This window comes from Carassius carassius, chromosome 45 (genome assembly GCF_963082965.1).
Source record: "Carassius carassius chromosome 45, fCarCar2.1, whole genome shotgun sequence".
In the NCBI taxonomy this organism is placed as follows: Eukaryota; Metazoa; Chordata; class Actinopteri; order Cypriniformes; family Cyprinidae; genus Carassius; species Carassius carassius.
Window position 1 is genome coordinate 846,523 of NC_081799.1, and position 144,179 is coordinate 990,701.

Below are 144,179 nucleotides of genomic sequence, written 5' to 3' on the forward strand. Positions count from 1 at the left end.
GTCCCAAATATAGCAGGCTTCATTCAGTGATTGAAACAAATATTAATATTAATTGAAGTTTTACAGCATATAGAACTGACATTGAATGCTCCGAGCGAGCTGTGCTGTGGTAAACATGGAACTTTTCCTTGACATGAAACAATAAATAATCAAACCTCGGATCCATTGCTTGACAGAACTCCCCGAAGCGTGCCCCATCCGCGATACTGATCGGTCTCATGTCCTTACAAATGAACGAAATTATTTTATCCGTTATGGCCTCTTGTCGTGTTGCAGACAAAGAGCTTGTGGCGGGCGATGCAAAGTAACGTTAAGTGTCAAGACGTGACTGTTTAGCTGGAGTTCCACACATTATGCCATGCTCATTTGGGTGCACATTTTTGAGATGTGACCTCATGTTGCTAGTGGTCGAATGGTATGCTAACTGTATCTTAAAAAGCTTGCATACAACAATCTCGCGGGTCAACAATTTTACCTCATTTTCTCTGCTGCGGTCGAGTTGGGCTCTGCACTTGCTGTCATCTTCCATGAAGACGCGTCAACTTTCAGCAGTGATGCTGTGCCAGACAGTGCGACTCCTGTGAGGCTGTGACCTGTCCCTAAACCCTCAGGCGCACTAGCGCGCCCACTCGCAAAGCAGACAACCACGCCTCTACTAACGCGGGCCTTTTTTTCCACTTTTTCTTTTTTATTCGAATATTAATTTTCACCTTCGAAATTCATTTTTTAAAAACTATTCGAATACATATTCGAATTTAGAATATTCGTTGACAGCCCTACTGTAGACCTCTCACGACTGTTTTAAAGACAGCTCATTATTTCCATTCACTCCACCCCCTCCCTTCTGGGCTCCTTCCAAAGCCTCTACTATGGCTTGCTAAGTAATGTTATGTTAGCTATATTACGCAGCTACGTGTGCTAATGACACATGCTTCATGAAAAAAATATGTATAATCAAAATACAAAAAGAAAGATTTACCTGTCCAGCAGAAATAAAGCCATCAAGGAGTCACTTTTTAGCCCCTTGAGTTCCCTCAGTTCTCGCCATCGCTGGAAAGCCACTCCGATATTTACTCGCATTTTATTTCTTTGTTTATCCAAAGACTTTTTGTTCATTGCCTTTTCTTGTACTGTTACTGTCTTCCTTTTTTGCCTGGTTTGCCTTCACTAACTGCGTAGGCTGGTACTGTGAATTTTGCTTGCTGTTTCTCTGCCATTGTTTTGGTATTCCTAGGATCCGTGCCTGTTGAATTCCTCCAATCAAACGTGCGCGCGCAAGTGGGCAGGTCATGTGTGGCAAAAGGGTGGTTGCCATGGTTGCGAGAGAGTGACAGTCGCCTAAGCCAATCCTATGTTTCGTCCCGAAATGGAAATAATGAGCTGTGTTTAATACAGATTAAACGGTCTAGAGTCACTCGATTTTTATACTCTTTTTATCAGAGTACTTACATTTTAATTATGCATTGATATATATAGAAAGTTTAAACAAATTTGGAAGAAAGTTGTTTATACATGTATTACCTACCCTGCCTTTAAGCAAAACATGGTCAGGTCCCTAATTATTATTTTTTTTAAATCAATTTCACTGGTAGCTTACAGTATGAAGAATTTTTGGGTATAATATTTCACAGATCACTATTTTGCCATACTCACTTACATAAATGAACTAGTGGCCTGCACCCACTAGTAAAACAAATTGGATTTTTGGATTGACTTTGGATAAATTCTTGTTAAAACTACAAAGTAATTCAATCAAGAGCAGTGAGTGATTTACTTTCATTTTCATACATTAAAGACACTGACAGCAGAGCTAGTAAATTAGGCGCGGTCACTTTAAGAGACAAACGCATCCATTATAATGATACACATCCGATTTTTTTGCAACTCTTTACTTTCACTTAAGACATAACCACATACTTTTTTTTCGAACACACTTTGCAAGACGGGTATTTTGACGTATTTTGTTTGTATTTGTTGTCGGTACAAAAGCAAGAAGACTTTGAGACGCGTCTCTGCTTGCTCGCTCTGAACACCAGAACACAGCGCTGCTGAATTGAGCTTTTTCACTTTTCGCTCTTTTTTCTGTTTATTTAAACTGCGATGTGTATTTGTTTGTTCAGGTGCAGGAGGACGTGAGCGTCCTGAAGGAGAGCTCGGTTCAGTGTTGCTGTTCGTGAGACGCGGCTCTCTCTCTCGTGCAGACCGAACACAGCGCGAGTCACCAGCTGCTCAGTTCAGCTTTCCCGCATCGCGGGGCTGAAGCCAACTTGATGTGTTGAATGCTCGGAGCACGTTATAAAACGTATTCTTAAAATACACATTTCTGTTTTAATAAATGTTCATATTAAATCATAGCATAACACATAAGTAGGTACAAAAATAATCAGTGATGCATATGTGACCATTTTGGTCGCAGTGTAGTTCCCTGCTTTGTTGTGCAGCGCCGATCATTCGCTGTGACGTTCAGCCTGACAGAGAAAATCTCACAAGCACATATAAACACTCATTTTCATGTGTATAATATATTCTTCTAATTGTTTTGTGCCGTTTCGCTGCAGTGTTTTAATGTGAAAGGCTGTAAATTCTCTATGTGGACTTCAAGTGTTCAGAGAAATACATCGTGAGCTCTCGGCCAGTTGGCTGCCGCGAATATATCATGTTATTACTTTAAACAGTTCAGAAACATCTGAATTTAGCTCTTGGTGTGTTCTAAAGGGTAGTAATATATATTCGCCATAATATTTTATTTTTAAAAGGTCTTAAATAAGAATAGATTAGCTCGTTGTGAGCTCAGTGGAGACTGAGCTGCCTGAGCTGACAAGCCGTGATTCTTCTCTCGTCTTTCTGACTGCTCTCTGCCCAGAAATCAATTATTAATGAGCCCTGACCCCTGTAATAATCAGATATGTTGGTTTAGCTTGTCAGTTTGAGGGAAATTGTATTATTTACTTGTATTGACCGATTTAAAAGTGAAATTAAACCTTAGAACGGGTATTGCAACTGTAGGGGCGCAATTTTTCTCAGACAATGTAAGTCTATGGGTAATGTATTTTTACATTAAAAAATTAATAAAAAAAAAAGTTAAGTCTGATCACTCTGAAAAGATATAGCAACAAGCACCGCTCTATCCCGCCGGTGTCTGCCGAGTTTGGGGCTTGTGGCTTTAAAGCCCTAGGAGGAGAAGCGTTTAGAATTTTTAGTCTCAGAAAAATAATAAGAAGGAGAAGTTTAAACAACATAATTAAGTATTTCCACAGGTTCATTACTTGTATATAAACACAATAATTAGTCAATTACAGGCCTAAGCCAATAATGTACTCAGGTTATTGCAACTAGCATACGAAATATTATGACAACAGTCATCCTTCAATTCTTCAAAAATATTAAATGAGTTTAGTTTAAACACAGATATCAGCACCCATGTGATGACGGAATAAATTACTGCTCATATACGGCATTCGCGTTGAACAAGAGTGAATGATTTGTCCAGGGTTTTTTTTCCTCTCATGTTTTTGTAATATCAGGGAAGCCAGAATGCACATGCATCAACAGAAACATTTATTTGCTGAACCCTGTTTTTTTTTACGTGCCATTTATAGCAAGCCATATTACAGATGATATTACAGATGCTTTGTCAGATTTAAGCTGAAGCGCGTGCCGAACCGTGTGTGGTGAACCGAACGGTTCAGTTTTTTTCAGCGAACCGTGCCACCTCTATTACCTCAATAATTAATCAATTACAGGCCTACAACAATCATGCCCAAGCAGACGGATATAAGTACATCTCATCACACCGGCACCCGCGTCTAAATCAGTTGTATAGTCTGGTTTTCAGTCTAAAACAGTTGCGTCAAGTCTAAATGTCTCGTCTGTTTTGGGAGGTGCGCTCGCAGTCAGCGGAGGCTCGCGCTGCAGTGCCAGGCGAAAGTATAAAGAAAGCAGTTGTTTTACAGACATTATATGTAAACTATAGGCTATTTGATTGGACAGATATACCCCTCTTCCTCCGCTAGACACAATTTACTACACACAATAGGCTCACACATGGTGCATTTTAAATTAATAATAATGAATTTAAATTTTTTTTTTTTTTTTTCAGATTTTGAAAAATCTTCGCGATCGACTTAAAATGCTTCCAAGATCGACTTGTCGACCGCCTGTCTTTACCCCTCCATTTCACTTGTTTTGGGTGGATTCGAGGACTGCTCACCTCTCAGGTATGTGTGAACTGTTCTGTGGAAAGCGCATTGATGTGTGAGCACATTGTCCCAGCTTAGTTATGAGCTGAACATTTTAGCAAGTGATGCATATATTTTAGTGGTGTTTTTCTTTGTTTGTATTTGGCTTAGGATTATCCTTTTCATTCGTGGTGATAGTTTTTTCCGCTGGAGCTACCATTATAGCCCTGTTGCTTTTCTGCTGCTATACTGCGAGAACATCATATCTCCCCACTCATAGAGGGGATTGTTGCTGTCTGGTTTCACTGATTTATATAATTTTATTTTTATTTTGGGGTTGACGCTCACTGGTGTTTAGAACAGGAGCGCAAAACTATGTGTTTGCTCTGTGCGAGCCTGTCTCCCCTGTTGTTTGAATTGAGTTAACTTGTTTAATTTTAAATCTGATATTTGTTTTAATTTAATTTAATAATTTTAAATTAAATATTTGTGATTTCTTATTAAGTGTTACTATTTTCTGCTTTAAGGCTATACTGTGATACCATTCAACTGTGTTTGATTGTAATACATTTTTTGAAGTTGTATATATATATATATATATATTTTTTTTTATTATTTCCTTCCAGGTGCTGGGGTCCCACAGGTGAAGGATTTCTTGTGGTGGTGGTGGTGCTGCTCCTCCTCCAAACATTTGCCGTGTGACACTTTTGAAGCATTTTGGTGGTGTGATCTGAGTACACGGTGGTGTGTGTGTGTGTGTGTGTGTGAGTGTGCTTTTGGCTAACTTGCTTAGTGATCACTCCTCCTGTGGTGTACCTCAGCCCTTTATGTCTGTGGTTTTTGTGTCTTTAGCCCCTTTCACACTGCACGTCAGACCCGGCATACTGCCGGAACATTGCCAGGTCGCCTTCTGTGTGAAAGCAAAACTGATTCTGGGATCGATCCCGGGTCGGGGACCTAGTAACATTGCCGGGTTCAGTCCTGGGACGAGCGCTGTGTAAACAAAAGCCAGATATAATGCTGTGTCGTAGTGATGACACACGTTATCGCGCTACTCTTTTACCGGCTGTTTTGAAGGAAGATCAATGTTCGCGACAAAAAAATATGTGCAAACTGTAATGAACCAGAGATCAGTTAGTTCCTCACTTTCCGCGCTGACGCCGAGATCGTTCGCTTGCTTCAGTGAAAGTATAACGTGCCTAATGTTTTCGACTCGTACATTACACATAATCCTGATGTCACGTGTCGTTACGGGATCTTTACGGGTTGTGTGTGAACGCACGCACATATCCCGGGTAATCACTGGCAGTGTGAAACAGCAAAATCTAGTGACCCAGGAACAATTGCCGGAACACTTTACCCGTGTATTTGCCGGAATCGCTGTGTGAAAGGGGCTTTTGTAAGCTGCGTAAGTATTAGTTGGAGTTTTTTTTTGTGTATTTGAAACTTTATTAGCCATACATCTTTTCCAAGCCTTAAGATGCTGCCTTGTACATTGACTGCATTTTAATGTGATATGTCTTCTTGCTTTAAATTCAATTTTGTATTCATACAAATTTTGTACTGTTGATACCCACGTTTCTGCCTACCAGTTTTTTAGAGAGTCGAACCTGGGTGACCTAATCACAATCTTGTAGGTGTCATTTATATGTCCCTGGGTGAAATTCCCATGGGTGGCGTAGTCGAAATTCCTTGTATTTAAATCCTGTTTCGCTTCCCGCCACAATCTGGCGCAGTCGGCAGAAGATGTGGGTATTGTGTTTGTTAGTTTAATATTTTTGATATTCTGTATTTCTTTCTCTTTTGCAGAAACCACATAGCCGCAGTCTTTCTTTCATTATTTTTCATTTTATTTTTTGCATGATTCACAATCATGGACGATGAACTACGTGAGTTAAGAGAATTAGTAGTCCAACTGAAGGCAGACAAAGAAAGATTACGACAGGAGCAAGTGCCGGTTGCACAGCCTGGTCCATCTGGTGCTCCGATACCTGCAGCTGGGGACCCTCCACCCACTGGTTCAAGTGTAACGGAGTGATTAGTTTTTATTCCTCGTGACAGAAAGTGTCCAAAATAGGTAGGTAGGTCCGGCATTTTCATCGATGAATGGGTGGAGGAGGTCCAGGCCTAAAATGTCAATCACCTTATGGCATGCCTAACTGTGGCCTTATGGCTTATGGCATGAAACTTTGCTGCACAATCAATTCATGGAATATGTTAATGATGGTTCTCTCCAATGTGAATTAACACAGCTAGTCCGTCGCCAACCCACTGCTATGTTGTTGGATGTTCGCAGTGAAGCTATTTTCTGGTAATGGGAGGGAGTGCCGGGGGGAACACGCGGTTGAAGTCAGTCCGTTCCTTCTGCTTATGGTATCCAGTATGGAGTACAGGTACATCAGAACACAGGGAGTAATGCCATTTCAACAACATCTGAATTGAGCGAATTACGAGAATTGATGAAAAAAGCAGCAACAACAATTGAATCAATTGACTCAAAGTATAGCTCAATTTCAAAATCTCCAGCTGCAAATGCGATCATCCCACCTAATCAGATTATTTGTAGAAGGTGTCAACAACCTGGTCATTTTGCCAGGGATTGTGATGGAGAGTGGCGACCATCTCGTTTTCCACCAGCACTTGCCGATTCCTTTGAGTGCACAATCATCTAGACAATTGTCGGGATAACTAGTTCCTTGCGCTCAAGTGGGATAGTGACTGAAAGGTTCCGGGAGTACCTACTAGGGCATAAGTGTATAGTGTATACCGATAATAATCCTCTTAGCTACCTGACCTCTGCCAAGTTAGGGGCAATGGAACAGCGTTTGGCTGCCCAGTTGGCTGCCTTTGACTTTGAACTCAAATATAGATCAGGTAAGTGCAACCACAATGCTGATGCCTTGTCGTGTCAAAATTTTCTGTTGATGGGAGGTCAGGATTTGTGCCTGGGTGCCACTGTCCCAGTAGTGTTGCGTCAAGCCACCCAATGTGGTTTGACAACTCGGGTGAATCAAATTTCATAATTTCCTTGTCCCACCAGTGATATGTGTATGCAGCAGGAGGCAGATTCAGTCATCAGGGAGCTGTTGGTGTTCTGGAGGTGGAATTCACCCCCTAGCTCTAAGGAGCGCAAGAAAACTTTCCAGGTCTGCTATGATTCTGTTTCGGCAGTGGGACCATTTGGTGGAGAATGATTGGGTGCTATATCGCCGGGTGTTTTTGCCCAGATGGTGGAGAGGAGGTTCTCCAAGTGCTATTGCCGGTGGCCATGAAGTCTGAAGTAGTGATTGAACTTCACCAACTGCACGGGTACCAGGGGGTGGAGCGCACCACCCAGCTGATACAGCAGCGATGTTATTGGCCACGGATATCCTAGGACATTGCCCGCTGGTGCCAAGAGTGTGAGAGGTGCCAGTGTGCTAAGGGTTATCAGCCCAACCATGCTAGCTTCATGGGACATTTGTTGACCGCACGGCCAAATGAGATTTTAGCTTTATATTTCATGTTGTTGGAGCCCTCAAGTACTGGCCTTGAAAATGTTTTGGTCATTACAGACATTTTCACCAAGTACTCCTTGGCTGTACCTACTAGGGACCAACGAGCTGAGACTGTGGCCCAGGTCCTGGTAGTCTAATTGTTTAGCAAATTTGGGGTGCCTGGTCAGATCCATTCAGACCAAGGCCGTAATTTTGCTTGGTAGGGTTGAAAAACCACTGGCAGGTAGTGTGCATATGTGGGTCCTGGAGCATCAGGATCAGTTGCAGGTTACTTTTGAGGGTGCTTATGAGCGTCGGAAGGCCAGGTCGGAAGGCCAGGCATGATCTGCAGGTACGAGAAACTCCACTGAAGGAGGGTCAGTTGGTCTACCTCTGCGACCAAAGTGTGAGAGGTAAATACAAAACCCACGACCTGTGGAGTTCAGTGGTGTACCAGATCTTGAAAGCACCAAAGGAAGGGGGTGCGCTGTATACAATTGCCCCCGCCACAGATTTAGGTAAAGTAAAGCACATGCACCAATCCTTGCTAAAAACTCTGATTGGTAGAAACCTTTTCCCCGTCTTGCAGGACAATCTGGTAGTTGAATCTGTGCAGTCGCGCAGAGAGGAGGAGTTAGATGAGGGAGATTTGTTTGTTTTTGGTGCCAGAAACTGTCTAATAAAATCTTTCATTGGATAATAAGAATTTAAAATGGGGGGGGGGGGGTATAATTATGAAATAAATGTTTTTCTCTAATACACACTGGCCACAATTAAGGACACCCCTAGAAATTCTTATGAGTAAAATATCTCTGAAATATATTCCAATTCATATTCACAATTTTGAGTACTCCAGGGTGATTATAAACATGAAATTATCCAGCCATTGTTTCCTGTTTAACAGAAATATAAATAGGGAGGAAAACAAAGACCAAATGCCCTTAATCATCCATCAAAATGAAATAAAACAAAGAATATATTTCTAATGTGCAGCAAAAGATAATTGAGCTTCACAAATTGGTGAAGTGGCTTTAAGAAAAGAGCTAGAGCAGTGAAAATACCCATTTCCACCATCAGGGCAATAATTAAGAATTTCCAATCGACAGAAAATGTTACAAAACTGCCTGGAAGAGGACATGTCTATATCGTCCTAATGTGTAGTAAGGAGGAGAGTTTGAGTAGCTATAGACTCTCCAAGGATCACAGATGGAGAACTGCAGAAAATAGTTGAGTCTCAGGGTCAGAAAACCTTTAAGAAAATTGTCAAACAGTACCTTCATCACCACATGTTGTTTAGGAGGGTTTCAAGAAAAATTCTCCTAGCTCATCCAAAAACAAACTCCAGCATATTCATTTATCAGACCTGACAGGAACTTTAAATGGGACTGGCTTCTATGATCAGATGAAACTACAAAATGAGCTTTTTAGCAGCAAACACTCAAGATGGGTTTGATGGGTTAAAAAGTACCCCATGTGTACAATTAAATATACTGCTGTATTTTTAATGTGGTGGGCCTATATTTCTGCTGGAGGTCCTGGACATCTTGTTTAGATACATGGCATCATGGATTATATCAAATACCAACAGATAAAAAATCAGTAAGTGACTGACTGTTAGAAATCTTATAACACACACACCCACACACATACAGTACAGAGCAAAAGTTTGGACACACCTTCTCATTCCAAGAGTTTTCTTTATTTTGATGACTATGAAAATTGTAGAGTCACACTGAAGGCATCAAGGGCTATTTGAGCAAGAAGGAGAGTGATGGGGTGCTGCGCCAGATGACCTGGCCTCCACAGTCACCGGACCTGAACCCAATCCAGATGGTTTAGGGGTGAGCTGGACCGCAGACAGAAGGCAAAAGGGCCAACAAGTGCTAAGCATCTCTCTGGGAACTCCTTCAAGACTGTTGGAAGACCATTTCAGGTGACTACCTCTTGAAGCTCATCAAGAGAAAGCCAAGAGTGTGCAAAGCAGTAATCAAAGCAAAAGATGGCTACTTTGAAGAACCTACAATATGACTTATTTTCAGTTGTTTCACACTTTTTTGTTATGTATATAATTCCATATATAATTCCACATGTGTTAATTCATAGTTTTGATAACCTTCAGTGTGAAACTACAATTTTCATAGTCATGAAAATAAAGAAAACTCTTTGAATGAGAAGGTGTGTCCAAACTTTTGGTCTGTACTGTATAAACACACACACACATATATATATACATATATACACTTTTGTTATTGAGATGTACTCAAAGATCTAAGACTTTTTCTATGTACACAAAAGGCCTATTTTAATTTTGCCAGCCTAAGGCACACCTGTGCAATAATCCTGCTGTCTAATCAGCATCTTGATATGCCACACCTGAGAGGTGGATGGATTATGCTCACTAACACAGATTTAGACAGATTTGTGAACAATTTTTGAGAGAAATAGGCCTTTTGTGTACACAGAAAACATCTTAGATCTTTGAGTTCAGCTCATGAAAAATAGGGGCAAAAACAAAAGTGTTGCGTTTATAATTTATATATATATAAACATAAATTCAGACCAACACAAAATACTATTACAGTTGATGAAGCTACTTTTTCCAAGTCATGAAAAAAAAGTTTTAAATGCATTTTCTACTTTTTATTCCATCTAGTCACATTATATGGATCTATAAAGCATCCAATTTACATTAAGGAATCACTTCTCAACTCTCATTAAAAATGTGATGACAAAACATCCTACATAAGTGATGTTTATAGGAGTGAACCTAACATTTTCAGAATATCATAGCTAAAATTTTGTGTTATTTTGAAAAGCAAATGTACTTTTATCTACCATTTTACCAATCTGAATATTTCTGCATAAGCAAGTATCATTTTAGGCTTGTGTTTTTACAGCTGTGCTTTTTGATACACAAACAAAGTACCCTCATGGTATTTCATTGAAAAAGGGATATTTTCTTGATGTAATGCAGAATATTTACATGTACACAAATGCTTATTCTTCCATAAAGATATTCTAGAGTGTTACCGACAGCACTGGATTTTAAGCATCACATTACATTATCTAGACCTACACACAAAGTATTAGAGTAAAAGGGTCCAAGATAAATCATTCAGATACACAATTCAGATCACACACATATATATATATATATATATATATATATATATATATATATATAATTAACAAAAAAACCCCAAGCACATTCCAAAAATTCCCCTTAACAATAGGTGTAATTAGACATGAATATGGGTCAGAAAAATAAATGAACAATTGAGCTGTCTTGCTCTATTAGTGTATTATATTCAGTATGTACATTAAGTGGAATAATCAAAGAACATGATATTTATGAATTCAACACATTCAATTCAACAGTTAAGACATGGCAATATGTTACAATGTTGTATTTGAAAGAAAAATCTATATACAACGAGACATTCATCGTTGCAAAGCATTTAAGATACATTTCAAAATAATTTTTCCCCCAATGTGTAAATATTTGCAGATAATCAATTCAATATACAATTTAAAGGGGTCATGTGATGCAATTTAAATTTAACCTTTCTCTTTTGAGTATTACAAGCTTTTGGTGCATAAAGATCTGTAAAGTTGCAAAGACTCAAGTTTCAAACCCAGAGAGATATTCTTTATAAAAGTTGACTTGTTCAAGCCCTCCTAAAACACCTCGTTTAAACACGCCCCCACATATCTACATCACTGTGGGAATATTTGCATAACCCCGTCATAACGTTTACGCAAAGAAAGAAGGTGTAACTTTAATTCTTGCTATAGTATTGTTGCCACTCCGCCATGTCGTTGGAGACATTGTGTTTTGTTGTGAAAGCGAAACTACTTCGTTTGGTCATCATGCCTAGAGCTGATCCATGCTGGTCGCTGAGGAAATACATCAACTTCGCACTGTGGATCACCGGATGGGCTTTCACTGTGGACAAAGCAGAGTCTAGCCCGGGGTTGTGCCGTTCTCAAACCCGCCGGCCGTTCCTCACTCAAGCCTGCAGTATGTTTCCTGAACCTGCAGACTAGCCTACAATGGGTCTGTACTCAAAGGCTGTTCTATAAAGTGGGGCAGTTCCAACTTTGCAAAGACAGTCTGGCGCTTCTGACTCACAGTCCGTAAATACATGTTTTATATTTAAAGGATTTGCCACTGATTATACAAACACGAGTTTTAAGCAGTGTAGAATAGAGGTTGTTGTTTGTTGTCTTCCGATCACAAATGCAGACATGGTTTTATTTTTACGCAACATGATACGCAACGCAACTCATAAAGAGACCGTATAATTCTTAATAATCAGAAATTATGTCCACACTGGATGCAACAAATGCCTAATTTGTAATGGGTTTTATTGGTTTTGTCTTGTTGCCGGGAGACGGCATCACAGTATGGCGTAACATTTCCCTCACGCGCAGGCATTCAGCCAATCACAATGCACTGGATAGCTGGCAACTCACTGTACACCTTGCTTTTCAGAACGACACGCTTTTAAACTATTTGACACGTTTCAGAAAGGCGGGGCATAGAAGGGCAACATGTTCTTTTTAACAACGTCATATGACCCATTTAAAAGAGGGACCAAAAACAAAAACACAACAGAGCACCCTCAAGAGAATCTGTGTGCGTCTAATTCTTTGTCAAACATACTATGCTGATATTAAGTTTGTGTTTTTGATCATAAAAATATTTGTTTTGTTTTTGTTTATCATGATAAAGCCATCCAACATATCAAACATGAACAAAAATATTAAAGAAATTAAAATAATAATAATAAAAAAATGTGCTCATTTAAATGAACAAATACACTTTGGAAGACTAGAATATGTTAATTATATTTTACAAATGAATAAAATAGTCTAAGTTCACAAACTGACAGAGTGGGTAAATGTACAGTAATGTATAATATAAGTTAAGTTCATTTTTAACAAACATCGACATCAACTATAATGGAAGGAATTAAAAGGCTTTGTGACTTGTGGTAAGCAAGGCAAGTAGAATATTTGTGGAACTGCATTTCTTTTCATAAAGTCAAAGACAGTGGAGTCAGAAACAGACTTGTATGCAGAATGCAAGTGGTTTTGTGCTTATGTGATTTATCCCTAGTGCAGCTTTAGGTTCCCAGGTAAAGCACGATATTATTGTGTTTCACTGAAATAGTTATATTTCGCTGTGAACCCACTATTTCCTAAGAATGTGTCGATTAATGTAGACTGACGTTGTTCTAATTACACTTAATAATAAATAATGTAGTGTAGCGCACAGACTTTATAATCATTGTGAAAGTGTTGTTTATGTAGTAGAGGGTTGATGCAGGGAGTAAAATACTCTGTAGAGACGAGTTAAGACACGAAGAGTCTTTTGTCTGTCGTTCTTCAGACATTACAGTAGACATTTTGATTTTCAAACTGTATTTTTTCATCAGTTAGTCACGTTAGGACTCGGCTAACGTATCCACCATTATTGTTTTGTAAAGTGTTTACAGTTTAGCAGCTAAACTTTAGCTGTGGGCACAATTTGCTTAAATACGTGTTAAAAAATAATGACAAAAACATTTTAAGAACTGACTGGAGCAATATATTATTGTTTTATGAAACGGTACATTCTAGGGTTGCCAGGTTGTCACAACAAAACCCATCCAATTGCTACTCAAAATTAGCCTGAATGCGTTTCAAGGGTTGTCCTTTTACAAAATCGTGCTCTGGCGTGTACACTTTCAGTCAGGGTTCCCCTGGTAAATTCGCATTCCAGTGCCTAAATATGACGTTCTTGGGGTCTCTACAACCCACAACATCAAAAACAACAGCGGACTTGGCATCACAGATAGTAGCGCTAGCTAACTTGCTCTAGCGCTCCTCTTTGTGCCAATCACCACAGGCTTGGCCAGCTGTCCAATCAGAGCAGAGCAGGCTTATGGAAGGGAGGGGTTTACAGACATGTTGCTCAGAACTGAATTGAACGAACCATTTCGAAATCATGGACAAATGACAGTGTTTTCTGACCTTAGATGCATTTAAACTTGTTGTAGGAGACTCCAAAGCAATATTAGGACACATTAAGAAAACATATAACCTGCTCTTTCAGAAGAAAAGAAAAGAAGTCAAAGCTGGCACAGTATGTGTCAATGCAAAGTGAGAGGAAGAACAACAAATAAAAAATCCTATTGCATAGTATATAAGCTAATTTTAGTGTTTTTTGATAGCATGTGTAATATTTAGTCAGAGCGTGTAGTCCACATAATATCCATTACACTGAACATCCAATCTTGGTAAATCACATTCATACCCAGCAGTGCCAAATCACTTCTCCAGTACTTCTGCTAATGCAAACAAACAGAAAAAGCTATTGAAAATGTGATTGTAATGATGCAATATCTGGCAACGTAACTTGTGTGTCTTCTGGCTCTTATTGCCTGCTAACAGCAGGAGGACAGTAGCAGTGGTGTGAGCGAGCCATAACACACACACACACACACACACACACACACACACACACACACAGAACAAAACATATTTGTAGTGAGCACTGCAGAGGAGGTGTTTTTCTTTTTAGGGTGTCTGAGATCCAGATCTCTTGAAGCTCCCCAGCAGACTCTGAACCCCCTTCTTCACACTGGATCCCACCCTGCGGGCCACAGAGTCAGCAGGCGGCCCGGGCAGACAAGAGCTGCCACCGCTGGGGGGCCGAGCGTCCAAACACTTCTGATACCTCAGCTGTGAATGATGGAACACACAACTCAAAACATTAGAGCAACACATTTCAGCTTGAACTAAGGTTGTCAGATTATACTCTACTCTAATTAAAACTTGAACTGTAAAACTGAACTGTAACTTCTGCATCAAAAAAAAAAAACAAACATTAGCAAAACATGCACACATTTCCCCAGTATTACGCCCTTTTTACTGGCTGCCAATTTGTTATAGAATTGATTTCGAATTTGTTTTTAAAGCTCTGTCATTAAGGTCATCTCAACAAAGTCTGCTGATGCTTCTGAGATTTAGGGCCTCGTTTATAAAGTGTGTGCGCTTAAGGTTCAGCAGAAGTACTTCCATTTTCCTGTCAGAGTACTGCAGATTTCTGGAAATGTAAGCTGTTCTTTGAGCTTGCTTTTCAGAATAAAAAGATTTGGACGATGATTGCTGATCTTTTCTATGTTAATGACATTAATTAGGAGTTTTCTGTGCATAGATTAATTCTATGAATCCACATGTACGCATATTTGAGGGATGATCAAATCAAATTATGGATGGTTTCTAGAGGCCCCTAGACTTACAACTGCTTTTGATTTTTAAAGTTGGATTTTCTGATCGTGTTCTTGATGTAAACTTTTTTGATTGCTTTTTCTGATTTGTATTCTTTGTCTTTTGGCCCTTGTTTCTTTGGTATTCTTGTTGGCCCTTCTTTTTCAGGACCTCTGCAATTCGACTGGGCATGCTCTCAATCAACTTCTGGGCCAAATCCTGACTGATAGCAACCCATTCTTTCATAATCACTTCTTGGAGATTGTCAGAATTAGTGGGTTTTTGTTTGTCCACCCGCCTCTTGAGGATTGACCACAAGTTCACAATGGGATTAAGATCTGGGGAGTTTTCAGGCCATGGACCCAAAATTTCAACATTCTGGTCCCCGAGCCACTTAGTTATCACTTTTGCCTTATGGCATGGCGCTCCATCGTGCTGGAAAATGCATTGTTCTTCTCCAAACTGTTGTTGGATTGTTGGAAGAAGTTGCTGTTGGAGGGTGTTTTGGTCCCATTCTTTATTCATGGCTGTGTTTTTGGGCAGAATTGTGAGTTAGCCCACTCCCTGGGATGAGAAGCAACCCCACACATGAATGGTGTCAGGATGCTTCACTGTTGGCATGACACAGGACTGATGGTAGCGCTCACCTTTTCTTCTCCGGACAAGCCTTTTTCCAGATGCCCCAAACAATCGGAAAGGGGCTTCATCGGAGAATATGACTTTGCCCCAGTCCTCAGCAGTCCATTCACTATACTTTCTGCAGAAGATCAATCTGTCCCTGATGTTTTTTTTGGAGAGAAGTGGCTTCTTTGCTGCCCTTCTTGACACCAGGTCATCTTCCAGAAGTCTTGTCCTCACTGTGCGTGCAGATGCGCTCACACCTGCCTGCTGCCATTCCTGAGCAAGCTCTGCACTGGTGGCACTCCGATCCCGCAGCTCAATCCTCTTTAGGAGACCATCCTGGCGCTTGCTGGACTTTCTTGGACGCCCTGAAGCCTTCTTTACAAGAATTGAACCTCTTTCCTTGAAGTTCTTGATGATCCTATAAATTGTTGATTTAGGTGCAATCTTAGTAACCACAATATCCTTGCCTGTGAAGCCATTTTTATGCAACGCAATGAGGGCTGCACGCGTTTCTTTGCAGGTCACCATGGTTAACAATGGAAGAACAATGATTTCAAGCATCACCCTCCTTTTAACATGTCAAGTCTGCCATTCTAACCCAATCAGCCTGACATAATGATCTCCAGCCTTGTGCTCGTCAACATCCTCACCTGAGTTAACAAGACGATTACTGAAATGATCTCAGCAGGTCCTTTAATGACAGCAATGAAATGCAGTGGAAAGGTTTTTTTGGGATTAAGTTAATTTTCATGGCAAAGAAGGACTATGCAATTCATCTGATCACTCTTCATAACATTCTGGAGTATATGCAAATTGCTATTATAAAAACTTAAGCAGCAACTTTTCCCATTTCCAATATTTATGTAATTCTCAAAACTTTTGGCCACGACTGTAGATCAAACATGTCCAGACTCACCATACAGGCGGCCTGTACGGCCTCACTTAGACTCGCAGCGTTTGGATCGCACCAGAACATGTGACATATGAAGTCTCCAGGTCCCTCTGCCATTATGAATGCAAACGTGTGCACATCCTTCCCAACTCCCATAAATGACAGGAAACGCACACGACATTCAGAAAGAACTTCCTCCGCCTGTGACAATGAGGCAAGAGATTTGAGTGTTGTTATCTAATCAAATTTTTATGATTAAGCATTACATATAATGCTGAAGTACCGCATAATGTCAACAAATAGAAACCTGACCTCAGAAGTCAGAATAGTGAGTGTAGCGGACGCCACGTTCACAGTCACAGGTGTCCAATCCTTGTCTTTGCTGTTAAGAGCAGTCTCCAATGCCACATTTATCACATCCATGCCTTCAAGAGACAGATAACGACAGGACTCAACTTCAGTTTCAGGCAGCTAACTTTCAGTGTAGTATTATAGCAGATAATCAGGACTTCCTACCAGCTGGCTTTGTCACTGGCACACGACCCAAGTAGTGCACCTGGAAGCGCTGGACCAGCTCATTCTTGGGCGCTGGGAACTCTGAAGGAAAGAAAGCACTTATTCAGTCATTATGGTATCATTTCAAAGGTGAGAGAGAAATATCTGATGCACACATTAAAAAACGTTTAGTCAAACCCAGCACTGTCAACAGTTACATACTGTACTGCAGACCGCCCACAAACAACTTGTCATAAGTTACCCTGGAAGGGGATGTCCCCAAGTCTTGAGGGGTCAGTGTTCAGTCTGCTGGATGACTTCCTCTGGGCCATTATCTAGAGAAATACACAGACAAAACTAAATAAAACAAAACACATAATCTGGCTACCTGGTTGTTACAATCTAATCTAAAAGAATAAGACACACTGGATTTAACTACAAATAGAAATACTGACACTTGTGTATACAGAGAGTAAAAATAAATGACTAGTCAAGTCAAGTCACCTTTATTTATATAGCGCTTTAAACAAAATACATTGCGTCAAAGCAACTGAACAACATTCATTAGGAAAACAGTGTCAATAATGCAAAATGATAGCTAAAGGCAGTTCATCATTGGATTCAGTGATGTCATCTCTGTTCAGTTAAATAGTGTCTGTGCATTTATTTGCAATCAAGTCAACGATATCGCTGTAGATGAAGTGTCCCCAACTAAGCAAGCCAGAGGCGACAGCGGCAAGGAACCGAAACTCCATCGGTGACAGAATGGAGAAATAAACCTTGGGAGAAACCAGGCTCAGTTGGCTAAGAATGGCATCTACGCTAATATTTGTCTGTTTCTCTCTTGTTCCGAGGTCACCGTAGCCACCAGATCCAGTCTGTATCCAGATCAGAGGGTCACTGCAGTCACCCGGATCCAGTACATATCTAGACCAGATGGTGGATCAGCACCTAGAAAGGACCTCTACATCCCTGAAAGACAGCGGAGACCAGGACAACTAGAGCCCCAGATACAGATCCCCTGTAAAGACCTTGTCTCAGAGGAGCACCAGGACAAGACCACAGGAAACAGATGATTCTTCTGCACAATCTGACTTTGCTGCAGCCTGGAATTGAACTACTGGTTTCGTCTGGTCAGAGGAGAACTGGCCCCCCAATTGAGCTTGGTTTCTCACAAGGTTTTTTTCTCCATTCTGTCACCGATGGAGTTTCGGTTCCTTGCCGCTGTCGCCTCTGGCTTGCTTAGTTGGGGACACTTCATCTACAGCGATATCGTTGACTTGATTGCAAATAAATGCACAGACACTGTTTAACTGAACTGGATGATGACAACAATAATTTCGATGATAAACTGCCTTAAACTGAAAATTGAGTGTTTACTATTGTCATTTAAGCAATATTGACACTATTTTCCTATTTAACCCTCAAACCGTATTCACTTTATAGCCCTTAATCCTGTAATTGTGGACAAATGTGGGCACAGAGGACTCAGGTGTGATCCTATTTTTTATTTATTATAAATGTTATATCACTGTCTTCGATAAAGTTTTGTCTATCCATTTATGGTGCTTTTTTTTAATTTTTTAATTTTTGAATTTATTTACCTCAAAAAGTACCATATTTTCTATGTAAATTATGCTTATTTTTATGTTTTATTTTTTTAACTACATTAAAACATCATTTCAATAAGTTCTTAGAGCTAAAACCTAAAGATGAAGTGACTTTGCTGTCACCTGGTGTCTCATTTTGGTATTAAATTAACAAAAAACAATAATATCAATAGCCACTAGATGGCTATAGTACTTAATGGCTGCATATATAGGCTGAACTCTATGAACCACTGTATAAAATGAATTTGACCTCTTAAGTTTTTGACTATCACAAGTTAAAATTGTAATTTAAAAATATATATATGTGTTAGGTGAGACTATACAAAGATGCCAAAATATGCTTAGAAAAATATGACCATGCTATAAGGAAAAGACAAAGTAGTAGATCATTTATCATTTATTTCAAACACAAAACATCAAATTTAAATAACTAATTGGTACCAAACAGGTAAGAACATACATAAACTAAATAAGAGACAAGAACAAACAATAATAGATATACCATGGTCTGGGTGAATACTCGATTCTGATTGGCTGCAGGGTGTCCATTAAAAAGTGATAATGTACACCTAGGAACTGATGACGGTTTTAAATGATGCGCTGGTTCACGCCTCGCCGTCGTCCATTAAAACCTGATAATGGACACCTCGTCGGGCATTAACCCTTACTTATTTACACTATTTACATATTTACATGCACTTGTGGCAGCAGGTAATTGTAACTGAATGTTCTTTGCAGATATATTGTCTGCATTTTCCACATACAGTGCTGGTTTTTTTTCTGTTGGAAGTGCAGACATGGCACCTTTTTCTTTTTGTTGGGGGAGTTGCTGTGGATGTGCTAGGGATGCTTTCTGAGGAGGGTTGTCCTCTGATCTGATTCAGCATCCTCAGAGAGGCCGCTCCATGGGGAACGCTCTTCCGTCTCTCGATTTGTGGGGACACCAGAGCCTTACCAAGCTCTTCCAAAAAGATCCGCCTTCTCCAGGACTTTCCTGCATTCCAGCCAGGATTTATTTCGGACCACAGGACGAAGGCGTTGAGAGCTGACACATCTAGCATGCTGGAAAATACAACCATTGGGCAACGGTTTGATTTTCGCTTACAAGTGTAAGCAGCGACCATCTTGAATAACACGCACAGAAAAAGAATAAAAATCAAACGTTATACTGACAAACGTACATTTACATTTATTCACTTAGCAATTCATACATTTGTTACAAATTATAAACCACAAGCAATTTTTTATAGGAAAATTTGTAAAAAATGCAAAAAACAAAAATAAATAAATAGTAAAATACCTGGTCAAGGCTGTCCACTCCACCCTTGGTCTTGTTGTAATCCAGGATTACATCCGGCTTCCTATCGTCACCTGTGCTGACCATGGCTCCCTTGTGCACTGTGCTCATCAAGAGCACATTTCTGTTTTTTTTGGGACAGTACGACACAAGTGTGTGTGTATTGGTGAAGGCAAACACTGAAGAGAATTTCTCTCTGCCCCTTGTCTTTACCAGCGCAGATGGGAGCTCAGGTTTGTTTTTTCTCACAGTTCCCAGCATGCCCAGTTTCCTCTTCAGGAGCTCCTGGCCAAGGGCATACGACGTCAAATAGTTATCACAGGTGATGGTGTGCCCTTGGAGACCCACGGACATGTCGAGGACAACGCGCATTGCCAGGTTCTTCTCTCGCTGCCCATCAGCTGGCTTGCCAGTATATATTTGCATATTATATGCATAACTGGTCTTAGCGTCACAAGCTGCCCAGATTTTGATGCCATACCTGGCTGGCTTGCTTGGCATATATTGCTTAAAGTTACACCGTCCTGTAAACGGTACCAGACATTCGTCGACTGTAACTGCTTGGCCAGGGTTGTACATTTTCTGTAGAATTTCAACCCATTTGTCCCATATTTCTCCAATCGCTGCCAGTTTATCATCTCTCCATTGGTGAGGTCTTGTTTCTCGGTCGTCGAATCTAATGACCCTTGTCAACACTTCAAAGGCTCGCAGAGACATTGTAGCACAAAAAATGGCTCTCCCCGTTTCTGCGTTCCACAGGCTCATTGTGGCCTCATTGTGGGAACAGTAGACCCCAGCCAGCAATAGAAGGCCAATATAAGCCTGTAAGTCCACCCAATCCACCTCATTCCATGACTCTCCAAAGACTCTTTTTCCCTCTAAATTTGTCATTTCTATCAGTGTCTTTTGAATTTGCTCAGGAAAAAAAAGCTCAAAAGCTGACCTTACGTCCTCAACACGTGAACAGGCATATCTCATTGGCCCAGGAGTCATCTTCATGATGTTCTCTGCAGCTGCTCTCCCTTGTGTCTGGTCAGGTGCAGTAGCAGTCAGACAATTTCCCCATTTTTGGATGCATACGTTGCTACACCAGGATCCTCTACCTCGGAGTCTTCATCTGTGTCGACATAATCTGGGTCAAACTCAGTCTGACTGTCCGTTTCAGATCCTTGATCCTCTGCTGACTCCAAACCACAGTTTGCCTGGTCTCCTTCCTCCCCACTGGATTCCAGGAGAATATCCAGGGTTTCTGCTGCACTAAACCTCCTTCTCATTGTGCTGCTTGCAGTGAACTGAGAAAATAACTGCCACTGCAGGTTTAGGTAGCATATGCTACATAAACGTTTTGTTTGGAAGTAACAACAAACCTTGCAGTAGCAGTTTGATCTGACTTTGAAGGTGTCAGGTGCCAGGTGGTTGATTGGATCATAAAAAAAACATGGTCAGACATTGGCTCATTCAATTCAGTTTTTATTTGAAAAAAAATAAAATAAAAATAGCCCAGCTCTGTCATAGGCTCATTGAATGCATTGTTTGTTTGTGTGTGTGTGTGTGAGAGAGAGAGAGAGAGAGGGTGATGAGGCAGGTGGATGATTGGATCATACCAAAAAACATGGTCAGACATTAGCCCAGCTCTGTCATAGGCTCATTGAATGCATTGTGTGTGTGTGTGTGTGTGTGTGTGTGTGTGTGTGTGTGTGTGTCTGTGTGTGAGTGTGTGTGTGTGTGTGAGTGAGAGAGAGAGAGAGAGAGAGAGAGAGAGAGAGAGAGAGAGAGAGAGAGAGGGTGATGAGGCAGGTGGATGATTGGATCATACCAAAAAACATGGTCAGACATTAGCCCAGCTCTGTCATAGGCTCATTGAATGCATTGTTTGTGTGTGTGTGTGTGTGTATGAGTGTGAGTTTTTGCCATGATGATAATGTTGTACAGATTCAGCCCTTCATTTGTGTGTATGTTAGATATGCATTGTATTGGATCTATTTATTTATTTTTACAAAAAAACAAGAATGCTCTAAATTACAGTTTTTCCCATTCATTTCTATGGGTGGCCATTTTTGACCCAAATACAAGATTAAGGAGTTTTTTTTTTTTCACTTAACATTGTAGAATTGAGTCAAAAAAATGTGTGTGTGTTCAGGAGGCTAACTTAGGAAAAGTAACCAAGTCTTGTACCGCTCAGATCAAGGGAAGTATTTTTTAAAAATAAATCAAAAGTTTTTTTTCATAACCTGTATTGTTAAAAGCACCATATAAATAAAGGTCTTTAAATAGCAATTCAGATTATTGTATTTGCAGTGGTGTTTATCACAGTGGCAAGTACATAGATATTTAAAATTAATAGGCTATTTATTTTCAAATGTTTCAAATTTTTCTGATTTAAATCTGGACTACAACATTGCGCATTTGAACATGCTTTGATTCTTTATTGTTTGGTCACTTTACATTAGGCTCTTTTAGGCATATTAATGTTAATGCATTAACTAAGGTTAGCTAATAAGATCTTATCGTAAAGTGTTTTGTATATTATTTTATTGTATGTAAATGTTCAGTTCTTTCTGTTATTACAGCCATTAAACTTTGACAACACTTTTTTCAGACTAAATTTCAATATTGTGATAATACCGAAAAAAAAAGACTGACTCGTTCACGAGTCAAGAACCGGCTGCATCGGTTTTCGGATCACCAGTAGTTCTTTCGGACAGTTCGATTCAATAAACCGATTGAAGAAAACGGTTCACCGGTTCTTTTGCGCTCTACGTAATGGTGTCATTGGCGATGATTGCCCTTGATTCAAGCCTTCGGTTTACCCGCGCTCATAACATTAGCACAGAATCAGTTCAGAATCAATCACCAAAAGAATCAGTTCAGTTCAGACGCTCTGTGTGTCGGTTTGCTTCACGCTGAATCACACATGCGCAGTATCATCAGCTCCTCGGTTCACGAATTGGACAGAAACGGTTCTTGACCAGAGAACGAGTCATTATCTGGCTCGGCTCGGTGTTCATCTCTCTCTTCACAGCAGTTCAGTCAGTGTACAGTCGTGGCCAAAAGTTTTGAGAATTACATGAATATTACTTTTCAAAAAGTTTGCTGCTAAACTGCTTTTAGATCTTTGTTTCAGTTGTTTCTGTGATGTACTTAAATATAATTACAAGCACTTCATACGTTTCAAAGCCTTTTATCGACAATTACATGACATTTATGCAAAGATTCAGTATTTGCAGTGTTGGCCCTTCTTTTTCAGGACCTCTGCAATTCGACTGGGCATGCTCTCAATCAACTTCTGGGCCAAATCCTGACTGATAGCAACCCATTCTTTCATAATCACTTCTTGGAGATTGTCAGAATTAGTGGGTTTTTGTTTGTCCACCCGCCTCTTGAGGATTGACCACAAGTTCACAATGGGATTAAGATCTGGGGAGTCTCCAGGCCATGAACCCAAAATTTCAACATTCTGGTCCCCGAGCCACTTAGTTATCACTTTTGCCTTATGGCACGGTGCTCCATCGTGCTGGAAAATGCATTGTTCTTCTCCAAACTGTTGTTGGATTGTTGGAAGAAGTTGCTGTTGGAGGGTGTTTTGGTACCATTCTTTATTCATGGCTGTGTTTTTGGGCAGAATTGTGAGTGAGCCCACTCCCTGGGATGAGAAGCAACCCCACACATGAATGGTGTCAGGATGCTTTACTGTTGGCATGACACAGGACTGATGGTAGCGCTCACCTTTTCTTCTCCGGACAAGCCTTTTTCCAGATGCCCCAAACAATCGGAAAGGGGCTTCATCGGAGAATATGACTTTGCCCCAGTCCTCAGCAGTCCATTCACTATACTTTCTGCAGAAGATCAATCTGTCCCTGATGTTTTTTTTGGAGAGAAGTGGCTTCTTTGCTGCCCTTCTTGACACCAGGACATCTTCCAGAAGTCTTGTCCTCACTGTGCGTGCAGATGCGCTCACACCTGCCTGCTGCCATTCCTGAGCAAGCTCTGCACTGGTGGCACTCCGATCCCGCAGCTCAATCCTCTTTAGGAGACCATCCTGGCGCTTGCTGGACTTTCTTGGATGCCCTGAAGCCTTCTTTACAAGAATTTAACCTCTTTCCTTGAAGTTCTTGATGATCCTATAAATTGTTGATTTAGGTGCAATCTTAGTAGCCACAATATCCTTGCCTGTGAAGCCATTTTTATGTAACGCAATGAGGGCTGCACGCGTTTCTTTGCAGGTCACCATGGTTAACAATGGAAGAACAATGATTTCAAGCATCACCCTCCTTTTAACATGTCAAGTCTGCCATTCTAACCCAATCAGCCTGACATAATGATCTCCAGCCTTGTGCTCGTCAACATCCTCACCTGAGTTAACAAGACGATTACTGAAATGATCTCAGCAGGTCCTTTAATAACAGCAATGAAATGCAGTGGAAAGGTTTTTTTGGGATTAAAGGGATAGTTCACTCTCAAATTAAATTTTGGTATGTTTTAGCTTACCTCAAGGACATCCAAGATGTAGGTATCTCTGTTTCCTCAGTATTTCCCATTTTGATATTTTTAGGTCCAACCGTTCTTGTCTGTGACTCACATAATGGATGTCTATGGTCACCACCTCAAAGAGCATGCACAGAGGAGTCAAAATTAAACAATTCCCCATCGTAAGTACACTTTGATGACCTAAGACACGAATTGAGCGGTTTGTGTAAGAAAACAAACAGTATTTATATCGTTTTTACCTCTTGTACACAACCACGTCCAACTGATCTGAGTGCGCGAGTGCTTCCCGATGTGACGTGCGCGCGCTCTGGCTTAGTCTGCACAAGCACGGAAAGCCCCGGAAGTGATGTCTCGCGCATGCACATCACTCATTGTTTACACTTACTGCCTATGGTTTACACAGATTTCGGAAGTGTTACCTTTCACTGTGAAGATTTAAACATATTTAGACGTACAGGAAATTGCAATGGAAGACGATTTCAATATATCCATAGACAACGTTGAATTTTTTTCACAACCATATTTATTTGAACCAGAACACACAGACCAAGTACTCAGGAGCGATCCGCTGCAGCAGCATGTCTTCAAGCCTCAGAGACAGAGATCTCTTCAAAACTGGTGGTGTTTTAGTAGCAAGTGTTGTGAGATGCCAACAGAAGTGGAGAGCATATGTTGTCACGAATGGAACAACTACAAGATGACGACGAGGACATTAACAGTATCACATCACACGCCTGCCTGACTGAAGACCGAGTTTTCTCCGCTGTTGAGACCCAGCGTTTTGCACGTTGTGTTTAGTTTGCCACGTATAAACTGGAGGCGTCGTCCAATGCCAGAGGGACCCAATGGCACGCTGTCAATAGAGTGAGTAATGTGTTGTATTTTTATTATAAACGCAACGATTATAGGGTGCATTCTAAACAAATTAATTTATTACAATTACTGCATTATATTTCAGACAGTGCAGATTGGTGGCGTAGCGTGTGGTAAACAATGAGTGATGTGCATGCGCGAGAGATCGCTTCCGGCGCTTTCCGCGCTTGCGCAGACTAATAAGCCAGAGCGCGCACGCACGTCACATCGGGAAGCACTCGCGAACTCAGATCAGTTGGACGTGGTTGTGTACAAGAGGTAAAAACGATATAAATACTGTTCGTTTTCTTACACAAACCGCTCGTTTCGTGTCTTAGGTCATCAAAGTGTACTTACGATGGGGAATTGTTTAATTTTGACTCCTCTGTGCATGCTCTTTGAAGTGGTGACCATAGACATCCATTATGTGAGTCACAGACAAGAACGGTTAGACCTAAAAATATCAAAATGGGAAATACTGAGGAAACAAAGAAACCTACATCTTGGATGTCCTTGAGGTAAGCTAAAACATATTAAAATTTAATTTGAGAGTGAACTATCCCTTTAAGTTAATTTTCATGGCAAAGAAGCACTATGCAATTCATCTGATCACTCTTCATAACATTCTGGAGTATATGCAAATTGCTATTATAAAAACTTAAGCAGCAACTTTTCCAATTTCCAATATTTATGTAATTCTCAAAACTTTTGGCAACGACTGTACTGTTTGAGTAAATGAATTACTCCGGGATATTGGTTTGTTGGAACTCAGAGAGAGTGTCAGCCACATTAAACAAGTTAACAGCTTGTCATTTGTGGATTAATGCGTATTAGAGATGAGAACCGTTTTAAGGTCCTTTCACACTGGACGCGATTTTGACGAGCGAATAATTCGCGCGATGGTTTTATTTTTTGATCAGCTGTTTGTGTAATGAGTGCTTTCACACCGAACGCGAATGTGCTGAGGCGAAAAAACGACTTTTATTTTTTTCACTTCGATGTCGATTTTTTTTTACTTTTGAGGCGACAAAAAGGCTTCAGCCAATCACATACAAGGAAACAAAGGTGACGTCACAGCAAGAAAGACTGCCAGACGCTGCTCCGGATCAATTGGTTCCCTGAAGTTTGTGGTTTGTCTCGTCAGATGCGGTGCCACTATCTGAAGGAGCTCCTCGAATTGTCCCACAGACATCCGAAAGTAAGTGTGGAACCGGCCATGATAAAGTTTTAGCTCCTGTACAAGATTGGCATACTCCCCTTCAGACTCTCTGTTCTTTAGGACTGGGTGCACCCAAAACCTTCTTTTCTGTCTTTTAAAGAAAATGAAAAGCTCGTCTTCACTGGATGATGATGTTGAAGTGTCCATTTTCTCAACTGTCGGCGCGAAAGTTTTGGAATGTTGAAGCTCTCTGAACGTCACAGACATCGCAAATTCGCGTCGCGGCTGATGTGAATGGTTTTGACGCGAACTATTCGCACGCGAACTATTTGGTTTTTCGTTTCGCTTTTTCGTTGCGCATCCGGTGTGAAAGGGCCTTAAAACGATTCAGTTCGATTTGGTGAACTGGTTCAAAAAGATCCGGTTACATCGAATGATTCGTTCATAAACCGGATATCACAAACTGCTTTGTTTTGAACTCTCTCTCACAACAGACACGGAAGAGAAGACAATGCTGAATAAAGTCATAGTTTTTGCTATTTTTGGACCAAAATGTATTTTCGATGCTTCAAAATATTCTAACTGACCCTCTGATGTCACATGGACTACTTTGATTATGTATTTCTTACCTTTCTGGACATGGACAGTAGACCGTACACACAGCTTCAATGGAGGGACTGAGAGCTCTCGGACTAAATCTAAAATATCTTAAACTGTGTTCAGAAGATAAACGGAGATCTCACGGGTTTGGAACGACATGAGGGTTATTAATAACAATTTTGATTATTGGGTGAACTAACCCTTTAAGATGCATACAAAATGTACTTTTATTAACAACAGTAACAGGTGCAAAACCTATATATTCCACTCTTAATAAATGTACCATTATTTTTCTTGCATATGTGGAACTGACCTATGGAAGCACATGGCTAGCGATATTCAATTTGCAATGTAATATGTAAAATGGCAATGCATTTCTGTATTTACATTTAAATTTTTCAATACATTTGTGCAACGTTTGGTGCAAAATGAAAATGAAAATTAAATTACATAATTTTCATTTGGCATTTCATACACCAGTTTTAATATGTAAAATGAATACTAATCTTAACGCTTTATAAGTTGCAAAATGAAAATGAAAATGTATTACAGAAATGATTAGATTTGTATAACATGTTCAAGCAAAAACTGTGGCAAAATTATAATTTAAATGCTATTTTTCTTAAATGCATTAACACTCACAGTCAAGACACTTACGATTGCATTTTCATTCAGTGTCCCGCAATGAATGTAGCAAAATTCAATGTGCACATTGAAAATGCATTCCGAGCCGATCACGTCTCCGCTACCCCCCCCCCCCCCCATGTCAATCACTGCTTGAACAAGGCGGGGCTTGCAGAAGGTCTGAGACTCAAATCTTAAGATGGATTCAAGTGAGAGAACATGGACAAGACAGTTGGCCCGTGTACGTTTTGATCATTTCGGTTTATGGCTTCAATATTTCATTCGCACTTGTGGGCGGCGCTGAAACGCTGCTTTCATCTGATTGGTCGAATCACTCCACCTTCAACTCGGTCTTTCCATTCTTTCAGACAGAATAAGAGTCAGTGCGAGTGAAGCACTGTAATTTCTGAAACTACACTCACTGTTAATTAGAATAATATTTGAATCAGATGATGCTTGCCACATAATTCGTGCTGCTGCGACTTGCAAGAGACCCCGTTAAATTATTTCTAGGTTATAGTATTGTATAAATATTGTCCCACTGATAAAAACAGTGCAAATAGTTCTGTCTCCTTGGATAAAAGTGAAGTGGAAATAAATATAGTTAAATTTATGAAATAAAATAAAATAGGATTTCTTGGGAAGGTAAGTCTGGCCAGTTATACAGCAACACGAATCAGATGAGTCTGAAGATCTGAGCTGAATTTGGTGAAACATTAAAGTTCTAGTCTGTGTCAGTTACTCTCATAATAAATAATAATAATAATGTTACCCGTATTTTTCGGTATAAGTTGCATCAGTCCAAAAATACGTCATGACGAGGAAAAAAACATATATAAGTCGCATTGGACTATTAATTCGCATTTATTCAGAACCAAGAGAAAACATTACCGTCTATAGCCGCGAGAGGGCGCTCTGTGGTAGGCTACAGGAGCACTGAGCAGCATAGAGCTGATTTTACTATTTTATTTCAGAAATGTAACAATATTAATTTTTACAATTATTTATTAATGTCACACACACATACTTAGTGCCTTATGATTTAAAAGATGAGAGTGGTAAATGTTACAGACATGGAACTGTTCAGTCTATTATTGATTTTTATTTCCACTTCACTTTTTTCCAAAGACACAGAACTATTTGCACTGTATTTATCAGTGGGACAATATTCATACAATACTACAACCTAGAAATAATTTGCAGGTCTCAGCAGCACGAATTATGTGCCCAGCTACATCTGACTCAAATATTATGCTAATTAACAGTGAGTGTAGTTTCAGACATTACAGTGCTTCACTCGCACTGACTCTTATTCTGCCTGAAAGAATGGAAAGAACAAGTTGAAGGTGGAGCGATTCGACCAATCAGATGAAAGCAGCGTTTCAGCCCCACCCACAAGTGCGAATGAAATATTGAAGCCATAAACCGAAATGATCAAAACGTACATGGACCAACTGTCTTGTCCATGTTCTCTCACTTGAATCCTCTTCTTGAGATTTGAGTCTCTGAAGCCCCGCCCTTTTCACGCAGTGATTGACATGGTGCGGGGGGGGGGGGGGGGGAGTTGGGGGTGCAGACGTGATCGGCTCGGAATGCATTTTCAATGTGCACATTGAATTTTGCTACATTCATTGCGGGACACTGAATGAAAATGCAATCGTAAGTGTCTTGACTGTGAGTGTTAATGCATTTAAGAAAAATAGCATTTAAATTATAATTTTGCCACAGTTTTTGCTTGAACATGTTATACATATCTAATAATTTCTGTAATACATTTTCATTTTAATTTTGCAACTTCTAAAGCGTTAAAATTAGTTTTCATTTTACATATTAAAACTGGTGTATGAAATGGCAAATGAAAATTATGTAATTTAATTTTCATTTTCATTTTGCACCAAACATTGCACAAATGTATTGGAAAATGAAAATGTAAATACAGAAATGCATTGCCATTTTACATATTGCATTGCAAATTGAATATCGCTAGCCATGTGCTTCCATACTGACCAGCTTCAGTACTTATGTCTGATTTATTAGCAAATTGAAGAAAAGTTTGAGACTTTTCTTACTTCATAAACAAAAAAGGGACAATAAAATTCTGACAAAATCTGAATCATAATTTCTGATGATTTGATACTTTATAATGATATATGTCAGTGTGGTTTATAACAGATTTCTGTGTAGAATTCGAATGATTCTCACTAGATCTCACAGTAACCTTATCATTGTGTGGTGAATTCAAACACTTCTCACTGGATCTCACAGCACTGATGCTTCTGTGCAGTAACAGTGTGACAAAATCAACTCTGGCTGCCGAGTAAAGCAGTTCTGAGCTCAGACAAGTCTGTTTGTATCGTGGTTCGAGCTGATAAAGGGTCTGCGCTGCACAGCTGAAATGCAGCACGGTTTAGTTTTGCTTTCATTTCATTTGTCATTTGATGTTTCTCAAATGCAACAGAAATTAGAGCTTATGAAAATTTGTTGCACCGGCAGAAAAAAAGGTCTGGTTGAAGTCTGGAGCCATGAAGGAGCACAATGTCTTTGATATTTAATTAAGAATATGAATATTTTTAGCCAGCAGCTATGATGTCCTCACCTTTGAGCAGATGTCATGCAGGCTTGTGGCAATGTTCTTAGCAGGGGTGTCACACCGAAATACATGACACTTGAGCACGTGAGTCAACTTGTCTCGTGCCACATATGCAAAGTCCCTGTTGTAAGAGACAAGAGAAAAACAAACATATGCATGTTGTCATATCAGTTCTATTTATCCACACACCCATAAACTTATGCATGCAGAGTAACAAACGTCTTACATGAGTGTGAAACCTTGGTTCCCTGAATAGGAAACAAGATGCAACATTATGGCTGATGCTATTGGAACACACTCTGGTGTGACGACTGAGCCCATAAAGAGTCAAACCATTTTATCGGCAGATAGAGCTAACTCCGCTCACTGAGGCGTTGCTTCTCTGAAACCTCTTAAGAATATGGACTCTATTTCATTGACTGGTTTCATATGAAGGAATACGAAGCAGATATGGAGTATGGCCAGCTACATAGCATTTTGTTTTCGATTCAGAGAACCAAGTTTACATATGTAACCAAGACATTCCCTTTCAAAGGTATGCTTTGACACTGCATCAGTAGCTGACATTATACCATCATACCATCACACAGATATCTTCCAACGATACTCCTCGGGCCAAAGTAGGGCTGCACAAAATCAAAATTAAACTGGAATAACGATTTAGCAAAGGCAGCATTTTTTTTCAAGCCAAGCTTGTCAGTGAAGCACTGTTCTGTGATCAGTAGTAAATACTGCTCCATCCGAAGGCCATAGGGAACTATAAATAGATCATGCAAGTGAAATCTCTATCACTGTAGCTGAATACACAGAAGACTGAACTGCTTTCACTGATTCAACGGGACTAACAAAACACACAAATATGGCACTATATATTTTTTTTAGTTCTTCAAGCCTTCTTGTGTATTTTCATTACAATAAAGTTTATTTATAATTTTATAATGGATTTATGAACTTTATTAAGCACTTTTTGTGATCCTGGAAGAACGACAGTGGCCCGTGGGGCGAATGTGCACTACGGCTGTAAGAACACACTCATACAAACTGAACTAAGTCTCTGGCTGGACGGACATCATTGCATCCAAATGATTAATGCTTTTAGAGCTTCTGAACTTGGGCACAAATATGGAGCAAGGACCTCTCAGTGTGAACCATTAAATACAAGAAAACTCCAAATATCCATAAGAAATATAATGCTGCATCCACTGACAGATGAATCGTCTTCCTGAAGAGAAATTAGCACAAGCTTGTCCTTATGAGGTGTCAGGGAAGCAGTGCTAGTATTATTCTATACAGGCTACAGACTATCGTCAAATCCAAGGAGGGTGTAAGCGTAACGGTTGATGCAGTGCCGAAGTAAACCTATGATTGGGAACATCTTGTGTTTGCACTAATTCTTGTTTGTAGAATTTTGGGAAATTATTCCAAAAATGTGGAGTAAGACAAATAAAGTGAATTCGACAATCGTATTTTCACTGTAAATATATTGTTATATAAAAATATTGAAATACTCCTGTGATTAATATATTTCAATAATTATTAGCTCATGTCGACTAGGTTTGGACAATTTATACGCATACAATAGAAATGTACAATTTGGCTTAGTGTGATTACCAAATGACAAAAAGTAATTTAATTAAATATATACACTCACCTAAAGGATTATTAGGAACACATACTAATACAGTGTCTGACCCCCTTTCTCCTTCAGAACTGCCTTAATTCTGCATGGCACTGATTCAACAAGGTGCTGAAAGCATTCTTTAGAGATGTTGGGCCATATTGATAGTATAGCATCTTGCAGTTGATGGAGATTTGTGGGATGCACATCCAGGGCACGAAGCTCCCGTTCCACCACATCCCAAAGATGCTCCATTGGGTTGAGATCTGGTGATTGTGGCGGCCATTTTAGTACAGTGAACTCATTGTCATGTTCAAGAAACCAGTCTGAAATGATTCGAGCTTTGTGACATGGTGCATTATCCTGCTGGAAGTAGCCATCACAGGATGGGTACATGGTGGTCATAAAGGGATGGACATGGTCAGAAACAATGCTCAGGTAGGTCGTGGCATTTAAACAATGCCTAATTGGCACTAAGGGGCCTAAAGTGTGCCAAGACAACATCCACCACACCATTACACCACCACCATCAGCCTGCACAGTGGTAAAACGGCATGATGGATCCATGTTCTCATTCTGTTTACGCCAAATTCTGACTCTACCATCTGAATGTCTCAACAGAAATCCAGACTCATCAGACCAGGCAACATTTTTCCAGTCTTCAACTGTCCAATTTTGGTGAGCTTGTGCAAATTGTAGCCTCTTTTTCCTATTTGTAGTGGAGATGAGTGGTACCTGGTGGGGTCTTCTGCTGTTGTAGCCGATCCGCCTCAAGGTTGTGCGTGTTGTGGCTTCACAAATGCTTTGCTGCATACCTCGGTTGTAACGAGTGGTTATTTCAGTCAAAGTTGCTCTTCTATCAGCTAGAATCAGTCGGCCCTTTCTCCTCTGACCTCTAGCATCAACAAGGCATTTTCGCCCACAGGACTGCCACATACTGGATGTTTTTCCCTTTTCGCACCATTCTTTGTAAACCCTAGAAATGGTTGTGCGTGAAAATCCCAGTAACTGAGCAGATTGTGAAATACTCAGACCGGCTCGTCTGGCACCAACAACCATGCCACGCTCAAAATTGCTTAAATCACCTTTCTTTCCCATTCTGACATTCAGTTTGGAGTTCAGATGATGGTCTTGACCAGGACCACACTCCTAAATGCATCGAAGCAACTGCCATGTGATTGGTTGATTAGATAATTGCATTAATGAGAAATTGAACAGGTGTTCCTAATAATCCTTTAGGTGAGAGTATAGTCTGATGTGCTCTGCACTGCTGAGAATTTTTTATTTACCCATATAAGTAAATCACAGCACTACCACGCTCTTTAACGTATCATGTGTATGGTAATTTTGTCAGAAAACACAAGTCTATATTTTAGCAGTACACAGCAGCAACTTGTAAATGACCTGGAAGTGACTGCTGGTTAACATTTAGACTTAATAGACCACAATTGAGTCACTATATTATACTAACAATATATTTTACACAGAGTAGAAAAGAAGCAGAGAGTTGAAAAGGGATGACAGTCGACAGTCCACAGTATGCAAATACAATGCAATGATGTCATGAATATGCTAACGAATTAGCGATGTCATCTTGTGACACTTTAAATATTTAAACAGATCTTTTCTAGACAACAGTAGTTCACAGTCACTACAATTTTCACAACTTTAAAAGTTCCAATAAATAAATAAATAAACAAAATTAAGTACCAATCTAGTCCAAAAGACTATGATATGTTATCCAAATCTGATTTTTTCTGAAGCTCTCAAACTAATTCATTTTAGACAAGCAGAAGAGAAAATAATATTTTAGAGCTGCACTAGAGGGGAAGATTTTCACAAAGCCATCACATGCATTCAGAAGAAAAATAGTATAGTGCATGATACATTAACATTGTTTTTAGAAGCTTAACAACTATGGTATGTTTGTATGAACAGTTGTTGAATGTAAAAGCGAGATAAACATTCCTCCAAATTGTCCTTTTGTGTTAGACAGAAGAAACTCTAATCAACACGTGGGTGTGAAAATTATGCATTTTTAATTTTTATGTGCATTATGCTTAGTATTGTAACAAGTACACAAGCGAACAGACAATTCAATACAGTAACACACTACCTCTCCCTGGGATCCAGGATGCAGCAGGACAGGCAGAGCAAAAACACAACATTATTATTCAACACAATTCTAATTATTTAAAAATAAGCAGCTTCAGACAGTGTTGCAGTTGCTACAAAAGTGATGGAAACATAAAAGCCAATTTATTTCCTGTATAAATGTGGATCTGTCAGTCTGTGGTCATACACATGTTATTAAGCTCTTATTCCAAAGCAAAAATGAGGAAAATGTTTCAGATTCAGTGTCTCTTTAACCTTTAAAGATGACTTATATTACTTATATTGGCAACTCACTGAGCTGCTCACAGACATACCTGCCATCATCACGTCCAACTCCCCACACACGGATGCTGATGATGGGCTGAGAGTGCAGCAGCGTTCGACCGTGAGGCTCGATCAGGTTCAGAGTCTCATTCTCCAGCACCAGAAGCATTTCCTTCCCCTACACAGCCACACAAACAAAGGCATACTAAGTGGTGCGCTTTTGCCTCTCCTTGAAATCCTAAACTTAATGACAAAATCAGTCAAAACACATCATACATTGCATACACACACAGTAGTGAACAAACACGCCCAAAGCAGATGTGACCAATTCATTGTGTTAATTAGTTAATTTTTTTATTTTGTTAATATCTGTCCATTTTGTTTTCTTCATGCACAAAAAGTATTGTTGTCTCTTCATAACATTATTGTTGAACCATGGGTGGGTTTGGTACATAACTGCACTTACAACGGTCTTATGAATTTACTGCAACTACTGCTCTAAAGAATGCTGAAGGTGAACAGAAATTAAATATAAAGCTCTCGGTTTACAGCGCATCAATCACGCTCATCAGGAAAGTGAGTGAAACATATCATATCAAATAATATGTCATTTAAAGGAGTTCACTTCTGCGATTCGGTACGATTGCGTTCACATCAGCAGCGAACCGTACCGGAGTTCACGTGAACCATACTCCAGACCACCCTTTAAGCAGTTTGAGTACAGTTCGGCAGACAGCGTTCACATCATCCAAACGAACTGACATCAATTGAACCCAGGTGCGCACCAAAAGTGCTAGTGTGAAAGCACCCTAACTTGGCAGTGTATGGGACAGTCACAAGCCTCCCGGTTTTCATCCAAAATATCTTAAATTGTGTTCTGAAGACGAGAGAAGCTTTCAAGGGTTTGGAACGACATGAAGGTAAGTGAGAAATGACAACATTTTCATTTTGGGGTGGAGTATCCCTTTAAAGAAGGATAATTAACAGACTATGCCAATACTAGTAAAATGTATATGAGGAGATACCCCCTGACTATGTAAAGCGCTTTGAGTGCCTAGAAAAGCGCTATATAAATGTAATGAATTATTATTATTATTATTATTATGAAAAACAATATGATACAAAATATTAAACTATTTTTTTATTTCATGGTGACTTTACACATCTAGCCAGAGCTGTCACACAAATTATTCACTCTGTTCAGTTTCTAGGGTGTGGGGAGTTTGAAGGCTGTGCACTGCCCTCACAATGGTTGTGACTGCAATGCTCACATTTATTTAATTAGATCACAAGATTTTGAAATGTCTTATTACATCAAGGCCAAATTGTAATTCTTGTTTCTCTTTCATAGGTTAACTCAACACAGCATAGTGATGTCTCAATAGGAATGCCTCTTGGGTGTGCAGATTGCTCTGAAGCCCATACAGAATCAAGATAGTTAAATGGTTGATGGTGTGGGCACTGCCTTGATGATGCAACATCACTTACTCTATTACTAGTGAACATGCCATCCCCTCTGCAGATTTTCTTCTTCTGCTTCAGAAGCAGTTCATTTAGCTCCGAAGCGGTTCATCTGACCAATTTTTTTTTCTGGAAAATTTGACCAATTGGCTTACTTGTACTTCAGTGACACCATTCAGTGGAACTTTGTTCTCATCGTGGTGAAATGTAATGGATCTCCATCGCTGCCGGCCGCCATTCTCTTGCTTTATTGCACGTAGTTCAAAATGCAGCAGCAAGAGTTCTTACTAGAACCAGGAAGTATGACCATATTAGCCCGGTCCTGTCAACACTGCACTGGCTCCCTATCCAACATCGTATAGATTTTAAAATATTGCTTATTACTTATAAAGCCCTGAATGGTTTAGCACAGGGGTTGGCAACCTACGGCACGCGTGCCAACAGTGGCACGCAGAGGGATAATCGCTGGCACGCAAGCAATAAGGAAAACTGTATAATGACGTACAGTTTGATGTAATAACTTCTCATAGTCACACAGCCTGTTAGGAGCTACAAATACTATTAAAGTGTGAGAATTAACTTGCATGGATGCACGTGCAAACACTGCACATACTAGGTGCTTCAGATCAAAGCCTCGGTCTAACAGCACTCGTCAATGTCAAAATGACTGAGATGGCCAATCAGATCAAAGTAGGCGGGGTTTACTGTTCACAGAAGCAGAGCGCGAAGCGTCAGTTTAACGTTAAAGAGAGTGAGGTAAGATGAAGCTGCAAATCAATTAACATTAGTCAACTTTTAATAATACGTTTTACCATAGAAATGTTAAATGACCTAAAGCTATATCCAGTGATGAAAAATTTTCTGAAATATGGCCATTTTGAGAGAAAGAAACTGCGGGCGGCAGATCCTTTTCCTATTTGGCGCCTAAACTCTGGAATAACCTACCTAACATTGTTCGGGAGGCAGACACACTCTTGCAGTTTAAATCTAGATTAAAGACCCATCTCTTTAACCTGGCTTACACATAACATACTAATATGCTTTTAATATCCAAATCCGTTAAAGGATTTTTAGGCTGCATTAATTAGGTAAACCGGAACCGGGAACACTTCCCATAACACCCTATGTACTTGCTACATCATTAGAAGAATGGCATCTACGCTAATATTTGTCTGTTTCTCTCTTATTCCGAGGTCACCGTAGCCACCAGATCCAGTCTGTGTCCAGATCAGAGGGTCACTGCAGTCACCCGGATCCAGTACGTATCCAGACCAGATGGTGGATCAGCACCTAGAAAGGACCTCTACATCCCTGAAAGACAGCGGAGACCAGGACAACTAGAGCCCCTGTAAAGACCTTGTCTCAGAGGAGCACCAGGACAAGACCACAGGAAACAGATGATTCTTCTGCACAATCTGACTTTGCTGCAGCCTGGAATTGAACTACTGGTTTCGTCTGGTCAGAGGAGAACTGGCCCCCCAACTGAGCTTGGTTTCTCCCAAGGTTTTTTTGTCCATTCTGTCTCACACATTTATCAGGTATAACAACTGGGATTTAGATCCGGCCCCTGGTTCCCGGCTTCTTGCTGCTTGAATTAGCCATTTGGTTTTAGCCTGGCCAAATTTCTTTCAGGCTAGAAGTGGCAGTGCTTAGCTTGGTGTGTGTGGTGTATCATTCTCATTGAGTCATCGCTATGCAGAATTGATTGAACCTATGAAAGAGAATGTCTTGGGTTACTTGAGTAACCCATGTTCTCTGAATAAGGAATACATTCAATACAAAACACCTTGTACAGCAGACTGAACTTCTATGGTAGGAGATTGTACTCTGTTAAGTGTAACCATGGTCTGATGAGATATCTGCGTCTTGCTGGATGCATATGGAAAAAAGCTTTTTCTCTTGAACTGAAGACTTTTTTATTCACACAGTGGAACTGCACACCCATTGGTTTGCGTAGTGTATTAAAAACTAACTAATGGCTAGGCAGCGGAGCTGCACGAGCCTATGGCGAAGAAGCCCACCAAGCCTGCCATAGCCCGCCATAATGGTGGGGCATCTGGCTATATAAGCGGGTGATGGCGATGCCTCTAGTCAAGTGGGCCCAAACAAAAAGTTGAGTACCCAAACGAGATGGAGTCTACTATCTATCTAGAGAGTCTTTGCTTTGTGACCAGAAGCCCTTTGGTACGATTAACGAAGCCGACAAAGAACTGTTCCGACCGCCTATAAGGAGCAGAACTCTCAATATATATTCTCAGAGCTCTGACGGGGGGAGGAAGCGTGGAGAGCATAATGACCTGTTCTCACAATGGAGTGGAGTGCACCTTAGGTAAGTAACCAGTATGACCAGGATGACCTTTGTGTCATTAGGCCCAAATTTCAGGCAGGCATGGCTAAAGGAGAGCGCCTGCAGGTCCCCTATTTTGTTTTAAGGATGCCAGTGTCAAAAATCAGGGCAGTCTTCAGTGATAGCAACAGATTGTGGGCAGACTGAAGTGGCTCAAAGGCAGAAGCACAGTGGGCAGATCCCATGAAGGGACAGAAGGGGTACCAGGCAGATTCAGCCTCCTGGCACCCCGTAAGAAGTGGATAACCGCGCTGTTTCTGTCCACTGACTGGCCCACAATAGGGGCATGAGAGGCTGCTATAGCCACTACATAGACCTTGAGCGTGGCTGGGGAACATCCTTTATCCAGCAGCTCCTGCAGAAATAACATCTCCTCTGTCAAATAAGTAGTATGAGGGTCTTTGCCATGATTAAGACACCAAGTGTAGAAAAAAAAAGACCACTTCAAGGTATAGAGGCATCTGGTAGACGGGCCTCTAGCCTCTGAAATTGTGTTTAAGACTCACTCTGAGAGGCTCAAAGGCTGCCGTCGAGCGGCCAGAGGTGCAAGGCCCATAAGTCAGGCTGATGATGCCATGTCACATTTGCTTGAGAGAGGAGATATGGAATGGAGTGGAATGGAAAAGGGGCCGCTATCGACAGCTGAGTTTGTCTGTAATAGCTATGGCTGGTTTGTCCAAAGGGGGGCCACCAAGAGAACCTTGTGTTTTTGTTCCCTTACTCGCCTGATTACCTGTGAGATCAGGGGAAAAGCATAGAGGAGGTGGTTGGGCCAATCATGGGCCAACTTGTCCTTGGTCTTTGAGAAATATATTGGGCAGTGAGAGTTGTCTTCTGAGGCAAAGATGTCCACCTCAGCCTCACCGAAGATCTCCCAAATCCTATGAACCGTCTGCGGAATGAGCATCCACTCCCCTGAGGGGACACTGCTCCTTGATAACATGTCCGGTGGTTCAGTATATGCGCTGCTTTCAGCTTTTGCTCTTGGCTGAGGAGGTGGGTTAGGTGTGATATTAATTCTGTGACCGACTAGGCCAGAATGAGCCAGGTGTAGAGGTAGTTGAGAATGTGGATTCCCATCCGTCTCAAAAGAGAGAATGCCGCCTCCGTAAATGTGCAGGTGGCCAGGGACAGCCTGAAGGGAAGGACTGTGTATTGATAAGCCACACCCTTGAATGCGAATTTCAATAATCGCCTATGAGCGGGGGGTATCTGGATATGAAGGTATGAACCCTTGAAGTCTCCTGAGCAAATCTACGCAAGGATCTGTTTCAGTGTAATCATCCTTGTCGTAGGGTATGCCGTTAGGGCCAAGGGAGTTGATAGGAAGGCATTGGTGTAAACCAGGATTTTTTTTTTTATTAGCACAAGTAAGTAGCAAGATTTATTTTTTCATCAGTGAAAGTTCTGCACCTCGGATTGAAAAGATGGTCATACTCTTACTGTTGGCAAAGGGACAAATATGCAGAATATGCTGGATAACCAGAGAATGTGCAAGACCTGGTGGATTTTTCTGAGAAAAGTGTTAGACCTACATTGCAGTTTCTTTTGCTAAAGATAGTTATTTCATTTATCTTAAGTTTTTGAAATTTAAGCAATGTTAATTATGTTCTTTGTTCTGAAAACAAAAAACAAAACAAAAAAAGAATTGTTGAAGCACATTCATTCATTCAAATTCTAGTGATTTGCAGACATATGCCTAACCTCGCCCCAGAAGCCAGCTGTGTCATCTAGATTGTGTTTCTGGTAGGACAGCTGTCGGATACAGTTATTAACTGCAACACTACTCCTGCCAGGAGCCATCTCCTCTTCTGAGATCTCCACCCAGCCCAGAGAACGCACCGCAAAGCACTGCAAAACAAACGGGAGCAAACACTGAGCAAACAAGCATCCTGATGTAGTGTATGTGGTCAGTCACCTGTGTGCTTACCTTCGCCCCCTCATTACTGCTGAAATAAGTCTGTTCCTCTTCCTCCTCAGACTGAGAAAAACTGCACAACAGGAAGATGACACAGAGAGAAGGATCAATGCTCCTTTTGCTCAAACAATAGAGCCTGACACTTACAATGCCAAGATCATGGCCTCGATTACTCAGAACTTATGTTGAATGCAACCTAAGTGACTTTAGATAATAAGTGTCTGCCCAATTCATAAATTCATTAAAATGTACATGTACATATGACATAGGCCTAACAGTGTAATGCTCAGCTTCAGGAGTCGGTGTTGTTTAACTGATCTTATACCTGAGATTGATGGAGGCATAACGTAGAGTCGCTCCCTCAAACTCCTTCAGACTTTCATCAGAAGCCACGTCCACCTTCTAAACAATAAATATGCATTACAAGGACTTACAAAAACAGAATGAGATGTCTGTGATTCCATTATGAACCTACCTGCCAATGCTCTTCCTCAGTGAATGTGTTTGGATGAGAAACACCACTCCATGAAATCTAAATACAAATGTGTTCATGTTTAAAGACATCAGCACTCACATGGCTACAATGACACTGATGTTGGGAAACTTTATATCTATAATGTTATACTGATGGACTATTGTAAACAGCACACAGGTTTAGCTGGGTTGAAGTGTTTTTGGTGATGTCTAATAGGTGTGTGCACCTGAGGCTGGTCACCAGGTGTGAGCGCAGGTGAGGTGCTGGCTGCTCTCTCCTCTAGGGGTCCAGGTGGCTCCCACTGCGTGGTCCCTGTGGGAATGTGCCAGTAGTAGGTGCCTGATGTGTCCTGCACTCGCATCCAACCAGCGGGCAGATCTGTGTTTGTTTCAAAAGCACTGCCATCCCAGTAGGACTCTATAACCAAAAATAAAAGGAGATATCCTTTATCAACATATCAAAATCACTAAGTCACAAGCAAAATGTTAACCTTTATTTTTGCAGCAGGAATCCTCAAATCTGGCAACATTGATCATACCATCTTGTGATTTTGTTAATGATCCTGAAGACATTCAAACTCTAGCACTTTCTATTCTATTTAAATTTTACTTTATCTTATTTTTTATTAAAGGGGTCCTATTATGCTTTTTCACTTTTTCAACTTTAGTTAGTCTGTAAAGTTGCTGTTAGAGGGGAAAAAACAAGCTCTGCCTGCATTCACAAAGCTCAAAGTCCACCTCAAAAGAAGGTATTTTATTTAACAGAAATCACTTTTCAAAAACTACAATGAATGACTCGTTTGGACTACAATGCATATTTTCCGGGATTTGTAATATCACAAATCTTAAAAGTCTGCGAGCCCTCTTGAAATGATATAATGATATCGAAAATGATATAATGCAGACAGTGCGTGGATGCGGACAGCCCAAGTATATTTTGGCCTTTATCAGTGCCGCACGAGATACGATGACAATGTAAGTTTCATTGCATTATAATTTTCTTGTTTAGCCTATCCAGTTAAAGCCACTAGAGGCAGCACTGCTGTGATGTTCTTTCAAAATATTGCAGGAAAAGAGAACAACGTGGAGAAGACGTTGTTTACATCAAAACTGAAACCAAGCCATTCACACAGAATGCATATTTTGCACATTTTCTAGAGGGACACCATTGGACTCAACAAGAGAGACAGATGTTTAGAAAGCCATGTAAAATTTATGTATGTTCAACTTTTTAAAAACATATCTTGAGAATTTATGGTGGGCCCCCCCCCCCCACTGCATCTCATGTTTTATGGTAACTTTGCCACGTTTTTCATTAATAAAATTAAAAACATCAGTGCACAATTTTTCACACCACAATCAGTCAAGCTCATATTACCAGCAAACATACACTCATTTACATCCTTCTCTTCACTCTCTGAGGCAGAAGTCTCAAAACTCATCCTTTCTAATCACCCTACTACTTGCCCGCTTGATCCTATTCAATCTCATCTCCTTCAAGCCATTTCTCCTGCAGTTGTACCTGCACTCACTCACATCATCAACACTTCCCTCCACACTGTTGTTTTACCCTCATCATTTAGATAGGCTTGTATAACTCCACTACTTAAGAAACCCACCCTCAACCAATCTATTTTAGAGAACTACAGACCAGTTTCCCTTCTTCCTTGCATTGCAAAAACACTTGAACGAGCTGTGTTCAACCAAGACTCTACATTTCTCACACATAACAACCTCCTTGACAGCAACCAATCTGGCTTCAGAAGTGGACATTCAACTGAGACGGGCTTGCTCTCAGTTGTTGAAGCTCTAAGACTGGCAAGAGCGGAATCCAAATCTTCCGTACTTATCCTGCTTGATCTGTCCGCTGGTTTTGACACGGTTAACCACCAGATTCTCCTATCAACCCTACTGACAAAGGGCATCTCAGGAACCACACCTCAATGGTTTGAGTCTTACCTATCAGATAGGTCCTTCAAAGTATCTAGGAGAGGTGAGGTGTCCAAGACCTAACATCTAACTACTGGGGTGCCTCAGGGCTCAGTTCTTGGACCACTTCTCTTCTCTGTCTACATGGCATCATTAGGTTCTGTCATTCAGAAACATGGCTTTTCATACCACTGCTATGCTGATGACACTCAACTCTACCTCTCATTCCATCCTGATGATCCGACAGTAGCTGCTTGCATCTCAGCTTGTCTAACAGACATTTCTTGCTGGATGATGGACCATCACCTTTAACTCAACCTTGCCAAGACAGAACTTGCTTGTGATTCCAGCAAACCCATTGTTTCATCACAATTTCACCATCAAGTTAGGCACATCAACCATAACTCCTTCAAAAACAGCTAGAAGCCTTGGAGTTATGATTGATGATCAGCTGACTTTCTCAGACCACATTACTAAAACGGTCCGATCCTGCAGATTTGCTTTATTCAACAAGAAGATCAAGCCCTTTCTTTCGGAACATGCTGCACAACTCCTTATTCAAGCTCTTGTTCTGTCCAGGCTGGACTATAGCAATGCTCTCTTGGCCTTCCAGCCAGTTCTATCAAACCTTTACAATTAATCCAGAACGTGGCAACAAGATTAATTTTTAATGAGCCAAAAAGAATACACGTCACACCTCTGTTTATCAATTTGCACTGGCTACCAATAGCTGCTCGTATAAAATTCAAGGCATTGGTTTTTGCCTACACAACTACCACTGGCTCTGCACCCATTTACCTAAATTTGTTACTTCAGACTTGTGTGCCCTCTAGAAGCTTGCGTTGTGAAAATATATCTGTGCTAAACTTATACTTAACCTCCAACTCACACACTGGCGATTATTCAACCTGCCAAAGTGGCTAGTTGGAGTCACTGTGTTACCCGCTACGAGCAAAATCAACCCGCATTTGGCGGGTGTTACGGTCAAGCCCTGGTTCTCAGAAACGGGACCATATCCTTCCCATTTTGTAACCTTAACACTGGTTGTCGTTCCGTAATAGAATTGATTTTTAAAATCTTGCTGTTTGTTTTTAAATCATTAAACGGCCATGCACGATTGGTTACAACAGTACTCTCCATCAAGATATTTTAGAGGTGCCATAGAATGCATTGATACAATATTTTAAATAGTGTGTACATGAATTTTTTTTTTTTAATCTCAAAATACCCCACAGATAATTTTTGTGGCTGGTGGTTTTCATACACTGCGGCCACACAACTGTGTTCAAAACCCTTATAAAATGGCACCTTTAGGTCCTCTGACCAAAAACACTTGACTGTTCCTAGGTCAAACACAAACTGTCAGGAGGAGTTGTGCTTTTGCATAATCAGCCCTGAGGCTCTGGAAACAGCTTGTCTTTACACATAAGAACTGCCTCCACTTTGGTGTCCACTTTAAGTCTCTTTTAAAGACTCATCTATTCTCCCAGGCTTTTCTGCAAAATGATGCTCAGTGAAATGTTGTTGGAATGTTGAATGTTATTTTATATTGAATGTATGCTCTGTGCAGTGTAAGTGATGTTTACATGTTATCTGCTTATGTTTTTTAGAATCTGTACAAGACATTGGTCAACTTGTTTTTAATTGTGATTTAGAAATAAAATTAGCACAAAATTAGAGGGGCAGCACAAAAGTCAGCAGGTCATGATCCATCTACGCAACAAGCTTCTTAGCTGTGTAATATTAATGTAGTGAAGCTAATAATGTGAAGGTATCAGTCTAGCTGAATTTCGGATCCGAGTCAATTATCAGACCAACCGAACACTTGATTCCCTAACACCTGAAGGGAATCATTAATATTATAATTGATGTGAATGCACATAATATACCCATGAAAAAATGAAGACACTGTGGCAAGTAGGACTGTGCGATATGGGAAAAAAATCTTATTGCGATTTTTTTGACAGATATTTTGCGATTGCGATTTGATTTGCGATTTTACATTTGCAAAGTCAAGCTTCAGCTCAATATTGTCAATAATATGCAGCACAGTATAAGTATCATTACCTTGCTGAAAAAAAACAAAAAACAAAAAGAAATTCTAACAGCTTCTATGAAACCATAAAAAAAAATTCCTTTTTGTTTTTGGCATTATTCCAATAGTAATTACTGTTGTTCAATTCCCATTATAACCCTGAAATCCTTTCAATTTTCAGTTGTGTATTGGGAGGGGTTCTATATATATATTATTTATTTAGTATTTTTTTTTTTCAGCAGACAAGATTATAATGGTATAAGTAATTTTATAGAATTAACTTAGTTGCTGAATTTCACTGGAAATATTAATTTTTTATATAAATAAAGAACTGCATTTCTTTAGTCAATTATTAAGTACGGTATTACATTTTACACTGTATATGGGATTTTAAGAACAAGTGGAAAATGTGCTAAATGTTTCATTTCATTCAAGTAGTTAGACTGAATTGATATTCGTTTTAAATGGGGAGTCAGGCGCGAATCGACGCAGGTTGCGCATGTGCGTCGAGCCTCATCCATACTGCCAGATGCGCTCATGCAGATCTGCGGTGCAGGGCCACGCGAGAATATAACCGAGCGTTATGAAAAACGCGGGATTCGCGCCGCGTGGGAAGAGAGTATGAGAAGCATTCAGAGACACAGGCTGTGTCTGCGGTCTTCTGAATGGGGAATAGCGAACATGCAATAAGAGATGCTCTTGATATGCATTGTGACGCAGCTCTTGTAAATTATCTTTTTGTTCGTTGTCTGTCTTTTCAAAGCTTAAAGGGGTGATAAAACACGATTTCACTTTTCTAACTTTAGCTAGTGTGTAATGTTCCTGTTTGAGCATAAACAACATCTGCAAAGTTACAACGTTCAAAGTTTTAAGCAAAGGGAGATATTTGCTTTTAAAGAAATCCATTTCTAAGGACTACAGCAAACGGCCGGTAGGGACTACACGACATTCCTCCAGGGTTGCTGACGTCACTAAGCCCAAAACCCCTCCTCCGAGAATAATAAATTAGGGGGGGCGGGGTGGGGAGCGAGGCCATTTTATATTGCTGTGGAGATTGAGAAGAGTTGTTGTATGCTGGAGTGTCATTGCCGCGATGCCGACGAAACGCTGTTATTTTCATCCGGATTGCAGGTCCACTTTGTTCAGCCTTCCTAGGGACGGGGAAGTTAGGGATCAATGGTTAAAATTTATTTTTAACTCGGTCCCTCAAAATTATTACCCAAATCTCGCTCTCTGTGCTGCTCATTTTACGGAGGAAAGCTTCCACAATCTTTGCGAGTTCAATGCAGGATTCGCCCAACGGCTTGTCCTGAAAGATGGAGCAGTTCCAACTTTAAAAACAGAAGCTGTTTACGGGCCACAACCTGTAAGTATGACTTATTTTTCGTCAATGTGTTTTACTGTAATAGTTTGTATTGCTTATTGTACATTGTATCAAGGAAGTGAACAAATAACAACGCTGTTTGGCTCCGCAAACCAGTTTGTTAAATGCTCATTCATGCATTCGACAAACCCCTAACGTTAACGTTACAAACTTTTTTTCTTAATCTCAACCGCGAACTTGGAATTAGTGTATATCATTATTTGATTAGAGCGTTTATGTATTGTTTATCTACATGTTTGTTTATCTGCAGGCATGCTAAACATGGTTCTGTGTTTGATTCGGCTACTATAGTAAATCCAATGTTTAGTGTTCGTTTTGGGTTAATAGTTATAGCGACAGATATTTGGCTATAAGCGTTCTAAAAATACAAAAGTAACGATTCCATTCAGTACCGATCTTCACTCTTTAATCAAAAAAAATCCCGTTGAGGACTAATATAATTTGTTAGAACAATTATATGAAATTCTTGCTTATGAAGCTTATTTTTTGTGGTCCAATGATTATTATCCAGTAATTAATTTTTTCCTACTATTTTACATGACACATGTATGTTTTAAGCTGTAATTTGATCATTGATTACATATTGTCATTATTTCTTACAGACAACATCTCAGCAGGGTTCGAGTTCCCAAGAGCTCCCCACTACATCTACACTTCATGAAGTTGGATGTCAGTCAGACCCTATAGAGACTGAAACTGTAGCCAAAGATGCGATCAGTGGGCACACAACTTTCAATGGGTACATTGAGCAGTTTCCACTTAAGGAGCAAAGGTATGAAATACAGACATTAAATGTGTTTGTGTTACTTTATCATATCCAGTTCTAGTACACATCGTCTTTTTTATTATAATTGTTATACCGGCTACTGAAACTTATGTGTATTAGAAAGTGGCTTATGTTTCTCACTGTAAAAAAATTGTAATAGCATGACAGATGGTTATGAGTAATTGTATTTTTTACTTTTTTTTGTACTTGTAGGCATTCAGGCAACATATTATGGTCATGATGTGGGCACCCAAACAACTGAGATGTTTCCTGATGTGCAGCAGTCTTCAACACCAGTAAGGGGCTCAGTCTTCAGGCCCAGTAAGAGACCTCGTCTGGTGTTAGATGAGGAAGAAGAATCAGAATTAAATGTCGAACCCACTGATTCCACATATAACCCAGATTCTGTTGTTACTGAAGAATCAGAATTGGCGTAAGATATAAATACATATTTACACACTTTTTTACCAATACATTTGTGTTTAAAAAAATATATAAAACATGAAAGCAACTTCCTAATATTTATTCTTTTTATATTGCCTTAGGATAGATCCACAGCCCGACCACAGCAATAACAAATACATTGTTTTTGAAAGCTGTCTTCGAGAGCTGTTTGTGTCCTGTCCAATTTGTAAGACAAAGTGTGTTGTCCAGAGCAGACGAAGGGGGACTTTTGTTGCATTCACCCAGCTTTGTGAAAAGTGTAACTACTACAGACAGTGGCAGAGCCAGCCCATTGTAGGGAGTACCCCACTTGGAAACCTGCTATTGTCTGCTGCAACGTATTTTACCGGTGGATCTTTTAAACAACTAGAGAAGGTATTACAATTACAATAAAATTCACAAAAAAATACTGTGTTGTTTCATTATGTATGTACTGTATGATTTCTATGATTTCTATGTTAATAGATTTTCAAGGCCATGAAGCTCCAGATGATGCATTTCGTAACTTTTAGGATTCATGCCAGGAATTTCATTGAGCCTACCATAATACACAAGTGGAAGCAAGATCAACTGAATCTTATAAGACAGCTGCAAGAGGGAGGAAATGTTGCTGTGGCTGGAGATATGCGTGCTGACACGCCAGGTACGTTTACCGTAAATAAAAAAAAATCACGCCGTTTATTTTATAGTCTTTGAGTTTTCCTAAAATATTATGATACTGATGTTCTCAGTAATGTTCTATATATGATTATGATGTTTACAATAGGACACTCAGCAAAATTTGGCAGCTACACCATTATGCACATGGAAACCAACAAAATTCTGGATCTTCAACTAGTTCAGGTTAGTAATTAAGCATTTAAAAAATTTATTTACATTTTCTTTTATCTGTTATTGTGTATACTCTACTCTGTTTATACATTTGAAATGTTGTGTACCCAACAACAGAGCAACGGGGTTGGTGGAAGTTATCATATGGAAAAGGAGGGATTGAAGCGTTGTCTCGATAAGCTGGAGTCTAATGGTTTAGCTGTTGACTACATCGTCACCGATCGCCATCCGCAGATTCAGAAGTACCTGAGGGACCGCAATATCACTCAGTTCTATGACGTGTGGCACTTTGAGAAAGGTAATTATTTATCTTTGTATTATTAATTGATTCTTATTCAGTTAATTGTTCAACCTAACATGTACATTTTTATTTTTGTGGTAATTTGATTATCTTGAAATAATGATTGTACAACCAAGCTTTTACTTTGTACAGGTTTATCTAAGAAACTTGACTAACTTTCAAAAATGAAGGACTGTGAGGTGCTGAAAAAATGGTTGCACAGCATCAAAAACCATGTTTACTGGAGTGCGATTTCCTCTGAGTCTGGGCCAGAAAAGGTGGCGAAGGGGAATTCACTGCAGAACCACATCCAAAATGTACATGTTCATGAGAACCACCTCTTCCCCAAGTGTGAACACCCAGACAAAGTTTCCAGGGATCCAAAAAAATGGATCCAACCAGGTATGACTGTATAGAGAGACAGATGACAATAAAATGACAGTAAACTAGTAAAATTTTGAGATTTTCTTCATATTTTATCTGTTTGGTTACAGGATCAATAGCGCTCCATAAAGTGGAAAAGCTATTATACAACAAGAGAGTTCTCAAGGATATAGAAAAGCTCAGCCACAACTTTCAGACGTCATCACTGGAGGCTTTCCACAGTCTGATTTTGCGTTTTGCCCCAAAGAACGTGATTTTCCCTTTCATAGGAATGTTGTGCAGGTAATAATCTTTGACATATTCAGTAATATTTATAAGCATTGTTTCTAACAATTGTTATGGAAATGTTTTTTTTATTCATTATTTTATTAATATTAATGATCTTTCCCTATAATAAATAATGTTCTTTCCTAATAAGGAAGAAAAAGGATAAATAGGTTAGGAGCCTTGCCTGTGGCCCTACAGTATGTTATCTATGTTATGAGTAGCAGAGATATAAAGAGCTATAAAGCCTCCCATCTTGGCCAGAACTCTCACATTCTCTTGACTGACTGTGCGACTGTGAGCCTTTCTTGCAAGAAAGAAACCATTATAATCATGGATTGAACATTTGTCTCTTATTCTGAATTGTTTGTTTATTTGTCACAACACAGTCTACTAATCTTCATATTTTATGGATTGTGCACTGATTACAGGCTGTATCTTGCAGCAATGCACTATAATGAAAATGCTAACCGTGAGCAGGCAACAACAACTGAAGGACAGGCTGTGTATAAGATCGTTTTTCCAAAGTCCAAAAAAGGGGAATGCACAGCAAAGCCAGTGAAAATAGAACCAACATACAGTAAGTTTGTTTTATTAACAATAATATATAAAAAAAAAAGCTATAATAAAATAAATATAAGCTTACAAAAAATATTTATAAACATTACACAAATGTTAATTATAAAACAAAGGTAGATTATTTATCAGTAATTATGTAAAACCATAGAGTGACTCAGTATTCTGTTTTTTACAGACTATGTGGATGACCTTATGAGCCTTCTGTTACATAAAGTCTTTGTGGACCCCAAGCCATATGCGGAAGAGCTGCATGCAATCCCCATTCCACCTCCTCTGTCATCACAGTATGAAAAACCTTCCAAAGAAGAGGTGATTGCCCAGCGTGTGTCACGATTCAGTCGAGGGGTGGCCGGAACCCAACATACTGTCCCGCTGGATCAGGAAACTGTAGACGGATCCGGTTAACAACACATGAGGGGATGACAACCCTCACACTACGTCCTAGGTAGCCCCAGCACCAGCTGACAAAGCTGCGATAGGCCAGATAACGGAAACGCCTATGGCAGGAATAGAAAACCTCAATATTGTGTATAAAACCAGTGGTATATTGGAAACATGTATATGTGATGTGAAAATATGTTTGATAAAAATGTATATTTTGATTAGTTTTTGTCTTTGAATAACTATATAGTAAATATAAATGTGTAAATATATATATTTTGTATCTATTGTCTTTTATTTATGTTCTTTTACACAACATAATTTCATAAAATTTAATAAATACTTACTCCTCTTCATTTCTGCGTCTCACTGGTCCATAGTCGGCTCTGTAAATATTATTGATATTTTGCAAAGTATACGGATTTAAGCAGTTTGGTTCAAAACCTGGATGCTCAACCATACATTTAGGAGGGTCTGGAACCGCCATCATTCGTTTTACAACCTAAACGGTAATGTAAGACAATGAGAACATACTGTACAATTAACCTATGTTTATCTTTTAAATATGAAAAAATAATTATACAGAATTAACACGTTATGCATAATTTTGGTAATAGCTTATTACACTACCTTCTGTATTTCTTTGCAGCAGATGTTTTCCTCTTCAATTGGCATTTTTGCACAGTTATTACATGTACACCTAATAAAATATATATATTTTTTTAAATAAAAAAGGTTCTTGAATACACTTTTGTTAATAGACAAACACTTATTAATGTTATAAATTAAACATCAACTATTATAATTAGTACAATTAAATTACAGCGTATCTAAAAAAGTATTAGATATCAACAACAAAAAACATACCATTCTGAAACGTCATTTAAACGCCGTTCTTGAACAGGTTCTGCTCGTTCATCTTCATTAAAATTTTCTAGGTCCGATTCGGGCTCAAATTGGTATGGTTTTATTGACGCCATTGTTTCTAATACCACCAAAGCACAGACAACTGGTAAAGGTAAGGGGCGTGACGTTACCGAAAAACGTGCTCTAGGCGGTTAGCGAATCACAACACACTGGGCCAGCTAACCAATCTGAGCCCATTGCTATTTTTGTGGGACTGGCTTCATAGAACCCGGAAACCATCAGACCGTTTTACAAGGAGGGACAGAGCAGTGTAGAGTAAAGGTAAAATATATGAAAAATAATGCGATTTTTTTAAAAAACAAAGCATGAACACATGTTACAGTGCACCCCACAAACACAATAAAGCCTTCGAAAAACCGCGTTTTACCACCCCTTTAAGTTACATAATGTTTTTCTTTAGTTTTAACTATTGATCTGACACCATAATCCCACTCTATCTCTCTCCTGCTCTCCTTTTTTTTAATGGTGGGCGTTTACACAGTTGTTTAGAGCAGTGCTGATTGGGGAGAATGGAGGTGCACTCACCTCTATTGGTTAGTAAGACTGCCACTCAAGGCTGCAGTCATGCATATGCTCTGGAACGGAGTATATCGTGTCCACATCACAGGCTTCGTTTTTGGGGGCAGATGGTGATACCGATATAAGGAAGCAAAAAAGTCTGAAACCAATATATCGTATTGTATTCTTTATGTGAATAGGCTATATTACAGTACAGTACACTTTTTGCAATGATAACTCAAATGTGGTGAGACACATTATAATTATGTTATGAATATAGGGCTATGTAGTGGAGGCAGGGTATTTAACAATTTAACAATAAACTATTATTCAAAATGAGTGTGACATCAGTGCACTTAACAGTAAACTTCACTTATAGAAGAAGTTTCAAACAGAACAAAATATAACATGAATTAAGAAATCAAACAAGATAACTGTGTAGGGCAAGCAACCTACTGCCAAACCAACAGAAGCAGGTTTATGCAAATCATCCAAATGTAAACATCTAAAATAAATAAATAAACAATTTACATATATAACAATATTTGGAAGTGTAAAACACCCAGACAGAACTTTCTAAAGAAAAATATCCAACCTTTAGGAGTTTCTGTTTGAGTACACAGTAAAAAAAAACACCCAACTGTTGCTTGCATTTTTCTTAAAATTCTGTAATTTCATTAATTCTTAGAGAAAACGAAAAGAAAATTGAGACTTTAAATAAGTTAAACTTAAACTGTAAGTTCTCCTGTTTTTAACTATATATTAGATTTAGCTGACTGCTAAGAATAGGTCTGAAAAACAAAGAAAAGTGTAGGTGTGTCAGGCGCCCCAAAAATGTTCTAGGTCTTTAAGAGTTAACTGTCTAACTGCGGTGTTTGGCCAATCACAATGCACTGGGTCAGTTGGCCAATCAGAGAAGAGTGCGCTTGTTGGAAGGCGGGACTTTGTAGAAAATTAGGCGTTTGAGAGAGACGGGGCATAGAGGACCTACAATGTACATTATTTAAAAAAAAAAAAAAGAAAGAAAAGAAATTTGTGATTTTTGAACATTAAAGCATGTCAACATATTTTGTTACACCAAATACACAAAACAATGATCTTTAAAATAATAATATAAATATTTTTTAACAGTTCTTTGCTTTAGAACATGTATTGATGTTAAATCCACAAATAAAATGTTATGGTTATACAGGACGATGTTCAAAATAAATGCGAAGTAAATGCTGAAATTTAAACATGTCAAGACAAAAGAAAATTTATGAGGATATGGAGGAAATTCGAAAATCTCTGAGCATGTTGTCTGAGGACCTTGCTCGAGTTGCTAAAAACCAAGAAATGCTGGAGGAGCTAATGTCGGAAGTCAAACAATTGAAAAGTTTGGTAAAAGAAAAGGACATGATGGTTGACCAGTTGGAAAGAAGGATTGATGAGTTGGAACAAAACGCAAGAGGGAATGACTTGATTATTAGTGGGCTTGATATCCGAAATAGATCTTACTCAAGTGTGGCTGCTGGAAAAGACGGTGAAGATATTTCGAGCGAAGAACAGCAATCGCTGGAATATCAAGTGATGCAATTTTTTAAGACAAAGGATATTAATATTAAAAGTGAAAATGTGTCATCTTGCTACAGTCTTCCAGGGAAAAACAAACAAACGAAGCCAGCTATTGTCTTGCGGTTTGTCGCGACTAAACATAAGAGAGACATTCTAAAGCAAGGGAAAAAACTGAAGGGGAACGATGTTTATATAAATTAACATTTAACCAAAAAGAATGCTGATATAGCCAGAGTGGCGAGGAACCTGAGGAAACAAATGAAGATTCAAGCAACATGGACAAGAAATGGAAAGGTGATAATCAAACTAAATGGAACGCCCGAGGAAGCAAAGATTATCACGGTAAGAGATCTACGTGAACTTGAAATGAATGAATTGCACTCTGATGGAAATGGCAGGAGTCCTAGATGGCCCAGATTGTGTGATATTTTTGGAAGAGGATGGTTAATTTGGGGCTCAGGGCTATCGGGCCTACTGACTGTGATGTTTTTTTGGCCTGGGAATGCCGTGAAACTGGATGGATGGATTGTTTGTGCACACAGATCAGAGAGAGGATTTGGCTTACAAGTGTTAAATGACAATGACTGATTGTATGTTTAAAGATTACGTGTTTCCCTTTTTTGATGGACATGACGAAGACTTAGACCAGCAGAAGACTGATAAGATGGACAATGAAATGCCAATGTCAAGTTTGGTAACACCATATCTGAATTACTCGCACAGTGGAAGATTAGAAGATTTGGATGAAAGAGTATTTGATGTGGGGAGTGAAATAGACCCTGAGAGGAATTTCAATTATGCCTCCACAACAGATGGGTCCAACTGTAAATATTTCACTGAAAAACAATTCAATGACATTGTAGAGAGGGATGGAGTGTATATTATCCATCTCAATAGCAGAAGTTTAAATAGAAATTTCAGCAATATCATGGATTATTTGAAGCGGCTGAAGAGGGCATTTGATGTCATTGCGATTTCAGAGTCATGGTTACGAAATGATACTGTGGAAGACTTTGGAATGACAGGCTATGAAATGTTCTTTGTAAACCGGACTTTAAAGAAGGGAGGTGGAGTGGCCTTATATGTTAATACTGCCCTGCAATGTAAGCAGGTTGTCTCTATGTCGAAAGAATGTGCTGGGAATTTTGAAATAGTCACTGTAGAAATAGAGATGAAAACAAGTAGAAATCTAATAGTTAGTTGTGTGTATAGAGCGCCTGGAACATGTATTGACAAAACAAAGGATCAATTAGTTTGTATGTTTGAGAAGGTGGTAGGTAAAAAAAATGTTTTTGTTTGTGGAGATTTTAATGTTGATCTTTTCAATCCACAAGGCCACAAAGGTACCACAGACTTTATTTATACAATGGACAGCTTAGGTTTATTTCCAACAATCACAAAGCCGAGTAGAATTACAGGACAAAGTGCTACATTAATTGACAATATTTATTCAAATGTTGTTAGTAATGATATTGTAGGGGGACTGTTGGTGGAAGACATAAGTGACCATTTGCCAATTTTTGTTTATTATAATTGTAAATTAAATGAAGAAGCACCTGTAAGGAGGAAAAGAGAATGGAGGCTGAGGACTCCTGTAACCTTGAAAGCCTTTAAGGAAGATCTATTAAGATATAATTGGGAAAATGTTTATGTTAATGATGCAAATGAAGCGTATAGCTCTTTTCTGAATAGTTATTCAAAGTTATATGAAATGAATTGTCCTTTAAAAATGTACATTGAGAAAAAGAGGGAACAAAACCCTTGGATGACAAAAGGCTTACTTAATGCATGTAAAAAGAAAAACACACTATATAGGGTCTTCTTAAGACAAAGAACGGAAAAGGCTGAGATGAAATATAAGGCATATAAAAATAAACTAACGAAAATACTTAGGTTAAGGAAAGAGACATATTATAGCAGTTGTTTAGAGGAAAATATAGGAAATATGAAAGGAATGTGGAAAATTATAAATGGTTTAACAAGAAATAAATTTAAAGAAGCTACATATCCTAAATTTATAATAAAAGATAATATGTGCATAGACAAGAAACAAGATGTGGCAGAAGAATTTAATGATTTTTTTGTTAATGTGGGACTGAATCTCGCAAGGGATATTGTTGAACCAAAAGAGAAAAATGGATTGGATGAATTAATTGAAAACAATTTGCAAAGTTTGTATCTAAGTGAGGTTAGTGAATCTGAAGTGAGGGGAACGGTTTTAAACCATAAAAGTAAGAGATCACAAGATTGCAATAACATAGATATGTCCTTAGTGAAAGAAACCATAGAAGAGATTATTAAACCATTGACACACATATGTAATGTTTCATTTAGGACGGGAATATTCCCTGACCAGATGAAGGTAGCAAAGGTCATACCTTTGTTTAAAGCAGGTAATAAAAATGATTTATCAAATTATAGACATGTATCACTTCTTCCACAGTTTTCTAAAATATTGGAAAAACTTTTTGTTAAAAGGCTGGATAGTTTTATTAATAAATATAATATTTTGTGTGAGCAGCAGTATGGATTTCAGGCCAAGCAGTCGACCGGACTTGCAATAATGAAATTAGTGGATGAGTTAAGCAAGGCAATTGATGATAAGAGAGTGAGTCTGGGTGTCTTTATTGACCTGAAAAAAGCATTTGACACTATTAATCACGATATTCTTCTGAAGAAGCTGTTTAAGTATGGGGTCAGAGGGGTTGCATATTCTTGGATTTGTTCATATATAAATAACAGAACACAATTTGTTTCAGTTGATGGAATTATGTCAAGTCCCCTGAAAATTCTTTGTGGAGTTCCACAGGGCTCCGTCCTGGGACCAAAATTGTTTATTTTATATTTAAATGATCTCTGTAGGGTCTCAAGTTTTCTTAAGCCTATTCTTTTTGCGGATGATACCAATTTTTTTTTATTCTGGGAAAGAGTTAAAGGACATTGTGAGAAATGTGGAAAGGGAGATGGAATGGGTTAAGAAATGGTTTGATATTAATAAGCTGTCACTGAATATGAGTAAAACAAAGTTTATGATCTGGGGTAAAAGTAGTGTGACAGAAGTGAAAGTAAGAATAGGGGTGGAGGAAATAGAAAGAGTTAATGAAATAAAAATTTTGGGCGTTATATTAGACTGTAAATTGGGGTGGAAAAAGCATATTGATTATGTAAAATCTAAAATCTCAAAGACAGTTGCGATATTAAATAGGATTGGGAATTTGTTAAATAAGAAGGCATTATTTATGTTATATGCATCATTATTTGTTCCATATTTAACGTATTGTCTGGAGATTTGGGGTAATACGTATAAGACATACACCCAACCACTTTTTACTTTACAAAAGAGAGCTTTACGTATCATAACAAGATCACAATATAGGGATCATACAAACGATTTATTTTTTAAATTAAACATTCTAAAATTCTATGATTTAGTGGATTACAAGGTTACATTGATAATGTATAAAGTATACTATAAAATGCTTCCTGATAAAATTTTGAGTATGTTTGAGAAACGTTATTGTAAGTATGAGTTAAAAGGAACATGTTTGTTTAAAAAACTGAAGGTAAGAACAAATATTAGATGTAGAACTATCTCTGTAAGAGGAGTGAATTTATGGAATTGTTTGCATATAGATCTTAAATTGACACAAACAATAAGTGGATTTAAACGGCTCCTAAGAAACAAGATAATACTTTCATATAGATAGGTGTTTTGGGTAATTAATGTCTATGACTTTGTTGTTTCAAGTGTTTGCACGAAGAGAATTGAGTACTGCTTGACTGTTTGTAAAAATTGAGAGGGATAGGTGTCAATAAGCCTTGAGCTTCAGCCTGTACCCTTTGGTTTAATCAAAAGTTATGTATATGATATATGTTATTGTATATTTGTTAGTGATAAACCAAATAAACGAAATGAAAAATGGTTTTTAACTACATCTTAAAAAATGCAGAGCTTGATTTTATTATCGACAATTATTTTTCAAAGCTTTCAATGCAAAATATTTTTACACTGTGTTCATTTGTTCTAACAAATACGTGTTTGCTGAAAACTAACCAAAACCAATTTGTAAATAATTTCTACACAGGAAAGCAAATATTGGTATCTGCATTTGCTATCAGCCAAAATGATTTTCGAATTATCAGCACATCAGATACAGGTAAATCTAATACTGTGCATCCCTTCTTCAATTTATTCTCTCTCAGATGGTCTCAGAAACAGTCTTTAATGCAAAAATCCTGATTTGTAATAGATTACTAAATTTACTTACTGCAAATTGTTCATAAAGCCATTCTGACGTAAACTTTCAAGTTCATGAAAATGTTTCTATATTCAAAATGTTCGTTGGTACAGAAGAAATGTACACCTGCTCCCTATCACATGTAAATGGTGCATAAAACATGCATTGCCATAAGTAATTCATTTGCCCTTGCACTCTTTCAGAATATTTTATTATTATGTATTTCTTTGCAGCCTGCAACTGTAAAACGCAGCTAAAAACTCTTTGGTGGGGCGCACGTTACTGAATATTTATTGTTAGGCATATGGCCTATAAGTCTTTTTTTTTTTTTTTTTGCATTTATGCAATATACTGGAGACAAACCTGAAAAAAGTAGACCAGAATATTCCACTGCGTTTCTGGATATGCAGCTTGCGTAATTGTAATTCATAGGTGGGGATTATGGTTATTGTGAATGAGTGTGCATGAGTGCCCCATTTATGAATGATTAGAATTCATTAACATACAGGTTTAACCATTAAATCTGACATTTACTAAGCGTAGGTTTTTTTACACGCAAATTACTCAGAATTGACTCATATGTATGAAAGTTTCATGAATGAGGCCACTGAGTGTAAACAGGGTCTTGCATTGTTTTGTGATCACCTGCCATGTTGCATGATCTACCTGGCTCTCCATCTGGGGAGCTGCTTGCAGTGCTTCCCTGAGACAGCGACATGCAGCTGGAGTCCTCGTCGCTGGGAATGACGTTTTTACTGAATAATAAACAAGCATTTCTGCTGCCACCGTCACCTCCTTTCTTCTGAATCTCAGATGAATCTGCGTTCTCTGCTCCACTGGGATTTAAATGTTTCTCTTCCTCTCTCTCTGCTTCCACGTCTTTCATCTGCTCTTGGTTTTCTTGATTCTTCTCCATCAGAGTATGAGAAGAGTAAATCAGAAGATGTTCATCAGCTGCCCAACTGTGCAGGTCAGAGCAGAGCGCTTTCAGGGTCTTGTTCTTCACTTCATGACGCCGCTGTGAGTTCTGGTTTGGGTTTCTGACAGTGGATTCATTCTTGTTTTCAACCAGGTTGAGATTCTGGTCTTGCTGCTGCTGTTGCTCTGCTAACTTGCATAATTGATTCTGATCTTCCTTCATCCACTTGGCATTGCTCTCAGAGACAGGAAGACTGTGCTCATTCTCATGATTTCTGCTCCATTCATCTTCCTGGTGCCGGAGGGATACATCATCATTATCATCATCTAGTCCTCCCATAATGCCTTTGAGAAGCTGGAGAGAGTTTGTGCTGCCGTTATTAAGTTGACTCTTTAGAGAGAAAGCATCTGACCCACGAGTCTCTGTCGGGCCCAATCTTCTTTCATATGATAAGCAGAGCTGGTCAAGGGTCAAGGAAGGTGAGATGTACGTGTTTTCATTGAGCAGGTCTGATGGGCTCTTCAAGGACATGGCACAGAGCTGTAAAATAAATTTACATATAGGAATCACACACTGTAACAACATTAAAAGTATGACATTTCACACACAAACACACATACTGTCATACCCTGCACAATGCAACGCCAGGTGCAACACAAGTGTTTTTTGCTAGTTTCAACCTAACGCAGTAATCATTTTCATGTCCTGCACCACAGTGTTTAAATAGTAAATACATTTGTGCACCTATGGGCGTCCGGGTCTGAAAAAGAGGTGCTCAAGCACATTGCTGGCAAGATGCAATTTTGAGGCAACTTAAATAGACTGCGCCATAGTCAAGTCAAGTCACCTTTATTTATATAGCACTTTTAACAAAACATATTGTGTCAAAGCAACTGAACAACATTAATTCGGAAAACAGTGTGTCAATAACACGCCACAATAATGCACCGTTTTATTTAAAATCAAATCTGAATACACGTAGAAACAAGTGTTGCACGGTGCACCGATACTTCAAAAGTATCGCGATTCTCGGAAATTAAAAACGTCATGATTCCTAAATTTATTAGTATCAATACTTCAAAGAATGACTGCGTTCCAGATTTGTAAGAGACATATTTCATGTTGGTGTGTGCACCGCATGCTTCCAGTGCCTCTCTATGGACGTCTGTGTGTTTTCTCCTCACGCAAGCAGAAAAAAAGCACCACAGCGAGATGCTGCATTAGTGGCTTTACTAAACTGATTTGGCTTTTCTAAAATGTGTCCATAATCGCATTAAATTGTTTAAATAGGTTGTTCAGATGAACAAAGCATGAGGTTTTCTTGCATAATTAACATTTTAATTGTTTGGTCAGACAGTTCATATTTAATATTCACATTAATCAGGGATTAAACATGGAGTTATGTTCTGTATGCTAAATATGAAAACGAGCGTATCTGCACAGCTCCTATAACTGCGCTGTATCTGCTGATTGCGGATCGATATTTACATGCTTGGCTCACTGACCCCGTAAACTCATTCATTTCATTCATAAACGAGATGTATCAACTCATTCACGAATGAGAAGATCTCTTGATCTCGTTCAGTGAAGGGCGTATGGGTTCATCACATTCAACAAATCACATGCTCCGTCACATCTTGAGTAACTCTTTGACAGGGTGGAGCAGTTCACAGAGCTGTTCACGAGCTGCGCATGCGCTGCTAATAGCGTCGTGCTCGTGCGCTGCTGTGGAGGGAGGAACTTCAGTGAACAAGAAATATGAGTCAGGGGATTACCTGAACGAGAACAATTCGTTCACCTAAAAGATTTGTGCTTGAATGAATCATCACTAGTGCAATTTCATCTAGCCTATATTAAATATTTGGAATATATATTTTCATATTTTATTAGGTTCTTTGATAAGGTTACAATACGAAGGTCTAAGCAGCAACGTATCTTTCGTGATGTCCCCGATGCGCGGGTCGCAGTGGGTAAAGAAATGTTACTTTATTTGCGGGCTGGGGCGAGCCAAATCATTTCATAAAAGCGGGACCCGCGGGTTGGAAAAAAAGCGGACCCGCGCATCACCAGGCTGCATGTGCGAGCACAAGTGATACTGTGGCCGCCGGTCCACGACTGGTAGAAAAAGATGACACTCATTAAAGCTCACTAGCTGAGTTTTCTCCTCTGAAAGAAAAGGTTGCACAACTGACAGAATAAGTTACAATATCTGAGATATTGCTGCTAAATTTTATTTGCTTTTTTTTTTTTTTTTACTTGAATGCCATTGCTTAAATTGATATTATTTATCTTTTGACATTTAATCTTCTGAGTTCAGAAACATTGTTTAATATAATTGCTTTTCATATTTTTATTCAAAGTTCAGAATCAAGACACATTTATTACTTATGTTTCTTATGATAACTGAGATAATGCTCATAAATTTATTCTTTCTTTACCTTGAATGTCATTGCTCTAATTAATTTTTTATATTTTGATATTTCATATTTTGTTCAAATGTTTAATATCTTCATTTATTAGTGTGTTATATGATTAGAATGTTGTCCCTGTTTTAAAATAAAGCACAGCAATTATATTTGAGAGTGTATTTTCCCTTTTCAGGAAAGTATCGAAAAAGTATCGAAATCGCAATTCTTGACTAGGTATCGGTATCGAAACAATAATTTTGGTATCATGAAAACACTAGTTTATCATTTAGTTTATTTGAGAGCACATAAACAATATACACTTTGGAAATGCTAGTTATGTGTAGGGTGACCACCCATCCTGCTTAGTGTGTGAACAGAGTTTTGCGTCCCGCAAATTGAGACCATGTCACTCATAATCAATGCTTGCTCAAAAAAAAAGTTGGTCACTCTATATCCTGGATATATCTATATCCTGCCCCAGGCAGCCAAACGAACATTACTTGACAGTTCAGCACGCTACTGTTGCCACACCCACCCCTCAGTTGAACTGCTGACTAGGTTGTTGTCAACTTTTCATTGTTATCATGACAGTACATGCATGTGCTTACCAGACACACTGGGAAGGAACTTTTAGATGCACCGCAAGGCTGAGGCACCGCCATCATCAAGACTCACAAGAAACGTGTCCAACAGAAAGAGACATCCAAATCTATGGATGCTTTCCTCTGACAAATTGACTGCTGCAGAGGTGACGAGTGTGTATAATGCTACATCATATCGAGCAGGAGATTGTGGCACAAAGCTAGCCCCAACGATTTATCCGGACTCGGACATTGCCAAGAGGATGGCCTGTGGTCGGACGAAGGCAGAAGCCATCGTCACGGATGTGCTTGCCCCTGCCTCTGTCGAAGATTGCTTGAAAGTCCTCAGAAGACCACTGAATGTACGAGAGGCAACAACCAAAGGTAAAGTTTAAGTTTTGTTCATGGATGAAACATTGTTGTGTGTTAGCTAATTGTCTAAGGTTAGCTAGCTAATGTTAGCTAATCATCTTCTTCTACCGGTATGTTAAAAGTCAACTTTTCCTTCAGTTCACTGAAATTGCATAAGTAGCTAACGTTAGCTAACATAATGCTGCTCATCCATGCCATCGTGAAACCAGGCTCTGTGTATCCTTACATGATTGTGAACAACATTTCACTATTCGTTATCTCCCAAACTAAACAAACAAAAGCAACAACAATTTTTGAAAAGGTATAACTATTTCTATAGATAATATTTATATAAAATCAATAATGATCAAAACAGTAAAGAAGTATCTTGTATTTTGTTTTTATAATTATCTGTTTTAGAGAATCTCTTAAGTTGATCCCATCTGTGTGTGTGTCTCCACAGCCCACACACCATTCTTCTCAGCGTCTTCAGATGCCTCCAGTCATGGGACCACCAAGCTCTTCCCACTGTCAGTGCGTTACTGGTCCTTGATTTCTATGATGACCGTGATGAAACATCTGCCGCGATCCACAACCAGATAGTCCCCAAGCTGGAGGAAAGCGGACTGGGACTAGACATGATATCTGCGTATTCTGCTGACAATGCTAGTCTGAATTATGGGAGATACAACTCTGTCTTCCAGAAACTGAAAGAGAACAACAGTTGCATTTTGAAGGCAAACTGTGTGGCCCACATCGATCACAACAGTGCAAAACACGCAAGAGATCAGCTAAATATCGACATCGAAAATGTCATCAACAAGACCTTTAGCCACTTCTCCTCATCTGCCAAACGCATTGAGGAACTTAAGTCAATTCACAGCTTTGTGGAGATAGAGTAGCAGTCCCTGCTTAGACATGTGCGCACAAGATGGCTGAGCTTGTGGCCTGCAGTGAAGAGGCTTGACAGCTGGGCTCCTATCAAGACCTACTTTCTCTCATTGGGAGACAAATACTAGCATATGCGACTAAATTTTATTCTGGGTGACTAAATTATGTCTATTGTTAGCCAATGGCTAAGAAATTCTTAGATTTTTCTTTGCCTGTGTGTGTTTAAGGCTATTATAAGGCCATCCTTAAAAATATTTTGGTTTGCAGTAACAGTAATTTTTTTTTAAAAAAGGGCCGGTAGGTCGGTCTGTATTTATTATATTTTATATAAGTTTCAATGTAAAAAAAAAAAAAAGTAAATTTTTGTGATGGTGATGACGTCGGTATGAATTTAAACAAATTAGCATATCGTGACGTCACTGACTGGGTCTTCAACCCGTGCCTTCGGCGCATCATTGCAAACCTCATTTTGATGCAGGCTATATAGACCACAAACAAATTAAAATCTTTGTCAAAAACATGTTTATTGCATGAATTTCAGGTGAGAAGAGAGGTACTGTTTTACTTGCATCCACCGCTAGGTGTCAATGCAACCTACAAATGAGAGAACGTTTACTTCGCTTTCTAGGGTTGTCACTTTTGTGAAAAAAATCCTGTTTGATTTGAGTGACAAGTGTTTATTGAATCGATTGTAAAATCGATTTTGCATGTCTAAAGTTTTATACGGCAAATAACCAAATATAGGTAAATCCACGGACAACAGGCAGGAGGAATGTAAAGATTCAATATATTGGTAAAGACCAATATTTCTGATGATTTATTGGTGTGAAGTTACGTGCAAAATGACAAACAGGAGTGCAACATTTTCGAAAAACAATAAGCAGAGTGTACTGCCATAATGCAAAACATTTACTGCAGGCTTCAACATGGCTGTGTTTACCATTAAATTTCAACAACAAAAAAAAAAATCGCATAGGCGATTTTCTTAGGCTATCAAAAAAAATATTTTTTCGAATATTCGTCGAATTTAAAATAAAAATCCACCTTCGAATGCGCATATGAATTTTAGGTGTGCATTAAGGAAGCTGCCTTATGATCCCAGTATGTGTTCCATTCCATCTCCGCGTGCACAGCTGTGTCTAAACAACTCTCAAAGGCGGACGAGCTCGACAAGCAGTATCTGCTTTCTCTTTCACCTTGTGTACGAGCACGAGATGCGATGACAATATATGTGCCATTGCATAATAAGGTTATGTTAGCCTATCCAGTTGAAGCCACTTAAAAAAAAACTGAACACTTTACATCAAAACTGAAACCAAGCCGTTCACACAGAACGCATAATTCACGCATCTCATGTTTTTAAACGAAAAAAATGTATCCTGTGGGTCTGTGTATATTTTGGTCATTTGATTTTCTATTTAAAAATAAATAAAGATAAATGAGTAATGGTTTGATTTTTGTTTTTTTCGTTTTGTTTAAGAAACGCAAAACGAAAATGTAGCTGGATTTTTTGTATTTTTTGTTTGTGGGTAAAAAATGAGATGATGCTTTAATATTAGTTTGAATGTGTGGGCGGCGCTGAAACGCCCCTTTCATCTCTTCTGTACTGCACCGACAAGCAGCAACGAGAGCTCAGTTCATCTTCAACAGCAGACAGCAGCTTATTAATCCTGACGATTCTTTGCTAGTGGTAAATTTATTTATTTATTTATTTATTTATTTATTTATCTATCTATCTTTGAACAAACAAATTAATTTATTCAATGACATTTGAATTTTACTGTAGGCCTATGATCTACAATGGCATGAAATATGCGGATTTTTAGCCTACTAATTTTATTCTATGCCTGCCAAACATGTTTTCATTTGCTATTACAAACAACAGCAACTGAAGCTTTATCTTGTAGAGTGTAGCTATTCTTCACTTCTCCGATCGGCGGATCCCGATCCACACCTTCCATCCCGAAAACAGAGGAAAGAGCTTCAGCTCCGTCAGTTTGGAACGTGAGACACCCTAAATAACACCAAAACCTTACAAAACTCAACAGGATGTGCTTTCTGCCATCTTGGTCTACATTAACTTCTTTCTGAAACGTCAGAAATGAACCAGGCTCATGCATCAGACGAACCATGTCTAGCTGGACATGTCTACTTTTAAAATAATCCATTTAAATAGGCCTAAATATAAAATTATTTTTATTATTTTCTATGTAATTCAAATGAAACCAACGAGAGGTGCAGTGTTTCCCGTCTGAACTCATTATCTGTAATGATGTCACACCATCACTATATTCATACGGTCATCTACAGAATTCGTGAATTCATTTCATAATTATAAGTGGCCTATAATTAAAACATTTAAAGTAGACTAATTATGGGGAAAACTTAACTTATTTTAATATAAATTTTATTATAAATGTGGGGTTGGGTTTTTCCCATTTTATTTTTTTATTAATGGCCTAGAATAAAATAAGTAGGCAAAAAATTAGTAGTAGGCCTATATTTTATTCCATGTCATTGTAGATCACAGGCTAAAGTAAAATTCAAATGGCGTTTTATGAATAAAGTTGTCAAGTCTGCTTTGTCAATAACATGCAGCAGCTGAAAAAATATAATATTATTATTTTATTATTAATTTAATTAATTAATTATTATTATTATTATTTTATCTTGCAAGCACCACTAGCAAAGAATCGTCAGGATTAATAAGCTGCTGTCTGCTGTTGAAGATGAACTGAGCTCTCGTTGCTGCTTGTCGGTGCAGTACAGAAGAGATGAAAGGGGCGTTTCAGCGCCGCCCACACATTCAAACTAATATTAAAGCATCATCTCATTTTTTACCCACAAACAAAAATTACGAAAAATCCAGCTACATTTTCGTTTTGCGTTTCTTAAACAAAACGAAAAAACGAAAATAAAACCGTTTCTCATTTATCTTTATTTATTTTTAAATAGAAAATCAAATGACCAAAATATACACGGACCCCTGTGTGACTGGTTTTCCGCCCTTTTTATTTATTTAACAATGCATGCATACATGATGCTGTTTTGTTTATATTTCTTTAAGCAACTTAATTAATAATAATTGGTTCATAAACATTATTTTAAATATGTTTTTTTCACAGTCATGTATTCTAATGCTTGGAATAAACATGCAGTAATATTTTGCTCGATGCGCTATCTTGAGCCTCAGAAGGGAAGCAAAAAGCTTTTCTTCACCCTAACTGAAATTATGCATTTAAAATAAGAATACAATTCGAATTTTGATCATATTTAAGTAAAAAATTTGAATTTAGTTTTTTCGGCTATTTTGACAGCCCTAGGCGATTCAAGCCCAAAACTGTATGAGACTGAATACCGGCTGAATTCACATTTCTGTTGTAAAAAGAGAAACATTGTGCAGAAGTATTATTTGCTGTTATGCGTGTTTGTCCGAAGCTGCAGTTGCTGTGTGACGCCTGTTCAAAAAAAAAAAAAAATACCTGGACGCGCTCCGAGAGAAGGTCGTTAAAATCATTTTCTTATTTTCGTTTTCGAAGCTTGTGTTGGTTGATTCGTGCTTGATTCGTGCAATAGATTTTCGAACATAAAGTGACATTCGACACGGTCACGGTTTTAGACTAGAGAGGAGAAGGGATGGGAAAAGATCTGGGCTCAGTTTTTCCAGAACTTCGTGCCAAGTTAAAGCGGTGTCGAGCTGTTTTAATGAATGTTTTAGACGTATTATGGTGCCTGAACCCGTATGACTTTGAACAGTGACCGCGAACATTTAGTTTACTGCAGCCGCAGCCATCATTACCAAGCGCGAAGCGAACGCACAGGCCACAGTGTGACATCCGTGTAAACACAGATGACGTCAAGGGTTTTTTTTTTGATTAAAGAAGATAGCCTTTATTTGTATGTAGGCCAAGGCAATTTATATATTTACAATACTTACTTAAATATAATTAATAGTACTTTATTGCGTTTGTATTAGTTGTTTGAAGAGTAAAAAAATAATTGGTCGGTCTTAACGCAAATTTACAATCGACAAGTCGGTCGGACTAAAAGCAAAAAAAAAAAAAAAAAAATTGAGTCGGTGCTAAATTGACAGGGTCGGTCGGGTTACGACAAGCAAGAATATTTTTAAGGATGGCCTAAGATTTTCACTTGCTGAACACTGACTGAGCGCTTCAGAGTTTCGCTCTCCATCAAGCAATGAATACTTTTCAATTCATCTCAATGGACACACAGCGTACCTGTATTTGACGCACTGTAAACTCTTTGTGAAGAGAAAGAGAGGGTTCTCCTCAATTCTGTATGCTCCAACAAGAAATACAAGGTCAAGAAGAAACCTGAAGTTAAGAAACCTAGTTATGCAAGACCCCATTTGTCTAAGATGAAGTTTGATTGATTTTTAACATTGGTGGACTGTCTACAGGGGTGCAAATGTGTCACTTTAAGGAAACAGTAGCCTTTTAGGTCAAAATATGTCATTGTTTTGCATAGGATTGTATCTTGGCACCTTTTTGTATTGTTGTCACCTTGTGATGGTGATGGCTTTGCACTCCTCTGTCTATACTGGAAAACAATTTGGAAGCTTATCATAAAAATGAATGTTGTTTTAATTCTGTCTCTTATCTTTCTTCCTTATTTGATTCAGATGCTGGTGAGAAGGTTTGAGTCCTAAAAGTGTCACCTAAACACTGAACAGTTTTGTTTCCCTGCACCTGCCTTTACTAACATGCAAAGTTCACCATCCTTCCTCCCCGTTCTCGTTCTGTGAACCTCTGGAGTTGTGAGTTAAGACTTTATTTTTTTTTAACTGTTCCTGTGGTGTTGAGCAACTACAATTCCTGTTAATCCTATAATTTTATATTATAATTTATTTAAAGTGAATAAATTGTAATGAAAAATAAATAAAATTAAATGGCTAAAGTAAATTGTAAGTGGAAGTGCATCTGTCAATTCAGTGAATGTTCAAAATATTACGAATCTTTATTTAGAAAAAAATACAGATTGGTTGGCCTATTCATGAGCATACATCAGCAATTACACATGTTTAGGGGGAATAGGACATCATGGTAAAGTTACATTTTTTGGAATCTCGGCTAAATTCCCAGAAACTTCGTGGGCACATCCTCAAGAGACATCGCTAGTTAGTCCCATTGGGGACGTTGTAGCGACGTGGTCAGCTGGTCTCCAGATAACTTTTCATATTATTGTTTGTTAATTAAATGTTAATTGTTAATGTAATGTTTCTTAATGAAAGATTTATTGAAAGGGAGTACGGGACAAATTAACATTTAAACCTTAAACTAGCAGCGCGCGTAACTTTCTAAGTTAAGTGCGCGACGTGCGCGTGCCCGTCATTTTGTAACGGTCAACTTCCAGTGGATGGACACGGAGGAAAAGGTAAGCACTATAAATCTACTTTTATTCATAGATTTTAACCGATATAACGTTAGATGTCATTAAAGAGGAGTAGTGTTTTGTATTTTTGTAAGTTTTCTAATTCAATTTATTAAATAAATGCTCTGTTTGGTTAATTAGCTCAAAAGCAGTCTCAGAGGTGGTCTAAGGTAACGTCTAAGCGCTCTGCATGCAACAAATTCTACAGCTGGGTGACTTTTGTTGCTCGTCTTTTTTGTCAAAACCAAACCATCTCCAGGCTAAAGAAGCTGACACACGTCTCGCGGTTAGCTTTTCTGGCACTGGTTTTGAGGATGACTGTGTATTTTTGCTTTCTTCGCTCATTTTTGTGTTGTTGCGCTCGATGTATTCCATCTTTTGGACTCATCATTATACAACGCAATTTTCTAATGATGCAATCACGAAGCTCGCTACTTGAGGACGCCACAGACATTTAAGAAAAACTTTTTAACTTCAGACTTCAGTTTTCCGCAAACAACGCATATTTTGCCTTTTCTAGCAGCTATTTTATTAATCGTACATCGGCTTTACTCTTTACGTTTTCGGATTGTTGCTTCAACTATGAAATGTCATAACACACAGGTAAGAACTCCATAGTTGTATTGCAAATTAGTAGCAGCTTAATCATTGAGGAACGATAGTAAAAAAATAAATAAAAAAAAAACCCTTACATACAGTCAAATAAAACCCTACATTACTAAAATCGCTACATATAATTGTTAAGAAGGTTATGGTGTGCGTTATTTGTTTTCTCTTTAACTTCCTTCAGCTCTTTTAATGTTTGGGAGGTCCGATTGTACAAATTATGAAATATTCGATATCCCAATTTTGCATATCGTCCAGACAACAATTTGGATATTATCGTCTAAACGATATATCGCCCACCCCTACACTGTAGTGTGATGCCATCAAGTTTAGACAGACTTTTCGCACGACAACTCTCACATCCGGTGTAGACACAGACCGTGACTGCTCTATTTACAAATAAGTTATATAAGAAAAAAAAAATTCCAGATATTCCAGAAGATGATCCATTCAGACAGATAGGTTTTGATGCAGACATGGATTCAGTACTAATGTCAGCAGGTACAAAGACAAAGGCTGAGGCACTGCTCATGGTGATGAGTCATGCAGCAAGACATAATATAACAGGGACACAACTTCATGACTTATTACAGCTCATAAATACCCTGTTTGGCAAAGAGGTGTTACCCCGATCAAAATATTTGTTCAATAAGGTCTTTAAAAACAACTCCGACATTGTGGAGTTCCACTTCTACTGCAAAACCTGTAAAGTATACATTGGAACAAAAGACATACAAGACAAAAACATTGTACACAAATGTACGTCTGATCACCTGTTTTTAAAACCATGCATTTCTGCTCTAACCGGTCGACTGAAATCAGACACACTGGCGAAAAAAGGCTTCCACTTACAAGTCGGATATGTGACACAAACCCATAACCTTGTGATAAAGGAAATGAGGCATTTGTATGAAGCTTTTTGAAAAGGACAGCAATTTCAGTAACCCCTTCTGAAGGAAAGGATACGATATTCTGGATTTCTCCATAAACACCATCACTCATCTTTGCAAAAAAGTCTCTGCTGACTTTTTTATAGTATCTTACTGAGGCGATAGCTTTTGCTGGTATAAACTAGTCCTTTATGTACCATTCTCCTGTGCACTACCATTTCGTCTGGTGGATGTTTCTGTGCAGAAATGAAGGCTCTTTTTTCATCATCAGTAGTCTCTGTCACTTTGCCACTATCCAGAACAGTTGTGTCTTGACATTTTGTGAAACTCTTTACTCTTCGGTCATTTGTCATTTCAAAACAGAACTCCTTAACTTGCTCACTTACTGCATACCTTGTGGTAAAGAGTGGTATTGCTCTGTGCAACAGGAATTTTTTCACAATCTGCAGAGCTACACACTTTGTTCCATGCACCAGTTTCAACAGACAGTTTTGCATTTTCAAACACAAATGCTGAGTGTGCCCAGAGTGGCCCCCACAATTTCACTGATTTTGCAAGGTGAGTTAGCAGGTGTACATTAAATGTCATAGATGCCTCACCATACAGCAACTGAAACCTTGCCACAAACTCAAAAAGCATGTTATCTGCTTTGTTGATTTCTTGGAAGGTAATGTTCTCATTCAAAAGTAGAAATATTGCTGATACCAGAAGGCCTAGGTGCTTCACATAACGTGGTTGAAGTACACCATTCAGGACTGGCAAGCTGTAAAACAGGAGCCATGCTCGCCACTCTGAGGCTTTCCAGTACTTGCATTCTGCAAGGGGTCTGGGTAGTCGTGTTATCAGGTGTGGTGGCTTTATGTCCTTGATTCTGTTTTCTAGCACCCTCATAGTGTTGGGACTCCCAGGGTTGATCACTGTTGTTCAAAAGAAGCACTGTGAGCTGTCTAATGACACCCAGTAAGACAGCATGCATATAGTCTGGAACAAAGCCCCACACTTTATCAAAATAGGGCATGTTTATGAGTGGTGATGGACCTTTCACTCCTCTGACACTTCTGTTTTGTGCCACTGCTTGCTCCATATCTGCCAGTATTTTCTTCGCTTCTCTGTCAGGATATTCTGTGTCAGTCACAGTTTACTTCACCTGTTTCTCTACTAGAGTATCAGGATGTAAACAGAATCCACAACCAAAGTACCCATTAAACTGTGTGGTGTTTTGCATGGCTGGTCTTGCCTTTGAGTCTACACAACAACATAATCCAACAATTTTGCTGTACACACATGTTCCATTTTTTCTCCAAGACACACCTCTGGATGCCAGTGATTTTTCCTGATCAACAAAGGGTCTGAGAAAAATAGTACCAAAGCAAAGACCTGCAAGCACTACATTCTGAAATCTCATTTTGGGAGGGAGCTCGTTTAAATGCAGGTGTATGGACCATGTAGAAAATCTGGAAGACTTGTACACAGGCGAGCCATCAGAATTGAAATTATATGACAAATTGTTTGGATCTGACAGAATTCCACCAGGTCTTGACAAGTTTCGATACATTTCACCATCATATATGTCTGAGATAACATGCTCATTATGTGGCCTTTGGTGTCTGTAGCTCATGCTGTTTTGAATCTGAGGATTTTCAAGCAGCGTCTGGATTTGAGGTGCAATTGGTATGTTGATAAAAAAGCTTTTACTGTTCAAGGAACTGATTTCAATTGAAGCTCTACGTACAGATAGTAGTACACTGTGCAATGTTTTTGCAACTCTTTCCTGAAGAAGATCAGGAGCTGAGAAGAAGCCTTGTACCACAGCAGTGGTTCCCAACCTTTTTCAACTCGCGGCCCACACAACCAAACACATATGTTTGCGCGGCCCACTGCAAAAAAAATTAACTGCCCCCACTATTGGGTTAATAACTTAGTACTCAGAAGCTAGATTGTTAACTGTATTTATTGAATGAACTAGGGCTGTTCGATAAGGAAAAAAGGCGCATCACAGACAGTGTGTGACCCTGGAGCTAGGCATATGCCCAGTCTGTTCTGTTCTCGCGCTAGGCGCTGCATTCTGACTGGATCGGATAGCATACTGCGGGAGGTCAGGGCTGCGGAAAATCGTGCTAAAAAGCGATTTAGAGATCGTGCACGCTCAAATCGAGATTTTATGATGATTTCTATTAATCACACAGCCCTAGAATGAACTTGCAATGAACAGAAAATAACTCGGGCTGGCACCGCTCAGCAAAACGGGAAAACCAGATCCAGGCAGAGCTCAGCAGCGGGTAGACAGTCACCGGAGCAAGCAGTCAGGACTCAGGAGTAAACATGCTGAAAGACATTTATGCATGTTTGAATTTGTTGTTCTGTAGCATATGCAGCAAAAATATAAATTGGTGGTTTATTCTTAAACCAATCAGCGAGCTCGAATAGTGGAAGCATAATTACAGTTAAATATTTATATTTTGTCATTTAATTATATATATGAAATGATGTTACTATATTATGACTTAGACATTTTTACATATATTAACAATATTATTATTTCTTTTAATAGTAATTGGCGGCCCACCTGCAATACCACCGCGACCCACAGGTTGAAAACCACTGTTCTACAGCAAAACCCTGCATCAAGCCTCCTGTCCTTCCCTCAGAAGAGACACTCTTCCTCTTCTCTATCGACTGTGTCCTGCACCTAACTCTGCCTCCTCACCTCTGTCTGAAAGAGTCTTCTCCACAGTCAGTTATCAGAGATCACAGATTCTCCTGAGAAAGTCAATACGCTCATTCTCTTAAAAACAAATAATACAGGAGAGATGCTAGAAATCTCTATATTGTTCATTTTTCATATCTTTACTCTTTATGAATTTTGTTTGTTTTTTTCTTCTGAGAAGCTCAAGAATTATGGTTGTTTGGTAACTGCAATATTGTTTAGGTTTATCTTCTGGTAATGAGCAGAGAGCCCCACAAATAACATGCTAGAAAAAATAAATAAAAAGTGTATCTACGATTTACTAATTCGTTCCCCCGATGTACTAAAACGTGCACGATTACTTTTACATTTCATTGATTTGCTAAATCGTCCGCAGAATTGACTAATTCGTTCTCTCGATTTATAGTGTACACGAATAAGCAAATCGAGGGAATAAAATAGTAAATCGTGCGCATTAATTAGCCTAATTTTTTTCTTACATGCCGTGTAATTAAAGCACATCACCACCAGACATTTATACCAGGTGCCTTATACGACGCACAGGAAACAATTTAAGTTTTTTTTCTGAAAAAAAGTGCAGTATCTGCTGAATTGTTTCATATCTTTTTCTTTAGACACTTTAGACATGCAAAATAGATTTTACTAGGGCTGCTCCGATCACGATCGGCCGATCGTTAATGCGCATCTCGTCAGTAAAGCCGGTTCTCTAATCAGCGGTAAATTCCCTCAGGTGTGTGATTTCACATAGAGCAGCTGTTGCTACACAGAGCCTTTGTTAACTGAGAAGATGCGCAAATAAACGCTGAAATGAACATGGATTTGCGCAGCTTCTAGATTTTACAATCGATTCAATAAACACTTGTCACTCAAATCAAACAGGATTTTTTTCAAAGTGACAACCCAAGAAAGCAAAGTAAACGTTCTCTCATTTGTAGGTTGCATTGACACCTAGCGGTGGATGCAAGTAAAACAGTACCTCTCTTCTCACCTGAAATTCATGCAATAAACATGTTTTTGACAAAGATTTCAATTTGTTTGTGGTCTATATAGCCTGCATCAAAATGAGGTTTGCAATGATGCGCCGAAGGCACGGGTTGAAGACCCAGTCAGTGACGTCACGATATGCTAATTTGTTTAAATTCATACCTACGTCATCACCATCACAAAAATTTACTCTTTTTTTTTTTTACATTGAAACTTATATAAAATATAATAAATACAGACCGACCTACCGGCCCTTTTTTTTTTTTTTTTAATTACTGTTACTGCAAACCAAAATATCTTTAAGGATGGCCTCATTTTGATTTCATATGGAAATATATGCGTGAATTGATGCTCTCGGTTCTATTAATTAGTGGTTAATTAGAAATAATAATTTTTTTATATATACCTTTTACAAAGAGCTTGTTGGGCTTTTAATTACCTACACAGTGGTGTTTGAATTATGCAAACAGTTATGATATTTTGAAGTGTTTGATCAAGCGGAAGAGGTCACAGTTTTTATAATTAGGTACAAAAATGACCCCTAATTTCCGAATTTAAAACTTCCATAACTTTCTTAATAATTATCCGATTTTAATCATTTAAAAAACATTTTAAAGGTATTTTTATTATCTATCATATGGTTATGATTATATATTACTTTTCTAGTATTGATTTTTTTTTTGTCACATACAGTGCGGTTAGGCATAAATGTAGAGATTAAGGCAGAAATTAAATGTTGATAAATTCACATATATTCAAGTAGACGTAATTTGTTATTGCACAATCAACCCTGGATCTTATGTGCTGAGAAATATTAGTTAATTAAGTTAAGTTCATATAACGTACGCCTATCATCTGAATTATCTGAACTGATTTGGTCAGGCTTAATTCTCATAAATATTTCTACTGCTACTACTAGTTAATTATAAAGATAGGTTAACGTTTAACAAATGCATTTGATTTAAACAGTAGTTTAATACATTTTTTATTTGTTACTTTATTAACGTCTGACTAATTAAAAGCATTTTAAATAAAGCTGTTTTCTTATGTATTTGATCAAACGCTGATTTAATAAATAAAACACAACTTTATTCATGCCTTATTCATAACTCCTGAATTACAATTATTATTATATCATTATAACAAACATATTAAAGCAGGACTTTAAATAGTAGATGTCTGTCTCTCCCCGTTGATCTGTTTATTTGTTGTTCACTCAGTCACATTCACACATTCATCGCGCAATATATGCCATAAACTCCTCGTTACAAGGAGGGCTCATTGTGCATAATAAAACATTCACTCACCATTAATTAGATCCTCTCATAAATGTCGATCTGCGTCGATATTTCGGAAATCCTCAGAGACCCTCTAGAGCATCACCATTACACAGCTAATGCTGCTATAGCTAGCCCACGCAACGCACTACGTCACAATGACGTAGGCAGGATGATGCTGTTTTATTGGTCGCGAATATCCAAAACTATGGGATTAGAATCCCGCCAAATATATTGCAGTCACAGACAAGAGGGTCTGGCTGCAGGCTTGCACTTGCACTCTCAGACTTGCACTCTCAGACACTTGTGCTTCCACTAGTGACATCACTTGCAGTCTTTATTTTTTATTTTGTTGAATTTTTTTATTACTTTTTGTTAGAATTTCCCAACATTTTACAACAGTAGCCAAGTGGTGAAGACAAGAAAAAAGAAACTAAATTACAATGTCACTTGCAATCGCTACTTGCACTCTCCGCTACCTGTGACGTCACTTGCAATCAACACAAATCGTGCATGTTGCCAATGGAGACAAGACGCTGTGGTGGTGATTAAACGATTAAAACTAATTTAGTACTATAACGTACAGGGTCCTGCAAGAAAAAGACAACCCTGCAGAAAAAACCAGCATAGACGAGCATAATTTCCGTGCTCGTCTATGCTGGTTTATGCTGGTCTATGCTGGTTTGGTGCTGGTTTAGCTGGTGGACCAGCAAGACCATGCTGGTCTAGCAGCATGGTCTTGCTGGTGATGCTGGTCTAGCAGCATGGTCTTGCTGGTGATGCTGGTCTTCCAGCATGATCTTGCTGGTGATGCTGGTCTAGCAGCATGGTCTTGCTGGTGATGCTGGTCTAGCAGCATGGTCTTGCTGGTGATGCTGGTCTAGCAGCATGGTCTTGCTGGTGATGCTGGTCTAGCAGCATGGTCTTGCTGGTGATGCTGGTCTTCCAGCATGATCTTGCTGGTGATGCTGGTCTAGCAGCATGGTCTTGCTGGTGATGCTGGTCTTCCAGCATGATCTTGCTGGTGATGCTGGTCTACCAGCATGGTCTTGCTGGTGATGCTGGTCTTCCAGCATGGTCTTGCTGGTGATGCTGGTCTACCAGCATGGTCTTGCTGGTGATGCTGGTCTACCTGCATGGTCTTGCTGGTGATGCTGGTCTTCCAGCATTGTCTTGCTGGTGATGCTGGTCTAGCAGCATGGTCTTGCTGGTGATGCTGGTCTACCAGCATGGTCTTGCTGGTGATGCTGGTCTAGCAGCATGGTCTTGCTGGTGATGCTGGTCTAGCAGCATGGTCTTGCTGGTGATGCTGGTCTTCCAGCATGATCTTGCTGGTGATGCTGGTCTAGCAGCATGGTCTTGCTGGTGATGCTGGTCTAGCAGCATGGTCTTGCTGGTGATGCTGGTCTAGCAGCATGGTCTTGCTGGTGATGCTGGTCTTCCAGCATGATCTTGCTGGTGATGCTGGTCTAGCAGCATGGTCTTGCTGGTGATGCTGGTCTAGCAGCATGGTCTTGCTGGTGATGCTGGTCTAGCAGCATGGTCTTGCTGGTGATGCTGGTCTTCCAGCATGATCTTGCTGGTGATGCTGGTCTACCAGCATGGTCTTGCTGGTGATGCTGGTCTAGCAGCATGGTCTTGCTGGTGATGCTGGTCTTCCAGCATGGTCTTGCTGGTGATGCTGGTCTAGCAGCATGGTCTTGCTGGTGATGCTGGTCTAGCAGCATGGTCTTGCTGGTGATGCTGGTCTTCCAGCATGGTCTTGCTGGTGATGCTGGTCTTCCAGCATGGTCTTGCTGGTGATGCTGGTCTAGCAGCATGGTCTTGCTGTTGATGCTGGTCTAGCAGCATGGTCTTGCTGGTGATGCTGGTCTAGCAGCATGGTCTTGCTGGTGATGCTGGTCTAGCAGCATGGTCTTGCTGGTGATGCTGGTCTTCCAGCATGGTCTTGCTGGTGATGCTGGTCTAGCAGCATGGTCTTGCTGGTGATGCTGATCTAGCAGCATGGTCTTGCTGGTGATGCTGGTCTAGCAGCATGGTCTTGGTGGTGATGCTGATCTAGCAGCATGGTCTTGCTGGTGATGCTGATCTAGCAGCATGGTCTTGCTGGTGATGCTGATCTAGCAGCATGGTCTTGTGTGATTTACTTTAGCTCATTATTTTGTACACGTTTATGCAGCCAGTACTTACACGTTCCATTTAATAAGTTTACTTGTTTAAATTACTGAAAAAGAAGTTAAATAGAAACTAGGTTAGCAATGTCAAGAAGTTCTTTAAGGGCAGTACATAAATACTTGGCCAACAACATACCACTATTTTTCTCTTACAAATTCATTACAATAAATAAACTAAACATTCTTGAACATTAACATCTGTTCGAAATAAGTTTATTATTGCAACAGAATATTTGCATGTTACAGTACATTCACATTTATAGGAATTACTTGACACCATTACTACCATGACAATATATACAGTGCATTCAGTATTCACATTAATAAATTATAGTGCTTAAAGGAGAACTGGAGAACAGCCACTCGGCTGATCAAAGAGCTTTTTATTGAACAACCAGATAAAAAATTTAAAAAATAAAAATACAAAAAAAAAAAAATATATATATATATACTACCTACATAGCATCACATAAAACACAATAGAAACAGCAAAGCTGAGAACAATCATTAAAAGGATTGGAGTAGCAAGCAAGTATCAGGAGTAGCAAGGAAGTATCAGACTCAAAAATAAGATGATCAAACAGAGGTGTCAATGAAGTATCAGACTAAAATAAAGAATGCAAAAACGGAGTAGCAAAACAGTATCAGACAGATATGAAACAGCAAATCACCCAGAGAAGGGAGATCAATATGCTAGAGAAAAAGAGGCTTGAGTGCGAATGTCCTCCTAGATATTTCTACGGCCTTTAGATATTATTTCTCCCACCGCTTCCTGTTATCACATGACCCAAGTTCACATTTAGGCCATCTAATGAAATCATATTTAACAGAAAGGGCTTATATCATCACCAACAACTCACAGAATGACCATCTGTGATTAAGACTAGTCTCTCTCATATGCATTTGGAAAGTCACAAATGTACGTCTGATCACCTGTTTTTAAAACCATGCATTTCTGCTCTAACCGGTCGACTGAAATCAGACACACTGGCGAAAAAAGGCTTCCACTTACAAGTCGGATATGTGACACAAACCCATAACCTTGTGATAAAGGAAATGAGGCATTTGTATGAAGCTTTTTGAAAAGGACAGCAATTTCAGTAACCCCTTCTGAAGGAAAGGATACGATATTCTGGATTTCTCCATAAACACCATCACTCATCTTTGCAAAAAAGTCTCTGCTGACTTTTTTATAGTATCTTACTGAGGCGATAGCTTTTGCTGGTATAAACTAGTCCTTTATGTACCATTCTCCTGTGCACTACCATTTCGTCTGGTGGATGTTTCTGTGCAGAAATGAAGGCTCTTTTTTCATCATCAGTAGTCTCTGTCACTTTGCCACTATCCAGAACAGTTGTGTCTTGACATTTTGTGAAACTCTTTACTCTTCGGTCATTTGTCATTTCAAAACAGAACTCCTTAACTTGCTCACTTACTGCATACCTTGTGGTAAAGAGTGGTATTGCTCTGTGCAACAGGAATTTTTTCACAATCTGCAGAGCTACACACTTTGTTCCATGCACCAGTTTCAACAGACAGTTTTGCATTTTCAAACACAAATGCTGAGTGTGCCCAGAGTGGCCCCCACAATTTCACTGATTTTGCAAGGTGAGTTAGCAGGTGTACATTAAATGTCATAGATGCCTCACCATACAGCAACTGAAACCTTGCCACAAACTCAAAAAGCATGTTATCTGCTTTGTTGATTTCTTGGAAGGTAATGTTCTCATTCAAAAGTAGAAATATTGCTGATACCAGAAGGCCTAGGTGCTTCACATAACGTGGTTGAAGTACACCATTCAGGACTGGCAAGCTGTAAAACAGGAGCCATGCTCGCCACTCTGAGGCTTTCCAGTACTTGCATTCTGCAAGGGGTCTGGGTAGTCGTGTTATCAGGTGTGGTGGCTTTATGTCCTTGATTCTGTTTTCTAGCACCCTCATAGTGTTGGGACTCCCAGGGTTGATCACTGTTGTTCAAAAGAAGCACTGTGAGCTGTCTAATGACACCCAGTAAGACAGCATGCATATAGTCTGGAACAAAGCCCCACACTTTATCAAAATAGGGCATGTTTATGAGTGGTGATGGACCTTTCACTCCTCTGACACTTCTGTTTTGTGCCACTGCTTGCTCCATATCTGCCAGTATTTTCTTCGCTTCTCTGTCAGGATATTCTGTGTCAGTCACAGTTTACTTCACCTGTTTCTCTACTAGAGTATCAGGATGTAAACAGAATCCACAACCAAAGTACCCATTAAACTGTGTGGTGTTTTGCATGGCTGGTCTTGCCTTTGAGTCTACACAACAACATAATCCAACAATTTTGCTGTACACACATGTTCCATTTTTTCTCCAAGACACACCTCTGGATGCCAGTGATTTTTCCTGATCAACAAAGGGTCTGAGAAAAATAGTACCAAAGCAAAGACCTGCAAGCACTACATTCTGAAATCTCATTTTGGGAGGGAGCTCGTTTAAATGCAGGTGTATGGACCATGTAGAAAATCTGGAAGACTTGTACACAGGCGAGCCATCAGAATTGAAATTATATGACAAATTGTTTGGATCTGACAGAATTCCACCAGGTCTTGACAAGTTTCGATACATTTCACCATCATATATGTCTGAGATAACATGCTCATTATGTGGCCTTTGGTGTCTGTAGCTCATGCTGTTTTGAATCTGAGGATTTTCAAGCAGCGTCTGGATTTGAGGTGCAATTGGTATGTTGATAAAAAAGCTTTTACTGTTCAAGGAACTGATTTCAATTGAAGCTCTACGTACAGATACAACCCGAATTCCGGAAAAGTTGGGACGTTTTTTAAATTTTAATAAAATGAAAACTAAAAGACTTTCAAATCACATGAGCCAATATTTTATTCACAATAGAACATAGATAACATAGCAAATGTTTAAACTGAGAAAGTTTACAATTTTATGCACAAAATGAGCTCATTTCAATTTTGATTTCTGCTACAGGTCTCAAAATAGTTGGGACGGGGCATGTTTACCATGGTGTAGCATCTCCTTTTCTTTTCAAAACAGTTTGAAGACGTCTGGGCATTGAGGCTATGAGTTGCTGGAGTTTTGCTGTTGGAATTTGGTCCCATTCTTGCCTTATATAGATTTCCAGCTGCTGAAGAGTTCGTGGTCGTCTTTGATGTATTTTTCGTTTAATGATGCGCCAAATGTTCTCTATAGGTGAAAGATCTGGACTGCAGGCAGGCCAGGTTAGCACCCGGACTCTTCTACGACGAAGCCATGCTGTTGTTATAGCTGCAGTATGTGGTTTTGCATTGTCCTGCTGAAATAAACAAGGCCTTCCCTGAAATAGACGTTGTTTGGAGGGAAGCATATGTTGCTCTAAAACCTTTATATACCTTTCAGCATTCACAGAGCCTTCCAAAACATGCAAGCTGCCCATACCGTATGCACTTATGCACCCCCATACCATCAGAGATGCTGGCTTTAGAACTGAACGCTGATAACATGCTGGAAGGTCTCCCTCCTCTTTAGCCCGGAGGACACGGCGTCCGTGATTTCCAACAAGAATGTCAAATTTGGACTCGTCTGACCATAAAACACTATTTCACTTTGAAATAGTCCATTTTAAATGAGCCTTGGCCCACAGGACACGACGGCGCTTCTGGACCATGTTCACATATGGCTTCCTTTTTGCATGATAGAGCTTTAGTTGGCATCTGCTGATGGCACGGCGGATTGTGTTTACCGACAGTGGTTTCTGAAAGTATTCCTGGGCCCATTTAGTAATGTCATTGACACAATCATGCCGATGAGTGATGCAGTGTCGTCTGAGAGCCCGAAGACCACGGGCATCCAATAAAGGTCTCCGGCCTTGTCCCTTACGCACAGAGATTTCTCCAGTTTCTCTGAATCTTTTGATGATGTTATGCACTGTAGATGATGAGATTTGCAAAGCCTTTGCAATTTGACGTTGAGGAACATTGTTTTTAAAGTTTTCCACAATTTTTTTACGCAGTCTTTCACAGATTAGAGAGCCTCTGCCCATCTTTACTTCTGAGAGACTCTGCTTCTCTAAGACAAAGCTTTTATAGCTAATCATGTTACAGACCTGATATCAATTAACTTAATTAATCACTAGATGTTCTCCCAGCTGAATCTTTTCAAAACTGCTTGCTTTTTTAGCCATTTGTTGCCCCCGTGCCAACTTTTTTGAGACCTGTAGCAGGCATTAAATTTTAAATGAGCTAATAAAGTGGATAAAAGTGTAAAATTTCTCAGTTTAAACATTTGCTACGTTATCTATGTTCTATTGTGAATAAAATATTGGCTCATGTGATTTGAAATTCCTTTAGTTTTCATTTTATTAAAATTTAAAAAACGTCCCAACTTTTCCGGAATTCGGGTTGTAGTAGTACACTGTGCAATGTTTTTGTCTTGTATGTCTTTTGTTCCAATGTATACTTTACAGGTTTTGCAGTAGAAGTGGAACTCCACAATGTCGGAGTTGTTTTTAAAGACCTTATTGAACAAATATTTTGATCGGGGTAACACCTCTTTGCCAAACAGGGTATTTATGAGCTGTAATAAGTCATGAAGTTGTGTCCCTGTTATATTATGTCTTGCTGCATGACTCATCACCATGAGCAGTGCCTCAGCCTTTGTCTTTGTACCTGCTGACATTAGTACTGAATCCATGTCTGCATCAAAACCTATCTGTCTGAATGGATCATCTTCTGGAATATCTGGAATTTCCGAATCAACATCAGAAACACTGCCTTCAGATGATGAATCACAACTTAACTGCTGGGCCATGTCACTTTGTTGCAGCTCAGATGTAAGCAGAGAGCGACCAGATGAAGACATCTACAAAAAATGTAAAATGAAAACATTCCTGAGTGCATGTGTCTACATACAATGACAGTAAACTAAGAAATGTATGACTGACCAGTAGGGCTGTGCGATATGACGGTATATGGCGTTTGACGTAGAGCACAACCGATTATTTGGCCATCCGATATTATTGGCCAATCTGAACTAATTTCATTTAAATCAGTATTGGGGTTTATAACAGCCAATTAATGACAATGGTGGAGGATACATGTTGACAGACTAGACTTATTTTTGAAACAGTGTGGCAGTTCTAGCAAACAGTCCTATCATTTCTCCCTAATTCTTCGCTTCTAAATACTCTTTAACATTGCTTACATTTGCTAAATTAGATTACCCACAAATCTAGCTAATGCCATATTTGTCAGTGGATGAGTGATGACCTTACTAAGCAGTTAAACTATAGCGTTAACTTCTTTATTCCATAAACCTTTATGATGCAAATAAATATCATCCGTTACAGAAATTCCAACGGTAACTCATGATATTTTATTAATTGAGGAAGGTAGGTAAAGGTAAACTGTGGCAAGGGGGGCATGGATCAGTGCGGTCTGTAATGAGAGAAAGAGAAAGGAGACAAGCGGTACGTAAGTAGGTCAAGTGCAAATGACGAACACCTGGGTCTTATTGCATTAATTGGCATGAAGAGATGGGATATAAGCCGCTGTCGACTCAGAGACGAGAGAGGAGGACTAGGACTTGTACGTCGGAGATGGAGAGAGTGATCAGAGAAAGTGAAAAAGTGTTGTTATTGCTGTAGTGTGGCTACGGTGCAAGCACTGTGTGCGCGCCTTTTGTTTATTATTGTTTTTAGTAATAAAAGCACGAGTCTCAGTCACGCCGACCCCAACTTCATCACATAAACTTCTGTAAGACGCTATGTTTCTGAATTCTCTTTTCTCATGCTCTCCATACTTGTGCATGTTATATGTGGCACAGTAATATTGTGTCGTTGAAAAACGTTCAATTATCTGTGCTCCTAAATTTTGGACCGTGCTCTTAGATTTTTTTTAATTAGTAGCACAAGTACTCCTAATAAATAAGATACCGTAGAGCGCTGTTATCAGGATATGCATCGTTAAGGGGGTATGAAATAGGATATGACATTTTGATCATATTGTACAGCCCTACTGACCCTGTTGTGCCCTGCCCTGACCTCAAGATTTGTGCAGCTTGAACTTGGTCTAACTTCACTTTCATTTTCTCTGCAGTTGGCAGCAAGAGGCAGTACCTGAAAGCACAAAGAAACATTTGAAGGAAAAAAATCAACAAAACATGCACCAAACAGCAAATGGGTGTTTTAAAATGACGGCTCATAAAAGAAGGATTAAGCTGTATGACTAATATCATACAACTGTATAACTGTATAAACTAACTATATGTTCAGACTAATCCAAGCTTGATTTTAAAGGGTACCTGGTGGAGTTTTTGACATAATTGGGATATTGAATATTTTTATGAGTGGGTCCCTGTTTTGTTTGTGTTATTTACATGCATGAGGATGCACATGCCTCTGCCCTCTGGGAGACACTACATGTCTTTTGTCCACCATAACAATCCAGTTTAAGAACCGCTTTTTATTCCTGCTGCTATAAGGACTCGAAATTCTGCTTCTTACTTTCAAATACTTGCACTTTGCATTGTGATACATGCAAATTATCTAGGAATATTGTGATTATTATTTATTGTGTGATATGTTACATCTACCTAGGGCTGTGTGATATGGCAATATATATTGTTTGATGATAGAAAAACGTTGTGATTGATGTTCTAAAGAATATGTTACAATAGGAATGATTAGCTGTGGCAGAAAAAACACTACTGTAGTTTATGCGGTTGCTCGCACGTGAGGTGTAGTGTGTGTGTGTGTTTGTGTAAGCGTCATAACCATAGCCTGTGAACATGACCCACATAGATGGAAAATATGCATGGGCGTCGGAACCATTGTATATGGGTGGGACAAAACCCACCCACTTTTTAAGACCAATGATATTTGACCCACTAATTTTTACCGTCTGTAATTCAAGCGCATAATTGTAATTTTTTGAGGTAATGTTGTGAAAACTGATTTTTTTTTAAATATATATATAAAATTGGTATCGGAAAAAGTATCGTTCAGGAACCGGTATCGAAGTCAAGGTATCGTTATTTAATTTCTTTAAACGATACCCAGCCCTTCTTTTAGACAACAATTTCAACAACAACATGCAACAAGCCTGTAGGTGTGGTTGGTAGAAGAGCTCACCATGTCATGGCCATGTAATCTGGATCCAGCTGAAGATGAAGATCGCCAGATGGAGACATTGTCTGCACAGGATCAAGAAAAACAGTACTAAATGTAGTAAAGCCCAATTATGTCATTCCCTTATTTAAAAAGTAGATCCATCTCTCACCTCAACATCTGCAGTGCCCAGGTGTGGATTGATTCTGTCCCCTTGATCTATGTGGTCACCGGTGAAAGCCAAAACCTAAACAACCAGGAGTAACTTTTAGACAATCTCAATAAACAACATGCCACAAGCCTGCAGGTGTGGTTGGTAGAAGAGCTCACCATGTTGGCCGTGTCATCTGGATCCAACTGAATATCGCCAGATGGAGACATGGTCTTCACAGGATCATTAAGAGATGAAACAAGCACAGAGTAAAAAAAAGCTGTACTCAATGTAGTAAAGCCTAATGGGAAATTTTGTATTTTTAATTTAAAAAAAATATATAGACATATTCATGAATAGGATGTTGAATTTACACCGTAATGATGTTACAACCCTTAAATAATTAAGGGTATTAATAAATCAGATTGATCAGGTAACATTGTTGGAAATGTTTTCTAATCCTTTAACTGTCTGTATTAATTGAACTATTTAGTTTACCAGCAATTTGCCAACTAGATGACTTGGATTATTGACACTAAAAAATGTGACAAAGTTGCCAGATTATTGTGTACAATTGATGCAGCCTCAATTCAACAGTTCTGTAATAAATCCTCCTCCATGAAGATTATAAGGCTGCTTTATACTGCTATTGCTGAAACTGATTTAGAGATTTGTTGATTCAACATTATAATCATTGTGGAACTGTGTTGTGTTATACAGACGTTTTTAATAAACCCTTTAACTTTATCATTCTATAGTGGGAGCTAAGACACACTATACAGTATATGACTGTAACTGTAGACTGTATATCTGCCGTTAGAGTTAAATTCGCTTGTGAGGTAACCTTTACTTGACATTTTACAGACAACTTCACTCAACAAATCTACTTTAAACTATAAAATAGAATAGAAAATATGTTCGCCTATGTGAAATATATAGAGGCCGGGTGTAAAGAAATCGTCCCCATATCCTACATTAAGCACTTTGACCTTAACGTTAGTGACCTCACTAAAACTTACTGGGTGCGCTGGCAAGATACGTTTTTCAAGGGACAAATATTGTTCCTAAAGGGTGAGTCGTAATAACGATATCTTGGAAATAACTTTAACTTTATAAACTTACTAACGTGTATTAACTGGGATGCGAGTTTTGGCTAACGCACTAGCAAAGATAGTAAGAGCTTAGGACAGACGCAATACTACCAGTGTTAGTATCGCACGACAGAGTATAACGTTATAGCAGGTGCTTTCAAGTACTTACATTCAGTGTTATTAACATTCCAGAGCAGGGCTGCCAACTTTTGAGTTCATCTTAGAGTGAGATTTTGGGGGCGGGGCTTTGTCATGGGGGAGGGGCTTATGGAGGGGCGTGGCTTGGTGTGGAAAAAATACAAACACAAAATCCTTGCATTAGCAGAAGTGTATTAAGTATATATTGATTTGTCAAAGTATTTGGTATATGTACAGTATTTCTTGGGAGATTTACATTTAATTTTCACAAATATTTTACAGAAATAGGATTAACATCCATACTGACACCACCACCAGTCAAATATCTGGACATGATTGATGAGTTGTGATTGATATAAATAAAATCTTTTTAATATGGGATGTCATTGACTTGACATTCTGTTCTTAGAAAACAATAATTAACATTAAGTACCAGGCATGGTCCAGATATTTGTCATCTGGAAATGCTTTTGTACTGTTTTGTTATGATAAAGTTATGTAAAATAACTGCTCAGTGCTGCAAAACAAACAACTCTGCTAATGCTAACTTAATCCTATATAAAATAAATACAAAATAAAAAACATATAATAGCAGTATAAAGCAGCCTTATAATCTTCATAGAGGAGGATTTATTACAGAACTGTTGATTTGAGGCTGCATCAATTGCATCAATACACAATAATCTGGCAACTTTGTTGTTAACTTTATATATATATATAAACAATTAGGCCTACTAGATACATTTTATGTCGAAACTCTCGGTTAATTGTCTAAAATAATGCATGCTGATAAATAGCAATTTTTCAAAACGAAATTCTTACATTCTAATTTTATTAATTGTATTAGGCTAATTAAAATGTATTTAATATAATAATCTAACCTTAGCAAACCGCCTACCATGAAATGCAAAAACTTAAGAAGCGTATTTGATTTTCGTTCACTTTAAGTTTATTTCAGTGAAAATAGCAGCCATTGTTGTGCAATAGAACATTCAAAACAGGCTCATTAAAACACACAAGATGAAATGTGAGTAGATCTTTACAAAATACACCTAGATTATAAAGCCTGTGAAAAGCACACACAAGATAAAATGCACAGATTATTATTATAAGAACGCATGGATTATTGACTGGGTTAAGCGAGCAGAGCGGAATCTCCAGAAGGCGCTCAGCGCTCTTCATGAAATTTTAGCACTCCGCTCCTCTCACATGCTCTGGCTGGAATGTTCAAAATAAAACACATTTTGTTTGTTTCCAGATGTTTGACTTGCCTTCCTTTGATTTTGTCAAGTAAACAGCAGCTTTAATTTTCTTCTCAACTTCTTGTGTTGACTCCATTTCTACTACACACCACCATTGCCCGCGGGTCTCCCGCAAAATCTTCTGACCGCCCACTCCCGCCCGCAGCAAAGGTAAAACTGCCCGCTCCCGCGAGATTTGCGTTGGGACCCGGGGGTCCCCGAACCCAATGCAGTCCTCTACCTGCGTTCACAATTCACAAGGTGCAGATGGGAGGGAGAACGGCCTACTACACAGTTTATGGGAATAAGGAATTTCCCTCACAATTGTCACAAAAAATTCACTACACTGTCTGTCTGGTCTCTCTGCGCGTTGCTTTGCGAAATCATGCGGCGCGATTTTTTTTCTCACTGCTGCACGAGTCTGCGTGAGAATATGGGGGTGTGGCGTGAGAGCGTGAGAATTGGGTCGATTGCGTGAGACTCACGCTGAATGCGTGAGAGTTGGCAGCCTTGTTCCAGAGTCCAGAGAAGAGATCGAGGAGGAACTGGCCAAGGGTAAGCGGGTCCGTGTTGTGAGACTCCTGAAGGAGACGACGCCTCCATGGTCGCGCTCTGAAGCAGAGGAAGCCAAAGCAATAAATGTAAAGTTGATATTGCTGCTATATTTCTGATGTTAGCTAACTTAATAGTTGTGTAAAATTGGTAAATTAATGTTATTGGCTGCTGCTGATCTGCTCCCGTTTTTCCCAATAGTATGTTCCTGCACAACCGGAGGCTGCAGTTTCAGGACCGCAGATCTAGGACCGCAGTTCTAGGACCCTAGTTTTTCGTGACAGCGCCACCTATCGTACTGGACGATATAGAGATGGCTGCAGTTTCAGGACCGCAGTTCTAGTACCCTGTTGGTTTAGTTTGCAGTCACGTTACTTTGTATATAGCATCAATATATTAATCTCAGTAGTATTTGTTTTTAAATTTGATTTTTGATTCAAAATACAGCAGAGGTTAATTACTAAGTGAATTACTAAAAAATAGGCCTACGTTCCACTTTAAAAAAAAAATCACAATCGCGCGAACGGCTGCATGAGTCATTAGTTAACAGACGTAAAAGATCAGCCAGCAGGTTTTTTTTCGTTGTTTTTGTTTTCCGTTTATACATATATACAGAATCTGAATTAAAATGTGTTTGATTTAAGCCTATTCCAAAATTTGTCATAAAATTATATCGCGCATACAGCTCAACTAACGCGATCGTTATAAAGGTGTTTAAACAACAATACACTTCCACTTGCATGTATTTGACAATCGGAATATCAGATATTTCATTCCATAGCTAACACATCTGGCGCAGATCCGCCTCTCGCGATGCTCAGCTGTGAACCGTTCGACTTGAAGCACAACCTCAGACGGTGCTATGATTCGCTCTTTTGTTGTTCTGTTTTCTTTCAGGATCAAAAATACAACAAATGAAAGCATTTATCTGTATTTCCGACTGAGAAGAACTATGCATATACATTCATAAATCAGTCAATTTGTGTATTTTATTATGATATATTTTATTCTAATGTGATCAGTGACTCGAGCACTGATGGACCAAAGAGCACGTATTTCAACATTTGCAGTAAAAACGTGAAATATAAATTCTCAGAAAATGCATTTAATACCAATATATTGAAACGTCAGTTTATATACTCCATTAATAAAGGAGTCCAGACATTGGAAAAATATCAGTCCACATGCGTTTATATTTAATAAGAAGGAAATAGACATGCATGCATGTGTGACACAAAAAATATTTAACTTTTAGGTAGCAAAATATTTTTTAGTAATTCTGTCAATTACACTAAGGTTATTACATTGTCTGCTATATATTTGGTTCTTATTAATTAAATACGGGCAATTGATTGATAAAACATTGATCAAAATTAAGATAAAATGTATAAAAAAATGAATATCTTTTAAAAAGAGTTTTCCATAAATAACTTCTGTATGACCTGGCAATAAAATTCGAAAAAAGTGTGTCTAATGTGATTGGCTTAACTGATTTGATTTCGGGTGCGGGTCGGGTGTCGGTTCTATTTTAAGCGGGTCGGGTCGGGTGCGGATTTTAATTAGTGCTGCTGTCGGAAAACGGGTCAGATGCGGTTTTAAGCACTGCGGGTACCGGCGGGTGCGGATTTACAAAAACGGACCCGTGCAGCTCTCTGGTCCAAGAACTGCGGCCCTGAAACTGCAGCCTCCGGTTGTGCAGGAATACCCTTCTCGTTTTTCCTGTTAACTGTAATTACAGCTATTGCCATCTTGTGGCACTTGAATGTAACTACAGAATACAACTTATAGTGAAAATATAAGTAGTGGGGCCTTAAATGTGTAGTGGGGTGGTGTGTGTGTGGGGGGGGGGGGGGCATGTACTACATAAACCATGTATGTACTGCAATGTATTTTTGTGTCTCTGACCACATACAGGTTATCAAATTATCACCATTATCAGGTTATAATATTAGGCTCCAATCATTAATCTATTCAATAATCATATAGGGTAATTGCTTTTACAATGCTTTGTTTGTTTTGTTTGGATGTGTGGGAGTCTTGCAATACACTGTGATGCTTTTTCCTAATTATGCTTTTATCCATGTTTATAGACAAATCAGAAAAAAGCTGCAGAAGAGGCCAAAAAAATAATCTCTTAACCTTGCTAAAAGAGGGGAAAATGAAAAGAAAACAGTCTCCACTCTGCCCAACTCCAAGCAAGATAATGAGAGCTCATTCCCTGTCTGACTCATTGTCAGAAGAGGATGATGATGATGGTGGGGTTGTACCAGAAAAACTTTTTGAGGAGGCAAAAAAGAAGCAACAGATCTACCTAAAAAAAATAAACAATATGTCCCTGCAACTGCAGGAAACTAAGGACAAGTAAGTGATTTTTTAATAGCCTGAATGTGTTCTGACAAGAGAATTTATCTTTAGCCCAATGTTTGATTTAACCTGCTTGTCAGAGCACCATAGCAGATCTAGGTGGATATACTATAAGTAGCTAGATAAAACCTAATATATATATATATATATATATATATATATATATATATATATATATATATATATATATATATATATATATATTATACTAATATATATATATATATATATTATACTAATATATATATATATATATATATTAGTGGTGGGCCGTTATCGGCGTTAACGTGCTGCGTTAACAGGATACTCTTATCGGGCGATAAAATAAATATGGCCGTTAATCTATTCTCAAAGTTGAGTTGGGAGCTGGGTCTATACTATGACACACAAGCTATGATGACTTTCACCTTGATATTTTATATAACTGACTGGCTGAGGCCAGCCTAAAAAGATGCTCAGGACAGTTGACAGACCACTGCTGCGCATCGTCACGAAAGCTTATATTTTTCACGTGTTTTTAAGCCTTATCACTTGTCAATTTAAACATTAAAGCATCCAAACACAAGACGCGAAAAAGCTGAACAGAGTAACGTTAGCTGGTTACTCGCGCGCTGTGTTCAGTGCGGAGAGAGAGAGAGAGAGAGAGAGAGAGAGAGAGAGAGAGAGAGAGAGAGAGAGAGACGCGTATCACGGACAGCGACACTGAACCGAGCTCTCTTCTGCAAAGTTCTCCTCGAAGTCCCTCCTGCACCTGAACGAACAAATACAAGTCGCTGTTTGAACAAACAAAAAGATGTGAAAGAGCCCAATTCAGTACCGCGGTGTTCTGGTGTTCAGGGCTCACGCAGAGAAAGGCGTCTCTAAACACTTGAACACCGAATCTGCTTCTTATTGCTCTTGTGCCGACAAATACATACAAAATATATCAAAATATCCACCTGGGAAATTATGCTCGAAAAAACTGTCAGTTATTTCTTAAGTGAAAGTAAACAGTTGAGGACAAAAATGGGATGTGTATTATATTGGATGCGTTCATCGTCTCTTAAAGTGACCGCGCCTAATTTAGCTGCTAGCTGCTGTAATGTTAATCCAAGAAAATGAAAATCACTCACTGCTCTTGACTGAATTACTTTGTAGTTTTAACAGTCAAACCAAAAAGTATTCAGACACCAGATATAATTTTTGATATAGCAAAGCTGTTATAATGTGAGAAATGTTGAAGGTGTCTGAATAAATGTAGGTTTGATTGTATATTTCATTTTTACATTGAAGACTATCCAGTGCTATTTTACATTTAATTATTTGGTTTCTGTACCTTGAAACCTACAAACTTGAAAAAAACTTAAACATTGTGTAAATAGCACAAATAAATAAAAATAAACAAACATACAAATTAAACAATTTCAAACAGGGCCCACTGGTACAAGTGTATGTGTGAAACAGGCGTAAGGTTGTTTGCACCTTGTGCAATGTGGAATTAGTTTACAGCTTTTTCAAGCACTTTGTGATGCATTTTAGAAACAGGAGATGAGCCCCTTTTCTAATGCACCACCTAGCTTGATAAACCCCTTCTCAAAGACTTACTGTCTGTCAATTTTATTTAGGTAACACACATATTCTGAATGCCTCCGGCAGAATTCGAATGAGCCATTTTAATCTAGATTAATCTAGATTAATTTCAAGATCACAGTGAGATTAATCTAGATTAAAAAAATTAATCTATGCCCACCACTAATATATATATATTTTATATATATATATTTTTCTTATAATGTCAGCTAATCATGACATACAGTATGTTAGTCTATTATAGGTTAGAGGAGCAGGAGAAACTCAGAGCAGAAATTGAAGCAGAGAATAAAGAACTACATTCTCTAAACATGCAATTGCAGCAACAATTACTGAAGGCACTGAAATCCTCATCAACAGCAAAATACAGTGGTAAGGAGGACAGCCCCCCACTCCCATTTAAACCAGCTAATAAGATACAAATTAAAGGAATAGCATTGGGATTGGGGAAGAGTATAAGTTATTGGAGTACTTCAGCTGTGATCTTTGAGGGTTTATAAAGTATATTCGTTGTTGTCATGTTTTCCATCATCTGTCATATTTGAGATATGTATGGAAGCACATGGGTAGCGATATTCAATTTGCAATGTAATATGCAAAATGACAATGCAATATGTAAAATGGCAATGCATTTCTGTATTTACATTTACATTTTCCAATACATTTGTGCAACATTTGGTGCAAAATGAAAATGAAAATGAAATTACATAATTTTCATTTGCCATTTCATACACCAGTTTTAATATGTAAAATGAAAACTAATTTTAACGCTTTATAAGTTGCAAAATTAAAATGAAAATGTATTACAGAAATTATTAGATATGTATAACATGTTCAAGCAAAAACTGTGGCAAAATTATCATTTAAATGCTATTTTTCTTAAATGCATTAACACTCACAGTCAAGACACTTACGATTGCATTTTCATTCAGTGTCCCGCAATGAATGTAGCAAAATTCAATGTGCACATTGAAAATGCATTCCGAGCCGATCACGTCTCCGCCCCCTCCCGCCATGTCAATCACTGCTTGAACAAGGCGGGGTTTTGCAGAAGGTCTGAGACTCAAATCTTAAGATGGATTCAAGTAAGAGAACATGGACAAGACCATTGGTCCGTGTACGTTTTGATCATTTCGGTTTATGGCTTCAATATTTCATTCGCACTTGTGGGTGGCGCTGAAACGCTGCTTTCATCTGATTGGTCAAATCGCTCCAGCTTCAGCTCGGTCTTTCCATTCTTTCAGACAGAATAAGAGTCAGTGCGAGTGAAGCACTGTAATGTCTGAAACCACCGCTCACTGTTAATTAGAATAATATTTGAATCAGATGATGCTGGCCACATTATTCGTGCTGCTGCGACTTGCAAGAGACCCCGTTAAATTATTTCTAGGTTGTAGTATTGTATAAATATTGTCCCACTGATTAAAACAGTGCAAATAGTTCTGTCTCCTTGGATAACAGTGAAGTGGAAATAAATATAGTTAAATTTATGAAATAAAATTAAATAGGATTTTTTGGGAAGGTAAGTCTGGCCAGTTATACAGCAACACGAATCAGATGAGTCTGAAGATCTGAGCTGAATTTGGTGAAACATTAAAGTTCTAGTCTGTGTCAGTTACTCTCATAATAAATAATAATAATAATGTTACCCGTATTTTCCGGTATAAGTTGCATCAGTCCAAAAATACGTCATGACGAGGAAAAAAACATATATAAGTCGCATTTATTCAGAACCAAGAGAAAACATTACCGTCTATAGCCGCGAGAGGGCGCTCTGTGGTAGGCTACAGGAGCACTGAGCAGCATAGAGCAAATTTTACTATTCTTATTTCAGAAATGTAACAATATTAATTTTTACAATTATTTATTAATGTCACACACACATACCTAGTGCCTTATGACTTAAAAGATGAGAGTGGTAAATGTTAGAGACATGGAACTGTTCAGTCTATTATTGATTTTTATTTCCACTTAACTTTTTTCCAAAGAGACAGAACTATTTGCACTGTATTTATCAGTGGGACAATATTCATACAATACTACAACCTAGAAATAATTTGCAGGTCTCAGCAGCACGAATTATGTGCCCAGCTACATCTGATTCAAATATTATGCTAATTAACAGTGAGCGGTGCTTCTTATTCTGCCTGAAAGAATGAAAAGACCAAGTTGAAGGTGGAGTGATTCGACCAATCAGATGAAAGCAGCGTTTCAGCCCCGCCCACAAGTGCGAATGAAATATTGAAGCCATGAACCGAAATGATCAAAACGTACACGGACCAATGGTCTTGTCCATGTTCTCTTACTTGAATCCATCTTAAGATTTGAGTCTCAGACCTTCTGCAAAACCCCGCCTTGTTCAAGCAGTGATTGACATGGCGGGAGGGGGCGGACACGTGATCGGCTCGGAATGCATTTTCAATGTGCACATTGAATTTTGCTACATTCATTGCGGGACACTGAATGAAAATGCAATCGTAAGTGTCTTGACTGTGAGTGTTAATGCATTTAAGAAAAATAGCATTTAAATGATAATTTTGCCACAGTTTTTGCTTGAACATGTTATACATATCTAATAATTTCTGTAATACATTTTCATTTTCATTTTGCAACTTATAAAGCATTAAAATTAGTTTTCATTTTACATATTAAAACTGGTGTATGAAATGGCAAATGAAAATTATGTAATTTATTCACCAAACGTTGCACAAATGTATTGGAAAATGAAAATGTAAATACAGAAATGCATTGCCATTTTACATATTGCATTGTCATTTTGCATATTACATTCCAAATTGAATATCGCTACCCAAGTGCTTCCATAGATATGTTCGTTTTCTTTCTAACTGTCAAAGATCCTGGAACTCCAAGCCCAAAGGAGACCTTACAAAATAAGGATATACATGTATGTATAACAAATGTATTACTCTCAGTCACAGATATCTGGAATCTATCATGGTCCATATTTACCAAACTATAGGCCCTGATGCAAAAGAAAAATATGTATATTGAGTACATTGACATTATTTTGTATATAGTTGCAGAGTCTGGCTGTTTGAATGAGGTGGAACCATCTGTAACTTCAAAAGGAGATGAGGTATAGCATTGCCCTCCCCTAACAAAAAATAAGTATACTACAAGTTAATTTTATAAAGTATACTTAAGTAATGTTTAAGTATATATTTTGAGAAGTATATAAAATGTAGACTGAAAGTAAAAGTAGTAATTATGCGGTGGCTTGTGTCGAGAATTATAATTGATGAGACCTTTGACCAATGAATTATGTCCAGATGTGCCCTTTGACCTATGAATTATGTCCAGATGCGACCCTCCGGCATGCGTGAAATTGATCCATCATGCTTTGAGTTCCGGGAGGTGATGTTGTTTGTTCAGCGACCAAATGATGAATGAGTTCCCCTGAAGAATTTTTTCTAATTAGTGGACATGTGTTTGGGTACATATTTCACAAACCGTCTCGAACGATCACACTCTACACGGCTGACGAGACCAACAAATTTGTACAGGGTCAAGATCCATGCCTGGTATTTCCTGATAAAGATTGGCGGTTATTTTTCAACTATATCTGTAAAGATCTGAACGATTGTGGACAAGAACCATTGTACATTGCGGAGTGGGATGGAGTGGCCCCAAATATCCGATACCGAGTGATCGGTGATCATACCCAAAAGAGTCCGGATGATTGCGTGTACATATTTGCCTGCGAAGACAAGACAAAGCTCAGTGGTTGTTCGGGTGATGACCAGCTCAAGGAATATCACGAAATGTTCACCCTGCAATTTTTGTTTAAATGGAGCGATCTTCATCTGCTGAGCTCTCTTTTTTCAATCGTAAACAAAATGTTCAAGTGGTGTGACATGCGTGATGGATACAACAAGATTAAAACACAGTTGTTTCACCCCGAGCGGTATCCTAGCAAAGTTCCGGGGGTGTTACCGTCCCCGCACATTTATTATCGCCATTATAAGGAACAGTGAGTACCCTCCCACCACAACATTTTGCACCATGTCTCAAGAAGACTCTTTGTGCTGCGATTACACTCCTTTCAACGTCGTTGATCCTGATGATAATGCTGTTAATTATACCCTGACAGGACGACCCCGATCACCTGACCTGCACAAAGAATGCTTGGATAAATTCTGCACAGAGCTCGGATATCGCAACCTGACCTACCTAAAGGATCTGTGTACCACCTCCTCCCACACAGGGTTCGACACCACAGACAGGTGCTTCAGTGGGATCGGCTTCAAAATCATAAAAGCTACGATCGTGATGCTGCTGCAACATATTATTGACAACAAACTGAGGGAGGAGTGTGAAGGTTGTGCGGCGGACCATCCGAGTCAACTGTAACTGCTTTGTAACGATTTGTATTGTAAAAAGACAAGTTTATTTGTACAAATAAACTTGAACTGCAGCATTCCTGTCTGTTTGAGCCTACGGCTTACTATTTTGACGCACGCTTCGACGAGCTGTCCCGCAAACTGTTTAAACCTGATATTCAGACCATTATTGATTCACTCTGCGCCGCTGCAGTTTAATGGCCAACAACATTCTGCAGATTCAAGGAACTGCCGGAGCTATCCTGCATGAATTAAGAGACGAACCATTCATCGTCGCAAAGCTACAAGAAATTAGGGAAAAGTTGCTGGACGATTCCTACAAAAAAGTTGTGTTACCGATACATGGACTTCATTGACTGATATGTGTGTTAACAGTGCTGATCCGCCGGCTGTAATGCTCAGAAAAATTCTAGATGAGATATCCACAGCTGATCAAGGAATAGCAGTTAGCGAGGTACTATGTATGTGCACATATGTAACCAATGTATGCGTTAAACTTGTTTCGAAAAATGAGAAAAACAAGGTCTGTGAAATGGTTGAAATTCTGGTCGACTACATACTAGACCGTGGCTATATGGCGTGTGTAAATTGTCTTTACTGGTTAAACAGCTTTATCATTATTACTTATATCAACCATTATGTAACCAATTTTAATTTTATTCTGGTCATCATGTAACCAATTAAAAATTTATTCGTTTCATTATGTAACCCTTTTTTTTCTGGTCATTATGTATCCGATTTGAAAAAATAATAATAATCTTGTTACTATCTCTTTATTATTTTTAAATAAAAGCCTGAAACGCTACACTTGTACTTGTTATTTTTTTGCAGAAGGTTGTAACGGCGACATGTCCGAGCTCATGAAAAAAGTCTATTACAACCCAGCGAACCCTGGATCTTTAGGAGGTAAAAAGAGGTTAAAAGATGCGTTGTTAAATGATACTGGCATACGGCTGAGCGATAAATAGCTCTCAGACTGGCTAGAGGGGAAAGATGCATACACTTTACACAGAACAGCTCCTATAAACTACAAACGCAACAAAGTTCTGGTCTATGGTATGGACATGCAGTACCAGGCAGATCTAGTCGACATGTCGGCATACTCTAAGGAAAATGATAATAATACATTTCTGTTAACCTGTATCGACATATTTAGTAAGTATGCCTGGGCTAGAGAACTGAAGAATAAGAGCAGTGTCGAAGTTACTAAAGTGTTCTGGGTCTATATTCTATATTCAAGTCTATATTCGAGCAGGGGAGAGTTCCAAAGAAATTGCAGACGGACCGAGGAACAGAATTTTTTAACAAGCATTTTCAAGATTTGATGAAAAAACACAGCATTCAGCATTTTGCTACAGCATCTGATTTGAAGGCCAGCATCGTAGAACGATTTAATAGAACGTTAGAAAGTCGAATGTGGCAATTTTTATCGGCTACGAATTCGCGGCTACGAATTCGCATAGACGTTTTGCAAGATATTATGCAGGGCTACAATTCCAGCTATCATAGAAGTATTAAGATGAGACCCACGGATGTCTGTAAAGAAAATGAAGGTGTCGTATTTCAAAACTTACGGTGACATAAAAAAAACGTACGGTGGTATGAAAAAGAATGCTCAACCCCTATTGAAATATAAAGTGGGTGACGTGGTCAGGATTTCTAAAGTACGAGGACCATTCGCCAAGGGTTATGAGCAGAACTACACCGACAAATTCTTCACTATTTCCACCTGCGTGCCGCGTGACCCTCCTGTATATAGACTCTCTGATTATGACGGCGACGCTATCGATGGGGTGTTTTATGAAAAAGAGTTATAAAAAATTATCGTAAGCAAAAACAAAGCGTTTAAGGTGGAGAAGATTTTAGGGAAAAAAAACAGGGGAAGTCTACACTAGTTTTAGTAAAATGGGTGGGGTGGCCTTCGAAATTTAATAGCTATATAGACAAATAAACATTGGTGGCTCTGCAAAAACCTTAAAACGTACAAATCTTTACCGAATCAATTCATTCGAGTAAAAGTCTACCATGGATGAGCGCGATTTCTACGTTACGTTACCTTGCAATGCGTCTTTAGCTGTTTACCCCGAAAATCGTATATCTAGTTATACGACCAGGCTTGCTAAAACTATAGACCTGAAAGGTGAGTGGCAAGTAGGCCTCGTTGAAATTGAATATCCTAGAAGCTGGTACACCTTTCGAGACGACGAGGGATACTTCAACCTACACACCGCACCAACCCCGCCCCAGAAACATGCTAATAAACCCGGCGAAGCTGTGTTTAAAGAGATCAAAGGGTTTCATGTATCAAAGAAATACCATATAGATTGAGGACACTACGAGAATGTTTGTGACGTGGCGCCACCGGCGCTTTTGTCTTATGATAAATTACTAAACAAAGTACAAATGGTTGCAAAACCTAATATTGCGATAAGCTTCTACGAGAAACTTGCTGCTATTATGAGTACAAAGCCTGAAGATGGTTTAGGACGTTCGGCCTACCATGAAAACGCAAATTTTACCAAAAGCATTATTACCAATGCTCCTTATCATGCTGATATCAATGGGGGCTTCTATACGATGTACGTTTATAAAGACATTATTGAATACCAATCAGTCGGCGATTCATACGTACCCCTTTTAAGATGCGTATATATAACCGGGGAGAAGAATGATATCATCAGTGTTAGATATGACAAGCCCCATTACGCATCGGTAAACAAGTCTCATATCACGGATATTACCATAGAATTAAAGGACGACCAAAACCGTGAAATACCATTCTCCTACGGGAAAGTGATTGTAAAACTACACTTTAGACCTGCGAAACAATCCGGTTTAAAAAAAAAAAAAAAAAAAAAAGTAAATAAATAAAAAAATGTATTTCTACAACGCCCAAAGGAACGAATGTGACTGATTTGTCACAGTGTCTGGGTTGTGTTCCCTGGGTGTCCACTAGATGTCCTCTTTTCCCACGGTGTCTTTCACTTCATTAATCACATTCCTCACGTCCCTGCTTAATTATTGCACCCAGCTGTCACTAATTACCTATCATCACACCCTGTCAGTTTCCCATTAGCGCTTGTCTCTCCTTGTGTATATAACCCGGTCTGTCTTAGTATGTGTCACGGAGTCGTTGTTTATTCATGTCCGTCAGTTCGTGCCCTTGCCTTGTCGTCTTGTTTAATTTATGTTTTGGATGGATGTTTCCTATTGACCCCTGCCTGGACTGTTTATGCTTTTCGGATTACCCCTTAATTAAAGACTTACTCGCAATTGGTTCTATCTCCGTGCCGACAGAACGACTCCGTCACAGTAAGAACCAGCGGTATGTCTGCCTATGTCTCATCCCCAGCCACAGAGCGGGAGAGAGACGGTTTTGAGGGAACTCGCCTGGTGGTTTTCCGGGGGACCAGGGGAGGACGCCGAGGAGGGAGTGGTCGAGAGGAGACTCGGCATCGCTCTCAACCATGGCCTCCCTTCGACCCGGGGCTTGTGTGGATTGGGTCAGAGCCACCATCTCACCATGGCAGACAGAGAGGAGAGAAGAAGCGCCACTGCCCATGATGGCCGCTAGATCAGCGCCAAGAGGCAGGATGGACGCCAGCACAGCGCCACAGCACAAGGTGGTCACCAGCCCAGCACCACAACACAAGATGGCCGCTAACCCAGCGCCAATGCCAAAGATGGTCGCTCGTCCAGAGTCCTGGCCCAAGATGGCCGCCAATCCAGCGCTACCACACAAGATGGCCGCCAGCCCAGCACTACAGCACAAGATGGCTGCTAACCCAGCGCCAATGCCCAAGTTGGCCACCGGTCCAGAGCCACGGTCCAAGATGGCCGCCCGTCCAGAGTCATGGCCCAAGATGGTCGCCAATCCAGCGCCACAGCACAAGATGGCTGCCAGCCCAGTGTCACCGCACAAGATGGCCGCTAACCCAGTGCCGATGCCCAAGTTGGCCACCGGTCCAGAACCACGGCCCAAAATGGCCGCCAATCCAGCGCCACAGCACAAGATGGCTGCCAGCCCAGCGCCACAGCACAAGATGGCCACTAACCCAGCTCCAATGCCCAAGTTGGCCACCGGTCCAGCGCCACAGCACAAGAGGGTCGCCAGCCCAGCACCACAGCACAAGATGGCCACCTGTCCAGAGTCATGGCCCAAGGTGGCTGTTTGCCCAGCGCCGCTGCACGGGATTACCGTCTCAGCTGATCCTCCGGAGTCGAGTCAGGTTCCTGTTGACCCTCCAGAGTCAAGTCAGGTGGCCGTTGAATTTTCAGAGTTGAGTGAGGTTCCGGTTGACCTTCCAGAGTCTAGTCAGGTGCTCGTGGACCCTCCAGAGTCAGAGTTAGTCACCATTGACCTTCCGGAGTCAGGAATAGTCACCGATGACTCTCCAGAGTCAGGGCCAGTCACCGATGACCCTCCAGAGTCAGGGCCAGTCACCGATGACCCTCCAGAGTCAGGGCCAGTCACCGATGACCCTCCAGAGTCAGGGCCAGTCACCGATGTCCTTCCAGAGTCAGGGCCAGTCACCGATGCCCTTCCAGAGTCAGGGCCAGTCACCGATGTCCTTCCAGAGTCAGGGCCAGTCACCGATGTCCTTCCAGAGTCAGGGCCAGTCACCGATGTCCTTCCAGAGTCAGGGCCAGTCACCGATGACCCTCCAGAGTCAGGGCCAGTCACCGATGACCGTCCAGAGTCAGGGCCAGTCACCGTTGACCTTCCAGAGGCAAGTCAAGTCATCGGTGATTGTCTAGGACAGAGTCAAGTCACTGGTGATTTTCAAGGACTGAGTCAAGTCACCATAGATCTTCATGAACAAGTGCCAGTCACCAATGATCTTCGTGAGCAGAGTCAGGCCAGCACCGATCCTCTGGAATCAGGTAGAAACATCAGGGGATTACCAGAGTTTCGTCGTCCCGTTGGTCCGGCCGCACGGACGTCTGCTCCGCCCTGGGGGTCTCTCGTCCTGACCACACGGTGGTGGTGGTCTTCTGCTCCGCCCTGGGGAACTCCGGCCTCGACCACAAGGAAGTGGTGGTCTTCTGCTCTGCCCTGGAGGGCTTCCGCCTTGACCACAGGGGTGTGGTGGTCTTCTGCTCTGCCCTGGAGGGCTTCCGCCTTGACCACAGGGGTGTGGTGGTCTTCCGCTCCGCCCTGGGGAACTCCGGCCTCGACCACAAGGATGTGGTGGTCTTTTGCTCTGCCCTGGGGGGGCTTCCGCCCTGATCACACGTTTGTGGTGGTTTTCTGTTCCGCCCTGGTGGGCACCACGTGATGTCCTTATGGACTTATGTTTTGTGTTTCTTGTTTTCTGCCTGTTCCCCTCTGTGAGCCTGGACCTCCGTCCCTCCCCCTGAACCTCCTCCGGTCCTCCTCCCTCCTATTGACCCCTGCCTGGACTGTTTATGCTTTTCGGATTACCCCTTAATAAAAGACTTACTCGCAATTGGTTCTATCTCCGTGCCTCATTGGATCCCAGCCGTGACATGATTACGTTGACTATTATCGAAATCAGGCAGGCGGCGGACTACCTGGATATGCCGGAGGAGCTGTTATGTATGGGGCGGGTCTAGGAGGGCTTTTCAGAGGTCTGTTTAGGATGGCAGTACCGTTGTTAAAAAAAGGGTTTTAGCATCGCTAAACCACACTTAAAAATGGCTGCTATAAATATAGTCTCTGAAGTTGTCTCAAACGCTATGTCTAGATCTTATAATGCTGATCCTAAAGCTCAAGACGGTTCAGGTCTCATGGTCATGGCACGTAAGAGGTTGTCTAAACTGCCGGGTGTAAGGAGGCGTGGTCTTTCGCTAAAGAAAACAAAGCGAAGGTCAAAGAAGCTCTCAGTTCCGCTGAGAAAGCGTAAAAAGCCTAAGAAGCGAAACACAGCGTTTAAGAGGTCGGTTAAAACCATATTCTAACATGGCGTTTCTGCATCGCATGTCAGGAGAATGCATCAAGTCCGAACTTGATTTATTCACAGTACCGCTGACACAGACGGTTATTGAGAAAAATGCGTATTTAGAAGTGCCGCCTTTATTGGCTATATCGGATTCATCACCTTTGGAGTTTTTTATCCCGGGGAATGGTGAAGATTATATTGACCTAAATAACACAATGTTGTTTCTATGCCTTAAAATCACAAAACCTAATGAGAATGATCAGAGGTAAAGACGAATTCTGTCTGATGAATGACGAGGATGTGGCCTATAAAGTAAATATCATGTCGGCTGCGCTTTTTGTAAAGAAAGTGAAAATTTTTCACTTTCTTTACAAAAAAAGTGTAAAGAAAGTGAATTTTTTGAAAAATTTCTCCATACCGATGGGGTCCCGTGTATCAAATCAGGAAAATCTGTTTTAGGGAACCTTACCCAAATCCATTGTCCTAGCTATGGTGGATAACAACTCATTCACCGGTACGTACGATAAAAACACATTCGCATTCAATCATTATGATTTGGAGTTCCTAGCAGTGTACGTCGACGGTCAACAATTCCCTGCCAAACCTCTACAGCCAGACTTTGCCTCAGGATCCGCCGTCCGTGAATTTTATCAGCTGGCGACCGCTACCGGGAGACATCTTAAAAATCAGGCTCTCTCTATCAACGGGGAAGATTTTCTAAAAGGATACACACGTTACACCTTTAACCTAATGCCTGACGAAGATTGTGGTCAACACATATCGCTCATCAAGTCAGGGAATATCAGACTTGAAGCACGTTTCAAACAATCGCTACAACATACTAGTAATCTCATAGTTTACGCTGTGTTTGACAGTATCATCGAAGTGTCCAACTGCAGACAGGTCCTGGTCGATTACTACTGAGCAGAAAAATGAACACGTTGCAACTCACCGCTATTATGGACAAAATCGCATGTAACACTCATTTTCTCGGAGTCCTCCCAAGTGATCATTTGCCTGAGATACCATTAAGGAACTTACCAGCGATGGCCATCGTTAACACTCACCCCGCGACCCAAGCTGGCGAACACTGGCTCGCCACTTATTTAACCCTGGATGGTTCCGGCTGTTTTTTTGATAGTTTTGGTAATGCTCCTGACAGCGAGTGCTTCCCCAATGACCATCATAAACTTTCTGACGACCAATGCCCGTGTAGTGCTATATTCTACCAAAAGGGTTCAGGATTTTTCAACTGATACGTGCGGACAACACTGCTTGTTCTTTCTATATCACCTAGCCAGGGGTCGAGACTATAACTATGTGATCAATTTGTACAGTGACGATTATATAAAAAATTATAAAATGGTTTCGCTCTTTGCGAAAAGACTAAGATCTAATACTTGTAATGAAAAAAATGTATCCGTGTATTCATTGTGTGCAAACATGTAGTACGTTTATGACCCATGATTGAATTATCCATTGTATGTGATTGATAATAAATAAAAACTCTTTAAAACATTTTACTTTACAGTCTTTTATTCTTAAATATTCATACATAAGGCGTACTAGTCATTTCACAGAGACATACATTTTAAAGAAAATACATCATTAAAATTCTAACCACTGTCTTCGATAGAGCGATGGTGATTTGAACAAGGGTTCGTCAGTCCTCAGGGCTATAGTACGCATAATTCTCTTTTTTTTAGGAGGGGGTGTAGGATCAGGTGTGTAAGAGATCGACCCAGGGTTTGTTTTTAAAGAATTTATCACGTGACTAACATGATGATTCGGCACGGTAGAAAACGGAATGTTTAATTCTGCAAATGATTGTAGAAATTCAGACCATCCTAGAGGTCTTCTGTCATCTCGGACCTGTTGCGAAGCTGTAACATTTTTTATCTAATCGAGCATGTGTGAACCATGTATGGGTTTGTCTTTAAACACAAATTCAACCGCTTTGTTCCAAGAGCCGAGTCCTTTAGCTTTAGACATTTTGTCTAATATGTATCGGCTGTTTTTCAAGCTTCTCGATGGTACGTTCTTCAGAACTTCGGCTACAACATCTTGAGTGACCTCATTATCTCGGGGTATAGTAGTGATGCGATTATCTTTATGACTGGGCGCAGGAGTCGGTAATGAGAGTGTTAAAACAGAGTTCTCACGATCACCTTGTTTAACGAGTGTCAAAAACCGTGTGAGGATGTTTGAGTAAAGCTTGACTTTTTCACTCTGATCCAAATCGTTTCTGAGTAAAATATTTCTTATAGCGATATCCAAATCGTTTTCTACGACCTGGTGAATGTTCTCACAACTGGTTCCGGATTTCAACATCTCTAGCTGGTTCTGGGGCACGAGATACATGTTCTCTGCATATTCCATGCTCAACCACGTCTAGACGATATTAAGCTGGAAATAAATGGTACAGCTACGCTCAGGAGTGGTAAAAGAAAGCCACCACTCTGTGGCTATACCTATTTTCTTCTTGGCAAGAAATTTAATTTCTGATTTTTGCCTCTTCAGTTTTCGGTACTGCTGGCCGTTGATAGGAATCGTACCATAAAGTATGTTTAGTGCTACTTCGCAGAGTGCTAAAATGAGCTTGTCGGACGACGACTGTAAAATAAGATGCCGTTGATTAGGTGTGGCTTTATGTAACATCTTTAGCAGAGGTAGATGCTTACAAAGCTTGGCTGACATGACCAATGATCAAATTCTTCTTTTTTTCTGTAGGTAGACCACTTGGCGATCAGAAAGCAATCCAGTTCTGAGTCGGTATTGTTCTGGTGTTTTTGCTTTATAGTCTATCATAAGATATCCGTAAGCCTGACTCGTAGCATCTTGATAACACTCCATAAAGTATTTTGCATTGGTTGGATACATCTGCTTTACTAATACGATCACCTGATTTGCATCTCGAGGATTTTTAAACAAAATTAAATAATTTGTGTTCAAGCTGATGGTTCTGCTAGATTTACCTTGAGCGAATAAATTTTGCACTATATAAATAGTGCTAAGATTACGGTGATGTACAAACTGTGTGAAGACCTTTTCAACCTGCCCATTTCCGCTAGCCTCACTCATCACGTCATCCAAAATCAGAAGTTTAGCCCTTATTGGGTGGTAGTAAATGATTATCATTCAGAGACGAGGGTACTCCTTCCACAAATTTAATATTGTACAGTTGAAGCAGATCATCGTACAGAGGTTGCCAGCAGTTGTAAATATATACAATGTTTTAAATTTTTTTAGAAATCATATTTAGACCATTTTCCATCAGTCGTTTAACAAAATAGGTCTTGACGCTATTGGATGGTCCACTGATCACACATGAGAAAGGATGAATAAGTCTAAAGTCAAACTCGGAGGCATCCCGAACCCCTCTATGCATCATCGAATCAGTAGCCATAAGGAACAGTATTGAAATCAGATAACAGTATGCGCTTATTATACACCACTTTGAACCTTTTCTCGACTGACTTGTTGTGCAGGGTGATATGCTTTTTATCCCTTACAATGTTTTCAGAATGGGCCATGATGTATAGCGTATCGTCGTGAGACGTCACATAGCTGTTAACCAGACCAATCAGTGAATCTAAGCAGATAGCTTGGGAATTTCTAGCATTCAGCGTTATACCCTTAGCTTTCATGCACGCTTTTCCTTTGGCAGTGCGATAGCCATAAGATTTCGGACCACTAGAACAGAACTCTGTGATGTAGTCGCCGTCCCCTATCTCATCAGTCAGATCCCCCAAATGGTCTCCGAGGGGAGAAGTCCAGTCACCATCCCTAGACAGAAAAATGACGCTGTCTGTGTCAGAGTATAATACATGGTCGCCAAGTTTATCCATCAGGTCGTACAACTCCAGTCGGGCATGGGCAGTTGTAAAGGCTCCTATAAACACATTAATGTTACTTGTCTGACAAACATCACCTTTGGTGGGTCTACGCTGGACAAGTGCTACGTCATCTGAGACGAATGTAAAGTAGCTCAGGGTATCGGTTTTACCAAAAACAATATTGGTGAATTTTTAGGGGTCTTTTACCAGGGTGGTTTGTGCTTAATCCTCTCTCATAGAGAATCTTCCCCATAAACTATTAAGCAATAGCTTGTTTATAGACCTCTGAGCAGGATTGTGACTGATCTTTTCAGGGTCGAGACGAATCCCCTCTTTTTCATAATATTCGTTGATGTAAGATTCTTTGTCAGCATCTGTGATCACATTGGACGGATAGCCAGACGCTTGCTGTTTCAAACACAGAAACTTTTTTACGTAGTCTCGAAACAGATTATCAGTCCTTTGTGGGAAATGCCGAACTTCATCGATCTTGCTCACGACATAGCCCTTCTCGATCGCTTTTAAAAGTTCGATACTGACCCAACACCCAGAGAGAGACCTCTCCTCATCCGTGTGGTTACAGACTGATGTTTGGTTTTCAGTGTGTGCACAGGTGCGACATAAAGGAAACATTAATTTTCCTTTGCACCTGTAAGGTAAGACAGGATGTAGTAATTTGCGTGGTGGGTACACGGTGGCCTTGATAAGACCGTAATAATTTTCAATCGGTTCGAAATCGTTAAAAATGACTTCGGGGTGACCGATCGGATAGCTCTTCCTAGCCTGACAGAAGGGATATAAGCTGGTGAAATCGATGTAACTTATTTTCTCCCCTTCGCTCGTTTTGTGATAGAGTTTGTAAGCGTTACTGCGCCAAAAAGTGCGTCTCGAGGCTTCAACCTCTCAGGAGCCAAATAAATACTCATAAACGACATCACAGAGGTGTCAGTCTGTTTCATCTTGTTCCATTCGCATTCCCAAAGGCCCTCTATTTTCAAACAGCGTTTTGTAGAATCTCGACCTTATCGTTAACCCTTCTTCTAGGAACACCGAAAGGCACACCTGACATGGGATGGGTATTATGGGGCTCAAAACGCCATTCATGTCCATGAAATAGACATCCATTAAATTCAAGCCCGTGCCTCACCACATCCTGTTCGTAGTAACCGTCTAAAAAGTAATGCCCGATCTGTACTCCACCGTGGTTTATTGCATGGTGTATGTCTACATTTCTGATCTTGTTCACATACTCTAACCATTCGATTGACATGTTGGAGTAAGATTTGTTGTGTTGGACATACATGTTATTATGTGTCAGGGCTAGTCTGTCTCTGTTGAGCTAGTGGGTTTTGAAGACGCCCATACAACAGCTCGCAAGAGTGTTAAAGACGAATGGATCGAGTTCGGTACAGTCTATGAAAGCCTCTCTGTATTTCATACATGCTTCACGTAATAAGACAACATCGTTGACACCATACTCGTATAACTCTTTACTGAAATCAAACAATTTACCCGATACGGTGTTATACCATGCGTCGAACTTTGTCTGATCTTTATCCAAAATGTTTTCATACCCATAAAACTTTTTGTCTGGATAGGACTTCCAAGTAGTTCTCATTTTCTTTCCTATTGAAATGATGAGGGAAGTGCCCTTTTTCAGTAGTGGTCAAGTTTAGAGCGGCGGGCATCTTAGACAGTGCCATCGGGATGAAACTGTAACTGTCGATGTATCGCTGAGCAAAAGCTTCGTCGTACATGAAGATTAATTTTAAGCCTTGCATGATGATGTCGCAAAAAAAAACTTTGCAAAAAAAACTCTAGGATTAGAAAAGTGATAATGATCCTGCGCTTGTCCTGTAAAATACGACAATTTTGATGTCTAACAGATTTTCAAACTTCGCTATATCATGAAGACCGATCTTGTCCTGGATCGAAAATCCCGTGTCATTGTGAATGACTGTTGCCCGACTTTCTAATTCGCTCTCAGGTAATTGCGGGTCGAGAAAGTGGGCTAGACAGATAGATAGGCAAAATTTATCACATATATTTATAGGACAGAATAGACTCAACTTTTTCCGTTTAATCACCTGTTGAAGTGGAACATCTGTGAGTTTACGTCTCTGGCCCCCACCGCCATGTCTGTTCATGACCACGCTGACTACGATTTCAGCAGTATCGTCGTATAATAACTGATCATCGCTCTGTAAAATTCTTTCGATTTGATCTGTAAAAAGTTCCACGTCGTAATTATTGTCATCTGTTAAAATGACGCTAACGGGTGATTTGAAGTTTTCACCATTCATTGTTAAATTAATCACACATGCGTCCCCGCCGATAGTTCTAGCAAATGATGCTATCTCCTCAATTTTATTGTGTAATAATACGTGAAGGGCTGCCAAATCTGTAGACCTAATCTCACGCATATTCATAGAATCACGCATATTCAAAGAATACCAGTAGTTTAAATAATTAGCAGATGAAAATTGTAATATCCATTACCATTTTAAATATTTACAGTTATAACAATCAATTTTCTTTGATTTAACAAAATCATGAATAATATAATCTAAATACATTATGCAACCATACCTTGATCTATCTCGGGCGCAGCATCGTCAGCGAATCTGACAGACTCTGTCGAGCTATCTGCATAGAATAATCAGAGGTTAAAATGTTGTGAATAGACATAAAAAATAAAATAAATAAATAAGTAAATAAATAGAATAAATAAATAAATTAAAATAAAAAATAAATAAATAAATAAATTTAAATAAATAAATAAATAATAAATAAATAAATTATAAAAAATTACATAAATAAAAAATAAATAAATGAATGAATAAAAATTAAATAATTAAATAAATAAATAAATAAAAAATAAATGATATAAATAAATAAATAAATAAATAAATAAACTAAAAAAAAATAAAAATAAATAAATAACCAATAGATAAATAAATAACCAATAAATAAATAAAATATTAATAATAACAACAATTAGAATTATATTTATCATAATAAATATATTAAATAAATAAATTGCACCAAAAGTTGGAACCATATTATCTTACGGATAATTTAATATTTTAATAATTAATTACCTGTATGTGAATTTGCTCTCTGTGATGGTTGGACTGATACAACCGTCCTTTTCTTTCTCAAGGGGCTGTGTGATGGGTTTCTGCTATTGGTAGCGTTGCTAGGACCAGCCCGGTCATCACTTTCACCCTTGTCCTGAGTCAGGTCCATGAAATTAGGCTGTGTAATTACACGAAGCAACTCTAGAAAATAAAGCAAATAATTTCTGTTATAACTGTTATAAGTTCTCATCATACAAATTAGAGTATTTAGCTACAGCTAACAGTTACAAACAAAAACCGATACTGTTCCGTTCACAATTAGAAGAAGTGTAGAAAGTCAAAAGAAATATCGAATTTTTAAAATATATACAACTTTTGTCTTACCATTCTGGGTACCCGTTTCCCATATGAGTTGCACCTCTGTTATAAATAATAAAAAAACAATTATGTTGTACTTATTTAAAAATATATACAAAGTCAAAAGAAAGATTCATTTTAAAGGTATAAAATAAATAAGTTACCATTTTGCGAGACTTGCCCATCAATCATGCGGACATCTTCTATAGATAAACATAAGAAAAAAAAAGTAATTCAGCATGTGGCTCTGTGTAAACATCATCGCTGACTCCGATGCATAACAGCGGATACTCGAATACGTCACAAAAGTACATGCTGTTTAGTTAGAAAATTAAGTTTAAAAGTATGCAATATCTACTTTACCGTTTTGCGAAGCTGGGTCCTCAACCATAGGTACATTATCTATAGATAAGCACATGTAAGTATTCCAACTCAGGTATTTAAAACTTAAAAATGGATGAATAGTCTCACAGAACTTAATCCAGCGTATGGCTCTGCGCTAATATCTCTGACTTTGATGTGCAGTTAAAAGTTAATCTTTACAAGTATAAATAAATTACTTTACCACCATTTTCATCGATCAGCTGTGCTGCCACTACAAAAATAAAAACAATAAAATGAAAATCATATTCTTGCGTAACATTATCCGTGTATTAAACATCGGAAAAGAGATTAACTTACATTTATTAATCTGGCTAAAAGCATTTTTCTCCTTGTGTCCTATAAGATTAAATCTATTAAAATAGAGAGCAAATGGAAAACGTCTAATCAACCCTTTAATCCTTAAATTCAAATTATATCTGATTTTTAAATGAATAATTTAACTCAGCTTGGCGTTCCATAGCGTCTCGGGGGGAAAATACAAGCTCAGTCGTTCAAAATACGATCAGAAAATGAATGGAACTCAGAAGGGTTTGACTTTTTAAAGTCAGGGGCGTGTCTACTTTTATAGATCCTCGGAGCTCTCCTAGATAAATATTGACTGGCATTTACATTTTAAGGAAAAATAGCATATTAACTCTATTTGAGATTACCACGCAGGATATTTGTTTTTCGTAGTGAATATTATACTTTTAAACTGTGAATAGACCAAATCTTGCGATGGGTTGTATACACATTTTATAAATAGCCTCGATAGGGCAGCCGAGCTCTACGGTACAGATTCTCATCCTGCAGCTGTGAAAGTTCACATTTAAGTCTTCATGAATAACTGACAAAATATTTGTTTTCATATTGAATAAATTTTAAACCGTGAACGTCACAGTTCACACGTAGGGTGTAATTTTATAAATAATCACTAGTAATCACTAGATGGCAGCCGAGCTCTACGGTTCAGATTCTCATCCTGCAGCTGTCAGCACTGCGTGTTTTCATAGCCCCTTTGAAGCTGTGATTGTATCCTGCGTGACGACAAAAACATAAGTTGTTTCGTCACGGTTAGAATAGCTATGTGTTTACATACCTTAAGGACGGATCTGTGTGGGTAATAAAATGTTTATGGTTCTGCGGATGTCTGAATAAGCATTTAGATCACAGGAGCCACCTTTTGGGGCTAGCAAACACATCGGATGTCACCTACCTCACTCTGCAGCTTCAGAAAAGTCACAGCTCTGGGGAATACTAATCGCAAATAAACAAGAACCGTCGGACAACTGATGTAAAGGGAGACTGTTTATTTAAACTTTAAAGTAATATCGCTCAGTCGTAAGAGATGTAGTGCATTTAAAACGTTTTCTCTACTTATCCACTTTATCTTTTGCAGCGGACCAAAATGACAGGAGCATGCGCTCATGCATGCTGTTAGAGAGAGAGAAATAGAAGGCTCACGCTACTGATTAGTTAAAACAAGACAAAATGTTGTGGACCTCATTGAGGAATCGTAGTGCTCGCACACAGGGGACTTTCAAAATAAAGTTTGGGGAATTTATATTTTTATTGGTTTATTTGCAGTTTATTAATACGTTGAGAATTGTTTTATATAAACGGCATATTAAATGCATACACACCCACACACCCACACACACACACACACACACATGATCTCACGATCTGTTAAAATCATTTATTATATTCATCCTTCATCAAAACGTACTTGTTTTATCACAGTTTACACACACACACACACATACGCACACACAGAGTGAGAGCGCGCGCTCGAGCATTACAGGCTGCAACCTGATACCGCGGTCGCGTAACACACAGACGCGTCCAGAAGAGTCCGAATATGGAAACGATCCATATAATCTTCAAACAAATTCTTCAGGGGAACTCATTCATCATTTGGTCGCTGAACAAACAACATCACCTCCCGGAACTCAAAGCATGACGGATCAATTTCACGCATGCCGGAGGGTCGCATCTGGACATAATTCATAGGTCAAAGGGCACATCTGGACATAATTCATAGGTCAAAGGTCTCATCAATCATAATTCTCGACACAAGCCACCGCATAATTACTACTAGTATACTTTCTTATTTTTAGTTTAAAAGAAGTATACTAATGGAACACTTGTGCATGGATTAATATAAGGCAAGGCAAGTTTATTTATATAGCACATTTCGTACACAATGGTAATTCAAAATGCTTTACATAAAAGAAAGTAAAATAGTAATGAAGAAAAATAATAACAAGAATAAAACAAGCAATTTTAAAACTTTTAAAATTATTAAAACTGTACGTATTTAAAATGAATTTAAAACAGTTAGAACATGGTTTTACATAAAATAAAATAAAAAAAAACAGTGAAAATATATATTGCAATAAGAACCCCCAACTGCAGTACACTTAAAGTTTTAATAAATTTTGTATGCATTTGTACAATGTAATACCTTGATTTATTTTGTTTTTAATTTTGTCAGATTCACTTGGGGGGAGAAGTTCGAGTGCGCAGAGAGGCCTGGTCAAGGATTCAAAACAGCACGCGGGATTCCTTATTTGTGAAGGAGTTGGCAGTGGCAATTTGGGGCACTAAGACTCTGGGGGAAAGAAGTCTCACAGGGAAGGAATGCCCCGCAACCAAAACCAGCAGGCAGCCTTTAACCCCCCAGAAACTTCAGACATTAAAAGGTAGCAGTAGCCACAAGGTCTTTGTGGGATGCCAAGTACTGGGTTATGGAGTAATACATTTTTATTTGTTCTGGTGCGACACAAGCATCACTATTTATCAATTCATTTCTTTTCAGTCTGCTACAAGGAGTGGCTTGACAAAAAGAATGTGGAGGAGACAGAGTTGCAGGCCAGATGGGTAAAGGCGGACGGTTCATCACAGAAAAAATAATGGACATTAACCAGGCGGCAAGGAATTCGACCGGAAGTTGAAGTCGGCTGGGGGCCGCCATCTTGTAGCAGAACTTCACTTGCGTTAGCATCCCATTGACATCCCATTCATTTTGGCGTCACTTTGACAGCGAATAACTTTACATCTGAGGCGTTTAAAGACTCCATTTGTCCATTATTTATTTCTACAGATACCCGACAATGTATAAAGGGCTCCATTACCTTCTATGTTACATTATGGCCCCGTAGAAACAGTTTTTGTAAAAATAGGCAAACGATTGCATCATAACCACGCGACTCTCTGTCGCACAGTAGAGAAATTACCGTACAGACAGGAGGAGAAGCTCGCAGGCAATCGGGGAGACGTCAAGAGAGATATATCTCCTATATCTATGGAGATATATCTATCTCCATAGATAAAGAGTCCATAAAAGCAACAGGACAAAATATTTAAACAACGTTTTTGGGGAATTGGAAATAATTCGGTATGTGGCAAGTGAATACATATGAAGTAGCTTTTATCCACGAACTTTAATAATTTATCTACTTCATTAAATAATGAAGTATGGGTAACGGCCGGTATATTGACGGGAATGGAGAAATTATCAGGAAATTATACAGGCAGTATAAGTAAAATCTCAATGTCAATCGCGGTTAACGTTCTTTTATTTATTTACAGATCTACGCTTGAAGATGAATGTGATCCCTTTCATCCTGGTCGGAAGCCATCTACAAAATGTCATAGCCTACATAACTTGAAATAAAGAAAAACGTTTTTTGTTCAAGTGTTTTTGACCATGATTTATTAGCCAAAACTGCATGATTTAACACCAAGCTCACAATTATTTGAATATTAGCCTATGGGCAAATGTTTTACGTGAAGAGATGAAATCATGTAGAACAATAAGCAATTTAAGAGACTATAAATGAACAGCCTACATTGAATCGATACGAAAATGACTCGAGGGGATATTGTATACTGACAGTATGGTTCCTGGATTATATATGTCTGTTTTGGATCGGTTACTATTCAGTTTGATGTAGATAGAAGGAAACGAACATTTTTTAATGTGTGCGTTTATGCATGTATGTGTGCATGTGCTATTTGAATCAATTTTAATAATTTTGGATGATTGTACATGTTCTTTGTTATCTGTTTTATATATATATATATATATATATATTATGTGTGTGTATGTGTGTGTGTGTGTGTGTGTGTGTGTGTGTTCAAAATAAGCTAATTAAACTAACTAAAATGACTAAGTACTGCAGAAAGGCAAACGATTACAATCCAAAAATAGGCTATAATTTCAGAGTCGATAATAATAATAAAAGTCGATTTTAGCCACTTCTTTTGTCAGGCCTATAATGTTTTAATGTAAGATGTCATATTGTAATTATATATAGCGCAATATGATATTATATATAATTATTATAATATTAATATATTATATCATGTTATTATATTATATTATGTTATTACTATACAATACGATTTGATTTCCAAAATCACACACACACACACAGACATATGTGAGTTTATTCTGATGCTCATTGAGCGTTCGATTTCAGCTTGCTTGCACTTAACGTAACTTTATATACACCTGGCTAGTCTGAGCCCTTATTTCTGGAAAGTCGTGATACTTCGACCTTGAAAACTTCTGATCATCATTCAAGACATCTAAGTATTGTGTTATAGGTGGTATTTTGTTAATTCAGTGTGTTAACTGTTTGTTGCCTTTTTTTTTCGTGATATCATCTTCCCATTTACTTCAATTTACTTGTTGCTAGCATATTTTCCCTCGTGCGGAAATGTCTTGCTGTGTAGCATACATGTGTTCTAAGAGGCAAGTCTCTTTTTCCGAGTTAAGCTTTTTCAGGTAAGTACACTTTCTCCATCTGTATAATGCAAGATTATGAATTTTTGAATCATCATTATATAGGTCTAAGCAGAAGTGTAAAGAGTAACGTTACCTGAAAACCATAACGTTACTTAAGTAAAAGTACAGTAAGAGTATCTGATTTCAATCATGTTTATTTTCTATAAAATGCTATAATTAAAATATAGATTATATTTTGTCAATATAGAGGATATAAAAAAAAGTGTAAATTAAAATTAAATGCACTGGATGTGCTGGTTTCGGCCTCATCAGCAGCCAGCTGCAGTCATGACCATAGGTCACGAACTCAAACACCTGCAATTCAGAAACCAAGCCCAAAAACTAATTGTACTCTAAGTGATATCCCATAACAACAGGTTTATTTTAAATGAATGGCTGTGTCAATCATATATATTTGTTAATATAGGGAGTGTATGTGCATAATGTGTGTGTTTGTGCATGCACATGTCTGTACGTGCATATTCATATGGGTGTGTGTGTTATATCCCATACACAAAATAAATTTATTTGAAATATATTTTTAAAATATATGCAAATATTTGAAATTGGCCCAATAAATATATTTAAGTTAAATATATGTAAATATGTTTACATATATTTTCATATATGTTTTAACTTTTGCAAATTGTTTCATTTGAAATATATTTTGAAATGTAAAGTTAACATTTTCACAAACAAACACATTTTCAGTTTATTTTTTTAGATAGACCACTTCAGCCGTGGATGTGGGCATGGGAGAGCAGTGCTGTACCACTTCCCCCACCCACATTTTTCCTACTGGTCGGGATTGAACAGGGAACCCTTCGGTTACAAGCCTAAAAACCCTAACCAGTAGGCCACGGCCCCCCCTTTACTGACTTTATTTGCCTAAAGTGACTATTTTATGTAATAACACACAGAATGCAGAGTTTTTTTCCCCTATTTTAACAGAATTGAATACAGTTATTTAATAGTGTGTGTATGCAGTGTTAGACACTGTGTTCTATCTATTGTTTAAGTGCACTTCACTGTAGGAGTGTCACTGTTGTACTTGCATCATAAATATTGTGCATATTTTCAATATTTAAATGACTTCAGGAAAGATGTCAATAAAACAACAATAAATCTAATAATTGCACAGTGTTAGGTACGTGCCACCTAATATGGCCTAATAGACCTAGGAAAGCAACTATCTGTCATTTTACACTGCAGTAATTTAAATGTAAGTACAGTACAATATATTATAGCTGTGTGTCATAATTCAGTAGTGAAATATGGTAGCCTACTGTTGTGTATAGGGGAAAAGGTAGAGGAATTACTATGATCAAAATACATTTTCAAGTATTAAAATACATTAGCAAGCTAAACATTTTTTATATTATATTATATTTCAGAATATATTTCAAAATGATAAATATAAGTGAACAACAATGCAAATATATTTAAATGTATTTGAAATATATGCCACATATATTTTTGACACTTTAAAATATATTTCAATATATTTCTTTTGTGTATGGGATAGCCTATAGTGCCCAATTGAATGCTTTCTATCAATTTTAATATACCTGCATGCAGATATTTTATGAGAAAAAAAACAATCCATTACTTCTCATCCTTTTGGTTTAATTTTCATTTAATTCATTGGATGAACTGAATGACATGAAATTCAGTAAATGTAAATTATATTAATTTCCATTTAATTCATTTTCTTGAACAATGTGATATGCTTTTTTCTTGTCAAGTTCCCCTTCAATGACAATGACAAAGGTTGCAGCAGTGGATACACTATGTCAAGAGAAAGAACTGGAGACCAAAGATGTATTCTCGCCTCTGCTCCCTTCACTTCACACAGGACCCTTAAAGCAGATGCGGTGCCAACCATCTTCTACCCCCGTTGCCAGGCAAAGGTCAAGGTGAGGCACACCAGAGTCAGTAAGAACACAACGGTAAATAAGACTGACTCTAACACACAAGCTGTTAAATGCAGGAACTTCAGTCATGACCATGATTACATCAGTTGCACTCGCAGTGAACCACTGACAGTCGAGATGAGTGTAGCCAGCTGCAGCCATAGCCATTCTGCAGATCATGGTGCATACTCACTGAAAAAATCCCACAGTCCTCTAAAGAGGAAGGTGTCATTTGGTCAAAGTAGCTTGCGTCCTTACAAGAAAAAAATTGAAGCTTCAAACGCAGAGAGTCAGAAGACTGAAACAGAAAGCGAAGTCTCTTTCTTCAGTTGTCACTGATCTGAAAGAGAAGCTGCTTATTTCCACCAGCTGTGCTGATATGCTGGAGGCTTCCTTTAGCGGTGTTGCTAAAGAAATTCAAGGGCCAAGTACAAGACTAAATCTCAAAGAATCTCTGATAATTTGAGATCTTTTGCCATGACTCTCCATTTCTACTCTCCAAAAGCTTATCAGTTTGTTCGTGAAAGCTTTGGTTGTGTTCTGCCTCATCCTGAAACAATCAGTTCTTGGTACAGCAGTATTCCTGCAGACCCAGGCTTTACAGAGGCATCATTCGCTGCCCTACAATCCCATGTGGAGGACGGAAGGAAAGATGGTAAGGAGACTTTTTGTGCCCTTATGATGGATGAGATGGCCATTAGAAAGCATGTTGAATATGCTGAAGGGAAATTCCATGGGTATGTTGATGTAGGATGTGGCAAAGTTGATGACTACCAGTAGCAAGGATGCATTGGTCCTTATGGTTGTGGCTGTTAATGGATCTTGGAAAATCTGTGGCTTACTTTCTCCTTGATGGGTTAAGCGGACAAGAGAGAGCAAATATTGTCACACAGTGCCTTTACAAGCTGCATAAAATTGGAGTGCGCGTTGTTTCCCTGACATGTGATGGACCGTCTTGTCAATTCACCATGATGCAGGCTCTTGGAGCCAATATCACAGTTGGAAACATGAGGCCATTCTTTCCTCACCCTGCAAATCCAAAGCAAGCTGTACATGTGGTTTTTGACGTGTGTCACATGATGAAACTCTTGAGGAATGCTTTTGCTGATGGACGTGTTTTCCACACAGGCAGTGGCAAAGAGATTAGGTGGAAATACCTAGAAGTCCTCAACTAACTTCAGGAGACGGAGGGCTTGAGGCTGGGTAATAAGCTGAAGATGGAACATATTCAGTGGAGGAATCAGAAGATGAAGATAAATCTTGCCGCTCAAGTTTTCAGCAGCAGTGTTGCAGATGCTTTATATTCCTTCTTAGAGAAAAATGGTATATGTGAGGATTTCCAGTCAGGATTTAGACCGTATCATAGTACTGAGACTGCTCTTCTTAGAGTTACAAATGATCTGCTCTTATCATCTGATCGTGGGTGTATCTCTCTATTAGTTTTATTGGATCTTAGTGCTGCGTTTGACACAATTGACCACAACATTCTTTTGCATAGACTTGAATACTTTGTTGGCATCAGTGGAAGTGCATTAGCATGGTTTAAATCGTACTTATATGACCGCCATCAGTTCGTAGCAGTGAATGAAGATGTATCCTATCGATCACAAGTGCAGTATGGAGTACCTCAAGGCTCAGTAATAGGGCCACTACTCTTCACGCTTTATATGTTACCCTTGGGAGATATCATCAGGAAACATGGTGTTAGCTTTCACTGTTATGCTGATGATACTCAGCTCTATATTTCTTCGCAGCCCGGTGAAACACACCAATTTGAAAAACTAATGGATTGCATAGTCGATATAAAAAACTGGATGACGAGTAATTTCTTACTGCTAAATTCTAAAAAAACAGAGGTGTTAATTATAGGACCTAAAAACTCTGCTTGTAATAACCTAGAACACTGTCTAAGACTTGATGGTTGCTCTGTCAATTCTTCGTCATCAGTTAGGAACCTAGGTGTGCTACTTGATCGCAATCTTTCCTTAGAAACCCACGTTTCTAGCATTTGTAAAACTGCATTTTTCCATCTCAAAAATATATCTAAATTACGGCCTATGCTCTCAATGTCAAATGCAGAAATGTTAATCCATGCATTTATGACCTCAAGGTTAGATTATTGTAATGCTTTATTGGGTGGTTGTTCTGCACGCTTAGTAAACAAACTACAGCTAGTCCAAAATGCAGCAGCAAGAGTTCTTACTAGAACCAGGAAGTATGACCATATTAGCCCGGTCCACAGGACAAGACCACAGGAAACAGATGATTCTTCTGCACAATCTGACTTTGCTGCAGCCTGGAATTGAACTACTGGTTTCGTCTGGTCAGAGGAGAACTGGCCCCCCAACTGAGCCTGGTTTCTCCCAAGGTTTTTTTTCTCCATTCTGTCACCGATGGAGTTTCGGTTCCTTGCCGCTGTCGCCTCTGGCTTGCTTAGTTGAGGACACTTCATCTACAGCGATATCGTTGACTTGATTGCAAATAAATGCACAGACACTATTTAACTGAACAGAGATGACATAACTGAATCCAATGATGAACTGCCTTTAACTATCATTTTTGCATTATTGACACTGTTTTCCTAATGAATGTTGTTCAGTTGCTTTGACGCAATGTATTTTGTTTAAAGCGCTATATAAATAAAGGTGACATGCTCTTGAATTCCGCAACAAGGAGCTCCACTTGCCTCAGTTTCATGGTTCTGAGGAAACCGTTGAATTTCTGAGAACAATCGATTTAGCTTTTGATGTTCTCAACAGCAGGAATCCTCTGGCAAAGGGTTCCAAAGCTCCTTTGAGAAGTTGTAATAAACTTCACATGCTAAGTCTGTTGGAGAGAGCTGAAAATTTCCTTCTGCAGCTCAGAGATAGCTCTGGGAGACATCTTCATGCAGGCCCTAGAAAAACGGGTCCCATTGGATTTGTTGCCAGCACCAGAAGCATTTCCAACATTTTTAAAGAGCTGGTTGAAGCACAGGAGGCCCCTTGTAAGTATCTCCTTACTTACAAACTCAGTCAGGATCATCTTGAGCTGTTCTTTTCTGCAGTTAGGGCACGCGGAGGCTACAACAACAACTCAACTGCCCGACAGTTCAAAGCTGCATACAAACGCCTCCTAGTGAGACATCAAGTGAAAAATGGAACAGGGAACTGTCTCATTAGAGATGGAACCAACATGTTGGCAGTGACAGTTGTTCCAGCTTCTCGTCAATTTGATGTCACACCAGCACTCCCTCTGGATTCTGACCACGACTACAGCATCTTACCTTATGTCGAGTCAATATCCGAGTTCAAGGACGCCACTATCCATTACATTGCTGGATTTGTGGTGAAAAAGAGTTCTGATTCCAGCATGCACGCTTTCATTGCCCTGAAAAACAGGGGAGGCTTACAGAATCCATCAACAAACATTGTGGAGGTGTGTAAAGCCTCTGAAAGATGCTTTCAAAGACTTCTGACCACCAGTGGAGGAAAGCTTCCTCAAGGAAAAGGAGTGACAGCTGCCATTACAATTCAGGTTCTGAGTGATTGTGCTGACAAGAATATTTTTTCAGAGATGCACAACCACATGTTTGAGACCAGTGTTGAGGACAATCATGTACACACCTTGGTTAAGATGGCAGCCTCCATGTACTGCAAGATACGCCTTCATCATTTGGCAAGGCGAGAAACTGAGAAAGTAACAGGGGCTCTTGTGAGAAGGAGGATGAACAAATTAATACTTTTCCATCACCAAAAGTATGGTGTTTTTAGAGCACATCTTCCTGTTAGAATAATGTTTACAGCACTTTTTGTGTATCGCTCACACTTGCTTTGCTTAGAGCCCGCATAAACGGGGCATAAGTATTTGCTGTGAGAAACCTTCCTTTAAATACGCTCATAATTCGCTCACACTTGCTTTGCTTAGAGCCCGCATCAACGGGGCATAAGTATTTGCTGTGAGAAACCTTCCTTTAAATACATTCATAATTCGCTCACACTTGCTTTGCTTAGAGCCCGCATCAACGGGGCATAAGTATTTTCTGTGAGAAACCTTCCTTTAAATACATTCATAATTCACTCACACTTGCTTTGCTTACACATATGCTATCAACAAGTTACATGAGGTTATAAGGTTGAGCTGTTATTTTTTTGTTATTATACAGTACGTTCTGTTCAAATGTTACACTGAAATGTGATCCTGGACCACAAAACCAGTGTTATGTGTAATTTTTTTTTAAATTGAGATTTATACATCATCTGAAAGCTGAATACATAATCTTTCCATTGATGCATTGTTAGCAGAGGTGGAAAGAGTACAAAAATATTCTACTCAAGTAAAAGTACCATTACATTAATGAAATTTTACTTAAGTACAAGTAAAAGTACCAGTCTGAAAATCTACTCAAGTAAAAGTAAAAAGTAGCTCATTTAAAATTTACTCAGAGTAAAAATTACTTAGTTACATTTTAACAGTGGGAGGGAGTCAAAAAATGGGACAGGCCAAGGGTGTCAAACTCAGTTCCTAGAGGGCCACAGTCCTGCACAGTTTAGATTTAACCCTAATTAAACACACCTGATCCAGCTAATCTAATCATTTAGGTTTATTTGAAAACTACATGATATGTGTGCTGGAGCAGGGTTAGAACTAAACTCTGCAGGGCTACGGCCCTCCAGGAACTGAGTTTGACACCCCTGGGATAGGTCTATTAATCTCAAACTACAACCCGAATTCCCCAAAAGTTGGGACGTTTTTTAAATTTTAATAAAATGAAAACTAAAGGAATTTCAAATCACATGAGCCAATATATTATTCACAATAGAACATAGATAACGTAGCAAATGTTTAAACTGAGAAATTTTACACTTTTATTAGCTCATTTAAAATTTAATGCCTGCTACAGGTCTCAAAAAAGTTGGCACGGGGGCAACAAATGGCTAAAAAAGGAAGCAGTTTTGAAAAGATTCAGCTGGGAGAACATCTAGTGATTAATTAAGTTAATTGATATCAGGTCTGTAACATAATTAGCTATAAAAGCTTTGTCTTAGAGAAGCAGAGTCTCTCAGAAGTAAAGATGGGCAGAGGCTCTCCAATCTGTGAAAGACTGCGTAAAAAAATTGTGGAAAACTTTAAAAACAATGTTCCTCAATGTCAAATTGCAAAGGCTTTGCAAATCTCATCATCTACAGTGCATAACATCATCAAAAGATTCAGAGAAACTGGAGAAATCTCTGTGCGTAAGGGACAAGGCCGGAGACCTTTATTGGATGCCCATGGTCTTCGGGCTCTCAGACGACACTGCATCACTCATCGGCATGATTGTGTCAATGACATTACTAAATGGGCCCAGGAATACTTTCAGAAACCACTGTCGGTAAACACAATCCACCGTGCCATCAGCAGATGCCAACTAAAGCTCTATCATGCAAAAAGGAAGCCATATGTGAACATGGTCCAGAAGCGCCGTCGTGTCCTGTGGGCCAAGGCTCATTTAAAATGGACTATTTCAAAGTGGAATAGTGTTTTATGGTCAGACGAGTCCAAATTTGACATTCTTGTTGGAAATCACGGACGCCGTGTCCTCCGGGCTAAAGAGGAGGGAGACCTTCCAGCATGTTATCAGCGTTCAGTTCAAAAGCCAGCATCTCTGATGGTATGGGGGTGCATAAGTGCATACGCTATGGGCAGCTTGCATGTTTTGGAAGGCTCTGTGAATGCTGAAAGGTATATAAAGGTTTTAGAGCAACATATGCTTCCCTCCAAACAACGTCTATTTCAGGGAAGGCCTTGTTTATTTCAGCAGGACAATGCAAAACCACATACTGCAGCTATAACAACAGCATGGCTTCGTCGTAGAAGAGTCCGGGTGCTAACCTGGTCTGCCTGCAGTCCAGATCTTTCACCTATAGAGAACATTTGGCGCATCATTAAACGAAAAATACGTCAAAGACGACCACGAACTCTTCAGCAGCTGGAAATCTATATAAGGCAAGAATGGGACCAAATTCCAACAGCAAAACTCCAGCAACTCATAGCCTCAATGCCCAGACGTCTTCAAACTGTTTTGAAAAGAAAAGGAGATGCTACACCATGGTAAACATGCCCCGTCCCAACTATTTTGAGACCTGTAGCAGAAATCAAAATTGAAATGAGCTCATTTTGTGCATAAAATTGTAAACTTTCTCAGTTTAAACATTTGCTATGTTATCTATGTTCTATTGTGAATAAAATATTGGCTCATGTGATTTGAAAGTCTTTTAGTTTTCATTTTATTAAAATTTAAAAAACGTCCCAACTTTTCCGGAATTCGGGTTGTAGTTGTTTTTAATTAACGGAATCAGTTATTTAGAATAATAATACATTTGGGCTGTTGCCAGGGAAATCAGTATCAACAAACTCATCTTTTAATGCAGAGGAAATGCAGAAGATTCATTGGAAGTGGCATTTAGATGTATCACACTGTGTAGTGCTGGACAAGAATGCATTTAACCTGCAGTTACAAATGCATGAATAATGTTTTGATATACAAGACATAAAATGTTGAATACTCATTTGAAATGATAAGAAATTAATTATTTTAAAAAATCAAAAGATAGCCTACTTTAAATGTGAAATTAAAATGGCCAGTATGTGTCAGCAAGTCACTGTTAATAAGTGAGTCATTGCGATTGAACCGAATCATTTAAACGTTTGATTCATTCAGAAACGAAACACTGTCATGTTGCTCAGAGACGCAAAACTGTACTTTGGTGGCTGTGTTTGGAATTATTTTCTGTTGTAGAAATAGAGCTAAAAAAGGCAATATGCTGTCTAAAACGCAAGTCTCTTAATTAACTTGTTTACTGAACTGTTATATATATGTATGTATATATTCATGATGATTTTTGGAGAAAAGATGGCATTCTTTGTGTGATTTTGATTTAATATATGAAATTATATAAATATGTGAATTTTCTGCCCCTATATCTTCAATTTTGTGATCATTCTAAATGCATTTTAGGAGACTGAATCACACAGTGAAAGAACGCACTATAAATGCGCGCGCATATCATTAAAACAAAAATAGCACACTCCTCACCACTGTCTTTTAGGCTAATTTGTGCAAAACCTCTTGCTAAAATGTCAAAGCTTCATTTTAACCACCAATGCAACGATGCAATTATTTAGCTTACCTCTTCTTGCGAAGGGTTGATGTCTTGTCGAGATTTTATAAGCTGCTAGTTTGGTCTTCCTAGGCAAGTACAGCTTACACTGCATAATAGAGCATACGGCCAGGGGATCACTTCATTTCCTTCGAGTTCAACTTCAGAATATGACGGGGTTTCGTTTTTAGCGGTGTCTGCACCACTAACGCCTGTTTTGACCGTCTGCATCTTTCTTGTGATTTTAGCGCCAGTTTGCCCTCAAGCCCATTATTTACTGCCGTAGTTTCCAGGGAGCGATTTATTTATTTTTATTTTTTTTACTCAGTAATTAATGTGTTTTAAAATGTAGCGAAGTACAATACTTCAATCAAAATATACTTAAGTAAAAGTAAAATTACAAATTTAAAAAATTACTTTAAAAAGTATTAGTACACAAAAAAGCTACTCAATTACAGTAACGCGAGTAAATGTAATTCGTTACTTTCCACCTCTGATTGTTAGGATAGGACAATATTTGGCTGAGATACAACTATTGAAAATCTGGAATCTGAGGGTACAGAAAAATCCAGAAAATATTGAGAAAATCTCCTTTAAAGTTGTCAATTTCTATTGGCGATAGTGCTGCATCCATTCACAAAAATAAATGTTTTATATATTTAAGGTTGGAAATTTACAAAATATCTTCATGAAACATGATCTTTACTTATTATCCTAATGATTTTTGGCATAAAAGAAAAATTTATAATTTTGACCCATTCAATGTTTTGTTGGCTATTGCCACAAATATACCTGTGCAACATAAGACTGGTTTTGTGATCCAGGGTCACAATTGTTCAGTTGTTTCAGTGTTATCTGTTTGTGGCGTCTGTTTGTTACGTTTGTCTTGTCCTGTGAACCCACTCTGAGCCTGCACCTTGACGTGGTGAGTGGGCTTCTTACTAAGCCAGGCTAGATGTTGAGAATTAAAGCCAAGATGCTGTTCATCCTTTCTCTTTTTCAGACATGCTGGTGATTGCTGTTTCCAAGTTTTTCCAGTAACGAACACTGCTAAGTATGAAAGAACTTTAACTCAGATTGAGGACAGTGAAGAGCAGCACACATACAAAGCACACATACATAGTTTAGTTATAATTAGTCACCTGGCTGTTAAGTCAAGTTAAGTTAGATAACTCAGAAAAAAAACTGTAGTTTATATTGTATTATTTGTATTTGTCTATATTGTTCATACTGCAGTGCATACCCAATGTTCTGCTCTTATGCTACCGTTAATATACTTTACATATCGATTCCATCGTCCGGCTACCTCAGGTAAAGGTAAGGTGCGCAGTCACTGCTTTCCTGGTGCTCGTGTTCTAGATATTGCTTGCCAGGTTCCCGAGATCCTGAACGGTGACGAGTGCGTTGGAGCTGTTGTGCTGCACGCAGGAACGAACGACATCAGGCTGCGGCAGATGGAGGTTCTGAAGAAGGACTACAGGAGCCTGATTGAGACAATGATCATCGTGTCTGGACTGCTTCCCACGTACCGACTAGGACAAGAAAGGTTCAGTAGATTATTTGCTCTAAATGAATGGCTAATGTCGTGGTGTAATGAACAGAGACTGCCCTTTGTAAATAATTGGAATCTGTTCTGGGAGTGACCTAGGCTCTTCCGTGCTGATGGCCTTCACCCCAGCAGAATCGGAGCGGCTCTTCTGTTGGACAACATCTCCAAGGCATTACACACCATATGACTAGTAAGTCAAAGTCCAAATCACACTCTTTGCTTTCCCAACTTAATTGATATAAGTACCAGTTTAGAACATTATATAAACTGTGTCTATTCCTCGTTTAGTTAGGTCAAACAATAAGTACACTGTGGGAGCTATGAAAAATCAAATTGTGATTAAACCATAAAATCTAAATATTATTGCTTCAGAAACACAATTGTTATTACTGTAATGCTTTATTAGCTGGTTGTCCTGCATCCTCAATAAACAAGCTACAGCTGGTCCAAAATGCAGATGCTAGAGTTCTCACTAGGTCAAGGAAATATGATCATATAACACCGATTTTATCATCACAACACTGGTTACCTATTAAGTTCTGTAACAATTACAAAGTATTACTACTGACTTATAAAGCCCTAAATGGTTTAGCTCCTGTGTATTTAACGGATCTTCTATCGCCCTACAATCCATCGCGCTCTTTAAGATCACTAAATTTGAGGCTTCTGGTCATTCCTAGGATATCTAAGTCCACTAAAAGGAGGGAGGGTGTTTTCACATTTAGCTCCTATACTCTGGAATGGCCTTCCTGATATTGTTCGAGGCTCAGACTTGCTGTCCCAGTTTAAAACTAGATTAAAGACGCATCTCTTTAGCCAAGCGTTCACATAATGCATCTCATACCTTTTATACTACAGTTAAATTAGACCAAATGCATTAATATTATGAAAAGCAGCTATGCTAATTATTTCCCATCTGCTTTTTTGTTATAGACTAGCTCCAGTTCAGCTCCAGTTTGTATCCAGCCTCTCATGGAAACTTCAGATGCCCCAACACCTGTGAAGAGACGACTCGACGCCTGTGAAGAGACGACTCGATGCCGGCGATATGTTATGCACTAAATTAATACATTTCTGAAATGCATTTTCTGTAAAGCTGCTTTAAAACAATATGTATTGTGAAAAGCGCTATACAAATAAATTTGAAATGAACATCCTTACTGTAAACCGTACCACTAGGTTAACTGTATACTACTTTCATGTCATTTACTGTTTATAATACACTACGTCTATACCACACTTTTTTTGCACTTCTGGTTAGACACTAACTGCATTGAATTGTCTCTGTACTTGTACTCTACACATTGACAATAAAAGATAAATTTAATGTAATCTAAAGGTGTCTTGACATCTCCCTTATCAATATTCACTGTGAAGGCTACCGACTGAATATGTATCATTACGAAGTTCTAAACCATAAGTAATAAAACCACATGACATTTCTGTCAAAGTATTCTACTTGAAGTGTCTACTGTGTGTTTTGATAATAAATATTCAATCATTTCTGTCACAGCCACGCCATCATCTTCACTCGCTCCACCCTCTCGTTCACTCTCCCCTGAATACTAATCACCCTCACCTGGCCATCTCATCATCTCATGCCCTTTATAAACCACTCTCACTCACCAGTCATCGTCTGGCCTTGTCAATACCACTGACAACAGACTCACCCGTGCTACTCACTTCTGAGAAAACACCTTACCTTCAGAAGTCTTCATTCCCGTTCATCAGCCGTCAGCCTACCATCTTCCTTCTGTGAACCTTCCCGAACTATTCCTCCAGCTCCTAAACCAGAGACCTGGGTTACCATTCAGTTAAGTCACAGTGAACGATATCATCAACTTCATAACTCACCTTTGCATCCCGGTTCTGTTGCACTAGTAAAATAAATCTAATTTCAACTCACCACCTGTCTGCCTCTTGTGATTACCTGACAATTTCATTAAAAAATATTTATTTATTGAAACACAAAAACAATCCCTCTCTAGCTCTATTTGTCATGGGGAAGAAAAGTGAGAGGCCATGGGGTGGATGGCTAGGGTGATACATGAATGGCACGGAGGGGAAAAAGAAGGGTGGGGGGAGAAAGAAGGGTGGGTGGAGAAAGAGCAGTGACTATTGAACAGTGTTATGTCTACCAATGTGAACATGTATTAAACTAAAGACAAAAGGCACATACACAACCCCAAAACAATTTAACAGTTTCATGTTTAAAACATGTTTTCATGTTGATAATGAAAACGATGCATTGGGATCAGCATTTATAGACATTCTGAACTCTATTGGTGTTAGACAACACGTTTCAGGACCTACTCATTGTCGAAATCATACTCTAGATTTAATACTGTCACATGGAATTGATGTTGATGGTGTTGAAATTATTCAGCCAAGTGATGATATCTCAGATCATTATTTAGTTCTTTGCAAAATTCATATAGCCAAAATTGTAAATTCTAATTCTTGTTACAAGTATGGAAGAACCATCACTTCTAACACAAAAGACTGCTTTTTAAGTTATCTTCCTGATGTATCCAAATTCCTTAGCATATCCAAAACCTCAGAACAACTTGATGATGTAACAGAAACTATGGACTCTCTCTTTTCTAGCACTTTAAATAAAGTTCATTTACGCTTAAGGAAGGTTAAGGAAAACAGTTTGACACCATGGTATAATGAGCATACTCGCACCCTAAAGAGAGCAGCCCGAAAAATGGAGCGCAGCTGGAGGAAAACAAAACTAGAGGTATTTCGTATTGCTTGGCGGGAAAGTAACATATCCTACAGAAAAGCATTAAAAACTGCTAGATCCGATTACTTTTCTTCTCTTTTAGAAGAAAACAAACATAACCCCAGGTATTTATTCAATACAGTGGCTAAATTAACGAAAAATAAAGCCTCAACAAGTGTTGGCATTTCCCAACACCACAGCAGTAATGACTTTATGAACTACTTTACTTCTAAAATCAATACTATTAGAGATAAAATTGCAACCATTCAGCCGTCAGCTACAGTATCACATCAGACAGTGCACTATAGATCCCCTGAGGAACAGTTCCACTCATTCTCTACTATAGGAGAGGAAGAATTGTATAAACTTGTTAAATCATCTAAACCAACAACATGTATGTTAGACCCTATACCATCTAAGCTCCTGAAAGAGGTGCTTCCAGAGGTCATAGATCCTCTTCTGACTATTATTAATTCCTCATTGTCATTAGGACATGTCCCCAAAACCTTCAAACTGGCTGTTATTAAGCCTCTCATCAAAAAACCACAACTTGACCCCAAAGAACTAGTTAATTATAGACCAATCTCGAATCTCCCTTTTCTGTCCAAGATACTAGAAAAGGTGGTATCCACACAATTATATTCCTTCTTAGAGAAAAATGGTATATGTGAGGATTTCCAGTCAGGATTTAGACCGTATCATAGTACTGAGACTGCTCTTCTTAGAGTTACAAATGATCTGCTCTTATCATCTGATCGTGGGTGTATCTCTCTATTAGTTTTATTGGATCTTAGTGCTGCGTTTGACACAATTGACCACAACATTCTTTTGCATAGACTTGAATACTTTGTTGGCATCAGTGGAAGTGCATTAGCATGGTTTAAATCGTACTTATATGACAGCCATCAGTTCGTAGCAGTGAATGAAGATGTATCTTATCGATCACAAGTGCAGTATGGAGTACCTCAAGGCTCAGTACTAGGGCCGCTACTCTTCACGCTTTATATGTTACCCTTGGGAGATATCATCAGGAAACATGGTGTTAGCTTTCACTGTTATGCTGATGATACTCAGCTCTATATTTCTTCGCAGCCCGGTGAAACACACCAATTTGAAAAACTAATGGATTGCATAGTCGATATAAAAAACTGGATGACGAGTAATTTCTTACTGCTAAATTCTGAAAAAACAGAGGTGTTAATTATAGGACCTAAAAACTCTGCTTGTAATAACCTGGAACACTGTCTAAGACTTGATGGTTGCTCTGTCAATTCTTCATCATCAGTTAGGAACCTAGGTGTGCTACTTGATCGCAATCTTTCCTTAGAAAGCCACATTTCTAGCATTTGTAAAACTGCATTTTTCCATCTCAAAAATATATCTAAATTACGGCCTATGCTCTCAATGTCAAATGCAGAAATGTTAATCCATGCATTTATGACCTCAAGGTTAGATTATTGTAATGCTTTATTGGGTGGTTGTTCTGCACGCTTAGTAAACAAACTACAGCTAGTCCAAAATGCAGCAGCAAGAGTTCTTACTAGAACCAGGAAGTATGACCATATTAGCCCGGTCCTGTCAACACTGCACTGGCTCCCTATCAAGCATCGCATAGATTTTAAAATATTGCTTATTACTTATAAAGCCCTGAATGGTTTAGCACCTCAATATTTGAATGAGCTCCTTTTACATTATAATCCTCTACGTCCGCTACGTTCTCAAAACTCAGGCAATTTGATAATACCTAGAATATCAAAATCAACTGCAGGCGGCAGATCCTTTTCCTATTTGGCGCCCAAACTCTAGAATAACCTACCTAACATTGTTCGGGAGGCAGACACACTCTTGCAGTTTAAATCTAGATTAAAGACCCATCTCTTTAACCTGGCATACACATAACATACTAATATGCTTTTATTATCCAAATCCGTTAAAGGATTTTTAGGCTGCATTAATTAGGTAAACCGGAACCGGAAACACTTCCCATAACAACCTATGTACTTGCTACATCATTAGAAGAATGGCATCTACGCTAATATTTGTCTGTTTCTCTCTTGTTCCGAGGTCACCGTGGCCACCAGATCCAGTCTGTGTCCAGATCAGAGGGTCACTGCAGTCACCCGGATCCAGTACGTATCCAGACCAGATGGTGGATCAGCACCTAGAAAGGACCTCTACATCCCTGAAAGACAGCGGAGACCAGGACAACTAGAGCCCCAGATACAGATCCCCTGTAAAGACCTTGTCTCAGAGGAGCACCAGGACAAGACCACAGGAAACAGATGATTCTTCTGCACAATCTGACTTTGCTGCAGCCTGGAATTGAACTACTGGTTTCGTCTGGTCAGAGGAGAACTGGCCCCCCAACTGAGCCTGGTTTCTCCCAAGGTTTTTTTCTCCATTCTGTCACCGATGGAGTTTCGGTTCCTTGCCGCTGTCGCCTCTGGCTTGCTTAGTTGGGGACACTTCATCTACAGCGATATCGTTGACTTGATTGCAAATAAATACACAGACACTATTTAACTGAACAGAGATGACATAACTGAATCCAATGATGAACTGCATTTAACTCTCATTTTTGCATTATTGACACTGTTTTCCTAATGAATGTTGTTCAGTTGCTTTGACGCAATGTATTTTGTTTAAAGCGCTATATAAATAAAGGTGACATTGACATTGACATTGACATGTTTAGAGGTTTAATCCAGCATCACCCCTACTGGATTAAGACTCTCAAGCCTTCAGCTAAACTATTTAAAAAAATATCATTACCCCTAGGTGATAAATGAACTTCGTCTCTTAGAAACAGTTGAGGCTTGTTAAATACAATTTGAGGGTGATGCACGATACCCCCCTGCATTCCCAAGACAAAGGTAGCCATGACACTGTTCACCCATTTACGGGACTTGTCAATTTTCCCCGGAAGGCCCGATCTCCACCGACGTCTCTGGGTGATGTCAGACAGCACAATGGTCATCTGAGGGAAACGCCGATAGAGATGTTGCAGATCCTGCTTCATCGCTGCAACGAGATCGATGCTCTTCCTGCATCCCAAGTCGTTCCCGCCGCAGTGAATCAGCAGGACATCCGGGGCTGCTCTTCCTCTGAGGGACCGGTAGAAGAAAGGAAGGAGTCCGTGCCATCGAAGTCCACCCCAGCCAAACCAGTAAACCTTGGCCGCTAGGCCAAAATTGGCCCAGATGGTCTCTCTGGCCCTCTCTTCCCCACGACAAATGTAGCTACTCCCGATGATCCAAATCACTGCATACAGCAATCACAATCAAAACACTGTTTTATTAGTATGAGTAAACAGATTTTAACACACAAGTAACTTGTCTCTGGCCATTGATTTATTTATATCCGAACAAAGCAGAAAAAGTCTATGCAAATATAGAATAAAACACAAATTAATTGCTCTTATCTGTTCATTAAAATAATAATAACAATATAGGTATTACACAAGGTTAATTTATTATTTTATTCTCTCTTACAGTGTTGCTTTCCATATTTTATACTATATATTCTAAATGATACTATATTAATATGGCTTACCTTTGTTGGTAGCATAGTTAGCCATGGTTCTTCTTTTTCTGGTGTTAGCAGAAATTAAAGTTTGTATTTTTACCTATGAGGAAAGAAAAATGAAAAGGGCAACCATTAATTATAGATGTTATTGGTGACATTCGTTATTGTCCATTTATTATCTATATGTTATTTAACAGGCCAAAGCAGACGCTTTTGTCCAAGCGATTTACTGAATAACTTTTTTATATGACTGATTCGTCCATTTCTCTTGCGACGTAGATGTGTAGATAACAGTTAACGCCATTTTGTGATTATATTCGGCGCCCATTAACGTTATACAACATCATGTGCATCAAAAATTAAATTATATTTAAAATATTTGATCCCTGGGCCGTTAAATAACTATCGGGTATGAATTCATATCAATTCTTGAACATCATTCTACATAACTTCTTAATAGTATGCATTAACTTAATATGGCATACTGGTGTTACATTTTAAAATACTATACAAAATAATTAATCAGAATAATTACTCCTGGTCACTCGCGCCAAAGAACTCCCTGCTCAAGCTCGCCGTCTCTGGAAGATTAACGATGGCAGTTTTCACGCACAGCCACTAGAAGATTTACATCTGTCAGACAGGTTGCTGACGTCATCAAGCTTCGTTTGAGTCTGCGCTACAGAAACGGAAGTGCTAAAAAAACGCTAAAAATGGGCTTCAATTGTCTCAATTGAGTTCCAATGGGGTCGCTGTGTCCATTTCTTTTACTGTCTATGACATTAACAGACAAAAAAAACTTTAAAATGTGAGTATGGGGTTTGGGGATTTTTGGCATTTGAGCCAAAAATGAGTCGACTGCTTTGTGCTTTGTACTACACATTTGTCCTTGTCAACAGTAACCTGTTAACAGTTGCCTACTTTTTCAGATAAATTAGTATATGTTGATGTGTATGCTCTCTGTTTATGTCATTTTGTTCTGTCATCTTTACTGTATTGATCCTACTTTTTCAGGTAAATTACTAGATGTTGATGTGTATGTTCTTTATGTCGATTTGTTCTGTCGTCCTTAGTGTCATCTTAACTGTCGTCTCTCTTTCGTCTTGTTCTGTCATCTCTTTCTGTCGTCTTGTTCTGTCATCTAAACTGTCGCCTCTCTTTTATCTTGTTCTGTCGTCTCCTTCTGTCATCTTGTTCAGGTGCATGGGTGCGGCGGGCGGCCCGGTGGCCTCGGCGCGAACCACCCGATCGATCCAGCTCCGGAACCTCTCGCGGTCCTCCTGCTGGGCCTGGACAATGGCCTGGAAACGCCTCTCCTGATCCGTCCTTAGGTCCAGCAGGGCCTGGTGTTGTTCGCGGTGCAGGACCGCGAGGGAGGCGATGATGTCCGCAAGCGGCGTGGAGGACGGGCTTTGCATGGCGGCGGCGGTCCTGCTTCCTTCCCGGGTTTCGGCACCAGTGTAGCAAGTTCGTTTGGAGGAAAGGAAGAGGACAAAGGGGTCGGCTGGACTGCTGACGTATTTATTTAACAAATGAAATTAAAGTTCACAAACACCAACTGGTGACTTTTATTCTGATACGTCGGCACAACACTCTCGTTTGCTCTTTCCGGTTTCGGTTTCCGGTTTGCGTCAGCAGTCCGTCTCTCTCTCGCTTGCTTCCGACTCTCCTGGCGTTTTATACTCTCTCCACGCCAATTACTAGAACAAGAAACAGGTGATGATAATTTTCGCCCAAACCACTCACTTACCGCTCGTCTCCTGATTCTCTCTCCCGCTGCAGACTTCGCTAAACCACGCCTGCCACAATCTTGTTCTGTTGTCTTGTTCTGTCGTCTCTCTTTTTTCTTGTTCTGTCATCTTAACTGTTGTCTCTTTCTGTCGTCTCTTTCTGTCGTTTTAACTGTGGTCTCTTTCTGTCGTTTTAACTGTGGTCTCTTTCTGTCGTCTCTTTCTAGAAACGTCAGAAAGAGACCACAGTTAAGACGACAGAAAGAGATGAAAGTTAAAATGACAGAACAAGATGACAGAACAAGATAACGAAAGAGACGACAGAACAAGACGACAGAAAAAGACGACAGTTAAGATGACAAAAGAGACAACTGTTAAGATGACAGAACAAGACAAAAGAAAGAGACGACAGTTAAGATGACAGAACAAGACGACAGAAAAAGGCGACAGAAAGAGACGACAGAACAAGATGACCGAAAGAGATGTCAGAACAAGACGACAGAACAAGACGACAGAAAGAGATGACAGAACAAGACGAAAGAGAGACGGCAGTTAAGACGACAGAACAAGACGACAGAAAGAGAAAACAGAAAGAGAAAACAGAAAGAGACGACAGAACAAGACGACCGAAAGAGACTACAGAACAAGACGACAGAAAAAGACGACAGAAAGAGACGACAGTTAAGATGACGAACAGAGACAACTGTTAAGATGACAGAACAAGACAAAAGAAAGAGACGACAGTTAAGATGACAGAACAAGACGACAGGAAAAAGACGACAAAAAAAGACGACAGAAAGAGACGACAGAAAGAGACGACAGAAAGAGACGACAGAACAAGACGACCGAAAGAGACGTCAGAACAAGACGACAGAACAAGACGACAGAAAGAGATGACAGAACAAGACAACAGAACAAATCGACATAAACAAAGAACATACACATCAACATTTAGTAATTTACCTGAAAAAGTAGGATCAATACAGTAAGGATGACAGAACAAAACGACATAAAGAGAGAGCATACACATCAACATATACTAATTTATCATTTTTGGCACAAATGGAACCCCATAGTGAGCACTTAATTAAGATCAATTGTTGTTATTGTGTTTTATTGTAATTTGCTTGTTGAGCCAGATGAGTGTTGTTTTTTGTTAAATAATTGTTATTATTGTATTATTGTATTAATGTTTACTTGTTATTATTAAATGAACTTGTTACATGTATTAATGTAAGCTTGTATTTTCATGATTTTCATCATACCAAAATTCAATGTAGCTGTCCAGCATTCCACCCCAGTGAACAGACTACCATCCTCAACATCTATTACTATTGACCAGCATAGTTTCCAATGTGTGTAACCAGCATCCAATGTTGGTAGAGAGGATCCAGGGTGGCTTGTCTCCAAAAATTTGATTGATGAGGTTCATAAAAGCCATCTGTTCTGGACACCTATTTGTACACTCCTACCCCCCTCCCCTCCCCTCCCCTCCCCTCCCTGTACACCCCAGTGACCTAAATATGAACTTATGAACCCAAGAAGGAATTTTGGTGGGAGTTGTGTTGGGATCTATGTGCTTTTTAAACTCTAAAAAGGGCGAAATCGTGAAAATGGTATAAGGGAAGTTTTTATTAAGGTTTTAAATACACAGTGCATTTCAAGAAAAAGGTTATAAACACAAACAGAAATGGAAACAATGTAATGATCGTTTTCGTAGTTGGAAAAATTTAAAAACGGTGTTAAAGTTGTTACAAATGAAATAAAAAGAAAACTAGGTTACTGATTATTTATCTAAAACAACTATACAAGTCAAAAATTATCAGATACATTTCGTTAAGCAACACGTGAAAAAGATGTGAGAGCTTGTAGCATTGCAGTTTAAAAAGGTGTAAAAACGTTGCTAAAGTTGTTGCAAATTAAATAAAAAGAAAACTAGGTTACTGGATATTTATGTAAAACGACTAAACAAGTCAAAAACTATCAGAAAAAAGTTATAAACACAGATGAGACGGAAACAATGTCATGGTCATTTTTTTCCGTGCATGGAAGTGTAAAAACGGTGTTAAAGTTGTTACAAATTAAATAAAAAGAAAACTAGGTTACTGGTTATTTATCTAAAACAACAAAACAAGTCAAAAACTTTCAGATACGTTTCGTTAAACAACACGTAAAAAAGTTTTGAGAGCTTGTAGTATTACAATTTAAAAAGCTGTTTTGTTACAAGCTAGAAAAGAAAGAAAACTAGGTAATAGAGTTTTAGCATTTGTACCTTACCTCATACTAAAAAAAGAAGCGAATGTAAAGAAACGATACAAACCAGAAAAGTTGGCGTTTGTCATGTCGGGATGAAAAATTAAAACAAAAGAAAAAATATGGTAGGCATTTACGCGGATCTAAAATAAAATACTTCAGACAAGATACTTGTCAAATCTATGCAGTACTTTACCACTAACTACAATTTTAAAAATCGAGACTGTTACTGACAGAGAGTTAAACAAAAGAAAGAAAGATCTCACAGCAAAGTGTTACGACGTCTCCGGTAACATTAGATCGACCCAAACTAAAAAAAGAAGCTAACGTAAAACAATGTTACAAACCAAGAAAGTAGGCGTTTGTCACGTCGGGTGAAAACTTAAAACAAAAGAAAAAAAAAGGTAGGCATTTACGCTGATCTCAAAGAAAATACATCGGACCCCGTCTTTAAAACACCAGCACAAGATACTTGTCAAAACTATGCTGTACTTTACCACTAACTACAATTTTAAAAATCTAGACTGTTACTGACAGAGAGTTAAACGAAAAGAAATAAAAAGATCTCCCAGCAGAATTTGCGAAGCCTCCGTTAAACAACCTCACAGCAACGCAGAAACACTCAGAATGCTTACGTCCGGTCCCACTCAAACCACTTCTTTTTCTTCTTTCACGCAAGGCTTTAAGTGCATTTACCGCCACCTACAGGGCAGGAGTGTGGAGCATTGACGTTAATGAAAACTAACTCAAACATAAGAGATAAAAGAAATACAAAAATAAAATTAATGATAATAATAAACTTAGTAGTGATTCTTTAATTACTGTTTATCAACTCTTTGAGATACTTAATCTGTGAAACATTTCTATAGCCACATCTTTATTTAACAAAATCTAAAATGAGATCTGATTTATTTCTATATTAAGTGCTTCTTTAAGTTGTAATCTTTCGTTGTCATATCTTTTACATTTTATAAAAATAGGTTTAACTGTTTCAGGAAGATCACATTTAACACAAAGTCCAGACACATGTTTTTCCTCTTATAAATAATGACTGATTAAGTGCAATGTGTTGGCGAGTGCAATTCTATGGTGAGATCTTCCTTTCTACCCCCAAAATTCTCCTTTAATTTCCAACTGTTCTTTGAATATTATATAAATGCCGTCCTTTATTCTCACCACCCCATTTGCTTTGACACATATATTTTTATGTTTTTCTTTTTTGTTTTTTTTTTATTTCTAATTTACTCATTGGAGTATTAAATTTGATATTTTAATGTTTTTATCTGGTCCACTACTTTCATTACCTTCATTACCTATATGTGTGGGTATCCATACAAAATAAATCTTTGTTTTTGCTTGTATTCTGAACAAACTCTGTAAAATGACTGACAAAATGTCTTGTCTAGTAGAAGCTTCACCACTCTTTAAACTTGATAGTACTGAAATTGAGTCTGAACATATGACTACTTTAGGTATATTAATGTGTTCATTTCTGTAGTATAAACAGACGGATGATTAGATGTTCTTTCTGGTATTCTATACCTAACCCTTGGAACATATATAGCTGCTGCTGCTGTATGGACTGTTTCAGGATCTTTAGATACATCTATGAATATGAGTTACTTTAAAACTAGGTTAGCCTATATGCAGAGGCGTCGTGCCCATTCAAAGTGAGGGGGCACGTGCCCCCTCAGATTTCTGAGCCAAGTGGATTTTAAATGCAGCTTCCAAACGAAAGAAAAAAAAAAATTGCAGAATAACATTTTTTATATATTTGATACAATCACAGCGGTGTGATTAGATCGTTCAGTGCACAGCATCAGCTGCTAAATTCAAATCTGCGTTCGCTGGCTGGCGCTGAGCCAGAGACAGACGCATTCGTACAACGCTTCATGATAACCAATCAGAAACTATTCTGTTGCGCTTATGGATGCAATGGCCAATGAGAGACGTCCAGAAGAGTCATCACTGAAACGCGGTGTTTTGTTCACTTGCTCGCTGACTGAATTATTTAGCGAATTCTCTCATCAGAAACAACAAAAAGTGCAGATGTGCGTATGAATGTAAGTAAGATATTCGTTTCATAATGTAAAGTGCTTCAGTGATTTTAATGGGTTTTTGAGAGTGCCTGAACTCTGGCTAGACTGAATGAAAATGTTTTTTGATAATGTAAATGTTCTTTACTCTCTGTAAAATGAAAGTGTTAAAATAAGTATCTTACAATATTGTTATTAAAATTTACATTAAATGCAAATTCAGTCGTATTAAAAATATTTTATGGCATGATATGGCACTTAAGTAAAAAGTCAGGTTTTTATGTGTAGTTAATAGATTACACTACATTTCCATATATTGATCAAATAACAATCTATAAAGGTGCAAAACGCGTTTACCTACACATATTTGAGAAACGAGATATTTCCTGATATATTAAGCATGTTTGGAATTGTTTTGAATAAAAAAAATAAAATAAAAAAAAAAAGCCTATATCAGTTAGGCTATACGTTGCTTTCGTAGAATGACTTATACTCCCGACCCCAAAATTTTATTTTGTTAATATTAACTTCTGGCACGAAATTCTACATTCATAAATGTATGTTTTTAAAATTCCCCCACGTTTAGTGGCGTTAAAAGAGGAATTTATGATGTATTTGGAGACTGGACTGGAGGAATGAAAAGTTGCAAAGCAAGATTTTTGTATTCTTCATTAGAGGACTTTGGTTTCTTAATGTGAAAATCTGTTACTCCCCCCTACATTTTCTTTATCTTTATATTTTTTCTTTTTTCTTAAGTGTTGTTTTATTTATTTTACATTTATTTGTTTTATGATGTACAGAGTGTGAACAAACATTTAGTGTAATCTCAGACCGTATTTGGAAATCTACCAGTAATGTATGCTTTTCTGTATCAATGTTCAAAGCAACCGATGTTTTTACTTTAAAATTAGGTTAACCTATACGATTTAATTTTTTCATCTCAACAAAAATTCCTTGTTGGAAAAAAAGTGTTGTTTTATTTAATTTTAATAAGTCACTCACACATACTTTAGTAGTCTAAATCCTTGAATACGTCTTTTATGTTGTCAATATTAACTTCTATCATTGCTATATCGTTGCTATATCAATTAAAACATGCGTTTAGACATACAAATATTAAACAGGAATGAATGTGGTAAGTCAAGATGGGCTTTTCTTGCCCATGTAAGAAAAGGGTGTACAAACAGGTGTCCAGAACAGATGGCTTTTATGACCCTCATCAATCAAATTTTTGGAGACAAGCCCCCCCGGATCCTCTCTGTTGGTGCTGGTGTGACCAGCATGAGATGCATTTAATAAATGCATACAGCAAGCATACCAGCTCATCAGCATCCCATGCTGCTCACCAGCATACCACCACCAAAACACAACATATGCTGGTCTAGCTGGTTTTTCCAGCAGGGAAGACCGGCAAATCCGTGGCCAGAACACCAGAATATTCGCGTTCCATATAAAATAAACTGTCCACAACTCGTTTCTCTGTCTTTGTCCATTAACCTACTGTACATTGTGTTTTATTTATAATGATTTTCTATTGGAGGAAAATGTTTAATGTAAAATTTAACGCACTGCCTTCTGTACTCGTCTGCTTGCCTGTATGGAGTTGATGCTTTTAAAAACACTTAATGCATTTCATAATGCACTTTCATATTTGCTGGTCTGTATATACGTTGAGTCAACAACAAGACATGTAGGCTATAGGCCTACTGAATTGTCTTTATCATCTTAGTCTACTATTAGGCCACTGTGGTGGGGGAGGCGTGGTTTAGCAAAGTCTGCAACGGGAGAGCGAGTGAAGAGACGAGCGGCGGTAAGTGGTTCAGGTGAGAAACAAGTAACACCTGGATCTCTTTGCAGTGATTGGCGTGGGGAACAAGCATTTAAGCAGCGCGACAGCCGGCGAAGGACGAGAGACGGGACTCGTGAGCTTGGGAAGCTGATGAGCTGGGAAGGACCCAAGACTGCAGTATCAAAGCCAAGAAGTGTTTTGAGAAGTGCGCGCACCTGCCGCTTTTGTTTTATTTTATTTTTGAGTCAGTGTTAAATAAAGTCTCACGAGCCCCGTACGCCGACCCCGGTCTCCTTCCTCTATAACAGTCCGAACTTTACCACAGCCACATTAAGCGTTTTGTTGTATGGGAGGACAAAGTTTGTGCATTGTTTGTGCACCAGCTAATGTGGTGTCATCTGCCAGTTCTCCGAAGAATCACACTCAGTCAGGGATTTTTCTCTCAGAAGAAAATACTTTATTTTACAGAAAATAAAGGCGAGAGTCCTTGCAAGGAGATCTCCCGAATGTTATTTGGTATCTCCTTATATATACTAAATGGGGCGGTTCCACATAGTCAAACTTTTCCTTATGATTACAATTTTAATACCTCCCTAGAGAGGAGAGGCCCCCTGCTTGATTTATTCTAAACAAAGGCCCTGTATGTATGTCTGACCATATGTTTCTCCTCAGTTTTGTACATTCCAGCACGTAGCTTTCTATTACCTATAAGATTATAATGGAGTAATAACTAGCAACAAAAATGGCTAGATTCACATTGATTATATACTTGTTTAATTAAAATCTTACTAATACAAATCTTCCACATATTCTCCCCTTTGAGACTTAACAAGTCTCACATTTTTCTTATCCAGAGTGCTACTCCATATTCCAGTCATATTAGTTACACTACCTAGTGACTAAATAAGTCACATTGTATTATCACCAGTGACTAGATTATGAAATTCCACTCTGAGGGATTACTGGACCAAACATCTCTCTCCTTTTTTGACGAGGAGGGAGTAAAAGATCCAGTCTCCCTATTTCCTTCTGTAATAGTACACGATCTTATAAGCGTGAGCGTGCAATTGGTTCAGCATTTGCCTGTGGTTATCACAGTTATGTATAAAAGGCATAAAATACATACATTACATCAATAATTGAATATCACAAGATTATAAAAGTTGATCTTCAGCTCAGATACCTTATGTATCGTAGAGAGCCTCCCTGGGCCGAAGTTAAACTGGCACTTATATCCAGGGAATGGTTCACCTTTAGACATCTTCATCATTCTCGTTAGAGTCAATAGAACTATCGTCAAAAGTTTGCTCATTTAAGTTCAGTTTGTTTAGCCATCCTTCATAATATTCCTCCAGACTCCTTTCAGTGATCCTTTGTTGATTATTCGGGACTTTTATCACTTCCATTTGCTTAACAGTAGCATTGACGATTAATGATCTTAATAAAGGTAATACACAGCAAAATAATAATCCTCCTATTAATATCACAACTCCTAAAAACATTCCTAGTTTAATAAACCACGCTCCCCATGCTCCAAATTTCACATCAATCCAATCCCAAATGTGTTGGTCTCTTCCGGCATGTGCTGTAACTTCATTTCTTAATTTTTAAATTTTTGTCATAACTTCACTGAAAGCTCCTCCAGGGGCGGTGTTATTTGGGATAAATGTACAACATTGATCTCCAAACATAACACAAACTCCTCCCTTGTCTGCCAAGAGCCAATTAAGAGCCTGTCTGTCTGTCTACTAATGATTGGTCTTCATAAATCTCTATTGGGGGTAAGGCTATAGTTTGATTTTCACATTTTTCAGGTGCTATCTTACTTCCTTTTGTTGTTCCGAATGCTAAAAGTTCTGGAGCTCTAGCAGGAACTCCTGATTTCCAAGAATTTTTCTTATCTATATACCAAATAATAGCACATCTTCCTTTGAATTTACCCACATCTTGGGTTCCTTTTGGTTTATGGAAACACTCATATTCTTGTTTATAATCTATGCTATACCATTTTGGAATCTCTACTTTTTGTTTTTCAATTTTTATATTTTGACCAATATCTGAATACTGACACCAGGATCCCCAGAGTGGTCTGAAGAAATAATCTGTTAATTTAGGATTTCCTAAAAATCCTAGGCATTCAGCAATACAATATGGCCTGGTAAAATCTGTTAAATGACAAAAGTTTCTCCCAAATTGGGCACAGTTTCGGTAATCATATGGATTTGGTATGGCTATTACTTTGTTTAACGGAGATTTGGAGCACAGCAAGCAATTTTCTTTTCCTGTTGCTTTAGCTGTAAAGGCTGCCCATTTATACCATTCATTATTTTGGGCTGTATCCCATAATGCATCAATTTGACTAATGTCTTCATCACCTTGGATATCATAATCAATGTCTCTACGAATTTTGATTATCATTGGTTCTGTTGAGTTGATTACATTGTCACTTTTGTTCAAAGGTTGAAAAGTCAATGGAAGGGAAGTCAGGTTGCTTTCTATCGGTTGAGTTTGAGTCTGCATTATGAGATGCATTAGGCATAGGATGGTCTTCAGACATGTTGTCAGACTTATGTCCTCTGTCCTCTCCAGTTTGTCTGACAGGAGGAAAGAAGCTCCTTGTGTATCTTTTGGTGAGCTCTCGTCAGTTTGCACTTCATCATGTGTCTCTGAATTTTCCTCATTGCTCTCTCCTGCATTGTCTGGTTGACTGTTTTCCTTTCTTTCTGCCTTTCCTGTGGGAACTCTAGTACAGTGGTTTAGATGATACCAGGATGTGCTTCCTTCCACTTGGACTGCTGTTGGAGTAGCTCTCACCACTGTGTAGGGTCCTTCTCTCCTGGGCTCATTCCATTTTCTCCGGAATACCCTCAGATAAACTTGCTCCCCTGGAACAACTGGACAGGCAGTCTCCGATTCCTCTCTGGGCTCTTTTCTTTTTTCCTGTAAATAGATAGCTTTATGTATGGCAGTTAATTTCTTCATATAAGAACGAAGTTCCATTTGTAATTGTTCTAGAGGCGGTCCTTTATAGGGACCTCTACAATATGGCACAGGCATGGGTCGACCCGTAAGCATTTCATGCGGTGTTAAATGCGTGTTCCTGTTAGTTTGCATGCGATAACTCATTAGTGCGAGCGGTAATGCATCAATCCAATTAAGTTTAGTACTTTCACATATTTTGTTTATTTTGGCCTTGATAACTCCATTAACCCTCTCCACTGACCCTTGTGATTGAGATCTATAAACACATCCTAGACTCTGTTTTATTCTTAATTGTTGCAATACTTGTTTCACAGTTTTTTGTATGAATGCCGACCGATTATCTGAACTTACTTCTGATGGAATCCCAAATCTAGTAATTACTTCTCTTGTTAGAAATTTTATTACTGTTCCTGCTCCTAGATCTGCGGATGGTACTGCCTCCACCCATCTGCTAAACCTGTCTATGATAACAGGCATAATTGGAGTGTTACAGTAACTAGTAGTTTCTATCAATACTCCTGCCTTCACTAAGCCTTCAATTGTGTCTTTTATTCCTGCTTCAGCATCTGCCCGTAAAGGATATTGTGCTTTTCTAGGTAGACGTGCATTTGGCTTAAGTTGAACTCTTACTGGATTTGCTGATTTTATTAATCCAATATCTGTGTCATGCTGAGACCATATTTCAGTTGGTACCTGACACTCCATTTCCTTAAATAATTCAGTCTCAGTTGTGTTTATTAACTCAGATGCTGTAGTCATCTGTGTCTCTTTCTTTTGGCTGATAACTACTTCCTGTGGAATTCCCAGCAAACTGGTTGCACACAAAATTTTGATGTAATTTTTGTCAGCTGAATGAAAAATTAATGGGTTTTCTGTTGATTCCCATTTGCTTTGTTCTGCCCTTTTCATCATTGGTCCTAAATCTTTTGCTTCCCAACTTTTCCCTACATATACTGCAATATGCGGGACAGAGTTATTTACATTGAACCATTTTTTGACAAAAAAACATTTAGTGTAATCTCAGACCGTATTTGGAAATCTACCAGTAATGTATGCTTTTCTGTATCAATGTTCAAAGCAACCGATGTTTTTACTTTAAAATTAGGTTAACCTATACGATTTAATTTTTTCATCTCAACAAAAATTCCTTGTTGGAAAAAAAGTGTTGTTTTATTTAATTTTAATAAGTCACTCACACATACTTTAGTAGTCTAAATCCTTGAATACGTCTTTTATGTTGTCAATATTAACTTCTATCATTGCTATATCGTTGCTATATCAATTAAAACATGCGTTTAGACATACAAATATTAAACAGGAATGAATGTGGTAAGTCAAGATGGGCTTTTCTTGCCCATGTAAGAAAAGGGTGTACAAACAGGTGTCCAGAACAGATGGCTTTTATGACCCTCATCAATCAAATTTTTGGAGACAAGCCCCCCCGGATCCTCTCTGTTGGTGCTGGTGTGACCAGCATGAGGTGCATTTAATAAATGCATACAGCAAGCATACCAGCACATCAGCATCCCATGCTGCTCACCAGCATACCACCACCAAAACACAACATATGCTGGTCTAGCTGGTTTTTCCAGCAGGGAAGACCGGCAAATCCGTGGCCAGAACACCAGAATATTCGCATTCCATATAAAATAAACTGTCCACAACTCGTTTCTCTGTCTTTGTCCATTAACCTACTGTACATTGTGTTTTATTTATAATGATTTTCTATTGGAGGAAAATGTTTAATGTAAAATTTAACGCACTGCCTTCTGTACTCGTCTGCTTGCCTGTATGGAGTTGATGCTTTTAAAAACACTTAATGCATTTCATAATGCACTTTCATATTTGCTGGTCTGTATATACGTTGAGTCAACAACAAGACATGTAGGCTATAGGCCTACTGAATTGTCTTTATCATCTTAGTCTACTATTAGGCCACTGTGGTGGGGGAGGCGTGGTTTAGCAAAGTCTGCAACGGGAGAGCGAGTGAAGAGACGAGCGGCGGTAAGTGGTTCAGGTGAGAAACAAGTAACACCTGGATCTCTTTGCAGTGATTGGCGTGGGGAACAAGCATTTAAGCAGCGCGACAGCCGGCGAAGGACGAGAGACGGGACTCGTGAGCTTGGGAAGCTGATGAGCTGGGAAGGACCCAAGACTGCAGTATCAAAGCCAAGAAGTGTTTTGAGAAGTGCGCGCACCTGCCGCTTTTGTTTTATTTTATTTTTGAGTCAGTGTTAAATAAAGTCTCACGAGCCCCGTACGCCGACCCCGGTCTCCTTCCTCTATAACAGTCCGAACTTTACCACAGCCACATTAAGCGTTTTGTTGTATGGGAGGACAAAGTTTGTGCATTGTTTGTGCACCAGCTAATGTGGTGTCATCTGCCAGTTCTCCGAAGAATCACACTCAGTCAGGGATTTTTCTCTCAGAAGAAAAGACTTTATTTTACAGAAAATAAAGGCGAGAGTCCTTGCAAGGAGATCTCCCGAATGTTATTTGGTATCTCCTTATATACACTAAATGGGGCGGTTCCACATAGTCAAACTTTTCCTTATGATTACAATTTTAATACCTCCCTAGAGAGGAGAGGCCCCCTGCTTGATTTATTCTAAATAAAGGCCCTGTATGTATGTCTGACCATATGTTTCTCCTCAGTTTTGTACATTCCAGCACGTAGCTTTCTATTACCTATAAGATTATAATGGAGTAATAACTAGCAACAAAAATGGCTAGATTCACATTGATTATATACTTGTTTAATTAAAATCTTACTAATACAAATCTTCCACATATTCTCCCCTTTGAGACTTAACAAGTCTCACATTTTTCTTATCCAGAGTGCTACTCCATATTCCAGTCATATTAGTTACACTACCTAGTGACTAAATAAGTCACATTGTATTATCACCAGTGACTAGATTATGAAATTCCACTCTGAGGGATTACTGGACCAAACATCTCTCTCCTTTTTTGACGAGGAGGGAGTAAAAGATCCAGTCTCCCTATTTCCTTCTGTAATAGTACACGATCTTATAAGCGTGAGCGTGCAATTGGTTCAGCATTTGCCTGTGGTTATCACAGTTATGTATAAAAGGCATAAAATACATACATTACATCAATAATTGAATATCACAAGATTATAAAAGTTGATCTTCAGCTCAGATACCTTATGTATCGTAGAGAGCCTCCCTGGGCCGAAGTTAAACTGGCACTTATATCCAGGGAATGGTTCACCTTTAGACATCTTCATCATTCTCGTTAGAGTCAATAGAACTATCGTCAAAAGTTTGCTCATTTAAGTTCAGTTTGTTTAGCCATCCTTCATAATATTCCTCCAGACTCCTTTCAGTGATCCTTTGTTGATTATTCGGGACTTTTATCACTTCCATTTGCTTAACAGTAGCATTGACGATTAATGATCTTAATAAAGGTAATACACAGCAAAATAATAATCCTCCTATTAATATCGCAACTCCTAAAAACATTCCTAGTTTAATAAACCACGCTCCCCATGCTCCAAATTTCACATCAATCCAATCCCAAATGTGTTGGTCTCTTCCGGCATGTGCTGTAACTTCATTTCTTAATTTTTTAATTTTTGTCATAACTTCACTGAAAGCTCCTCCAGGGGCGGTGTTATTTGGGATAA

The 144,179-nt window shown here is 38.9% G+C and overlaps 3 protein-coding genes across 7 annotated transcripts; 2 read left to right on the plus strand and 1 right to left on the minus strand.

The window, feature by feature from the left end:
- Window positions 1-14,159: 14,159 nt before the first annotated feature.
- LOC132127132 (amyloid beta precursor protein binding family B member 1-like) lies at window positions 14,160-73,989 on the minus strand. Its single transcript, XM_059538786.1, has 14 exons — window positions 73,869-73,989; window positions 57,500-58,292; window positions 40,567-40,757; window positions 40,341-40,397; window positions 40,191-40,267; window positions 39,878-39,938; window positions 39,652-39,798; window positions 34,190-34,317; window positions 30,149-30,263; window positions 17,185-17,257; window positions 16,944-17,024; window positions 16,740-16,852; window positions 16,452-16,628; window positions 14,160-14,383 (listed from the first exon to the last, which is right to left on the minus strand). Exons 1-14 carry the CDS (start codon window positions 73,869-73,871, stop codon window positions 14,219-14,221), a joined length of 2,181 nt encoding a protein of 726 aa, XP_059394769.1. The 5' UTR covers window positions 73,872-73,989; the 3' UTR covers window positions 14,160-14,218.
- LOC132127133 (uncharacterized) lies at window positions 46,740-49,838 on the plus strand. 5 transcript variants are annotated; one of them, XM_059538790.1, is made up of 10 exons: window positions 46,740-46,886; window positions 46,999-47,272; window positions 47,363-47,540; window positions 47,664-47,740; window positions 47,846-48,026; window positions 48,162-48,410; window positions 48,503-48,674; window positions 49,088-49,145; window positions 49,203-49,236; window positions 49,411-49,838. In XM_059538790.1, exons 6-10 carry the CDS (start codon window positions 48,194-48,196, stop codon window positions 49,638-49,640), a joined length of 711 nt encoding a protein of 236 aa, XP_059394773.1. In that variant the 5' UTR covers window positions 46,740-46,886; window positions 46,999-47,272; window positions 47,363-47,540; window positions 47,664-47,740; window positions 47,846-48,026; window positions 48,162-48,193; the 3' UTR covers window positions 49,641-49,838. The 5 variants fall into 5 exon arrangements, with proteins under 5 accessions (XP_059394773.1, XP_059394774.1, XP_059394770.1 ...); XM_059538791.1 differs by having other exon boundaries at window positions 49,450-49,838; XM_059538787.1 differs by having other exon boundaries at window positions 49,088-49,236.
- Window positions 73,990-93,168: 19,179 nt separating the features above from the next.
- On the plus strand, window positions 93,169-111,036 carry LOC132127820 (BEN domain-containing protein 5-like). The gene is made up of 3 exons (XM_059539965.1): window positions 93,169-93,306; window positions 110,607-110,814; window positions 110,931-111,036. Exons 1-3 carry the CDS (start codon window positions 93,196-93,198, stop codon window positions 111,023-111,025), a joined length of 414 nt encoding a protein of 137 aa, XP_059395948.1. The 5' UTR covers window positions 93,169-93,195; the 3' UTR covers window positions 111,026-111,036.
- Window positions 111,037-144,179: the final 33,143 nt, after the last annotated feature.

What these genes read in the sequence shown, in the direction of transcription:
- LOC132127133 (XM_059538787.1), top strand. Translation starts at nt 48,194, where the DNA reads ATGAAGGACTGTGAGGTGCTGAAAAAATGGTTGCACAGCATCAAAAAC. An exon ending in AAAAAAATGGATCCAACCAG is followed by an intron (nt 48,411 to 48,502) that starts GTATGACTGTAT and finishes GTTTGGTTACAG; the next exon opens with GATCAATAGCGCTCCATAAA. An exon ending in TTCATAGGAATGTTGTGCAG is followed by an intron (nt 48,675 to 49,087) that starts GTAATAATCTTT and finishes CACTGATTACAG; the next exon opens with GCTGTATCTTGCAGCAATGC.
- LOC132127132 (XM_059538786.1), bottom strand. An exon ending in GCAGTAATGAGGGGGCGAAG is followed by an intron (nt 39,799 to 39,877) that starts GTAAGCACACAG and finishes TTTGTTTTGCAG; the next exon opens with TGCTTTGCGGTGCGTTCTCT. An exon ending in CAGCTGGCTTCTGGGGCGAG is followed by an intron (nt 34,318 to 39,651) that starts GTTAGGCATATG and finishes GTGGCTGTGTAG; the next exon opens with GGGAAGGAAATGCTTCTGGT.
- LOC132127820 (XM_059539965.1), top strand. Translation starts at nt 93,196, where the DNA reads ATGCAAAAGAAAAATATGTATATTGAGTACATTGACATTATTTTGTAT. An exon ending in TAACTTCAAAAGGAGATGAG is followed by an intron (nt 93,307 to 110,606) that starts GTATAGCATTGC and finishes TAATTTTGTCAG; the next exon opens with ATTCACTTGGGGGGAGAAGT. An exon ending in GAAACTTCAGACATTAAAAG is followed by an intron (nt 110,815 to 110,930) that starts GTAGCAGTAGCC and finishes ATTTCTTTTCAG; the next exon opens with TCTGCTACAAGGAGTGGCTT.